General features: G+C 44.8%; 1 protein-coding gene across 1 annotated transcript; it reads right to left on the bottom strand.

The window, feature by feature from the left end:
* Positions 1 to 31,543: 31,543 nt before the first annotated feature.
* LOC134577988 (sulfotransferase 2B1-like) lies at positions 31,544 to 99,707 on the bottom strand. Its single transcript, XM_063436948.1, has 7 exons — positions 99,606 to 99,707; positions 69,717 to 69,855; positions 69,398 to 69,606; positions 56,072 to 56,198; positions 54,436 to 54,530; positions 41,672 to 41,852; positions 31,544 to 31,941 (listed from the first exon to the last, which is right to left on the bottom strand). Exons 2-7 carry the CDS (start codon positions 69,853 to 69,855, stop codon positions 31,826 to 31,828), a joined length of 867 nt encoding a protein of 288 aa, XP_063293018.1. The 5' UTR covers positions 99,606 to 99,707; the 3' UTR covers positions 31,544 to 31,825.
* Between the last annotated feature and the right edge of the window lie 44,472 nt (positions 99,708 to 144,179).

Consider the following 144,179-nt stretch of genomic DNA (forward strand, 5'->3'; position numbering starts at 1 on the left):
GCGCAAGCGCCTCTAGCGGCTGTCAGTGAGACAGCCACTAGAGGCTGGATTAACCCTCAGTGAAACATAACAGTTTCTCTGAAACTGCTATGCTTTCAGCTGCAGGGTTAAAACTAGAGGGACCTGACACCCAGACCACTTCATTGAGCTGATGTGATCTGGGTGTCTGTAGTGGTCCTTTAAGTGTGTGTGCATCTGCATGCAGTGGCGTACATACCGCGGTCGCAACCCCTGCGACCAGGTGCCCGCCGCCATGTGTTGCTGCCCCGGCCCGCGCAGAGTGGGGGGGGGGGGGGGCCCACGGATCAATTTTTGCACCGGGGCCCCATGGGTCATGTGTACGCCACTGGCCACATGGTAATGAAATCTAATCACAGGTGTCGCTAGATGGTACAACAGGTATACACTCAAAACAAGTGCAGATCGTTTATCAGTACTGCACACTGTAAGTAGAGGTATGATAGCAAAGAAATACGAAGTTAGTACTAGGTGATCAGAATTAATTATACTTTAAGCAGCAAAAAAGGCATTAATAACTGTCCAAAATTAATACAGATAAGTGTATGTAAGTGTAATACAGATATGTGTGCAGTAAGTTAATGCTACATTGTCATTAAATCGAATCACAAGTATCGCTGGGTGATACAGAAAATGTACACACTGGACAGATGCAGATCGTTTTTGCAGTACTGCACAGAAAGCAAATAGATATATGTATACATGTATCTAGTAGTGGGTAAACCATTAGTGCTAGCAAAAGCACCCTTTAGCAGTACAAGCCCCTGCTCTGTAGTAGTGACCCCCTAGAGCAGTGGTGCTCTGATTGTAAATCACTAGTGCCTTCGAGGGCACCCCTTAAAAAAGCCTACACTGAACTAGCACCCCCGTTCAAAATATAATAGAAGTACTATCAAAGTGGTGTTTAACAAAGAAAGGGGAATATATCCCAACGAAGATTGAGTCTCCTATGTAACTTCATTGTAGCGTTCATTGTAGCGGTTAGTGAAACACTTGTAATAAGTCTGATTGTTGTCCAGAGTCCCTGACCCGCACGTTTCGCCAATGAAGCTCATCAGAGGGGAGCCAGACAGAGGTAAGTATAGGTGTTTTTAAATCCTGAGCTCTCATATGATTGGTTAGGTCTCACTGTTTTGACCAATCATCATTTAAGAAAGAGACAGCCCAGAAATGCTTGTGTTGACCCTATACTGACTGTTTTTGTCTGGTATTCTGCTAGAAGAAAATACAAAAATTGTTGTGAGTATTAAATATATTAAAAACAAAATTAAATAAAGTAAATGAATAAATTAAGTAAACAAATGAATAGAATGAATATATTAAGGTGTTATAATAGAACTGGATAGAAATGCGAATTTATACTTTCTCAAAGGTAGCTAGTATTAGATAAAGATGTAACTTTATACTAGATAGAGATGTAACTTTGTACTGTGATGTCCCAATGAGGATTTAAAAGACACTGATAGGAAAGATTTCTCACAGTGTTACTTGAGATAATAGAGTAATAGATTTCGTGAGTGAATGAGTGAGGATACTCATTTAAATGGACAAATATCTGTACAAGGATTACCATTTATTCAAATAGCTGTAAATTGCCATTCATTATGTCAAAAAGTATTTACAAAATGTTTACTTATTTACAGAGGATTTACAAATGTAAACCTACTTAAAGGAGAAAATAAAGAGATGTGAATCGTTCCATTTTTTTAATTTTTAATTTTGGTCTTGCATGAGTTAACAATCATATCTGCAAAGCCACAACAGCTAATACAGTGCGAATATGGTACATTAATTTCTACAGACATGGCTTCAGGTTACAGCACATTTTTGTTATAATATTTTGAACATATAAGTATATAAACATTTGTGAATTACTATGTAGAACTAAGTCTTTTATCTAACTGCGGTTTAACGTATATTCGTATTGCATGTGGAAGTCGTGTAGTATTGTGTGGCCCAGTTTGCACACCGGAGTATCTGACTGTGTCTCACACTGATTAGTTTGTCAAGGTATTCACCTGATGTTAACGCCAAGTCAGCCTTAGTGCTTGTCAAAGGGGAGCAGTGTAGCTAAACCATTGGTGTGCAGCCAGGTTGTTTAGTGTGACAAATATGGCCACTGTGCTGGGTAAGTGTACGCCTTGCTGTGGCATTTTTAACGGTGCATCGGGCTGAGCTGGTGTCAGGCGGGGGGAGGGTGGGAGACTGCAGTCTGTAGACCGTCTACTCGTGTGTGTAGCGGGTAGCTACCTGTAACGTGTGTTGGCACTCTTATGTTGCGCAAAAGTAAAAACATTATGCATTGAGAGAGGTAAAATCAAAGGAAAGAAAAGTCAAAGAAAAATCAACAGAAGGAACTTTAAGGCAATTTGTCTATCAGACTTTTGGGGAGTCCAACTTGGTGCAGTCTTGCGACTGTTATTAGTCCGCTTCAAGTAGTTTCTGCTGCGGCCGGAGCGTCTTTTGGTTTGCGCGGGACGGAGGGAGTCACACCGTCAGGGTTCCATTGGTGTGTTGGCCCACTTGTACCAGCCGTCTCAGCAGTGTGTAAGGAATCGTGCGGTAGTCCTATGATGGGCATCAGGCTTGCCGCTTCGTGTATGTCGTGGATCTCATGCTTGTCAGTCCCATGAAGTATCTGCAACTTACGGGCCTGTAACCATTTATATCTCAGTCCTTTCTTTTGTAAGAGTGTCGTGAGTGGCTTAAGTGACCTCCGCCAGGCTAGTGTGCCCCCCGTGAGGTCTGTATAGAAGGTTAATTCCATCGATTCGAATTTGTAGGGTGAACAGTCCCTGGTCGCTGCTGCAACAGCTACTTTGTCTGTGTGGTTCTGGAATTTCATGATTAGGTCCCATGGCGCTGTGTTTGGCGCTTGGGCCGGTTTTGGGGCCCGAAAGAAGCCGTCCAGTTGGACATTTCTGGCTTGCTTTGGGTGCAACAGGGCTGCCAGAAGGTGTCTCAAAACGTGTGGCAGCTCATTTGTTGGTATGTCCTCTGGGACGCCTCGTACCTTCAGGTTATTAGCCCGGCGTGCGTCCTCCAAGGCCGTAAAGCGGCGTTCATGTGCCGCGTTCTGGCTGTGTAGCTCTAGCACCTCTTGCCGTAACTTTTTGATTTGGTCCGAGCTAGCGCTGGTAGCGGTTTCTAGTGCGCCCATTCGGCCTGTCAGGCCGTGTATGTCAGCTCGGAGCGAGGTGACGGCGGTCTGGAGCGTCCTCTGCAGGTCCGCGAGGAGCGCTTTCAATACTGCAGTGGTTACTGGTGAGTTGTCGCCTTTCTGGGCTGCTGATGCCTGCTTCGGTGCCAGATAGAGTCCTCTTCTCCCTCAGAGGAGAAATCGTCTGATAACTCAGAGTAATTGTCAGGGTGAGCGGCCATTTTGGGCCCCGCGGCCTCGCATGTCTGTCTCAGAAGCTCCGCAATGTGTGGCCCTTGCCTCAGCTTATCTGGTTTCAGTTTTTTTGTTTTTCGCCCCATCTTGGCCACCTGGCTCTACTCGCTGTGGGTATATCCCCAGATGGTAGTTTTGATGCCTCAAATTGGTATGTTTGTGCCGAATCGTTCCATTTTTAGTCAAAGTGACTATTAGTTATCCATTATTACTGCCTGCTTAACAGAGGAAACTAAGGAATAATAATAACTCCTTTGTAGTCAGAATGACGAATGGTATCCTATATTAAGTGTATGTCCATAATTACTGTTATGAGAGAGTGAAAGTATTGTTTCATTTTTATTATTTATGATTTATGAGAAAATGAACCAGATTTTTTATTTTTTTTATTCTTTATTTTATTTGTGCTCAGAATAACAGCAATCTTGCATGGCCACAACAGCCGTATGAAGCATATTTATAACATTTCAAATTTCAAATTGTGGCAGATCAGAAAGCACATTTTATATATATATATATATATATATATATATATATATATATATATATATATATATATAGTTAATACAATGTTAAACAAAAATCTGCACACACCAGTCAAGCCATAAGACTTGCTTTTCCCACAGAAATCCCAAAACTGCAGCGATGTTGCAACCGCAAAGGATTCTGGGTGGGCATATGCAAATTAGTTTAACAAAGAATCACATTTTTGCCTCATTCCATTTTCAACATGGATTCCTTTTAATCTGTGTTTGCAGTATACAACTGCTTGGAACACAATTTAGGAAAAGATGCAAAACCAGTGAACCACTCATGGACAGCTGTTTCGTTGTTAATGCAACTCATCAGCATGAGGTTGGTTACTGGTTTGCTTATTGAGGCTTGGTAGTGCTTGGGAAGCAAAATCCAAATAGGTTATGGTGGGGAAAAAATTGTGATTGAAAACCCCTTCCACCTGAAGTCTGTGGATAGTTAATACAATGTTAAACAAAAATCTGCACACCAGTCAAGCCATAAGACTTGCTTTTCCCACAGAAATCCCAAAACTGCAGCGATGTTGCAACCGCAAAGGATTCTGGGTGGGCATATGCAAATTAGTTTAACAAAGAATCACATTTTTGCCTCATTCCATTTTCAACATGGATTCCTTTTAATCTGTGTTTGCAGTATACAACTGCTTGGAACACAATTTAGGAAAAGATGCAAAACCAGTGAACCACTCATGGACAGCTGTTTCGTTGTTAATGCAACTCATCAGCATGAGGTTGGTTACTGGTTTGCTTATTGAGGCTTGGTAGTGCTTGGGAAGCAAAATCCAAATATATATATATATATGTAATATGGCATTGGTAAACCCTGTGATATCCATATACAGCAGGAACCATGCTATAACATACGATTAACAGGCTATGGGACTTCAGACGTTTATATCCAGTAGTAAGCGTGCTGTGAGTTTTAGGCAACAAGCTTTAAAGTTTCAATAAATGATTATCGTCGTTAATAATGGGCATGCTAAACTGAGTTTGCATACAAATTAATGTGTCACGCTTAGATAAGTAGGCAACATGCATAAACTTTTAACTGTGTATTAACTACCGCTGGTGAGTTCTAGGTATCACCCCCTCGCCCCCCAATTACTCGTTCAGTCCAGGTTTATAGACTAAATTTGTGTGGCAGAGAGACTTGCTTTCAAGGTGATCTCACACGTATCTAGATATTCTCTGCTTTCTTTGGGCTCAGCATGTTCCCGCTGCAGGTCAGCTGCCCGTGTGTGGTGTGTCTCCGTCAGGGTCGCTTGGTCGGCACCGTGCGGCAGACCATGGGTAGTGTGTGGCTCCCGGCAGGGTACCTCTGGATCTCGGTGTGTCAGGGTAATGACAAGTTGCGGTTCAGGATCCTGTGGTCTGTTCTGTGTGGCTTGTGTTTGCCTGTTAAGCCTCCCTCTCCGCTGCCTGTCGCGGTCTTATCCCTCATCCCTGTCCGTGTCTCAGCTTCAGGGGCTGTGTGGCTCATTTAAACGCGAGGGTGCCTGCGGGTGGATGGCTGCATTAGTGGTCTGTGCTGCCGGTGCCTTCAATCCATCTTGGTTGTTGCCACTCCGGGTAAGTAGGTAGTTTCTGGTTTCAGTGCCCGCACATGTGGCCACCACCATCTTAGTTACGATGCGGGTCGGGGGCGCCCTTGCTGCGGCACCTTGGGTGCTTTGTGGTGGTCGGGGCTTGAGGGTGAGGTTCAAAGGGAGAGGAACGGAGCCGGTTCCTCGCGGGTCTGGCTCTTGGCTGAGCACCGATAGGCGGGATAGCGGGGCAGAGGCATCTGCCTCGCTCACCGCTGGAGTAGGCCTTGTTGTGCCAGTAAGGATTCTTCCTCCAGGGGACTGAAACCCTTTGGGCCAGCCTCACCCTGGTTCTAGTGCTCTCCACCCGGTAAGGGCCGCCATCGCCGGACGTATTTTATGTCTTAAATCTCAATTTTGTATCTTAATTAGTTTGTAGTTGCTGGAGCTGGTCTTGCGTGGGACCATCCAGCTCGGCGGTCCGGCCCCACCCACCCTTTGTACATATTTTGTGTCCTTTTTTTGTAAAAAAAATCTTGATGATATTGTAAAAACCTTGGGCAAAGGTTTAGAGGTCCCAGGAATCGGGCAACATTCGTACTGCTAACCCACACTTCATGTTTGAACAAGGTTACATTATGAGAGGATTTAGAGGGGGCCGGCCGCGTTCCACACTGGAGCCCCCGGTCCGGCGGCACTTCTACTCAAATGAACCGGATTTTAAATTGGAATATTGTGTTATTTATGAATGAAGGCAGTGAAATTAAATTCTTCATTCAGTTCCAGGGAAGACAAAGTTTTGAATTCATGTATCCATCTGGATTCTTTCCTTAGAAGGGTTAAGTTGAAGTTCCCTTTTCTGGTGTTCAGATGGACACATTCTAAAACCTGAAACATAAGGTGAGATGAATTTTAATTATGAAAGTTTCTTATATGATTAGAGACCGGAGTGCAGACATTTGTATTGGTGACCGAATTGACGTACTGTAAGACTCCCCCTGAATTCCTGAAGGTTTTACCAATATACTGTAATTTGCAGCTGCAGGTGAAGAGATATGCCACTTTAGTCGTACTGCAGTTGACAAATTCTTTAATCGGGTAAACCTTTTTTGTATTGCTACATTCTACTACTTTGGATGGTTTAATAAATCTGTATGCTTTGCATTTACCACATCTGTAGATGCCCTTGGTTTCTTGTAACCAAGTTTTTAGTTATGGCTGTGGCTCTAGATGACAATGAACTAGAAGATCACGCAGATTTTTGGCATGTCTTGAGGTTATGCTGGGAAATGGAGGGAGATTTGTGGCCACGTCTTTATCGTGAGTAAGAATTGGCCAATTGTCTGCAGAGATTTTTCAAATAGGATTCCAAAGTAGGTCAAATGTGCCAATGCATCTGATTGTAGGTTTGGTGTCATTGATTTTATAGTTTCTGAGAATGGTTGATCTGTCCATTTTTAAGACTTGTTGGTATGCCTGTTTTAAGATTTTATTAGGATAGCCTTTTTGTTTGAAGCGTAACCTCAGATGTTTTGCTTCTTCAAGGAAGGTTTCTTCTTATGAGCAATTTTTTTTTGCCCTTAAATACTGGCCATATGGGATACCAGCTTTGCGTCTATAAGGGTGGTGACTATTACAATGAAGGAAGTTATTACACGAGGTAGGTTTTCTGTAAAGTCTTGTTTCACTTTTGCCCCCTTGTGACAGATTGATAACTAGATCAAGAAACTCGAGTCTATCTTCACTGATGACGTGTGTTAATTGTAAACCAGTTTCATTGATGTTAAGTTTAGACACAAGTTCTTCAAACAGTGGGATAGAGCCAGTCCAGAATATAAGCACATTGTCTATATAGCGATGCCAGCTAAGGATACATTTATCATATCCTGTTAGTAATGTTTCTTTGAAAATCATCATTTTCCACCAGCCTTAGTAAAGATTTGCATAACTAGGGGCACAAGCTGTTCCCATGGCCGTGCCCCTAGTCTGGTTTAATTACAATGTAGCAGTAACTTACTGCACAAACATTTAGCACTTCTCTGTATTAATTTTGGACAGTTATACTGCACAAACATCTAGCATTCCTCTGCAATAATTCTGCACAGTTACATAGTTACATAGTTAGATAGCTGAAAAGAGACTTGCGTCCATCAAGTTCAGCCTTCCTCACACCTGTTTTTTGCTGTTGATCCAAAAAAAAAAAAAAAAAAAGAAAAAAACCCAGTTTGAAGCACAATTTTGCAACAAGCTAGGACAAAAAATTCCTTCTTGACCCCAGAATGGCAGTCAGATTTATCCTTGAATCAAGCAGTTATTACCCTACATTGAAAGATTATATCCTTGAATATTCTGTCTTTGCAAGTATGCATCTAGTAGCTGTTTGAACATCTGTATGGACTCTGATAAAACCACTTCTTCAGGCAGAGAATTCCACATCCTGATTGTTCTTACAGTAAAAAAACCTTTCCTTTGCCTTAGACGAAATCTTCTTTCTTCCAGTCTAAACGCATGGCCTCGTGTCCTATGTAAAGTCCGGTTTGTGAATAGATTTCCACACAATGGTTTGTATTGGCCCCGAATATATTTGTATAATGTTATCATATCCCCTCTCAGGCGACGTTTTTCTAAACTAAATAGGTTTAAATTTGTTAACCTTTCTTCATAGCTGATATGTTCCATTCCTTTTATTAATTTTGTAGCCCGCCTCTGCACTTTTTCTAGTGCCATGATATCCTTCTTTAGAACAGGTGCCCAAAATTGCACAGCATATTCAATATGTGGTCTTACCAGTGATTTATAGAGAGGCAAAATGATATTCTCGTCCCGAGAATGAATGCCCTTTTTCATGCATGACAATACCTTACTGGCCTTGGCCACTGCTGATTGACATTGCACATTGTTGCATAGTTTGTTGTCTATAACAATTCCCAAGTCCTTTTCGTGTGTTGTTATCCCTAATTCGCTTCCATTAAGGGTATACGTTGCTTGTGTATTCTTTACGCCGAAGTGCATAACTTTGCATTTTTCAACATTAAATTTCATCTGCCATTTGAGTGCCCAGTCCCCCAGTCTATCTAAATCCTTCTGCAGCAAAGTAATATCTTGCTCACATTGTATTATTTTACAAAGTTTTGTGTCACCTGCAAACACTGAAACATGACTTTCAATGCTGTCTTCAAGATCATTTATAAAAATGTTAAATAGAAGGGGTCCCAGAACAGACCCCTGAGGGACACCACTTGCCACCTCTGTCCAGCTTGAAAATTTACCATTAACGACAACTCTTTGTATTCTGTTTTTAAGCCAATGTTCTACCCAAGAACAAGCATTTTCATCGAGACCGATTTCCTTGAGTTTGAACACTAATCTTTTGTGTGGAACTGTATCAAATGCCTTGGCAAAATCCAAATAGATCACATCCACTGCAACACCCTGATCTATACTTCTACTTACTTCTTCGTAGAAAGCAATCAAGTTAGTTTGACATGACCTGTGCTTCATAAAACCGTGCTGATTTTTGCTGATAACCATATTCTTCTCAAGGAATTCTTGAATATTATCCCTTAATAACCTTTCAAATATTTTACCAGCCACAGAAGTTAAGCTCACAGGTCTATAATTTCCAGGCAAGGATTTTGAACCCTTTTTGAATATAGGAACCACATCTGCCTTCCTCCAATCCTCCGGAACACTTCCTGAAAGAAAAGAATCTTGAAAGATTAAAAACAGAGGTTCACTTATTTCTACACTTAGTTCCTTAAGTACACGTGGATGGATACCGTCAGGCCCTGGAGCTTTGTTTATATTAACTTTCTTTAGTTGCTGCAGCACATTGTCTTGAGTTAACCAATTACAATTATTCTGCAAGTTTTTAGTAGCAATCATTTGCACATCTATTGCCATGGGTTCTTCTTTAATATATACGGAGGAGAAATAGTTATTTAGAATTCCTGCCTTCTGGAATTGCTGTCTTTTGTCATACATTTTTTTGTGACTCTAGAATGAGTAGATCAACTAATATCAGCATTAGTAACATCAATCAGTAATATTACACTGCTTCACACCTTATCCCCCTCTGCCTGTATCTGCTGCCGCCCCCCCCCCCCACCCCCACCCCTCCCTTCCCCATTGTAACGTTTACTAAGAGATTTAGTGGCAATATTAGCCACTACTGTAAAAGTTAGTGAATATGTTTCTCCTACATTGCTTTAATAATCTTTTTCTATTTTTAAATTTAGCATTCAAAATTACATTTTATATTCCTGATGTCACACACCATGTAGGTAGACATGCATTTTTTTTTTTGTCAATCATATTTTATTGAAATTTTTCACAGGTATCAACAATATCACATAGCTCATATGTCAAACAGAGTTTTGTGCATAACATTTGCTAACATGGTTACGTCTAGTGTGGTCTTGAAACATTGTTAGGATACATTTCTCAGGGTACCAAAGCTAGCTAGGTTTTCTTTCACTTAGTCACGTATCGGTCTCCGTCTGGGTTTACCTGGTCACAATTGCACGCCTCTTCAATTAGTGGTACGTGTTCTCCTCCCCCTAAGATTGTCAGCTTAGTTCCTGTTTCGTTACAGTGTGGGTATCTCTTTAGTACACTGATGCATTTGTCGCATTGAGTCAGTAAAGCTCTGTGCATGCGTGGTTACCGCGTGAAGTACTAGCCTCAATAGCATGCGGAGCGAGTTTGGTCGAAGGCTTCTTAACAGGGAGGGGGGGATATTCGTCGCCCCTTGTGATTCCCTTCTCAGTGGGCTACCATGTCAGGGCTGCTAGCTGTGTTAAGGGGTCAGGGTTTGTTCATAGACCCATGTCTGGGTGACTTTTGGCACCTGTGTCTACGTGTGTGTTTATATCTAACAGTCGTGTGGGTCTGCCTGTTTGGCAGTTACCGGTCTTGTTCCATGTGGCCGGGTTTTGGCTCTAGTCAATATCTGCACCTAGCGTCGCTTGTCTGTCTGGGTAGCGTCTTGTCAGGGTAGGGCTAGCTTCGCCTTGTGCCCTGTGGTGTAGGGAGGGTTGTCGAGTAAGGGGCTGGTTACGAGGGAGGTGGGGAGGCGGGGGGTAGGGCAGGAGCAGGTAGGGTCGGGGATCCAGAGCCCGGGTGAGGTCCCCCCAATCTTCTCAGTTCCCATATCCCGTCAATGCGGGGCGTGTGTCGGCGTGTCTATGCGTCTCCACGCAGCCTCTCTGGGCCCCATGCCTGTCCCATATATTTAAAGCGATCCCCCTAGAGACGTAAAGCCTCCAGGGGTACCACTGTAGTGCACATTTGTCCGAGCATCCCTGCAGGGAGGCTGTCAGTATCTCCATATCATAAATGTTCTCCACTTTGTCTACCGATTGTCTGAAGGTGGGTGTTGACGTGTATTTCCAATGCAGGGGTATCAACGCCTTTGCGGCGTTCAACAGATGGATGGTGAGGGAGTGTTTATATTTCTGCGTGGGTGTGGGCGTGTGGTGTAAAAGCATCGTCATAGGTTGTAGGGGGAGGGCGTCCCCAGTAATTTCTTTGATTTTTATGTTTATCAGCTGCCAGTATGTCGCTATGCGTGGACAAGACCACCAGATGTGTAGGCTCGTTCCCAGGGCCGTGCGGCACCTCCAGCAGTCACCTGCATTGGTTCCGCCAAAGTGTTTAAGGGTATCCGGTGTTCGATACCAAAGGGAAAGCAATTTATATCCGGTCTCTTGAATCTTCGAGCTGATTGAGCATTTGTGGGTTAGGTGGACTATCTTGTCCCATTCCTGGTCCGAGAGTTGTGTGCCGGTTTCCCTTTCCCATTTGCTCGTGTATCCCAGCGGGTTGGTGTCTAGGACCCTTCTCAGAGATTCATACAGGAGCGACACCCCATGGTCAACGTGACTCCTCTTCGTGCATAGCCTTTCAAGCTCCGTGAGTTGCCTATGAAGGTGGTCTTTGCCGGCTAGTTTGGCGACATAAGTTTGCACCTGGTGGTAACGAAATTTATCTAACTGGGTGGGTTGTGTATCTCCCATAAGGTCGGGTAGAGGCCGGAGCTTTCCCCTTGAGCACCACTGACCCAGATATAGCCAGTCCGTAGACATGCATTTTTATGCTTTTTGGTTCTTTTCTTCAAAAGTGAAATTCACTGTTTAGGGGTTATCCCCCATTTTTTGCTGCATTTCTACTCATAGATGTTTAACCCTTAGGCTCAATTTGGCGCTGCTTAGGCGGTTGCAGCGTGTGGTGCGTCACGTTCCTGGCACCTTGAACGTGATAGCTGACTCTATGTCTTGGTTTCAGTGTGATCGATTTCGAGAGGCGGCGCAAACAGGTATACCTTGCCCAAAGGAAATATGGGACCTGGTCTCCGTCATCGGAGGTGACTGAGGGATTCGTTATTGGAGTCCACGTGGACCGCCTACGTGTCGGTTTGGCCTCGGTGGTGCAGTGTGGGGTGCGTTGAAGATATCTCTTCGGATGCAGGGAGATTGGGAAACATGCTATCTCTCTTAGAGGCTTTGTGTGCTGCAGGTAAGTCTGCGGCGGTCGCGGAGCAATAGTTAGCTCCTTTTTTTTCGTTGATTTGGTTGGCACGATGTTACAAAAGCATTTTGTGTTGCGCGCGTCTTAAAGGGTTGGAATAAAAGTCGTCACCAAGATTTGCGTCGTCCCATCTCCTTCAAGGTTTTATGTCAATTCTTAGACTTTCTGCCACAGGTCTGTTTTTCGGGGTATGAGGTTCTGTTGTTCCGTGTGGTTGTTCCGTGTGTTGTTCCGTGTGGCCTTTTTGTTATGTTTTTTTGGTGCCCTTTGGGTTGGGGAATTGGTGGCTCCCCGGGCCAGTGTCAAGCGGCGCTGCTCCGGTCGGATATCTCTTTCTCTGAGGGTGGATTTTCTGTTAATTTGACAGTCTAAGATGGATACCAGGGGAGCTGGAGAACGGGTTCGTATAGGTGCGACAGGCGGTCCTTTTTTTTTGTCCAGTAGAGATGATTCACGAGTTTCTGGCAGTGAGGAGTGGTGCTTATCCACTGGGAGGGGTCTTCGTTGAGCTGTTTCCAATTTTCACGGGTACTTAGGACCTGTGTGAGCGGCGTGGGGTTGGATCCCTCCTATTATGCTACTCACTCATTTTGCATTGGGGCAGTGACCCAGGCCAACATGTTGGGTTTCCAGTCGGATGCACTTAAGCTCTTGGGTAGGTGGCAGTCAGGTCGCTTCAGCTGTATGTTAGGCCTCACATGTTGTAATCAACTCCCTGTTATTTTCCTGGTTGTTCTTGTCGTCTGTTTCCGCAGGCGTGGCTCTCCGATACGTATGAATCCTGGGCTATTTGTATGTGGATTAGGCAGCTAGGGGGGCCGAAGCCAGATCATATGGGCATAATATAGGATTACCATGTGAGTTAGTGTGGATACGTTGGAGGGGTTTGAGGGGCTTGTCATGGGAACATTTGGATTCAGAGTGCATTCAGCTTAGTCACTGCGTTTCGAGGCCGGTTACATTAGTGCTCCATGCAGGTGGGAATGACATTGGCCGAAGATGGTCAATTGATTTTTTTTTTTATGTATTTTATTTTTTATTATTTTTTTAATCAGTTTTTTATTGGAACAGTTTTTTATTAATTATTTTTTTGCAATCAAAGTTTAATATATTTAATATTCTTATTCAACTTTTATCAAAAAAAAAAGGGAAAAAAAAATATTTTTTTGATATAGTACCTTTGCATTTGACAGACTTCACCACTCCCTCCAAAGCACGTGCTGCACTTTACACCTCTTCTTTCTCTAACTATCTAATGCACTGTACATGTCCTATTAAATATGTTTCTATATGTGTATTATAAAATCATTCTCTTCTCTAAAATCATGTTTTTTTGTATTTTAATGTCTTCTAGGCAGGTTTTAGGAGTTCATCACACACCTCAACATGGGGTATTCCTATATATAAATGTATTCCTGCTATTGTGATTAGTAATTATTGTTATGTTTTTGAGAGTGGTATTTATTGTTAAGTTTTCAGTGATAAAATAACTGTGAAAATCTGTATGCGTGATTACACTTTTATCTGCACACCTCTTCACAAACATATGCATTGTTTAAACATATTCTTGTATAAATAATAGGAAGCCATACCATTCTTTGATACTTGATACTTAAAACTACATATCAAGACAAAGGGATTATTTACAATTCTTACATTTTATGTAGTAAATTCAGTTTATTCCTTAAAACATACACTTGCTAATTGATCATTGGGTATGAAGAGGTTAAAAATAATGGACACTGCCCCTTTAATTTGAAAAAAGACACTATGCAAATCCTTTTATTACATTAAGATAAAATAGTCCTGTTTTTTAATTTTTAATTTCTAATAACAAGGGAATGAGTTATTTATGCATACAGATTAAAATTTAAACCGCACAATGTACTTTTATTCCTTTTTCATAACCCATTCTGTAATATTATGAAATCATTTTCGATCTCTTTCCTGTCAATATACTTGTATTTGTTATATTCACCACATGTATTATTTTCATGTAAGCTCATTAGAAAAGCCAATGATGTTTTAACATTAGATATTTACTTTTGCACGGCGATATTTTGGTAGAACGCTATGCTAATTAGGGCAATTTCGGACAGCCTATCAGAGTAAAGTAGCTGCCCTTCTATATCCACAACCGACATGGCGTCGGCAGCACGTCCTGAGGAAGCCGTCATACGGTGAAATGCGTCAACAGAAGGAGTTTACGGAAGTTGGAACCCACAGTGGCAAACAGCTCCATCGAGTACAAAGCATCTGTGGAGCTTTTATTGATGCTCAGCCGGAACAACAATAAGGTCATCTGGAAATAGGAAAGGGCCATCCTTAGGAAAAGTCCCACAGCGTTATCCATGAGAGCCATATGTTGAGATTTGGCTCTGGGCTTGTGAGTACCTGACTCCAATTCCTGTTTATATAGTATTTGTACAGACAATATTACACTATATTGCTTTATATATTTTACAGATATATCCAGAAGTGTGATCCACCTACTATATTGTATGTATTGTATGTCATCATCTCCACTGCCTGCAGCAGTTTGAGAGGTCCAGCCTGACCGGAGGAGTTCCCAGTAGCCCACCCACTGACTTACCAAAAAGCTGAAGTTGTGAGTAATGGCGTATGCCGGTTTGACTCACCACCCCATCTAGTAAGGGGCAGAGATTTATACTGCTCTCTTTTTCTGTCTCCAATACTGCATACTTTTAATGCACTTTATGTCTCATTTTTAATGCACTTTATATCTCATAATTAATGCACTTTATGTTTCATTTAAATCTTCATGTAGCAGAAAATAAAATTTTAAAATGTCAAAATTGTACATACTCTCTTATTGGATATAAGGGTGCATTGACTGGAGTACTTCTTAAAACACCATAAGATTTTCTGATATTAAGGCTATTCTGTATGGAAATTAATGATATGAATATGGTTATTTGATATATGGTAACAATTAGAGTTGAGCGAACCCGAACTGAAACATTAAGTTTTTTGGACTCCGGACCCGAACACGGACATATCACTGTATGTTCGGGTTGGAGTACGGAGTTTGGCGATTTAATTACACGTTTTGAAAGGCTGCAGGGCTGTGATTGACCAGTGCAGCAAGTGACCCAGCCTCTATAGAAGCAGACCACCTAGTATTAGTAAATTATGCCCCTACTCGCTATACCGCGAGTAGGAATGTGTTCTCACTGATAAAAAAAAAAAATTCCCCCCTCCCGTGACGCGCGAATGGGGGCTTTTAAACTAAAGGGGGGACCTATTGCCCCTGAGCCCTAAATAACAATAAGGGGGGGCCCTAATGTCCTCCCCCAGGCCACCACCCCTGAGCGGTGGGTGGGGGCCATAAATAAAAATTGGGGGGTGGACCTAATATCCTCCCCCTCGGCCCCCACCCCTGAGCGGTAGGTAGGGGCCATAAATAAAAATTGGGGGAGACCTAATGCGCCGTGGGTGGGGGCCCTAAATAACAATAAGGGGGACCTACTGTCCTCCCCTCTGGCCCCCACCCCTGAGCGGTGGCTGGGGGCCATAAATAAAAATTGGAGGGGACCTAATATCCTCCCCCCCCCTGGACTCCACCCCTGAGCGGTGGGTGATGGCCCTAAATAACAATAAGGAGGGACCTAATGTTCTTCCCCCTGGCCCCCTCCAAAAATCCAGAATAACCATCACACAAAAACCGTAGGTCCCCCCCCTTATTGTTATTTAGGGCCCCCACCTGCCGCGCAGGGGTGGGGTGTGGGGGGAGTACCTTAGGTCCACCCCCAATTTTTATTTATGGCCCCCACCCACCACTCAGGGGTGGGGGCCGGGTGGGAGGACATTAGGCTCCCCCCCATTTTTTATTTATGGCCCCACCCACCGCTCAGGGAATATGTTTTTTTTTTTTTTTTTTTGATTTTTACTGTGAGCAGCCACTGGCTGCTCACTGTTTACTAGACACGCACCTACTCGCGGTATAGTGAGTAGGGGCTGAATTTACTAATACTAAGTAATCTTTACTTGGTATTAGTAAATGTGGCTGAAAGACCAATTTAGGTGACCAAGTTAGGTCTTTCAGCCTTTTGGTAGATAGCTCTCTAATATCGTGTGAATTAGGGAGTTATCTACTAAGTGGCTGCTTATTTTATGTTATTTTTAAGTGACTTCCTATCCACATTTGTTTGCAGGGCACTTGTCCTACTCTTACCCCCATTTTACTTCCTTTTGTAGCCCTCTAGCCCTTTCCAGGAGTTTTTTAGAGCCATTTTTGTGGCCAAAAGTTCGGGTCCCCATTGACTTCAATGTGGTTCGGGTTCGGGGTCAAGTTCGAGCCCAAATCCGGACTTTTTTTTCAGACCGCACAAGGGCTGATAGCAAGTGTCAGCTGTTGAGGCTCTGGGGAAAAAAAGGTGGAGAACTGTCTGTTGGGTCAATCGCCAAACAGCTGACAGGTTCTGGTTATTTGAATTGAGTTGAACTTAATAAAGAAGTGGCTGTTGCCCTTATCCACAGAAAATGTGTGTGGTGTCTTATTGGGAAAGCAACGGGGAAAAAGGAGTAATGGGTCAGCAGTCATGTTTTCGTAGATGGAATTCTATTTTATCTGTTTTTCCCTTAATATTTCATTAAAAAAACTAAATGATGATCTCTTATATCTTGTTATAATGGAGAGATCCTGAAAGAACTTTGGGTTTTGAAATCTATCATCACTTGCTACAAAACCTCTTACCGCCGCCACAATTTTTTGTTTCACAAAATATGAAGAAAACCGAACAATAATATCTCTGGGGAGATCTTCCGCTTTGTTACTCTGTTTGAAAGTTCTGTGAGCCCGCTCTTATTGCCTCTTCCTGGATTCCCATAGCTTTAAACAAGAAAACTTCTCAACTCTATTTATTTGATCTTTTCAGAGACCCCTCTTATACAGATATTTTTTCTGTGTGCCCTATCTTCCACATCCATCATTTTTAGTTCTAATTAATACACGTCCCAAACTCTAGTTATTCTGTTTTCTCCTCATTTGCCTTTATTCTCGCCCCCAAAGACAATAGATTTTCATTTATTGCCTCAAAAATAGTGATCAAGTAATTTTTGTAAAATGATTTCACTCAGTCTCTAAGCATTGCTGTAGGTATTCCTGATTAAATTGTGGACCAATCCCAGTCGTGACCCTCCAGCAGCGTAGAGTAGGCTCCATTTCTGAATTACTTGTGGGAGTTAACTTAGGGGCAGGGGATTAAGTCAGGGATCTACTAAGAACTTGAGTAGAGAAAAGTAGCACCATTTTGTATTTCTTTTTCCTTTTTGGCCTCTTTTGCCTCTCTAATTTCCTTTGCATCTTGACTCCTTTTTGTGCAATAAGGCTTTTGATTCTGGTCAAACAAAAGGAAAGAGCAGTGGTTTCCAAAGTGTAATCATTAATACACTAAGGCAGTAGAGTGCTTCCCATGAGCCCAGGATTTAGTTAAATTCAATTACCCAGAACTGAGTAGTATAAAGGATTACCCCAGTAACAGCCTAAATTTATGTTCTCCTATGAGTCTACTTTCTCAGTTACACAACTGCACAACATTCATGACTTTGGACTGCCAGCGTCTAGAGAGAGGAAGGATGTGCTGCGAATAGTGATGTACCGAACTGTCCGCCGGCGAACAGTTCCCGGCGAACTTAGCGTGTTCGCGTTCGCCGCGGCGGGCGGACACATGCGCAGTTCGATCCGCCCCCTATTCGTCATCATTGGGCAAACTTTGACCCTGTGCCTCTCGGTCAGCAGACACATTCCAGCCAATCAGCAGCACTCCCTCCCTTCCACACCCTCCAACCTCCCTCCCAGCATCCATTTTCGATTCATTCTGAAGCTGCATGCTTAGTGAGAGGAGGGAAAGTTTAGCTGCTGCTGATTAGATAGGGAAATTGATAGCTAGGCTAGGGTATTCAGTGTCCACTACAATCCTGAAGGACTCATCTGATCTCTGCTGTAAGGACAGCACCCCAAAAAGCCCTTTTTAGGGCTATAACATCAGGCTGCTTTTTTTTTTTTTTTCCTGTGTAATGTAATTGCAGGTGCCTGCCTGCCAGCTTCTGTGTGAGGTTCACATTGGATACTGTGCCTACTTGCCCAGTGCCACCACTCATATCTGTTTTAACAATTGGTTAAGCTTTAGATTTAAAAGAAATAATTTTTTTTCACTGTAATAGAAGAGCAGTTGCCTGCCTGCCAGCTTCTGTGTCAGGTTGGATGCCTTGCCCATTTGCACAGTCAGTGCCACCACTCATATCTGTTTTAACAATAGGTTAAGCTTTAGATTTTAAAGAAATCATTTTTTTTCACTGTAATAGAAGAGCAGTTGCCTGCCTGCCAGCTTCTGTGTCAGGTTGGATGCCTTGCCCATTTGCACAGTCAGTGCCACCACTCATATCTGTTTTAACAATAGGTTAAGCTTTAGATTTTAAAGAAATCATTTTTTTTCACTGTAATAGAAGAGCAGTTGCCTGCCTGCCAGCTTCTGTGTCAGGTTGGATGCCTTGCCCATTTGCACAGTCAGTGCCACCACTCATATCTGTTTTAACAATAGGTTAAGCTTTAGATTTTAAAGAAATATTTTTTTTTCACTGTAATAGAAGAGCAGTTAGTTGTCTGCAAGCGTCTGGGTGTCAGGCCTACTTCAGCGTGTGCTCTGCAGACCTGTGCCAGCGTGCTTTGACAGTTGCCAATCATATCTGGTGTCTCTTTAGCGTGCTTTTACAAAGAAAAAAGGTTTCCAGTGTAAGCTAATAGCAGCCAGTCAGTGTCCTTCAAGCGGCTCTGTCAGGCCTTCCTTCAGCGTGTGCCCTGCACAACCCTGCCAGCGTACTTTGACAGTTGCCACTCATATCTGGTGTCTCTATAGCGTGCTTTTACAACCAAAATTTTGTTTCCACTGTAATAGAAGAGCAGTTGCCTGCCTGCCAGCTTCTGTGTGAGGTTCACAGTGGATACTGTGCCCTCTTGCCCAGTGCCACCACTCATATCTGTTTTTACAATAGCTTAAGCTTTAGATTTAAAAGAAATAATTTTTTTTCACTGTAATAGAAGAGCAGTTAGTTGTCTGCAAGCGTCTGGGTGTCAGGCCTACTTCAGCGTGTGCTCTGCAGACCTGTGCCAGCGTGCTTTGACAGTTGCCAATCATATTTGGTGTCTCTTTAGCGTGCTTTTACAAAGAAAAAAGGTTTCTAGTGTAAGCTAATAGCAGCCAGTCAGTGTCCTTCAAGCGGCTCTGTCAGTCCTCCCTTCAGCGTGTGCTCTCCAGAACTGTTCCAGTGCACATTGCCAATCATATCTGGTGTCTCTATAGCGTGCTTTTAAAACCAAATTTTTTTTTTCACTGTTATAGATTGAATAGCAGTTACTTGTCTTCAAGCGGGTGTGTCAGGCCTACAGTGTGTGCTCTGCAGAACTGTTCAAGTGCACATTGCCAATCATATCTGGTGTCTCTATAGCGTGCTTTTACAAAGAAAAGAGGTTTCTAGTGTAAGCTAATAGCAGCCAGTCAGTGTCCTTCAAGCGGCTCTGTCAGTCCTTCCTTCAGCGTGTGCTCTCCAGAACTGTTCCAGTGCACATTGCCAATCATATCTGGTGTCTCTATAGCGTGCTTTAACAAAGGAAAGAGGTTTCTAGTGTAAGCTAATAGCAGCCAGTCAGTGTCCTTCAAGCGGCTCTGTCAGTCCTTCCTTCAGCGTGAGCTCTCCAGAACTGTTCCAGTGCACATTGCCAATCATATCTGGTATCTCTATAGCGTGCTTTTAAAACCAAAATTTGTTTTTCACTGTTATAAATTGAATAGCAGTTACTTGTCTTCAAGCGGGTGTGTCAGGCCTACAGTGTGTGCTCTGCAGAACTGTTCAAGTGCACATTGCCAATCATATCTGGTGTCTCTATAGCGTGCTTTTACAAAGAAAATAGGTTTCTAGTGTAAGCTAATAGCAGCCAGTCAGTGTCCTTCAAGCGACTCTGTCAGTCCTTCCTTCAGCGTGTGCTCTCCAGAACTGTTCCAGTGCACATTGCCAATCATATCTGGTGTCTCTATAGCGTGCTTTTACAAAGAAAAGAGGTTTCTAGTGTAAGCTAATAGCAGCCAGTCAGTGTCCTTCAAGCGGCTCTGTCAGTCCTTCCTTCAGCGTGTGCTCTCCAGAACTGTTCCAGTGCACATTGCCAATCATATCTGGTATCTCTATAGCGTGCTTTTAAAACCAAAATTTGTTTTTCACTGTTATAGATTGAATAGCAGTTACTTGTCTTCAAGCGGGTGTGTCAGGCCTACAGTGTGTGCTCTGCAGAACTGTTCAAGTGCACATTGCCAATCATATCTGGTGTCTCTATAGCGTGCTTTTACAAAGAAAAGAGGTTTCTAGTGTAAGCTAATAGCAGCCAGTCAGTGTCCTTCAAGCGGCTCTGTCAGTCCTTCCTTCAGCGTGTGCTCTCCAGAACTGTTCCAGTGCACATTGCCAATCATATCTGGTGTCTCTATAGCGTGCTTTTAAAACCAAAATTTGTTTTTCACTGTTATAGATTGAATAGCAGTTACTTGTCTTCAAGCGGGTGTGTCAGGCCTACAGTGTGTGCTCTGCAGAACTGTTACAGTTCACATTGCCAATCATATCTGGTCTCACAGTAGCTTGCACGCATTGTACCACTAATCCCAAAAAAAATGACAGGCAGAGGCAGGCCACCCCGCAGGGGCCGTCGTGGTCGTGGTGCTGTGATTACCTTTTGCCCTAGAATAATGCCCAGTTTTCAGAAGCCACGTATCCATAACTTGAAAAGTTCTGAGGACATAGTTGACTGGCTAACACAGGACACCCAATCTTGTACAGCATCCGCTCGGAGCCTTGACGCACCATCCTCCTCCAGCTTAGCTTCAGGCACCTCTCAAGATACCACTCACCCGCCTGCCGCCACCACCAAAACTAGCACCACAGCCATTTGAAGAAATGAGTGATGCGCAACCATTATTGCTAGAGGATGTAGATAACAGGGATATGTCTCAGGCAGGCAGCATTAAACACATGGAGGTACGGTGTGATGATGATGATGTTGTACCCGCTGCTGCTTCCTTTTCTGAGTTGTCAGATACAAGCGAAGCGGTTGATGATGACGATGCGTCCATGGATGTCACGTGGGTGCCCGCTCGGCAAGAAGAAGAACAGGGCGAAAGTTCAAATGGGGAGACAGAAAGGAGGAGGAGACGAGTTGGAAGCAGGGGGGGGTCGTTGCAAGGAGCTAGTGGCACAGTCAGGCAGCATGCATTGGCACCCGGGGTCAGCCCGACAGCACGCCAATCAACGCATGCTGTGTCCACCACCAGAATGCCGTCATTGCAGAGCTCAGCAGTGTGGCATTTTTTTTGTGTGTCTGCCTCGGACAACAGCGATGCCATTTGCAACCTGTGCCAAAGGAAACTGAGTCGTGGGAGGTCCAACACCCACCTAGGTACAACTGCTTTGCGTAGGCACATGATCTCACATCACAAACGCCTATGGGATCAACACATGAGTACAAGCAGCACGCCTACTCTAAGCCGCCATCCTCCTCCTGGTCTAGCATCTTCAGCCACGTCAACCACTGCTGTCCTTCTTGCCCCCTCTCAACCATCCGCCACTCCATCTCCCGCCTTGAGCAGTTCCCGCTCATCTGCCCACAGTCATGTGTCTGTCAAGGACATGTTTGAGCGTAAGAAGCCAATGTCACCAAGTCACCCCCTTGCCCAGCGTCTGACAGCTGGCTTGTCTGAACTATTAGCCCGCCAGCTTTTACCATACAATCTGGTTGAGTCTGAGGCGTTCAAAAAATTTGTAGCTATTGGGACACCGCAGTGGAAGGTACACGGCCGGAATTTCTTTTCACAAAAGGCAATCCCCAACTTGTACTCGATTGTGCAAAAGGAAGTCATGGCATGTCTGGCACACAGTGTTGGGGCAAGGGTCCATCTGACCACTGATACCTGGTCTGCAAAGCATGGTCAGGGCAGGTATATCACCTACACTGTGCATTGGGTAAACCTGCTGACGGCTGACAAGCAAGGAATGCGTTGCATTGCAGAGGAGTTGGTGACACCGCCACGAATTGCAGGCAGTCCTGCTGCCACCTCCTCTACTCCTCCTACTCCATCCTCTTCCATAACCTCCTTGGCTGAGTCCTCTTGTGCTGCTGCGTCTTGCTCCACATCAACGGCACCCCCCCAGCTCCCCAGGTACTATTCCACATCCCGGATACGGCAGTGTCACGCCGTCTTGGGTTTGACTTGCTTGAAAGCAGAGAGTCACACCGGACAAGCACTCCTGTCCGCCCTGAATGCACAGGTGGAAAAGTGGCTGACTCCGCAGCAACTGGATATCGGCAAAGTGGTGTGTGACAACGGAAAGAATTTGATAGCGGCATTGAAGATGGGCAAGTTGACACATGTGCCGTGCATGGCACATGTGTGTAATCTGATCGTACAATGCTTTGTGCATAAGTACACAGGCTTACAGGACGTCCTGAAGCAGGCCAGGAAGGTGTGTGGCCATTTCAGGCGTTCCTACACGGCCATGGCTCACTTTGCCGATATCCAGCGGCGAAACAACATGCCAGTGAGGCGCTTGATTTGCGACAGCCCTACACGTTGGAATTCCACACTCCTAATGTTCGACCGTCTCCTCCAACAAGAAAAAGCTGTTAATGAATATTTGTATGACCGGGGTGCTAGGACAGCCTCTGGGGAGCTGGGAATTTTTTTGCCACGTTATTGGACATTCATGCGCAATGCCTGTAGGCTCATGCGTCCTTTTGAGGAGGTGACAAACCTAGTCAGTCGCAACGAAGGCACCATCAGCGACATCATACCATTTGTTTTCTTCCTGGAGCGTGCCCTGCGAAGAGTGCTGGATCAGGCTGTAGATGAGCGTGAAGAGGAAGAGTTGTGGTCACCATCACCACCAGAAACAGCCTTATCAGCATCGCTTGCTGGACCTGCGGCAACGCTGGAAGAGGATTGTGAGGAAGAGGAGTCAGAGGAGGATTGTAGCTTTGAAGAGGAGGATGAGGAGCAAGACCAAACACAACAGGCATCCCAGGGTGCTCGTTGTCACCTATCTGGTACCCGTGGTGTTGTACGTGGCTGGGGGGAAGAACATACCTTCAATGACATCAGTGAGGAGGAGGAACGGGAAATGAGTAGCTCGGCATCCAACCTTGTGCAAATGGGGTCTTTCATGCTGTCCTGCCTGTTGAGGGACCCTCGTATAAAAAGGCTGAAGGAGAACGACCTGTACTGGGTGTCCACGCTACTAGACCCCCGGTATAAGCAGAAAGTGGCGGAAATGTTACCGAATTACAACAAGTCGGAAAGGATGCAGCATTTGCAAAATAAATTAAAAAGTATGCTTTACACAGCGTATAAGGGTGATGTCACAGCACAACGGGAATCTAACAGGGGGAGAGGTGGAAGTCATCCTCCTCCTCCTCCCACGACCACGCCGGCAAGGACAGGACGCTTTAAAGACGTGTTGTTGATGGAGGACATGCGGACCTTTTTAAGTCCTATGCATCGCCACAGCCCTTCGGGATCCACCCTCAGAGAGCGACTCGACCGACAGGTAGCAGACTACCTCGCCTTAACTGCAGATATCGACACTCTGAGGAGCGATGAACCCCTTGACTACAGGGTGTGCAGGCTTGACCTGTGGCCTGAGCTATCCCAATTTGCGATAGAACTTCTGGCCTGCCCCGCTTCAAGTGTCCTGTCAGAAAGGACCTTCAGTGCAGCAGGAGGTATTGTCACTGAGAAGAGAAGTCGCCTAGGTCTAAAAAGTCTAGATTACCTCACCTTTATTAAGATGAATGAGGGATGTATCCCGAAGGGACTGACACTGGGCGATACATTCGATTAAAAAAGGCCTGATGAGATGAGCTGCCTTGGGCTAAAAATGGTCCACACGCTGTTGTATTTTAGCTCTGAATGACGTTTGACTTGCGTGACTTATCCGCCACCAACTAGGGTTCAAGCCGCCATGTTTTAGGGCACTTTCTGCCTGTGAAACAAACATCAATTTTTCTGGCCGCTGCTACAGCAGCGGCTGCAACAATACCAAATTTTTCAGGCATGTGTACATGCCTAATTTTTAGGCCCACTGGTGCAGCACTGTGGCTTCAAAAACCAAACCAAAAAAAAATCCTCCAAGATGGCACCAATATACCAGTGGTCTAAGCATCTGCCCACCTTGGCCTAAAAAGGGGAGGTGATTCCACAATTAAAAATCGCTGCCATTTACACGTCCACTGATAGGAGACGCGGAAGGTATTAAACTGATCAGAACAATACTAAACTCACCAATCCTATCTGGTGGCACATTAGCTTGCCCGCGCAGTGCCCCAAATTTCAAGTAAGAGGACCGACCAAGCATCTTCTTCCATCTCCCTGTTACATAAATCAATGCCATATCCATAGAAATTGTACATAATATCCAGGAGAGTTTTACAGGGCCAAATCTTGTCGCCTGTTGAAGAGGTGACCTTGCTCGGGTCCCAGGTGTGCGGTTCCTAAAATGGCTGCCATATACATGTCCACTGATAGGAGACGCGGAAGGTATTAAACTGATATGAACATTTACTAAACTCACCTCTCCGAGTGCTGTTATTTATTTAATTTTTTTGTGGTGAGACTTTACAGGACAGAGTGCTTAACTCACGGGCAGCTGGCTCATCAAGGAACCAGAGCAGCTTGAATGAGGTGACCTTGCTCGGGTATCAGGTGTGCGGTCCCTAAAATGGCTGCCATATACACGTCCACTGATAGGAGACGCGGAAGGTATTAAACTTATATGAACAATACTCCACTCCTATCAGTAGGTCCGTCCCATTGTGATTTATGCCCCCCACCCACCGCGCAGGGATGGGGGCCGGGGGGGAGGAAAGTAGGCCCCCCATTGTGATTTATGGCCCCCACCCACCGCGCAGGGTTTGGGGAGGACAGTAGCTCCCCCCAGTGTGTATCATGGGCTTTGAGGACAGGTGTCAATCCATACCTGCGAAGTGACCCTATGTAGGGGGAACAGTCCCTATTCTGCTCTGTGTCAGTGTGTATCATGGTCTCTGTGGACAGGGTACAGTCTCTATTCTGCTCTGTGTCAGTGTGTATCATGGTCTCTGTGGACAGGGAACAGTCTCTATTCTGCTCTGTGTCGGTGTGTATCAGGGGCTTTGAGGACAGGTGTCAATCCATACCTGCCAAGTGACCCTATGTAGGGGGAACAGTCTCTATTCTTCTCTGTGTCAGTGTGTATCATGGTCTCTGTGGACGGGGAACAGTCTCTATTCTGCTCTGTGTCAGTGTGTATCATGGTCTCTGTGGACAGGGAACAGTCTCTATTCTGCTCTGTGTCAGTGTGTATCAGGGGCTTTGAGGACAGGTGTCAATCCATACCTGCCAAGTGACCCTATGTAGGGGGAACAGTCTCTATTCTGCTCTGTGTCAGTGTGTATCATGGTCTCTGTGGACGGGGAACAGTCTCTATTCTGCTCTGTGTCAGTGTGTATCATGGTCTCTGTGGACAGGGAACAGTCTCTATTCTGCTCTGTGTCAGTGTGTATCAGGGGCTTTGAGGACAGGTGTCAATCCATATCTGCCAAGTGACCCTATGTAGGGGGAACAGTCCCTATTCTGCTCTGTGTCAGTGTGTATCAGGGGTTTTGAGGACAGGTGTCAATCCATATCTGCCAAGTGACCCTATGTAGGGGGAACAGTCTCTATTCTGCTCTGTGTCAGTGTGTATCAGGGGTTTTGAGGACAGGTGTCAATCCATATCTGCCAAGTGACCCTATGTAGGGGGAACAGTGTCTATTCTGCTCTGTGTCAGTGTGTATCAGGGGTTTTGAGGACAGGTGTCAATCCATATCTGCCAAGTGACCCTATGTAGGGGGAACAGTCCCTATTCTGCTCTGTGTCAGTGTGTATCAGGGGCTTTGAGGACAGGTGTCAATCCATACCTGCCAAGTGACCCTATGTAGGGGGAACAGTCTCTATTCTGCTCTGTGTCAGTGTGTATCATGGTCTCTGTGGACGGGGAACAGTCTCTGTTCTGCTCTGTGTCAGTGTGTATCATGGTCTCTGTGGACAGGGAACAGTCTCTATTCTGCTCTGTGTCAGTGTGCATCAGGGGTTTTGAGGACAGGTGTCAATCCATATCTGCCAAGTGACCCTATGTAGGAGGAACAGTCCCTATTCTGCTCTGTGTCAGTGTGTATCAGGGGCTTTGAGGACAGGTGTCAATCCATGCCTGCCAAGTGACCCTATTTAGGGGGAACAGTCTCTATTCTGCTCTGTGTCAGTGTGTATCATGGTCTCTGTGGACAGGGAACAGTCTCTATTCTGCTCTGTGTCAGTGTGTATCATGGTCTCTGTGGACAGGGAACAGTCTCTATTCTGCTCTGTGTCAGTGTGTATCAGGGGTTTTGAGGACAGGTGTCAATCCATACCTGCCAAGTGACCCTATGTAGGGGGAACAGTCTCTATTCTGCTCTGTGTCAGTGTGTATCAGGGGTTTTGAGGACAGGTGTCAATCCATACCTGCCAAGTGACCCTATGTAGGGGGAACAGTCCCTATTCTGCTCTGTGTCAGTGTGTATCAGGGATTTTACTATCTTTATTCAGATTCAAAAATTACAATTCCAGGAAAAATTGAACAAACATTTACAAGAACATGTTCTGCACATCATAGAAACAACGTGTACCTCTTTAAAGCCACAAACTTAAGACAAAAAGTACGTACACACAATGTGTAAGGGTTTGAAAGAATATTCTGAATCCTTACATGTTTACTTTATCGTTTGTTTGATTTTTGTGAACCATATATAAACTACAAGCAGCGTGAAAACTCAAGTGGCCATGCTGATCAAATTAAATAGTATGCTTTACACAGCGTATAAGGGTGATGTCACAGCACAACGGGAATCTAACAGGGGAAGAGGTGAAAGTCATCCTCCCCCTCCCACGACCCCGCCATATCTGCCAAGTGACCCTATGTAGGGGTAACAGTCTCTATTCTGCTCTGTGTCAGTGTGTATCATGGTCTCTGAGGACGGGGAACAGTTTCTATTCTGCTCTGTGTCAGTGTGTATCAGGGGCTTTGAGGACAGGTGTCAATGTTAGGTGATTTCTGCCCTTTATGGATTAAAAGCAGACTCTGCATCAACTGTGTAATTTTCCATGGGAGTTTTGCCATGAATCCCCCTCCGGCATGCCACAGTCCAGGTGTTAGTCCCCTTGAAACAACTTTTCCATCACTTTTGTGGCCAGAAAGAGTCCCTGTTGGTTTTAAAATTCGCCTGCCCATTGAAGTCAATGGCGGTTCGCGCGAACATTTGAGGAAGTTCGCATTCGCCGTTCGCGAACCGAAAATTTCGGGTTCGCGACAACACTAGCGGTCATTTGTGCTATGTCTACATGATCCTTGCCAGACCAGCACCATAGGATTACACCAGGAATGCAAGCCCTCGCTATTTATATTTGTGTGTGTGTGTATATATATATATATATATATATATATATATATATATATATATATATACACCCTGTTCCAAATTATTATGCAAATGATATTTTTCTCACTTAAATAAATAATTGATGTAAATAACAGTCAGCATAATTCTCATGTTATCAACTATTAAGAGTACAATTCAAGTTTTATTGAACAAACCTCCTAATGATAACAGTATTTTTTTTAAACATAAAAAACTTACTGTGGCGGAACCAGCCTCGCCACTGGGCATTGGAGAAGACTGATTGCCAGCCTCCTGCCATGTGACTATGGCCTCTGGGATGTATTGCCTGCTCTCCTGTACTGCTGAGGTTTGCTACCAACTAGGTGGATTTGGCTATGGAGCGTGTGTAGTGCCCTCTGTTGGTAGCAACAGTAATATGCACTACCTGAATAGCAAGACTGGTAATTTGCATATTCGGGTAGATTTGCATATCGCTAATTCTGCATGCAGAGATATTTTGTGTTACTTATGGTCTTCTCCACCCATTTATAAACATGTAATTATGTTATAATAAGTCACTGTATGTTGCCCGCCATGATTTGACTGTTTGTAATTTTCTTGAGTTTTCACAGCAATGTTAATGTAATGACCATATGGGCTAGTCCCAAGTAAAATAAAGTTTTAGACAGTTCTACTTCATCCTCAATTTGGAGTCCTGTCTCTTATTGTGGGAATCTGCTACAAGGGATTGTTATGCTCTGCATATTCCCTTGCTATAATCACTCCTAAGCTCTTTTAAGAGCTTGTTTCTGCTTTGCTCTGAAGGAAGAGAGGTTCGGTCTGTGGTGGTTGTGATGTCGGCTAGAGTGCTTGGAATCCTCAAGAAGCGCTAGGAGCATCCATCGACGGAGGTACCCAGTTAGGGTGCCAGGTGATCCGTTACATTTACAATGCACTATTCCAAATTATTACGCACAGTAAGTTTCAAAACACTTTATAGGATGTAAAGAACTGAAAATTGTCATTTGTTGTGTTTGCAGCATATTTGCTGAAATCAAAAGCTATTTCAATCAAACTTATAATAACATTTCAACTTTTTAAACATTTTTACAGGTCATGTTACATTTTAACATAGGACACCTTATTTGATAGCAGCTTCACAAGTCTTGCATCCATTGAACTTGTGAGTTTTTGGACAGTTTCTGCTTGAATTTGTTTGCAAGATTTCAGAATACCCTCCCAGAGCTGCTGTTTGGATGTAAACTGCCTCCCACCCTCATAGATCTTTTGCTTGAGAGTTCTCCAAAGGTTCTCAATAGGATTGAGAAAAGGATAGGATGGAGGCCACACCATGACTTTATCTCCTTTTTTCCCCATAGCAGCCATTGATGCAGATGTATTCTTTGTAGCATGAGATGGTGCATTGTCATGCATGAAGATGATTTTTTTTATCTTGCAATACTGTTTTTATTGGACTAACATATTTTTTTTTCAATTTGTATTTTATTGAATTTTCATTCATAGAACATAACTTTATCATATTATGATAAGTGCCATGAGGTACCAACAGTGGTCCAACTGTAACACATTAACAATAACTGTATGTTTAGGGCAAAGTATTTTGTATATCTCGGTAATGTACAGTTTAGGAGTAGGTTTAACTTGGAGACCTCTGTCACGTTGGTCTGTCTATGTGTGTGGGCTATGGAGGGGCGTTATCCCTCTATACTTTGTCTGTTTGTGGTTCTCAGGTAGGGTATTGGCCGCTGTGATGCATGCGTTAAACTATTTGCTTTGTTCAGCCTCGGTGGTTTGGCCGTGTGGTTCTGTGCTAGTGTGGGCCTTCACTCATTTGTTCAGGGGCCTCACGTCTGTCAGCTGTCTTGGTGGTCTGTGACTCGACTATGTGTGTGTGTGGTGAGCCAGGGTGTTGCCGTTGGGCGTTAGGCTTGGTCTTGAGGGCCCTTTTCAGGGTTGTGTCTGTTGCTCGTATGTGCCGGAGGAATGTCTCCTGGTCGCCGTCAGGGGGCAAGGTTAGTGTTTCCTCTCCTCTCTGTGTAACCAGTGAGCCGTCTGCCCCACACCTATACTGTACCCCTGCCTCCCGCAGTCTTTCAGCGACTGGGCCTAGCTGTCTTTTCGCCGTTAGTACAGCGAACGGGAGATCCCATATATAGCTACTGTGCAGCCCTCGAAGTTCACACTTTTTAGCTCTCTCGAGCGGGACATGATGGCAGATCTGGCCGTGATGTTCTTGGTTACTGCAATAATGTCTCTGGGTGTCTCCGCCGGGGCCGATACGGCTTTTCGGATACGAAATGCGGTCGTTACCATCTCCTCAGCAACTACACTTTTAGCTCCTATGTGGGTCAGCATACGGTGCAGGAAGGGCAGGAGGTCATCCCCCGCGATCCCCTCTGGTACTCCTCTGATGCGGATATTTTTCCTCCTGTGCCTTGACTTCAGCACTGTCATGGTCTTGGTCAGGTTTTGGACCTGTTTTGCCAGACTTCGGATCTCCTCCTGGGCGGTCTGCAGTTGTGTCTCCTTCTCTCTGTCTTTGGATTCAACCGCTGTGAGTCTTTTCCCCAGGGTGCCTAATTCCACTTGTGTGACCCACAGGTCTGCCCTCCATGTTTGCCTCATCTCAGTTAGGAGGCATTTAATATCTCGTCTTGTTGCTGATGCTGAGTCTGCATCTGAGTCAGACTCACTATTAGTGCACCTCACCTGGTTATTTTCCATGGGTTGTTCCGCGTCCTGTGAAGTCTCTGAGGCTTCATCCTCACTCTGTGCTTCCGGCGCCATCTTGGTTGTCTCCCGCTGGACTGGCCTGTCAAATGAGAGCCTGATGTCGGGCATTTTGCGGGTCTCCGGTGTGTGGGTTTTTTTATTTTTCCACCCCATTATGTCAGCTATTGAGGGGTGGGTGTCTCTGGGTGTGTGGGAGACGGTTAAGTGAGTCAATCTCCCGTTTTTTGTGTCTCTGTGTCGGAGCTCCTCACAAGCACGTCTTGCCTGTTGCTCCATTGGCCACGCCCCCTGCATGAAGATGATTTTATTACGGAAAGCATAGTTCTGTCTTCTGTACCAGGGAAGAAAGTGGTCAGTCAGAACTCCACATACTTTGCAGAGGTCATCTTTCCACCTTCGGGGACCCTAAAGGGGCCGACCAGCTCTCTTCCCATGATTCCAGCCCAAAACATGACTCCACCACCGCCTTGCTGATGTCGCAGCCTTGTTGGAACAGGGTGGCCGTCCACCAACCATTCACTACTCCATCCATCTGGACCATCCAGGGTTGCACGGCACTCATGAGTAAACAGGACTGTTTGAAAATTAGTCTTCATGTATTTGTCTGCCCAATGTAGCCATTTCTGCTTGTGAGCATTGGTTAGTGGTGGCCAAATAGAAGGTTTATGCACAGTTGCAAGATTCTGGAGGACTCTACACCTTGCTAAGTTGCCCCCAGCATTTAGAGCCGGGTCCCCAAGGACAGCATAGCATTCCCGCCATCGTTAAGTGGTTAAAGGAAAACTATGTAGATTTGTTAATTCATTTTTTTTTGTTTGGTTTTCAATTCTGTGCTCTACATTTTTTAGTTTAGGTGCAAAAACCAAAGGGGAGCGCTGTGATCATCTAGCAACATCACGGAGGAACCCCAGTTTTTTTCTGGTTCCAGGAAACACTAATTGGAAATCTCTGGTTTAGGAAATAAACTACAGAAGTGTATTCTTTAAACTGTGAAATGTAATTGAATTGAAATGTAAGTGAATTGACATAGTAATTGTAAAATATAGACCAATAAAGTTCTCCAATTCAGCACAGGCACAGCTTGGCTATTTGAACCTACATTTTGCAAATTAGATTGGAAATCCTTACAATTTGGTGTTTAGTGAATAAGCTATGTGTATTCGTATATAAGGTGTATATATATGATGCACATGGGAATATGACGCAGACATCTTGCAGCTGGGTCCATTGAGTGACCACGCAGAAGAGCAGTCCAATCTCCCTAAACTGCAGAGAAATCCCTCTATACAGCAGAATCACATTTATTTGTATATGTACTGTGGAGTGTCCCTTTAAGTACAAAAGAAGCATACTAAAATGGTGTTGCTAAGGGTTTAATTGCGTACTCCTCAATTAAATAACAGGAAACACATTCAGCTGTGACACAAATTTATCATAATATTACCTAAATATAATCTTTTAAAATACACTTGGTAAAGTAGCCTGTAACTCAGAATGTCACTTTCTTTCATTTCTTTCATAATGATTATCTGTACTTTCTTTAAATGAAAACCACAAAAAATTTAACTGCCTTTCCCTTTAGTGAAACATGTTAGTTCTCATCCCAAAATAGTCTAGTATTTAAATCTTTCATTTGCTCTTGATAAACATCATCAAATATTTCATTCTGGGCAACAGTAAAATAGTTCTTCCAGTCTCCACAGACTCCTGCAAGATCAAATAGAATAAAAAAATTATAATAAGCACAAATGCGTGATATTTACAAATCATCAAATGTATTCTTGTTTCATATAGGGACTGTCTGCAATGTTTAAAATGTATGTAATAACTATTCCTAAAGCTTAAAACCCAAATACATATGTTTATATTATAACATGCAAATTTGTTTTAATAGGGATCTGCGTTTAGTAAGTGTATAGTATCCCACGCATCCCTTAATTTTATTTTCTGTCTCTCTCAACTTTACAGTTCCTCACTCTGCATGTTCATCTTCTATCCCTCTCAACATCTATTTTCCTTGTGCATTTAGATTTGATTTACCGTATATACTAGAGTATAAGCCGACCCAAATATAAGCCGAGGCCCCTGATTTTACCCCACAAAACTGGGAAACCGTATTGACTCGAGTATAAGACTAGGGTGGGAAATGCAGCAGCTACTGGTAAATTTCTAAATAAAATTAGATCCTAAAAAAATTATATCAATTGAAAATTGAATATTTATTTACGGTGTGTGTATATAATGAATGAGGGGGGGCTCTCCTTGCCTGGTGGTCCAGTGGCATTGGCAGTTCAGTGGGGGGGAGAGGGGGCTGGCCGAGCTGTTGCCGCTCCTGCAGCTCCTGTCAGCTCCCTTCTCCTCTGCGCCGGTCCGTGCAGCTCCCCTGTCAGCTCACACTAAGTCTCGCGAGGGCCGCACTATGACCCTGCGGCTCTCGCGAGACTTACACTGGGAGCTGACCGAGGTGCTGAACGGACCGGCGCGGAGGAGAAGGGAGCTGACAGAAGCTGCAGGAGAGGTAAGTAAAGTCTCTGCAGCCCCCACAACCCCCAGTCTGTATTATGGCAATGTAAATTCAGTCGAGTTGGGGTTTTTCAGCACAAAAAATGTGCTGAAAAACTCGGCTTATACTCGAGTATATACGGTACCTTGCACATATCTGTGCTCTCCAATTTTCTCTTTTTTTCCTGCATTTTTTCTGCCAAGCCCACTTTCCTCTGTCATTTTTATTCATAGCTTTTCTATACCAGTTTTTGTTTGTTGAAGGTTGCATGTCTGTGTGGGAGGAGTGTAGTGCATGGGTGTATGACGATTGTGGTGTGTAGATTGCTGCTTATATTCTTATGAGGGAATGCATGTGTTGTGTGAGTAGGCTCTGTGTGTTGTGTGTAGAGATGCTACATATTTTTTTTTGGTATGGGGGGCATTGTGTGTTTGTGTAAGGAAGTTGTGAGTGTTGTGTGTGTATATGTATGTATGTGTGTGTGTGTGTGTGTGTGTATATATATATATATATATTTATATATATATATATATATATATATATATATATCTGGTGTGCCCGTGTGGCCTCCACTATATGGGGAAGACAGAGACGCCCTTATGCGAGAAAATCAGGGGCCACCGCTCGAGTATCAGATTAGCATATAGGGACGGGCAATCTGACAAGCCAGTTGCCCAACATTTTTTAGACAAAAGGCATCCTTTGGCATCTCTTAAGTTTGTGGGTATAGATCACATCCCTCCCCCCCCCCCCCCCCCCCATAGAGGGGGTAATAGAGGGAAGATGTTGCTCCAAAAAGAGGCTTTTTGGATACACCAAATAAATACGGTGTTTCCTATGGGGCTTAACGAGAATATCCCATACCATTCTTTTATATAGGAATTACCAGCTAGCTACTATGGTTTTAATTTAGTAAATTAGAAGTAGGTTTCATCTTTAATCTTCGATGTATATAAATGGTTAATCCTTTTTGTACATATATAGTATAGTTTGTTTTTTCCATGCATTCATGTTGCACTTTATAGAAAGAACAAAGAGTTAACTGTAGTGCTATATTACACAGAATATCCTAGGGTCTTTAAAGTGTTCCCTTATAGACACTCACAATATAATAATGAAAAAAAGAAAAAAAAAACAAAAGGAAAAAAAACGTGTGATTCACCATAAAGTGATAATAAAAATGATACAAACTGGATATCTTAGATGTATTCAAATATAGATATCTATAGAGAGGATATAAAATATATATAGTGTAATATGATTAACACATATGGAAGGTGGGGGTGGTAGAGAACTCACAAAATCAAGATGAATTCAGGCGTATCTCCCCTAATAGGGAATAATAGCAATGGAATGGACTTCCAGCGATGTAACTCCTGGTGTAGAATGATCAATATTCTTTGCTCACTCAAAGTAAAAGAGGAAAAATGATGGTGCAGATTGTATAAAAAGTATTACAATTTATTACAAATATTGCACTTACAATGTTGCAGATAAAAAACAGCTTGTCTCCACACCAAGGTGGTCTCCATGCAAATCAGCTAATCGGATCACAGCAGGAAATAACAGACAAAATTGCAGCAGTCAAAAATTAAAATAGAGTAGATAAATAAAATCAATCAATCATTCGGTACTTCCGGGTGACGTCATTTCCGCTATTGCGGACCAAGTGAAAAACTTTCTATCGAATGTTTCGTCAGAATAGTGTTGCGAAAGTGCATGCAGGAAATACACACATAATCTAATAATACAGCGTGTCTGATAAGTATTAGGCATTTTAACATCTTTAGTTAATTGGAATAAAGACAGATCGAAATTGATATATTTATTCAGTGAGTTTTAAAATACATGGATATAAGAAAGATTATACAAGAACAAATTTCAAGCTCTTATATATATAAAGAGCTGTATGCAAAAAGGGAAATGTTTATATGTATATAAAAGATATAAATATACATACATCTACAGATCACATGTACATACTTGTACATAAATTCTCCAAAAAAAGGCATATATTCCTGCATATAGAAGAAAAAAATATATATTTTAACTTATAAAGGCAAAAAAGAAGATATTATCATGCCCAACACTTGTACAAAGAGACATGAGGAAAAATATTTTATGATACATCAATGTTTCAAAGTAGATAAAAATCTATCTGTAAATAGAGAACAGGTATTAGTTTCGTCCTTCAAATTTATCGATAAATAAGAAAAATAAAATAATATGAAATAAAATAATAAATAAAATAAAATAAAATTAATTAAAAAATAAATTAAAAAATAAAAAATAAATTAAAAAATAATAAAATAAAATAAAAATAAAAATAAAAATAAATAAAGCACAATATATTGGCCGAACTATCCGCAAACTTCATGTTAGATTATTAGAACATTTTCAAAACATAAGAAATAAAAAACTAGATCATAGTGTATCAAAACACGGCACCTATTGTCCACATTTTCAATGGAATACTTTTGTAGCAATTGGGATAGACAAAATAGAAAGACACTGGAGAGGAGGAAATATTACAACTACGATTAATACAAAAGAGGCTCAGTGGATTTTTAATTTGAAGACTTTAAAATATGGCCTTAATCAAGAAATAGATTTAGCTGGACTTATTTAATATTCATATTTTCATATTTTTACTTTATTTTCATCTCACTGCATTTTTCATATTTATTTTTATTTTTATATTTATATGTTTATTTATTTTTATTTTTATTTTATTTTTATTTTATTTTATTATTTTTTAATTTATTTTTTAATTTATTTTTAATTTTTTAATTTATTTTTTTAATTCATTTTATTTTATTTTATTTTATTTATTATTTTATTTCATATTATTTTATTTTTCTTATTTATCGATAAATTTGAAAGACAAAACTAATACCTGTTCTCTATTTACAGATAGATTTTTATCTAATTTGAAACATTGATGTATCATAAAATATATTTCCTCATGTCTCTTTGTACAAGTGTTGGGCATGATAATATCTTCTTTTTTGCCTTTATAAGTTAAAATATATATTTTTTTCTTCTATATGCAGGAATATATGCCTTTTTTTGGAGAATTTATGTACAAGTATGTACATGTGATCTGTAGATGTATGTATATTTATATCTTTTATATACATATAAACATTTCCCTTTTTGCATACAGCTCTTTATATATATAAGAGCTTGAAATTTGTTCTTGTATAATCTTTCTTATATCCATGTATTTTAAAACTCACTGAATAAATATATAAATTTCGATCTGTCTTTATTCCAATTAACTAAAGATGTTAAAATGCCTAATACTTATCAGACACGCTGTATTATTAGATTATGTGTGTATTTCCTGCATGCACTTTCGCAACACTATTCTGACGAAACATTCGATAGAAAGTTTTTCACTTGGTCCGCAATAGCGGAAATGACGTCACCCGGAAGTACCGAATGCGTTCCAGAGTGGAACGCACGCCATCACCTGCAAGCGGTTTCTTCACTTTCCGGCGGTCATATAAGAAGAACTCCCTTTGAAGCATCATCTCATATCCCTGAGGAAGTCCAAGAAGGACGAAACGCGTTGGACCTGTTCATTTAGTTCACATGAACTTTTGATTTTATTTATCTACTCTATTTTAATTTTTGACTGCTGCAATTTTGTCTGTTATTTCCTGCTGTGATCCGATTGGCTGATTTGCATGGAGACCACCTTGGTGTGGAGACAAGCTGTTTTTTATCTGCAACATTGTAAGTGCAATATTTGTAATAAATTGTAATACTTTTTATACAATCTGCACCATCATTTTTCCTCTTTTACTTTGAGTGAGCAAAGAATATTGATCATTCTACACCAGGAGTTACATCGCTGGAAGTCCATTCCATTGCTATTATTCCCTATTAGGGGAGATACGCCTGAATTCATCTTGATTTTGTAAGTTCTCTACCACCCCCACCTTCCATATGTGTTAATCATATTACACTATATATATTTTATATCCTCTCTATAGATATCTATATTTGAATACATCTAAGATATCCAGTTTGTATCATTTTTATTATCACTTTATGGTGAATCACACGTTTTTTTTCCTTTTGGGTTTTTTCTTTTTTTCATGTTGCACTTTATAACTTTATAACTATATGCATGCTATCACTTTAATAATTCCCTCTCACTTTATTACATATAAGCATGAGCTTTTGGTTCACCACATTTATGTGCAATATGATAATGGTTTTTTTTTTTGGTTTTTTTTTTATTCTTTATTTTTTGTGTGCAATATTTCACAAAACTGGTCGTGGTGCCACAATAGCAGTCACAAGCACAGTGTCAACAAACATTTCACATATGGCATATAAAAGATCTGCACAATTTTTATATTATGATAACATTAGAGTATTACGCATTTGGTGCTCCAGCTGTTTTCACCGCTAGTATCGTCAGTTTATGCAATAGGAGCATAAATACAGGCATGACTAGGTGTGGGGAAACCATGACTATGGCCCCATATTAAAAGCTTCCTGTACCCGCGGACCATACAGAGCTCGGCCACGCTACAACAGAGGTAGAGGAGGGGGAGGAAGAAATTGACAGGGGGGGAGGAAGAAATTGACAGGGGGAGGGAGGGGGAGGAAGAAATTGACAGGGGGAGGGAGGGGGAGGAAGAAATTGATGGGGAGGGAGGGGGAGGAAGAAATTGACAGGGGGGAGGGAGGGGGAGGAAAAAATTGACGGGGGAGGGAGGGGGAGGAAGAAATTGACAGGGGGAGGGACGGGGAGGAAGAAATTGACAGGGGGAGGGGAGGGGAGGAATAATTTGAAGGGGGGGAGGAAGAAATTGACAGGGGGTGGGTGTGGGAGAAATAAATTGACAGCAATGGGGGGAGGAATAAATTGACAGGGAGGGGAATTGATGGGGGAGGGAGGGGGAATGAGAGTGGGGAGGGGAGAAGAGAGTGACAAGGGCTGGGGGAGAAGAGAGTGACAAGGGAGTGAGAGGGGGAGAAGAGAGTGACAAGGGAGGGGGGAAAGATTAACATCCATCACACAATGCACCCCTTACACACAAAGACAATGCACCCCTTGCACACAAAAAAGCACACAATGCATTACACACACAATGAATTAGACACACACACACACACAAGCAATGCAACTCTTCCAGCGAGCCCACCAGGAAACATCCCGATGTGTGCACCCTAGGAGAATGCCTAGTTTGCCCAATGGTGGCGCCGGCCCTGCCTGTAATAAAGAGGGCAAAAAAAAATGCAGAAAACACACTTTATTGCAAATATGCTTATAACACAAGACATTTAAGTGCTTTTCTTAACTCTTTCTCTGGTTGTGGTGTGTATATATATTGCATACCGCGGCTTTCCAACGTCCCAACTTGTTAATGATGTGAACAGGTGTATCGGTACTGGAGGCAGCTGATTCAGCCACTATTCTGAATGAGTGCCCAGAGTAAGAGTTAGGGTCCCATCCTAATCTAATGCACAGAGTTCTTATATAGAACATGAATTTGGAAGTAGTGAGGAGACTGCCTAGCAGAGTAAACCGTGGTGAATGTATGGATGTGTCACTAACCTGGTGTAAATAAGTGTCTAAAACTTTGACCTGGCACCAGTGTGTCTCGATAGGGTAGAATGGCACTTCTAGTGGATGGCCTGATTGCTTAGTTTTGGAATGCTTGAGCAATAAAATATAGTGATCGTTCACCTTTATAGTGAGGCACCTTTCATAGTGAGGCACAAATGTCTGTCTGATTGGGTTGCTATCGTGAACTCCCTAGGCCTCAAGAACCCATAGCATGCCAAGTACATAGTTGGTTTTAAGACCAAATTTGTATGAGGGTCAAATGGTTGTGTGTCCAGCATGTCCGATAAAGCCTGGAATTTTCCCCCATCTATAGGTAGACGTTTCTGTTTAGTGTGGTGATCTAATTTATTGATGCCTTTCAGTATGTTCTTTATAGGGTAAGAAAAGGAGCGTGGTTTGATATAGTGGTCATGATGTGGTGTTGTACTCCTGATATAGTTTGATTGTGTTGTATGAAAATTTGAGATGAAGGGGGCAAAATGTAGCAAACGTTACCATGGTTTGGATTAAATAATTGTGAATGTTAAATTCTGCTGTCAACCGCTTAAAAATGACCATTGCTCTATTATAGGTTTTCCTAGGGTTTACTGATAATGCTGCCTGTGCCTGTTTGCTGCCATGGGCCAATAGCTGGGTCAGTCCAGGATTAAGTTGATGAATTCCAGGGTATGGGTTGGGTACTTGTTGGCCGATGGGAGGAGAATGAAGAATTCCTGAAATTTACAACGAGATAAGGCATCAGCGGCTGAGTTAATGTAACCTGGTATATGTTCGCAGAAGAGGAAAAACTGGTATGTGTCTGCCAACCAGGTTAGCCTACGAACTAACCTCATAATGGTTGTAACAGCCACCCTGTTGCTGGAGGGGTTTCCACCGCCAGAGATGTATTTTCCCCCTAGAGTTAAGAGCGCTGAAGTATCCCAAAGCATCAATCCAAACGGTGTAGAAGCAGGTATAGCTTGTATAGCATTGGGGTGTAATAGGGGAGGGGAGGGGGGGGGGGGGTGATGCAGGTCCCTTGGGGCCAAACAAAATGCTTTGCCAAGAGTCCTATTCATAACAGCTAGCAGTATTATTACTTTCACAGTTAAAATTCCATGCAGAAGAAATAATAAAGTTTTGTTCTTAATTTCTTCTTTTTTTTATATTTTATTCATATTACATTGTTTCATAGCTAAATATTTGATGTTAAATGAAAGCCCTGTTTTTCCTGAATAAAATGATATATAAGAAGTGTGGGTGCACTTAATATGAAAGAGGTGAATTACAGTTGAACAGACGTAGCACAGATTCCAGGTTTTGTTTACGTTCTGATTACAACTTGTACAATTGGCTCCATCCTTAAAGGGTTGAGGTAATGTGGGGGTTCTGTGTTTTTTGTTAGGGGTGTCATGTGGGTAAGAGTTTGTGGACTGACGGGTGAAATTTGAGTGTTATGGGGCATGAAATGACTTCCTACTAAAGTTGTGTTCTAGATTACAATGTGACAAGCCCTTATTTAGAACTTCAGTTTAAAACAGTGTCTGTGGTTTCATAATGCGATGTGAGTTTATTGTTGGGCATATGGCATGACAAAAGATGCACTTTTTCTTACACAGATCTATAGGGGCTTAAGTATATGTGGATGGCCATAAAATAGATAAACAACATACCTTTGGCTGAAATCTATCAACACAACTATAGGAGGAATAACCAAAACAACTTTATAACTCTACCTGTCACAATGACTCATGGAGTAGTTTATTCTCATAATCTAAAACATGGAGCTCACTTGCAATGTATAATTATATTCTGCTACTAAATCCACTTTTTTAACCTTATATACTTCCTTATGCTTTTATAACTAGATAGGTTATTGTGCTAGAGGGAGTGAGGTATAGTGGCACAAAGAATATAAGTAGGGGTAACCAAGTAGGTTGCAAGAACAGTAATCACTGAGGGTTTAGTAGATTATTTTTGACAGTTGCAGGAGAGGAGTCATGGGGGGGGGGGGGATACAAACCTGCTAACAGTTTAAAGGAGCACTATAGTCAAACTATAAAAGCAAGAAAGACAGGTCCCCTAGCCTTCTTGCTTTTATATTAGTTTGCCATAAAAAAAAAATTAAATCATCAATCAATGTGAGTGCTTTTTATCTTCAAAACATACCTCCGTTCCAGCGTCGAGATCCTCGGCAAGCCACGCCCCCTTTTTCATCACAATGATGAAATAGCAGGGCTCAAACGCTTCTCTTAGAGAAGCGTCATAGCTGTCTGGTGCTCATGCATGGCTTCACGCTGTACCAATCCATTCTTCATACAGCAGCATTGAATGCCACTCTATGAATTAACTGAGTGGTCTACCGCGCATGTGCGTTCATGAGCTGAGCTGACTGACAGCTCGCTGTCTATGTCCACCCCCTCCTACCGCAACCTTCCAGCCCAAAGTTTGCATACAAACACTATATAGACATATCTCTATATATAGTGTTTGTATAAAAACACACAAATTGTAAATAAATATTGTAAACATACACACTCCATCCATCCATCCACACTCTCCCTCAGTTACTCACTCTTTCACACTTACTCACTTTTAAAATAAGTGTACTTATGGTTTGCAGTGTCTCCGGTCTCCTGCCTTCAGCCTGTCAGCCCAAGCTGACACTGTGTGCTGGGAGACCCTTATCTCCCACACTGTCGGCTCTGACTGCGTTCACAGTGCCTCCTGTGTCCTGATAGCATGTTTGATGTTCCTAGTTTCTAATGTAAACACTGTATTTTTTTCTGACAATACAGTGTTTACATGAAAAAGCCTGCAGCGAGCTATTGTACTCACCTGAACAACCCCATTAAGCTGACGTTGTTCAGGTGACTATAGTGTCCCTTTAAAAGTAAGTTTTCAAAGATTTTTTTGAAGGAGTGGAAACTGGGTGAATGTCCAACAGAGAAGGGAAGGGATTTCCACAGGAAAGGTGCAGCCTGGAGAAGTTTTGAAGGCAAGCATCAGATGTGGGAGTACGGACAGAGGATACACGTAGGTCTTCGGCAGAGCGCAGAGGGACATACTTGTGTATTAGGGAGAATAGGTAGGTTGGAGCAGCATTATGTAGGGACTTGTAAGCAAGCACAAGAATCTTAAATTGAACCTATGTCTAACTGGAAACCAATGTAGGGATAGGCAGAGGGGGGATGCGTCGGAGGTGCGGGCAGACAGGAAAATGAGCCTCGTCGCCTCATTCATAATAGATTGCTGCGGTGCAAGCTGAAAACACGTAAGACCACTGAGAAGGGGACTGCAGTAGTCAAGGCGAGAAAGAACCAGCACATTAGCCACTTCCGGTGTAAGTATACATAAACATGTACCTTTACGCATGAAGGAACCTTTAGAGTGGTCGAATACATCTGAAGGTATTGTGGTCCAGTTTGCCATCTTGTTATCCTTCATGACTTTAAAAGAGGAATTTTTTACAACCGAGTCAATTGCTTCATCTTCTAATTCCTGTCCTAGGAACTTACATATCCTTAGCACACAGCCTCTGAGGTCCTGTAGATGAAGAAAGTAACAGGTTTGAACTCACAGCAACTATATGTCAGTGGTTAGCTATTACTTTCATGCTACATTTAAATGCTAGAGAATATTTATTTCATGTCATAGTTGCATACCTTCCAAGTGTGCTTATTTAGGAGGGACAACTATTTGGGGCCCAAATCCCTCTGTGCCTCTTTTTCTAGGAGCTCCACATTGTTGGTGTGTCTGAGTGAGTAACAGATCTAAAGCATTAATATTCACAGTGATGTGTCTGTGTAGTACTATCAGCGTTTAGTCTGTGTAAATAGGTGTGTGAAACCAGTACATGTAAATAAGATGCATGGTTCTAAATTGCACTTTAGTTGCATACATTAGTAAGTCCCTTAAAATGTCTCAAAACAGCCCCATCACTGGCCACACCCCTAACGTTAAAGTGTTCCTCTTTGTCCAGTTCAAATGTTGGGAGGTATGTAATTACACAGTAACATATTGGACTGAAGTCCATCCAGTCTATACTTTCAAGGGTCTCTGTTTCTGCTGTTGATCCTAAAAGGTGAAAACAGGCATTAGAGAGACAATTTCTCAGAAAAAGAAAAAAAAAAGAGTTACAAATCCATATTGATTTCCAAATGTTAGTCACAATTCTCCTTGGATCAACAATCTGTTAAATATGCATATATTTTCTTCTACTGTCCTTATTTTGTGTTCCTCATCTATGAGTTTTCCAGTTACCTGTTTTCCTTCCTTAAAACTTATGCAAACATCCTTACCGTTGATGAATATAGAGACAAAATTATATTTTCATCACATAAATTAAAGGGACACTCTAAGCAACATAAACACTAGAGCTTGATATAGTGGTTAAGTTGCCTAGATTATCCCAGCTCCATCACCTGGTATTACAGTGCCTTGCAAAAGTATTCACCCCCCTTGGCATTTTTCATGTTTTGTTGCCTCACAACCTGGAATTAACATGGATTGTTTGAGGATTTCCGTCAGTTAATTTACAGAACATGCCCACAACTTTGAAGATTTTTTTTTTTATTGTGAAGCAAACAACAAATAGGAAAAAAAATAACAGAAAAAGTCAATGTGCATAACTATTCATGTAAATACTTTGAAGAGCCACCTTTTGCGGTAACCCCCGCTCCGAGTCTCTTTGGATAAGTCTCTATGAGCTTGCCACATCTTACCACTGGGATTTTTGCCCATTCCTCCTTGCAAAACTGCTCCAGCTCCTTCAAATTGGATGGTGTGCTCTTGTGAAAAGCAATCTTTAAGTCTGACCACAGATTTTCTATTGGATTGAGGTCTGGGCTTTGACTAAGCCATTCCAACACATTTACATGTTTCCCCTTAAACCACTCAAGTGTTGCTTTAGCAGTGTGTTTGGGGTCATTGTCCTGCTGGAAGGTGAACCTCCATTCTAGCCTCAAATCACGCACAGAGTGGTAAAGGTTTTGCTCAAGAATATCCCTGTATTGAGCACCATCCAACTTTCCCTCAACTCTTACCAGTTTCCCAGTCCCGGCGGCTGAAAAACATCCCCACAACATGATGCTGCCACCACCATGTTTCACTGTGGGGATGGTGTTCTTTGGGTGATGTGATGTGTTGGGTTTGCGCCAGACATAGCTGTGACGAAATCCACTTTGCCACTGGTTTTTGGAGGGGCCTGTTTGCCAGCCTCCTACCCTGGGACTATTTGCCCTGTGATAACCCATGTGAACAAGTACTGTTTCTGCCCCTTGGACTTTTAACTGGAACAGATTACAACATGTGGTGGCGGCCATCATAAATTGTACAGCAGTGTTTTGTTGTTGAGTGTATGGAACTGTTTTGGGCATGGGACCATGTGCACAGTGGGGCAAAAATAAGACTTCCAGGAAATTCCTGAACCGATCTGGGTGATTCTTGGATATGTTGTTCACCCAGATCGGGGCTTTCAGGGGATGTGACTGTTGTTGGGATATGTTTTTTTGGGGGGTACTTTTTGGGGTTTGTAAAAGTGTATGTTTTTTTCTGTTTAGAGCTAATTGAGTTAGCCCATTGTCTTTGTTGAATGTATCACAGGCAGAGGGGAGGGATTGTGTACACTGTCGGGGAGTGTCTCCATGTAAGACTCTGTTTATTGGTTTGTTAATTCTGTGTCCTGTGCCCAACAAGGTTCACCTGGGCGTCAACCTTGTGGGGAAAAACTGTATAAAAACTCAAGCTGTTCAATAAATCTTCAGACCTTCTTACCCTAAACTTGCAGCCTTGTCTTGTGTTGTAGGGTACTGCTATATCACACTGGGCGGCCATGTTGGACTACCGAGAGGGGGTTAGAAAGGAGCTGTGGAACAAAGCCCTGGAGAGTGTACAACGTTGGCGAGATGAACGTCTTCCCAGCAGGTAGCAGCAAGCACAGGCCCGAGTGGCAATGAGGATGCCTCTTCTTGGTGAGCAGCCACAGGGGGAGTGGGTGAAGAAACTAGAGACACTAGTGTGGAGGGAACTGTACCTCAATGACACGTACCAGGCGCTACGCTGGTACGCGGTCCAGCTTGTTCCCGAGATGGCTAATTACGAAGTCCCTGAGGGCAAGGGATGGCCCTGGCCTGTTCTGGGAAATATTTTATGACCCAGACTTTGGGAGCTCTACAGAGTCCTGCTTTTGGGACATCCATGACTACCATGAAGCCATGCTGGGTCTCCCTAACTTGACCAACCTTGAACCAGACCTGGTCAGGCAGGAATGGTCAGCCAGGAATGGAATCTGGAGCAATATTACAAATACCAGCTCAGCTCCAGTCAGTCCCAACATACCTTGGAGGTACCTGTCAGGGTATTTATATCGGCAGACATTTTGTGCTTTGATAGAAATTAAAATGTATATTGTCAGAGTCACTCTGAACAGAGCAGACTCCATTTTGTTATTTTCAAGCTAACAAAAGACACAAGATTTCTATCCTTTCTGTAATGCTAACTACTGAGCAGGGAGCTTAGGAATGTTTGTATATATAAATCAAGTGATAAGAAATGAGAACGGGGGATGGACAGACTGTCTAAATGCTAATGGAATAGAATAAATTCTAAACCCAGACATTTGTGACAGAGAAGATTAAATAATTCATTTTACTTTTGATATTGTATAAGGTCCCATTGTAATTTAGGGGTCATATTAGTTATAACTGTCATATTAGAAATTACAGCAGGAATTGGAGACACACTGTCTGAAGAAAATTCAAAGAAACTCTTCGAACTGACAGAAAACTTAAATTATAGATAACCATAAAGATAAGCTAAATGACGTCAAAATAGCCACCAGGAAAAGTTAACTCTTTCCTGGATAGGTATGTTTAGTGGGACGAGACTGCCCTCTATAGACCAAATACTTAAATTGCTATCTGGAAGGTAACCACACCTCCAGTTTTCTATTGGTCTATCACCTAGTGACGAACAGAGAATTTTCCCTTTAAAAGTTAAGACGAAGAGAGAGAGAGAAGCAAAGGAGTGAGCAGTCGGGGGGAAAGTCAAAGAGGCGGAAGCAGGCTAAGAAAGAAAAGCAGAGTCAGAGCGAGAAAGAAACATTCCTTGACACTTAGCTACCTGAGAACATCTGATGAGAATGTCTACTCAATTGGTAATTATAATGGTTTCATTTAATTAATCTAATTTAATTAAAAATTTCTAATAGCATGATATATGACTGGATGAATCACGATCAGATTTCGATATTTAGAAATCTTAGTTACTAAAGAATATATAGTTATAACATCCCATTCTGCAGATGGGAAAAGAATAATTATGTATTAATGTGACATATCACATGTTAGCATATCGTGATATTCATCCAGGTGTATTGATTTGCTCTAAAATAAGATAAAATATCTGTTTAGGCAAGTTAAAATTCTGCTTATAGAACATGGTAGATTACTCTTATTGGATGGTTCTAGGAAATGACTAATGAGCTGGTTTAAATGTTATTTTATTTAAAATTACATGAGAATAGATCTTAATTACCTAGGAGGTCTAGCCAGCATTGAAAGGGTTATTCTAACTGTTAGCTAAGTTTTATGGCTTAACGCTGCAAGCTCTGTGAAACACCGTCATACATCTTGTTTGACAATTGGCTGTGTTAACCATTGGAATGTATTGCCATTTGTATTGCATACTCATGTTATACTGAATATTCATTGATTATTATCACGCATGTTACATATTATTATTATTTAATTTGTCACAATAAATTGTATCTATTTTTATAACAAATTGTGATTTTATTTATATGGAATACATTTTACTTACACGATAACGGTCTTTGGGATCTGAGAATTGAAATAGTGGGCAATTCTCAACTGTTTACTACTATTATCCCATAAATATCCCCACATACCGCAGGAGAGCAAGGTGGTAGATCCAGGCCTAGAGCCCTTCAGCTGGGAGGACACCATAGACTGGTCCTGGGAAGACCCCCAGATGGTAGGTCGAGATGGGACTGTGGTCTCTCCACTGACCCTACAGGGATGCTGGCCCAGATCCCCAACTACAACCAGAGTTACTGGGAGCAGGGACAGTCTCTCACTTTCCAGTGGCAGCCTATATTACCGGGAGAGGAGACAGTTGGTCTCCCTCCCCAGTGGCCAAATATGTTATTGAGAGAAGAGACAACTGGTCTCCCTCCCCAACAGCAACCAGAGGTACCCGAGGTAGGGGACCTCATAGACTGGTCCTGGGAGGACCCCCAAATGGCAGGTGGAGATGGGACCGAAGTCTCTCTATCGGACCTACAGGGATGCTGGGCCGCCAACCCAGATCCCCTGCTACAGCTGGAGTTACAGGGAGAGGAGACAACCGGTCATGGAGGGGCCTGTTTGCCAGCCTCCTACCCTGGGAATATTTGCCTTGTGATAACCCATGTTCAAAAGTACTGTTTCTGCCCCTTGGGCTTTTAAATGTAACAGATTCAAATATGTGGTGACGGTCATCTTAAATTGTCCAGTGGTGTTTTGTCATTGAGTGTATGGAACTGTTTTGGGCATGGGACCATGTGCACGGTGGGCCAAAAGTAAGACTTCCAGGAAATTCCTGAACCCCTAAACCGACCTGATTCTTGGATATGTTGTTCACCCAGATCGGGGCTATCTGGGGATGTGACTGTTGTGGGGATATGTTGTATTTAGGGGTACTTTTTGGGGTTTGTAAAAATGTATGTTTTTTTCTGTTTAGAGCTAATTGAGTTAGCCCATTGTCTTTGTTAATTGTATCATAGGCAGAGGGGAGGGATTGTGTACACTGTAGGGGAGTGTCTGCATGTAAGACTCTGTTTTTATTGGTTTGTTAATTCTTGATCCTGTGCCCCACAAGGTTCACCTGGGCGTCAACCTTGTGGGGAAAAACTGTATAAAAACTCAAGCTGTTCAATAAACCTTCAGACCTTCTAACCCTCAAATCGCAGCCTCGTCTTGCGTTGTAGGGTACTGCTATATCATACTGGGGATTGCTATACTCTGTATACTCCCCTGGATGCTAATCACTAGCTTTTCTAAGAGCTGTTCCCACTTCGCTCTCTGAAGGAAGAGAGGTTCACCCACTGGAGCCTTGTCGTAGGTCCAGGGTGGGTAGGAGACGGCGAGACCCCAACCAAGCTGCAGCGGTTCATGAGGTCTGCATTGCTTATGGTGTCTGTTGCAGTGCTGATGGTCCTTGGTAAGCACTAAGAGCATCGATTGACGGAGGGTCCGTCACAATAACGTTTTCTTTGATGGCCGAAAAGTTCAATTTCAGTCTCATCACCTTCCTCCATACAGTTTGGGAGTCTCCCACATGCCTTTTCACAAACTCAAAACGTGCCATTTTGTTTTTTGCTGCAAGTAATGGCTGTCTTCTGGCCACTCTGTCATAAAGCCCAACTCTATGGAGCGTACGGCTTATTGTCGTCCTATGTACAGATACTCCAGTCTCTGCTGTGGATCCTCCAGGGTTACCTTAGGTCTCTGTGCTGCCTCTCTGCTTAATGCCCTCCTTGCCCGGTCCGTGAGTTTTGGTGGGCGGCCGTCTCTTGGCAGGTTTGCTGTTGTGCCATGTTCTTTCCATTTGGTTATGATAGATTTGATGGTGCTCCTGGGGATCATTAAAGATTTAGATATTTTTTTTATAACCTAACCCTGACTTGTACTTCTCAACAACATCGTCCCTTACTTGTTTGGAGAGTTCCTTGGTCTTCATGGTAGTGCTTGGTTGGTGGTGCCTCTTGCTTAGTTGTTGCAGCCTCTGAGGCCTTTGAAAAATGGTGTGTATATATAATGACAGATCGTGTGACACTTAGATTGCACACAGGTGGACATCATTTCACTAATTATGTGACGTCTGAAGGTAATTGGTGGCACCAGAGCTTTTTATGGGCTTCATAAAAAAAGGGGGTGAATACATACGCACATGCAAATTTTCTGTTTTCTATTTCTAAAAAATAGTTTTATGTATATATTTTTCTCATTTCACTTCACCAACTTAGACTATTGTGTTCTGATCCATCACATAAAATTCAGATTAATAAAACATTGAACTTAAGTCTGTAATGTAACAAAATAGGTAAAAAGTCAAGGCACTGTGTGTCAAACAGTTTATAATTGTGACAGACCGCCTGGCACCCCAACTGGGTGCCTCCGACAATCGCTGCTTCCTAGTAGCCACCATAAGCACCTTAGCCGCTGCAGCTTGGCTGGGGTCTCACTGTCCTCCACCCACCCAGGATCCAGCTTCCAGTGGGTGGACCTCTCCTACTCCAGAGAGTCTAGCAGGTATAGCTCTTACCAGGGGTCAAGTCCTGGGGAAAAAGTGTGTGAACTCACCCCACTCCCCCCCCCCCCCCCCCACACACACACACACCCTAAGAAATGTATTTTACAAAAAATGTACACTCTCCTATGCATATAGTGCAGTGCAGGGTGTGTATAATTAATGTAGTGTGTTTGTAGTGAATGCAGATTATGTATAATGAATGCAGTGTGTGTTGTAGTGAGTGCAGTATGTATAATAAATGTACTGTTTGTAGTGAGTGCAGAGTGTGTATAGTGAATGTAGCGTGTGTGTGTGTGTGTAGTGAGTGCAGAGTTTGTATAATGAATGTAGTGTGTTTGTAATGAGTGCAGAGTGTGTATAATGAATGTAGTGTGTTTGTAGTGAGTGCAGATTGTGTATAATGAATGTAGTGAGCAGGTATAGCTGTTCCCTACAATCATGAGACAAGACTCTGTGTTGAGGGCGTGCACTTCATATCTGAGAGTCAAATAGAACCGTCAAATACTGTGGTTTCATCGCAGTTTGACCAATTCAAATATTTTGGGTGCTATAAAGTAAATTTGGGAAGTGCACTTCACTTCATATCTGAGAGTCAAATAGAACACTATACTGTGGTTACATCGCACTTTGAAAAATTCACATTTCTTTGGTGCTAAAAAGTAAATTTGGGGTATGCACTTCATTTCTGAGAGTCAAATAGAACTGTCAAATACTGTGATTACATCGCACTTTGAAAAATTCTAATTTTTTTGGGTGCTAAATAGTACATTTGTGGCATGCGGTGCATTTCTTGCAGTCCAATAAAACCCTTAAATACTACTGTTACATTGTGTAATTCACATTTATTGAGACTGTGAAGTAACTGTATTAATTACGCCTGTCACACTTCTGTGTGACCTCTAGAAATTTTTTCTCTTTAGGACACCGGCACTGCCTTACTCTCAGAGAAATTAATTGTTGACTATTTGCAGTTACATTGTCGCCTGACATAAACCATCTGGTTAGTTTGATGGATGAACGCAAAGAATGAGGAGAGCATTAAATAAGGGTCGTGGCACTGGTCGTGGTGCTGCTCGTGTTGGTGGAGCTCTTGTTGCAGGGAGAGGACATGGTCGATCTGTGCCAGCTACACGCACAAGGTGTGAGTAGGCGACAGAACCTTCAGCGTTATTTGGTAGGCCTGAATGCTGCTCTACAAATGGTGAGGCCAGAACAAGTACAGGCGATAGTAGATTGGGTGGATGACAGTGCCTCCAGTTCCTTCACATTGTCTCCCACCCGGTCCCCTGCTGAAAGCTCAGAGTTGGCACCTGCAGCCCATGGCCATCTGTCTTTCACCTCACTCCCTTGCAAATCAGCCAAGCAGTCTGAGCCACAAGTCATGCAGCACTCGCTTTTTGATGATTCTGCTGGCGGGGTTTCCGTGGGCCATCCACCTAGCCCTGCCCCAGAAGTGGAAGAGATTGCATGCACTGATGCACAACCACTTATTTGTCAGGATGTGGACATGCGAGGACCACAGCAGCACGTCTCTAATGATGACGAAACACATGCCAGCTGCTGTGACTTTCTGCAATGTGCAGATCGGCAAGGAGGGCAGGGTTGAGGAGTGGGTGGAAGATGATGTGGAGGATGATGAGGTCCTAGACCCCACATGGAATCAAGGTCATGCGAGTGACGTGTGCAGTTTGGAGGAAGAGGTGGTGGTCGCATAGAGGCACCAGCACAGCATAAGAGGGAGCAGGGTGCAAAAGCGGTGTGGCTGTCTCCTAGACAGTACGCCTGCTACTGCCCATCGCACACTGCGTACCGCACCCAGGGACCGAGCACACCAAAGCCAGCTCCAATGAGTTCCCTGGCGTGGCAGTTCTTCAGACAATGTGCTGACAACAAGACACGAGTGGTTTGAACGCTGTGCAATTAGAACCTGAAGCGAGGCATAAATGTTCTAAACCTGAGCACAATCTGCATGACCAGGCATCTACATGCAAAGCACGAGCTGCAGTGGAGTAAGCACCTCAAAAACCAAGAAAGGTCTCAGGCTCCTCCTGCTTTCTCTTCTGCTGCTGTCTCAGCCTCTACCTCCACCTCTGGAGTGACAGTTGCACCTGCCACCCAGCAAACAGAGGATGTGGCAGCAACGCCACCATGTCCGCCACCGTCCCCAAGCTTCTCCACACTGTCCCATGGAAGTGTTCAGCTGTCCATCTCCCAAACACTGGAGAGAAAGAGGAAGTACCCCATCTACCCTACCGTGATCCCTGGCCCTGAATGCCAGCATTTCAAAATTCCTGGACTTTGAAATGCTGTCATTCCGTCTGGTGGAGACAGACCGTTTTAAAAACCTGATGGCGGTGGCTATCCCACAGTACGTGGTTCCCAGCCACCACTACTTTTCCAGGCGAGCCATCCCTTCCCTGCACAACCAATTGGCGGACAAATTCAGGTGTGCACTGAGCAACGCCATCTGTGGCAAGGTCCACATAACCACTGATATGTGGACCAGTAAGCACAGGCAGGGACGCTATATCTCCCTAACTGCACACTGGGCAAAGGTAGTGGCGGCTGGGCCTGAGGCGGATAGCAGTTTGGCGCATGTCCTTCCACCACCGAGGATTGCAGGGCATTTCTCTTTGCCTCCTGGTTCCTTCTCCTCCTACTCCGCTTCCTCCTCCTCTACCACCTCCTCATCCAGTCAGCGTAACACCTTCACCCCCAACTACAGCACATCCAGGGGGAAACGACAGCAGGCTGTTTTAAAACTCATGTGTTTGGGGGGAAAATCCCATACCGCGCAGGAGCTGTGGACGGGCATGGAACAACAGACCGATGAGTGGTTGTTGCCACTGAGCCTCAAGCCCGGCCTGGTGGTGTGCGATAATGAGCAAAATCTCGTAGCAGCTCTGGGCCTAGCCTGTTTGCCGCACATCCCATGCCTGGCGCAATATGCTGAATTTGGTGGTTCAGAAATTTCTGAAAAACTACCCAGATATATCAGAGCTGCTGCAGAAAGTGCGGGCTGTCTGTGCACGCTTTCAAAGTTCTCACCCTGCTGCTGCTCGCCTGTCTGCACTGCAGCGTAACTTCGGCCTTCCCCTCACCGCCACAAGGTGCACATGCTGGAGAGACTGTGCGAACAGCAGCAGGCGATAGTGGAGTTTCAGCTGCAGCATGCACAGGTCAGTCGCTCTGTGGAACAGCACCACTTCACCACCAATGCGCTGTTTCGAGTACTCCACCAACATGGCCAATGCTGATGACGCCATTCTCAGCCTTACTATCCCGCTTCTATGTCTCCTTGAAAAACGCTTCGAGCGAAGATGGAAGAGGATGTGGCACAGGAGGAAGAGGAGGAGGAAGAGGGGTCATTTCCATGGTTATCAGGCCAGTCATTCACAAGTGGCTTGGAGGGTGGGGTCCTGCACCAGCATAGGCCAGGTACACAATTGTCCAGCCAGGGCACAGTTCTGGAGGATGAGTAGGAAGATGATGAGAAGGAGGAGGAGGAACCGTGTTCACAGCAGGGTGGCACACAACGCAGCTCGTGGGCATCACTGGAGCGTGGCTGGGGTGATACGGAGGACACAGACGATACACCTCTCACAGAGGACAGCTTGTCCTTGCCTCTGGGCAGCCTGGCACACATGAGCGACTACATGCTGCAGTGCCTGCGCAACGACTGCTGAAATGCCCACATTCTAACTTGTGCTGATTACTCGGTGGCCACCCTGCTGGATCCCCATTTCAAGGACAACGTGCCGTCCTTAATTCGCTCACCGAAGCGTGATTAGAAGATGCGCAACTACAAGCGCACGCTGGTAGACGTGCTGCTGAGGGCATTCCCAACTGACACTGGGGGCTGAGTGGTAGCACATGGCGAATGCAGAGGAGGAGGAAGAGGTCACCAACACAGCTGGGGCACCGCTAGCACCTCAGAAGGCAGGGTTAGCATGGCCGAAATGTGGAAAAGCTTTGTCAGCACGCCACAACAACCAGCACCACTAGCTGATATGGAACATCTTAGCAGGAGGCAGCATTTCAGCAACATGGTAGAACAGTACGTGTGCACACGCCTACACGTAGAGACTGATGGGTCTGCCCCATTCAACTTCTGGGTCTCCAAATTGGGCACATGGCCTGAGCTTGCCCTTTATGCTTCAGAGGTGCTGGCCTGCCCTGCAGCCAGTGTATTGTTTGAACATGTGTTTAGCAGGTGGCGTTATCACAGACAGCGCAGCCGCCTGTCCACAACCAACGTGGACAAGCTCACATTTATTAAAATGAACCAGGCATGGATCTCACCAGACTTGCCTGTACCTTGTGCAGAATAGATATTTATACCGGCCTCACCCAGCCATTGTTATACTCAAGTGCACTTATTCTTTCTTTTTTATATGTCCCAATATTTTGGGGCTACCCCAATTAAAAAAAAAAACATAAAAAAAAAAACAAATACAAAACAGTGTTGGCTACCTTCTCCTCCTCCGCTTCCACCTACACTGCCACGGTCACCGCCTCCTTAACCTCCTACTCCTTCACCTCCCCCTCCTAGTTCAAGATTATTATGTTTAATCTTTATGTATTTCATGTTATTTTAAGTTATTTCCCTATCCACATTTGTTTGCAGGGCACTTGTCCTACTCTTACCCCCATTTTACTGACTATTGCAGCCCTCTAGCCCTTTCCAGGACTTTTTTAGAGCCATTTTAGCGCCCAAAAGTTCGGGTCCCCATTGACTTCAATGGGGTTCGGTTTCGATGTCAAGTTCGGATCAAGTTTGAGTCCCAAACTCAAACTTTTTGCCGAAGTTCGGGCCGAACCTGGCGAACCCAAACATCCAGGTGTCCGCTCAACTCTAATTTTAATGGAACCACAACTGGGCTTTTATGACAGTCCCCATGCAAGTGGCACTCCCAGCTGAACCTGAGAGTAAACCACAGTAGAAACAAATATACAATCACATTGGTTCTCAGATCCAGGACACTCCCATACAAACTAGGTCAATCCCTCCTCTCCCTACCTGGGAGATAATTAAATCAAGTGCTGTATTTACTCAATTATCTCCAGACACAAAAAACACATTTTTACAAAACCTCAAAAATACCCTCAAAACACACGAAACCCCCACACGTTACATCCCCTAATAGCCCCAATCTGGGTCAATATCATATCCAAAAATCACCCAGATCAGTTCAGGGGTTAAGGAATTTCCTGGAAGTCAAAGTTTGACCGACCGCACGCATGGTCCCATGCCCAAAACAGTTCTATAGAATCGCAGCTAAGTGCTGCTGGGGGACCGACCGGCAACCGTGAAGTCTTCATTCCGAAAATAGTTGAAGGGCATTCGCAGCTAAGTCCTCCTGAAGTCTAGGGAGCCAGCGTTCGGTTGTATGCGCATGAATGGCAAGTGCCGAACCAGGGGGAATAAAATATGGGTCTTTACATATTTGTACAACCTGGTACATAGTCTTTTGGCAGGAGGCTGGCAAGCAGGCCCCTCCAAAAGCCTGTGACACGGTTCTGTTCGCCACAATAAGCATTTTGATAAAAATAGGGTTTCCCATGGCACCCAGTAGTGGAAGTGATTACAGTGTATTAAGGCAGCAATAGAGACCTAGCTTTGAATCGCACTTGAATAATTTTCGATGAAAAATCAGTGGAACCTTAACCAAAGTTGTATTGCCCATTAATACTATAGTAAGCCAAAGTTATACTCATAGGGTCGCTTTAAGAAAGCTGTATTCACTATAACTATTTGGTATGACTTTTTTTGTTCAGCTGTCATTTAACAAGAATGTACATTATTTATTTTTACCTGCTGAAGCTCTTCATACGTAATGTAGAAAAAGCGTCTATCCTCTTTCATTTGCATCCATCCTTTAACATGATCAAACCAAGAGCCATATAAAGCTGTAAGGTTATAAAAGTGATTCTTAATGCAGTGTACATAAATGTATATCATCATAAGTGTAACTTCTGTGACTTTAAAGGACATTATTAAACCGGGTGATGCTCTTCCAAAGGCATGTCACATCTACACCAGTGTTTCCCTGCCTACGTACAGGGCAATCTTGTGCAAATTAATACCAATTATAAAACGTATTGTTTTTTTTGTTTGTTTGGTTTTTTTTGGGGGGGGGAGAGGGTGATTTTAACCAAACACCTAATTGCGTCTGGATGGACAAAATGATATGACCGTATTCCAACCAGATTGCCAATTCTGTCACTTACTATAGAAAAGCCTAAATTTCCAAGTCATTGCGGGGTTTTTTTTGTTTTTTTTTTAAATGTCATGTGCAAAACGGCACCAGTTAAAGAGATGTTCATTACTTTGAGACAACTGTCTCATTCAAATGCTTCAGCTTTTATGTATACAGTCAACATTTGCTCTCTTTTCTATATGCAGAGAATCAGTCTGTCATTATTGTTTAGAGACAGAAAGGGCTGCGCCACATAAAATTAAACAGATAGTACTGAAAATCTTGTTCCAACAGTGCAAATTGTCACATATAAAAGTGTTTATCAAGAAGTAGATGCAGCTGTGGTTTCTGTGATATACACTAGAGCTGGTTATAGTTCTTACATGTGAGTGCAATATCACTTATCTACGTATTGTCTATCGAGTCTTGGCATATTGCACTATTAGGTTGCCTTTTCTTTCTTCTACCCACATATGGAGACTAAAGACACTCGGGTCTTACACATCCCCCAAGCATAAAGAACTTAGAAACCACAGCTACATTTACTTCTTGATAAGACATGTTTATATTTGACAATTTGCACTGCTGGAACAAGATTTTCAGTACTGTTTAATTTTATGTGTCGCAGTCTCCATCTCTATCCTTTTTCTAGTGTTACTTTGAAGGGTTGAGAGGGATCCCCCTTCTCAGGGTTGCTGCCTTGTTGTTTATTATTCTCTGTTACTAAGCGCTGACCCAATTGTGTGTTCTTATCTGTCATTGTTTCCCTGGCCATCATCATTATTTGCATGACTAGTTCTAGTGCACATTAACCTGAGAGCTGCAGTATAGTGGGTGGGAAGGAAGGGGGAGGCTGAAGAAACTGTCCTAGCTGAGAGTTTCCAATAATGCAATCTGTCCAAGTTTGTAAAGTTTTTTTTCTTGCATGTTTGTTTAATTGACTTTGCTTGCTGGTTTAAGAAAACTGCCAAGTGATGCATGTCTCTTTAAGTAAACCTTCAATCAGCAATTCCTACTTTATCACAGGGAAATGATCCACGATACTGTCCTAATAGCTGGTTTTAATGGGCCTGAGTGACACCACAATTTGTCAAAATATGTTTAACATTTGTCATATTAGTAAAAAGAAAAAATTGCACCCTGCGTATTTTTAAATCTTAGCCTAACTGGATACTATATAACATGGTTTTTGGAATGTTTTCTGTTATCCCCCTATAATAAACCAATCAGATTCTAAAAAAAACAACCTACAATTTCCTTGTAAAAAATTGTCCATATGTTCCTGGAGGCTTTTAGGCTCTTTAAAAATCTGGAGGGCGTGGGCAAAATGGTAATTCGACACAAAGACATCTTTAGGGTTTCTCATTGTGTAGATTATCTGTATAGAAATAATAATCATATAAACACATTATCACATTTGTGGTGACATCAAATAGTAACAAACTCCTGTTAATTTAAGTCAATTATCTAATATACTTATGCAAAACTATATCATAATGTATATAAGAACAAAAATTATCCTAGACATAACTCATTAAGTTTGTTCCCCCATATTTCAGAGTATACACAACATATCCAATATAAGTACAGATGGCATTGTCACTTTGTAATCTAAGCCAAAACCCTGCTAACAAGACCTAACTGACATCTTAACCAATGTATTGGCATAAGAACTTGAGTTACAACAAAAGGTGGTTGCAATGGAAGTCTCCTAAAATCTTAATCATCAAAATAAAAGTAATTTGCACACATTCCTGGTCGTCCCTTAATTTTCTAAAATTATTAGGAATGGAAATATTTTTGGTAAAATAAAGTTATGAATTGGAAAAAAACTAATGATATATATATATATATATATATATATATATATATATGTATATAAAATAAAATAATATATATATATATATATATATATATATATATATATATATATATATATAAATTATTTAAACACATAGAAAAAAGAGAACAACACTTTAACCCAGGGGTGTCCAACCCCCGGACCGCATGCGGCCAGGACCGCTAGTTGTGCGGCCCAGTTGCAATATGTTCTGCTGGCAGGGCAGATAAGAGCCTATTGGGCCTGCTGCTGACAATTATGATGGGCCCCAATTCCAGAATCTTATCAACAGAAAACACTAAAACAGTTTACTTCCCAAGTGTCATGTATCTGGTGGAGGTGGTGCTGAAGGGAAACTCAAGGGATACAGCTATCAGAAGAAAAAAAAATACCCTATACTAATCTCTCGCTTTCGTCTTTTAAGTAAATCCACCGGAAACAGGATTCCGATGGGTGGGTTAAAATGGTGGGCCACTGATGTAAATCATGTAACCAGAATCACCCAAAGGGCATATTTGCACAAAGAATTAGATAGTCAGCATGGCATTAATGCAAATCAGACTGCCTGCCAATCTTGCAGGATAACCAACCAAGGGCATACTGTGCAGAGAGCACTATTAGTTTGGCATAAATGCATCTAATGATGCGCTAGCTCTAAGCTTTCTAATGACTGTCCTCTAGCACTCATTGGTCCACTCCTCTCCTAACCTTACTAAACTCTGGTTATACAGTCTGGGACAGAGAAAAAAAAAAGTGTATGTAGTAAGTGTAGAAGAAAGGGAACATGCCACAGTGTTAGAGAGACTGAAGCAGCAACATCATTTGCATAGTGTGCAGTCAGCTTTACCTTAACTAATTTCATTGTCAGCAAGCCCACACCAGTTTTGTTCCCCTACATCCCTCTTAAGTTTCCATACTTCAGCAAGAGCATGTAAGGAGTAGTTAAAAAAAAAAAAAAAAAATTAAATCAATGGGACTATTCCACAGGCATGGGCCTGGAGCTGCAACTACATCAGCCCCTATGTTAATCCGGCTCTGGCTGCTGGTACACCGGGCGGCAGGGAGTCAACAATGTTCTGTGCTCCTTGTGGACAGTTCTCTTGTCCGTCATCGGCATCACTGCTGAGCGCGCGAAGGACCTGTGCAGGAAGAGCACTGAGGTCCCAGCCCAGGAGCAGCCACCAGAGACAGAGGATCCATTCCAGCACACCCAGAGCAAGGTAGGGTGGACCTCTTTAGTACTATATGTATGTATGTGATTTTTGTGTGTATTTTGTCAGTGACTGTGTGTGTGGGGGGGTCTGTTGATGTGACTGTGTGTGTAAGTTTGTGATTGTGTGTATCTGTGATCGTGTGTATGGATGTGATTGTTTGAATTTGTGTGGGTCTGTGATTGTGTTTATAGGTGTGATTGTCTGGGTATATGAATGAGATTGTGTGTGGATCTGATTTTGTGTATGTATGTGATTGTATGTATAGGTCTGTGATTGCGTGGGTATATCTGTGATTGTGTTATAGGTCTGTAAATGTATGTGTTCTGATCAAAACAAAATGTAAACAAAACCTGGATTTTGACTACATGTCTGTTCAAACATAATTCACCTCTTTCGTATTGAGTGCACCCTTATATGTAATTTTGTTCAGGGGAAACAGGGCTTTCATTTCTCATGAAATATTTAGATATGAAATAATTGAAATAAATTAAATAAAATATATAAATGTTCATTTTGTAGTTCTACATGGCATTTAAACTGTGAATGTCATAACACTGTTAGCTGTTACTGCAATTTGTACTCAGCAATGTCTCACCAGTAAAACTGTACCCTCCCTGTACAGTTTTTTTTCTCGTAATTTTTATCTGTGTTTGTGACCAAGGGGTTACTGAAAAAGTCTGGACATAACCCATACCTTGTGTTGGCTTCTTTTGCAAATGGTATGCCATCAAGGGGCAACATTACCAGTCTGGCAAATTTCAATGTGAAAAAAACAACGGATATGCAAACCTTATATTTGACTCTAACTTTTGAAAACACCATAAAACCTGTATATGGGGGTACAGTCAGGCCCGGACTGGCCATCGGGCACACCGGGCAAATGCCCGGTGGGCCGCGATGGCCGTGGGGCCGAGGCCGGCAGGGGAGATCACAGGATCTCCCCAGCCAGCCCCAGCAGGGCCAGCGCTATCCGAGCTGCGTGTCTGCTGTGTGTCTCCATGGGCCGGTGGGGAGATCAAAGATCTCCCTCACCGGCCCACAGGCACTGTAACATGCGGCCGCCGGCTGTGGTGTGTGAGGGAGGCAGCAGAGAGGACCGGGGAGCTCTATCCAGTAGCTCGGCCGGGTCCTCTCGCGAGGTCTGAGCGTTGCCGCGGTTACCGCGGCAACGCTCAGATCTCGCGAGAGTGAACTCTAGCCGGCAGGTTAGAGTTCACTCTCACCATTGGACCACCAGGGAAGGCAGCAGGATCCCCCCCCCCCCACCAGGCGGAATGGCTCCTCGCAGGCAGAATGGCTCCCCCCCTCCCAGGCTAAAGGTAAGAAGGGAGGGGGGGATATAACTTTTTCTTTTTTAAATTATTAATAAAAAAAATATTTAAATTTAAATAAAAAATCACACTAACAGCCCCCTCACACACACACATCACCCCCAGACACACACATCACCCAGACACACACAGCACCCCCAGAAACACACAGCACCCAGACACACACAGCACCCCCAGACACACACAGCACCCTGACACACACAGCACCCCCAGACACACACAGCACCCCCAGACACACACAGCACCCCCAGACACATACAACACCCCCAGACACATACAGCACCCCCAGACACACACAGCACCCCCAGACACACACAGCACCCAGCCACACACAGCACCCAGCCACACACAGCACCCAGACACACACAGCACCCAAACACACACAGCACCCCCAAACACACACAGCACCCTCAGACACACAAAGCACCCTCAGACACACATAGCACCCCCAGACACACACAGCACCCCAGACACACACAGCACCCAGACACACAGTGCACCCAGACACACAGCACCCTCGGACACACAGCACACATCACCTTCAAACACACACATCACCTTCAGACACACACAGCACCCTCACTCACACACAGCACCCTCAGACAGACAGCACCCTCAGACAGACAGCACCCTCAGACAGACAGCACCCTTGCTCACACACACACACACGCATGCACACACACACACACACACACATATATATATAACAGACAAAGAAAATTAGAAACCTAGAATGTGACGGCAGATAAAAACACCCTCACACACAGCACCCCTCTTATATACACACACACACACACTGCGCCCCTCACACATACAACACATATATATATATATACACACACACACACACAAACACACACACTACAGCACCCCTCACACTTCACAAACACTCAATGTTAAGTATCTACATACGTTATATATCACACCATTCTAAGAGACAAGCCCCGTCAGGCTATAGAACTGGTAATGAGAGTTAGGCGCTGGCCTTAGCTATCCTAAGTAATACTTCGGTCCGCGAGGTCTACACCCCACCTCATACACGGTGTTTTCAGCCCCACGACCAAATCATATTAGCCACCTCGCTCGCCCCGGCCACACGTTTTGAATCTCTTACAGTCACCGAGAGGCTGACATCCTCCCACCAAGTTCTAGTGGCCACAAAATTCCCTCGGGACAAATCATAGGTAGAGCCTCTCTTCGCCACTTGGCACTAGCAGGGCCTCACCTGTCACTTGGTTCTAAGTAAATTCTTCACCTTGGCACTAGCTAGCAGGCCAGTTCTCCGAAGGTCTCATCCACACCTCTAAGTCACTTTACTTATCCAAATCATTGTTTCTTTTTCAGAATGTCACAAGTATCCATCCCAATAATCGGTCTGCTGTTGGACAAAATACCCAGCACACCAGTCTGGCCTGGGTCTCCAAAGGAATCCTTCACCCCTTCTACCCTCAGTTACCAGGGATTCTGATACATTCCAAAAATATCAGCAGAGTTTAGACATAGGGGTATCCCCTCCTCAGCCACTGTCTACACAGGCTCACGACGGCTCAGACCAACGTTCCCAGGCTCTAGTTCACAAGGGCCGTCGGCTTTCTCCTCAGATTCCAATCAGACCCTGGTTGCTATCCCGGCCAGCCTCCAAATGATTAACAGGCTGAAAAATGGAATCGGCTATTACCACACCAGGTGTCTCGTTAAGCCCGGCAGGCCCTCACCTGGCGATCTCGGTCATACAGTCTGGCTTATCCCTCATTTCCCTCCCCGTCCCTCACCACCACGATCACTACTCCATACGTCTTACCAGCCCACTCTGTTCCAATTTCCATGGAGAAGGTAATTCTCGTTGGAAAGGACGTTAAACTAACATCACTACTTAACTTCACAAGACACCCTACAGTGCAAAGGTTTTATTCATGATGACATTTTAGTAGTCCTAAATAGAGAGACCCACAATTTAACAAAGCTTTCCATTCCTCTGTTTATCATTGCCTCTCGCATAGAGACAGCCACTTCCACTTCTCACCACTCATTCACCCCATGCACTAGTCAGGGAGGTGGCCAGAGGGTCAAGCTGGGCTGACCATTTCATTTCTCACAGGAGTTCACACGGGCTTTATTGCCATTCCCACAGGTACACTCGTATGCCATATCCTATTATCTGCACCCATTGACCCTCTTACGGTGGACCACCTTCTGCCCACAGCAGTCATACGCTGGTTTCACAATCGCCTCCTTCCGGTCTTCACACTTCTCATCTTGGCATACCATTCCCATCGAGGTAGCCATTCACTATACTCTATAATACGTCTGATCATAGACCTCTTCCGCACCGCACTCTACATCAATTCCCAGCATCAAACTCCCTCATTCCCGCTATGGAGTTCTCACTGCACTACACAAATCGACCATGCCATACAAACTATCACTTCAGCAAATAGTTTGGCTTGGTTGAGCAAGACGGACTTATCCAATGCCTTTAATCTACTACCTATTCACCCTTCACTATGGCACCTGGCCTACGTTCAGGCGGCCATCCTTGCTAACCATTTTGTGGCTGATTCACAGGCTGGCTTGGCTGGCAGCAACCTCTCAGCTCTTTTTAGTCTGCTTTTACATTCCTGGTGTCCACAACACAGCCGCTGATGCTCTTTCATGCTCCGTTTAAGGTCTTCTTTCAGGCACTCCCTACGACCCACTACATACCATCCAGGATACCACGTTTCCATTAGATAAATCTTGGACTAAGCACACAATTACACCTCGCACATGTACGCACGCTTCACACAGTTTCACGACTTCTCTATCACCCACGCCAGGGCTTTGTATATTGTTCCATGTCACAAGTAGAGTTTGCTTGATTCAAGACTTTTGCAGTTAACCTACTGTACTTTTTGCCTCTTGCTCTAAACCTACAAATCAGGCATCTCATCTTATACCTCCTATGCTGTCACTCCGTTTTACGTAGCCAAGGTCAGCCACACACTATCAGTACTAATCCATTACTTCACGTCTAAACCTTCCATTAACGTAAGCTACATCATGGCTTCCTTCGCTGGTTTCTCTTTTTCGCAAAAGCCCTGCATCAGCAGCTCCGAGCTCTTACACCCCAGTCTACATCACTAAGTGATGGGGCCACAGGTAATACTCAGCTCAGTTACATATATACCTCAATCAGAGTAAAAGCTCCTTACAAGCTTTCAGTACACAAGCTGTATAAACTTGCAATAAAGTGTGCTTCTTTGAATCCTCTTTTGCCCTCTTTTTACAGGCCTACTCGTACGTTGGTTTCGGCACACCTCAACCAACCTTGCTTCCCCTTCTGCATTCCATTACGTATTAGATAAATTCCGAGCACAAGTTGGAAGACCATTTGGCCCGAATTTATTGGAGGAGTTATGATCCTATTTAAACCCTACCCCCTTACTTACCTTTGTCGTGCAAGCTGTTTGTCCCCACCCACCTACACCCATCTATATTAACAATTCACCTTTGTGGGCCCTCTTTTTACAGGCCTACTCGTACGTTGGTTTTTGCACACCTCAACCAACCTTGCTTCCCCTTCTACATTCCATTATGTATTAGATAAATTCCGAGCACAAATATATATATATATATATGTATTAAGGCAGTTTGCCTTTATTTGTGGGAGGGGCTTAAATTAATTCAATCCCCTATATCGCTTGAGGTCAGCATCAAAATGATTTCCACTTCCAGGTCATCCAGACGCAATTTTACCTTATTACTCCATTAGGTTTTCTAAGCTGAGCTGTGTCAGGAATCCAGCCACAGGCTTTTACGGCCTACCACCTTCTTTCTTCAATCCATCGCCGTGGATGGCGTCCAAGTGACTCACAAATCGTAAGTTGACCTACCCGTTACACCAGGCATCAGTCCCACGGCACCATGCACAGGTCAGGTCCTCACTTAACGGCTGCATTTTGTCTAAGTCTGTTCTAAAACCATGTTCATGCATATCATTCGTTTAAACTCACTTGTTTATTTCTGTCTCTGGCTCATTTCGAGCATTAGCATACTCCCGAACGGGAACACATTCTGTTTCAATTGCCTAAACATACTAGGCAATTCTGTGCGTGTATTTCGAATCTCACTGCTCGTTTCATTTTGTTTCCCTGACATACCAGACGCACGGTTCTACCAAACGGGAACTAGGTCATGCATTTACTATTGTACTACACACACGTTTTGTGCATTTACAACCCACAAACAGAACACTGGTTTGTTACAATGACTGTTATTAAACTATTATGTTCACATATTGTATATTGTCGAACGGGCACTGTTCGTTTCCCTGTCATACAACTATAATGCTGGGGCATAGCTCACGAACAATGTTTCACATAAACCAACCTGACCCCTACAGGTCACTCTCAAAATCTCACGTTAGCCTTGCATTTGGATTAAAGGGTATTTTTACCATACAATCAGCATTTCTGACCCCTACTGGTCAACCGCAAAACTGTCTTCACATGTCATATACAATTTACCAGCCAATATAAATTACACATAAGATTGTTTTAAACATAATCATAAATTAAACTCCAGCACGGGCTCAACTTCACATCAAGACCAACAGTGGTTCTACCAACACTGCCACCTACAGGTCTGTCAAGTACATTGACAATTTTCATGGGGTTTCATAAACACCAAAACACTGACCCCTATAGGTCAACAGACAAATAACATTTCACATACCAATCAGTATCCAACTACACTGCCACCTATAGGGCACTCGGCAGATCTCCAGTGCACTTGCATTTTGCAACACCATGTTTAATGACCCCTACCATTCAATAAGACATTCAGCAATTCACATAGCAAGTAGTATAGCAACATCTGGTATAAATAGACATATTATTACACAGTAGCAGAGGAATCTGTATATACGTAACTGGTAATATAGTTCACATTCATTTTTCACAGCACGCTGCTCACACAACAGACTTTCCCCTAGCAAGGGGACATACAAGGTGGGGACAGACCACTTTTTCACTTGTACATACGGCACTTAATGGGTTAAGATTGATACATATTTAACCAGTATGGCTACGATGTTTAATATTTACACATCACGGCACTTTACTTTTCACATATACTGTACGTATTAAAATAAGCTTGGTCTATGCCATATTTCCTTATGCCATATGGTTTTATCCATTCAGGTTACAGTTACTACTAAAAAACCTATACGGATTGTCAGGATCAATACCATACTACCAGGTACATACACCTGCTTACGTAGTTATCCATCTCTTACCTTCCCTGGAATAGTAATAGCGTACTGGCAATTAGGGCTTTAGGGCCAAATAGGTATTACCCCCTTTTTTTCTCTGCATTACGCTTCGGTGAGTGGACCCACGAGGCCAACACCCCGCCTCACTCTCGGAGGCATACACCCCTCGGGCCACTCGTGAGCTAGCCGCCTCGCGATGTAGTATAGAGAGGCCTCACCTGTCACTCCCCTTCCTATTTTCTGGTTACTGTCACCGAGAGGCCAACATCCTGTCACAACGTTCGGTGGCCACAAAAAATCTCCTTGTGCCAACGCATAGATAGAGCCTCTCAAGCCACTTGGCAACTAGCAGGGCCTCACCAGTCACCAAAAAACAACAATCCTAATCGTTTTGCCTTACAGCTTAGCAAGCAAGCCAGTACAAGACCCCTGGGTACAAATAATAATTGCAATCTTTGTTATTTAAGTATTTCTCAAAAAGATGGTGAAGAATCACCTCTTCCTAACACCCCGGCTAGAATTGATACACCTTCAAGCAGAGGAGATGTTGCTAGTCCAGCAGCAATCAGATCCTGGACGATCCCACACATTACCACCGACCTAAGGAGGCGGCAAATCCCCTACCCTACCATAGCAAGGAAAGCAGAGTTATTCAAACTCCTCCACATATCAACGGACAACACGGAGGCCAGGGGAAGGCCCAGCAATACCAACTCAGGTGACACCCAGGCCATGCTAGCCTCACTCATAAACTCATGAGCCAAAAAATTTACGACAGACGGGCAATCTCGAGTCGGTCACCCCAGCCCTCACAAGGCTGGGCCTCACGCTACTGTACAACTAGCACCAACCGAAACTCCGTTACCTGGTACAATCAATTCTTATGACACACAAGATGTTAAACCTGCACATATGATCCCAGCATATTGGGGAAACAAGGCATATATATGTATGACAATGTATCTGTGATGGTCAGATCCAGGGATTGCAGGTAAATCGGGAACTGACCATCCCTTGGTTGTGTTGGCATTTGGAATATGTAGAGATGTTTATTTGTGCAGGTACCCATACAGAAGGGATTTTGTCCCAAACAAACTGACTAGCACTCTCAGGCTCCAGGTACCATCACCTCTGAACTACCAGAGACAATTGGTATGAGTAGTTGCATTGCATATAGACTGTTGCATATATATTCAAATGGTTCAGGGCACATGACAAACCATGTGTCCCAATACAACTTACAAAAAACTTACTCATCATCTATACACACCAATGAATTTTCAACACCACTGACTCATCACCCTTCCAGACTTGTAGTAGATTTACTAAAGCTCTGGAGCTTCAAAGGGCTTCCATACAGGTATCATAAATACACCTTCAAGGAATATAGCATGCCCTCACTGACAGTCAGCACAACAGAACCATCGGCTGTAAACACACTCATAGCCAAGATTTGCAGAGGGGGTTTTACTTGGGTTTTCCAATCTCCACCATTTACAGCATGGCGCCAAACACAAACACATTGGTATTGTCACAAGGAAATCTTCCCTTAAACAAAGACTAACCATAGACTTATTGGCACCACACATCTCCGCTACCCCAAGTCTCAACTCCTTCATACCCTCCGAGGAGTTTCCTTACTATACAACACTATTGATCTACCTTTACAGCTATCCTTCAAGCATGGGTTGAAGCTTGGTTAAGTAAGACCAATATCATCAACGCAGTAAACTGATACCATCTACCCTACACACTGGCACTTACATGGCATAAAATGGGCAATCCTTTCCCCACTCAACTTTCGGGCTACAGATTGGCCTACTATCGATATTCGCAGATACTCTGTGCTGGTTATAACATATCCAGAGGCCTTACAGTCATACACTATCTAGAAGACTTCTTATTGATCAAAGATAACATATTTTTCACTAGAAGCCTCACGGCAGCTTAGTCTGGTTGACCACTTGAGCGTCCCAGTACCCCATAAGAAACAGAAGGCCCAGACACTATCATCACATTACTGGGCATACGACTTGAGTCGGCATCCATACACGCAAGTTACCACAAGACAAATAGGGAACATTTTCAACTACATCAATCACTACCTCCTGCTTAGTACTTACAACCGCAAGGAACTACAATCCCTACCAGGTTCCTTAATTTTGCCATGCAAATCATACCACAAGACTACGCTTTCACATGACGATCAGAGGATGTCCCTAGACACTCCAGCCACAGCAGACCTGCACATGGGGGGGGATTCTTAACCAATTGGCATGGTAAAAGCATGTTCCTTCCAGGATTGTCTGACACTTCGCCAACCAGATGGTCAGACGCGGCGTCTACCACGGGTTTGGCAGTGATCTACCGGGAACGATGGCTTTGGAGCTGCTGGCCATGGCAACCAGGTTTGGAATTTTTTCCACCACCTCAGTCCCTTTGGGGGATCTACCCCATTGTAGCAGCTGCTGTGGCATGGGGTAAATCATGGTCAGGGTCATCAATCCGTTGTTACTCAGACAACTACGCACATGTCATATCATCAACAAACGCCACTCATCATCCATACGATCATGATATTTCTGGGTAACTCACTTGGTTGGCCACTTATCACATTTCTTTTACTTTCATGTACCAGACGGGGGCATACATCCCTGCCGACAATTGTCTCATTTATATTCCAGGCATGTTCATCATATGCTTCCTACAGCTGCCCATACAGTCACGGCCACTCTTTCGTTCCGGAAACAAAATCATGGATTAGACATACTCATGCAGCATAGCATAGTTTTCAGGAATCCATTCCTCCACGTTCCTCTCAGAGATTACCAATAGCCATCCAACTTTTCCATCCTTATCGGACCTATTAGATCTACAACCATTCAATTATACTACCAAGTCGGCCATTACCAGCCATGCACACTGCCTTCTATGCCTTTCTCAGGCCAGAGAATCCACTACCATCACCACCACTCACAGATCATTGTCTTCGACGATCCCACATATGTAAACACTTATATCATTACCTATTAGCTCTACCACATTCTTAAACGAGTCAACACGCACCAACAGTAGAGATAACATACTATCCTACCCACAACAAATGGTGTCCAGTTGCGGTCCTAGATTCCTACCTTCAAAATCCTTCCAGGAATTAAATACCGTGATGCATTTAAGGAAAATGTCTGGTTAATTTGTATATATTTGTTGACTGTATTAAATCTTTGATTATTCATTTTTGCCCTCTTTATTTACAGGCCTACCATATCGCCGGTCTCGGTACACCACAACCGACTTGCTCCCTTGGGGCCGGAGGGCCTAAAGTAAAATAATGGGGGGGACCTATTTTTTTTTTTTTTTTAGCAGTGAGCAGCCACATGCCCCTACTCACGGTATAGCGAGTAGGGGCAAAATGTACTAATACTAAGTAATTTTTACTTAGTATTAGTAAATTTGGCTGAAAGACTAAGGTCTTTCAGCCTTTTGGTAGATAACTCCCTAATACTGTGGGAATTAGAGAGTTATCTTCTAAGCGACTGCAAGAGAAGTGCCAAAGTCCAGAAATTCCGAAGTGGCAAAGTTGCCGAAGTTCTGAAGTGCCGAAGTTCCGAATTGTCGAAGTGCCGAACCGAACTGAATAGCGGAAGTCCCAAATAGCGGAAGTCCCGAATAGCGGAATGCCGAACCGAACCAAAAATTTTCCCCATGCACATGCCTAACAGAATGAGACACAATGATGATGGAAAGCCAAAAGTCAAGGATACCAGAAATCAGGGAAGTCAAACGAAGCCAAACACACTCTCGGACAACCACTAAGGGAAACCACGACAGGGCAATGAGGGAAGGAAAGAAAGGAGTTTAAATAAATTTCTCCTTAGATCCGACTGGCCATACCCAGCCTTTGACCCCAGAAAGTGCGTGTGCATCCTTTGCGTGACGTCAAACGCACGTTGATGTCGTCAATACCGACGTGGGTGGACGTGGGGCTACAAATTGGTATGGATCTGCAGCGGCCGGCGTCCTTCAACATGCCGCAGGAGCCAGATACACCGGCACAGAACCGCCGAACAGCATCTTCGCCAATGCCAGGTTCGTAGTTATCCTCACAGATTTACAAGGTGAGGACGAACATGTGACAGGGGAATAGGCGGTGACAATCTATGCCACCCTGCAGTGTTTAGGACCGCCCCCTTAGGGACAGCATTGAAGTCCGCCACCCTTAAGGCAATAATGGCCATTGGAGTGATACAAGAAAACCTTAATTTAGTTAAAATGTGCATAGGGATTTTGGAAAGTGTGCAAATAACTTTTTTTTATTTTTTTCTGTTTTATTTTTATATTAAGTTTAGGTTTCTATGGGTACTTTTGGGAGTTTTTTTTTTATTAATTTGCTCTGTTTTTGAAGAGCACATCATGACTATATTTTACACCATGTTATCACTAAAGCAGAAAAAAAAAATTGTGCCTAGAACCAACAGATGGGATAGGCATGTAAATATAGATGCCCTACCAAGGGAATAAGGTAATAGTATGAATGGAGAGGATTATGGGGTTTTGCCAATATGCCTGCAATCTTAAAGTATGGTCTGTTGATATTCTAAATGTCAGATAACCCTTCCTGCAACTTCAAGCTGTAGAGCCTAAACATCTATCTCAAGTTTTAGGTTCACGTCATTATCACTCATTACTGTTTCTCCATTTTTCTAGAGTGACAAGACATTTATTAAATGTTACAAAATATCTGGATGAATTTTGAACGCATGTATTTTAAATGTTATTTCAGTGAACACATATGATTGGAACATATCAATTACATGGTGTAAATCTGGCACTGCATCACCTGTGCTAATTAAGCATATTGTAGTTAAGATTTATATTTTGATTAACTTCCCTGCTATATTAAAACTGAACATCTCTCCCAACATGCTTTTTTTTACTCACTTTTGCTTTCGATTTGGAGAAAGACTTGGCAAACATATGGTATGGTAGATGAGAAGAGATTATCCTTGGAGGATTAAGGGCTTTAACTTGCTCTTTTCCGATTATTGTTTCATACCATGGTGACCGCTCATATATTGGCACCCTGTTACTCATAGTGGTGTCTCCTTTGTACTTGATCAAGTTCAGAATCTCTATCATCCAGTTAGTACCTGGGAGAAAAGCATGCCTTTTCAAAATCAAATCGCACACATAAAATTCCAATAGAAAGTTTTTGACCTCATTAGCGCTGAAGTTATATTGCAATTATTTAATGTGTTACCTGATTTAGGGTAGGTTACATTGAAAATATCATCATCTAGTACAGGGAATTCATTTTCTGCATAATTGAGAGATTCCTCAGAGTGCACATTAACTGCAAAAGGTGTTCCTTTATGTACGAAATTCTCTTTCCCCATCATCTAGAAAGTAAAATAAAAGATCCATATTAATTTCAAACCAGCACTCCTTATATATGTCTACTTTGGATCACCACTTATCCTTGATCCCCGGGATAAGGGATGACTGAGGGAATAATTGCTGACTTATACCTAGTGACATTAGACAGTTATCTAAAAAGGAAGAAGTGTATGCAAATCCAGTACTCTAATACACCGTTTCAAAATATTTATGCTATCAACAAACCTTTGAACCTGGGGACAACATGAATTTATTAACCAGTTTATTAAAATACCACCATCTCACTGGAAAATTAAATAGATAAGATAATCATTTCCCAATTGGTGTTCCATGGAATCTAGAGTTCCGTGAGAACAAAATTGGTATTCCGCAGAGATTTGCCAATCGCTTGGCCCAAGGTGGATTTTAAGGCCACCTGATGGGTATCGCTAAACAGGGGTTTGGTCAGGTGCCACGTCATTTAAAACCGCGACTGGACCCCTGTAGTATTGGATGCTGGGAGGAAGTGACCGCACTTACTCCCAGACACAGCACGCCGCCTGGAGGGAGAAAGGGAGCAGCGGAGACTGTGTGTCAAGTTGTGTCGGTCAGTGTGTGTGTGTACATGACTATATGTGTCGGTGTGTTTGTTAATGTGCAAGTATGTATGTGACAATACATGTACAGACATCCCAACAATCACACACTACTGCAAACAAACATGTCATAAGACACCCCCGAACTCCAACTCCAAAATTATATAGAAACACTCAAACACCAATACTACACACAAATGTACATCCACATTTAAAGTCTAACACTACATCCAAATACACCTCTGCATGCAAATGCTAACATTACAATTTTTTTTTTTTGGGGGGGGGGGGGGTTGGAGGAGTCCACAATGTTGATGCACTATGTCAAAAGGATCCACAGGAAAAATTAATCGGAACCCCTGGATTAGATAACTGAAAATAAAATTGTACATATACATATATATCTCAGGGAACCAACTCACACAAGCCCGGACATGCTCATTTCTGTTTATTTTGAGTGCCGTTCCTGGAGCGGCACAAGAAAGGGGGATTGAAAGAAGAAGATACTTTTCTGAGAGGTGGGGGAAATTCAGCAGCATGGTTTGCCATGATGGACAATTATGTGGGGTGGACCTGCTGTCCAATGAAGAGGTAGCAAAATAAAAGAAAAAAATTATTGCGGCTTAGGCAACTAAATATATATATTTTACTCACAGAACAAGTGAAGTAACCAACAGAGGAGAAACTAAACAACTATACTTTCAAGCAGGATATAGTCACCAGAACAACTACAGTTTAATGTATTTGTTCTGGTGATGTTACAGCTTACCTTGGTTGGAGTCTGTAGCTCAGATATGTTCTCTCACCTATTGCAGATAAACACAGTCCAAGGTGACCAGGTTAGAAGCCACCTGAGCTGGGAGTCTGTGCATGGGAACTGTACAGGAATAGTGCTCCAAATCGCAGTAAGGACAAGCAGAAGAGTAGGAAAGCCAAAGTCAGGGGAAGCCAGAGCTCAGAGTAATCAAAGAAATAAGCCAAGGGAGCTGCATTGGAAAGCCTGGGATAAGAAAGCCTGGGATTTAGTAGGGGGTGCCTTGCAAAGCTGCAGCATTGAGATTTGCTGCTTTTAGACATTACTCCAATGGAAAGAGGAAAACAAAATGCTATCATTGGGGTACATTTTCTAAACGGTGATGCAGTAGTGATATCCTATATTCATACAATGTGTCAACCTGATCAAATTAGGCCACATTGAGGTCTGGAGAATAATCGAGGGAGTTTATCCCAGAACAGATATTATTATTAGTATTTATATAGCACCAGCTTATTCAACAGTGCTGATTCGTTTGTATTAATTTTGCTAATTAAAAAGGGCGCTCTAGGGGCAGAGCCTAACCTTCCATGGAGTAAGACGTGTGCTCTCCTAGCTCTCTAACCCCGGGCATACAATCCGCATCCATCAGCCTCCACAAAGGTGCATCTCACCCTCAAAACCTAACGCAGACCTACAGCAACCCCATCACCACACATTCAAATGGGGGGAACGAAAAAAAGAAAAGAATCCACACCGTCAGTGGCCACGATGTTCCGCGCCAAAGAAGACAAGCAGACATCTTGGGCCCAGAGCCAGGCAGACACAGGCTCGGACTCTGAAGAGAGTGACAGGGAATCCACAGACACATCCCCTCTTACTAAAGATGATCTCCGAAGAATGCTCAGAGAAACATCGGCCGACATCAAGGCCTACACAACGGCAGCACTCGAAAAACAAATATCAGGCCTCAAAGAAGACATAGAGGCGCTGACCTCTCGCACAGGCACCACTGAACGCCTCATAAAAGAAACCCAAATACAAACAGCCACCCACGGCAGAGAACTGGAGAATCTGTCAGACAGGGTACGTTTTCTGGAGGATGGCCTAGAGGACTTAAATAATAGATCCCGCAGGCAAAACATACGCATACGGGGCCTACCGGAAACCGTCTTACCGGACGCCATACTGCCAACCATTACAGCAGTATTCCACTCCCTCCTGCCTGACACCCCAGAACACGACATATACATAGAAAGAGCACACCGAGCGTTGAGGCCGCCGACATTCAATCCCAATATCCCCAGAGATATCATCGTGAAACTCCTTCACTTCCCAATTAAAGAAAAGCTAATGAACGCAGCCAGAAACCGCCCGCCTCTATATCAAGGGCAACAGCTTCATTTCTATCAGGATCTGGCGCCTACGACATTGAGGAAACGCCGAGAGCAAAAACCCCTCACCACCGCACTAATTGAAACCGGGTGGCGCTACTTGTGGGGGCACCCCTTCAAGCTGACAGCTAAAAAGGGAGACCAAACCTTCACCCTCCATCATGCAGGATTTTGCAGCGCATCTGGGAATCCCCTTGCGGTATCCACCGGCCGACTCCAACCGTGCCACTCCAGGAGACAACAGCCGTAAAGAAGGACCCCGCTCCAACACAAGCCGCATGCAGACCCAGGGCCGGCCTTAGGGGTGTGCGAGCTGTGCGGCCGCACAGGGCGCCATGGAGCAGGGGGCGCCGTGCGGCCGCACAGCCGATTTTAAAAAAAAAAAAATTTTTTTTTTTTTTTAATTTGCAGCGGGGGCGGAGCTTACCGTGCGGCGGGGGCGGAGCTAAAAGCGCCGGAAAACTGCTGATGGGGAAGCAGGAAGGAGTCCCTGCTTTCCCACCAAACAGTCACCAGGAGCTGCACTGCCTCCACAATTAACTCCACATGTAACTGTGTGATTGTCAGGTGAGTGTGACTCTCTGCCTATGTGTATGACTGTCTGCCTGTGTGTGTGTGTTACTGTCTGTGTGTGTGTGTGTATGACTGTCTGCCTCTGTGTGTCTGTGTGTATGACTGTCTGCCTCTGTGTGTATGACTATCTGCCTGTGTGTGTGTGTGTGTGTATGACTGTCTGTGTGTGTGTGTGTGTGTATGACTGTCTGCGTGTGTGTGTGTATGACTGTCTGCGTGTGTGTGTGTGTATATGACTGTCTGCGTGTGTGTGTGTGTATATGACTGTCTGCCACTGTGTGTGTGTGTATTACTGTCTGCCTCTGTGTGTTTGTCTGTGTGTATTACTGTCTGCCTCTGTGTGTGTGACTGTGTATGACTGCCTCTGTGTGTATGACTGTCTGCCTCTGTGTGTCTGTGTGTATGACTGTCTGCCTGTGTGTGTCTGTGTGTATGACTGTCTGCGTGTGTGTGTGTGTGGGGGTGTATGACTGTCTGCCTCTGTGTGTATGACTGTGTGTGTGTCTGTGTGTATTACTGTCTGCCTCTGTGTGTGTCTGTGTGTATTACTGTCTGTGTGTGTCTGTGTGTATGACTGACTGTCTGCCTGTGTGTGTCTGTGTGTGTCTGTGTGTATGACTGTCTGCCTTTGTGTGTCTGTGTGTGTGTGTGTATGACTGTCTGCCTGTGTGTGTGTGTATGACTGTCTGCTTGTGTGTGTGTGGATGTCTGCCTGTGTGTGTATGGCCGTCTGACTCTGTGTGTGTGTGTGTGTCACATACAACCAATACACGCATATCACACACTGTTAATATACCCATTACAAATATCACACATAGCATACATATCACACACAGTCATCACACGTACTATTACATACACAGACAACACAAACATAACAGCATACATGGATGATGGGGGGGGGGGCGCTGTGAAGATTTTTCGCACAGGGCGTCTAAATGCCTAAGGCCGGCCCTGTGCAGACCAAGAGGAAAACACCATCGGTCCCCCAGGAGCAAACCCAGACAGACACTTGAACGGTACCATGAACAGCTGCCAGAACCACATCGGCGGACCCACAAAGAGCGGAAAGTTCCACTCCGCGAACGTGGTCCAAGGACACTGTTCCTCCGGTAGTATGCACTACGAACTGTTACACCCTAGTTAAGGTTAACGTTTCTGTTTGATATGCAGGTTTATTACAATGTTATATTTATTTGCCATGCCATAACACCTCAGAGCACTATAACTGCCCCTCATTAGGCCTAGACCTGGTAGGCCTCAGTCCCAAGCCTATAATAATGTCGCACGAGTGCGAGGGACAACATGCATACCCCACACACCCCGGACCCCAACCGGGTCGGGGAGCTACATAATCGCCTCCCAACCACACAAAACGACCACACCGGGGCACGACAGGCCACAAGGCAAAGTAGAAGGCCTCCCTGGCCTCCCCAAGTTCCATCACCTTAGCTCAATATCTGCCCAATCCACCTCAGTATATCTAGAGACGCGACACACCAGCGCGCAGTCTCTCTCCCCTCACCATATCACCAGCGAGATGCTGCCCTTTTTATGCCCCACTTGTGGATGTCCCCACTCCTCATCCTCCGACCCTACACGGCAGGGGGGGGGTGGGGGGAGAGATAGGGAGAGGGAAGGGATGGGACACGCCACAAAGACCCAGAGGTCTCACAGTGCTTCATTCTCAGACCAGGCCGGACCGAATTAGCTAAAGAGCACCCAGGGAGGATGGCAAGTTTCGATACCCGGAACCCTCACTGAAAGGCAGACACGCAGGGGGCATATTTAATATGTACAACTTCGAAACTGGGCCAAAAGTAAGGCAGAACAACAACTATGACCTTACCGGTGACACCCTTACAGAAGGAAAGGGCGAAGCGCCCACAGATTTAACCGGGGGGGGAAGCAAGAAAAACTAGCGGTAACATTTTAGTAACAAACCGCAGGGGAGGAACACTATTTCACAAAAAGAGGTTTGATTAATGCAGAATGTGTCCCACCCCAAGGTACTACTTATATGCTTATTTCTATTTTTTACCAGAACCGCACACCTTACCCCTCTTCTTTGTATTGTATCGTTAGGGGTGTTTTGAACCGTCATTTACTTTGAAGTGCAGTTGTGTGACAAACTATAGCGCCTCACTGATATCCAAGCTATACTTGGTCACCAATGTTACATAGCACCTCTCTGCATGTGTATATGTATTTATTAGAATGTATCCCATTGCCTGACAGAAGAGGCTCCCTAACCTCACTAGAAACACCCCCGCACGACAACATCACGACAACGACCCCCCCTATGCCCCACAACCATACGACCTACCTTAGAGCAATATAAGGCGAAGAGGGAAGGGCGACAACCACCACCCCCTAGGGCTATGTGAGCCAATCACAACCTGACACTCTAAAATTGACTCCCTCGAGGGACCCTGAGCACACAAGACCACCCCACCAAGCTTACAAGCCTCACAGAGAGCAGTAACCCCCCCTGAGGTATACATGCAGCTCCTGCAGCCCAAAAGGTACCACAACCTATTAAAAGGCCCACCAGACCCCAGACACAACTCCCCTGACGCTACACCCTACCCAATCAAGTACACGACCAGAGACAAACAACTAACACCGACTGCAGTGCCCTCGCACGCGCCTTTGTCTTTCAGCAAAAACTATCCTCGATACCTGGAACATGAAGGACAGACAGAACGCCTAACCTGGACAGACACGAGCGACTGCCCACCAACGAGAAACCAGACACCAACCCTGAACCCACCGATTTCAAAACGCGAACAGGTTAGCAGAAAAACACACTTACCACAGGCACAACAATGCCACATAACCAACACAGACACCTGCATCACCCACCAAAGAAATCACGACAAGCACATACGACCTAGGAACCACTCACACACATAACCAAGACAAGAACCACGCAGACCATGGCGATTAACAACGCCCTCATGACCTCACATCACGAAACTGGCTCTCATAAATCACCACTCTCCAACACAATAACCTGAAAACAGACCCTCTAACACACTCACACTCGCACGACGCGAGTCAAACCAACCAGCACAATTGAAACTCTTACTCAAACCACCCTACCCGAGATGCACCCTCGGAACTAGAACAGAAAACCCGGGGACAGAGAGGGAGAGGCGAAGCACCGACCAACCTCCACCCTCAAAACCCCAACCAAACGTATAACTCCTAGCCCACCTGACCACAAAGCATAAATAAGAACACCAAAACCTCACATTGCTTACAAACTATAAACACCCAAATAAGCAAACCCAGCCGCCCAAAAGACGCCTGGCAACCAACCAGTAAGACCAGGACCCAACCCACTCCCCTATACCCAGATCCACCTGGGACACCCCACAAACCCCCCCTGCACCGCCACCCGTCACCCGACCCATTACCCCGAATCCCCACCTCTCCCCGCTAACCAACAACCCCGCTCTCCCCCCCTAACACGCACTACATAAACGAGACACCACACATAAGACACAACACAGCCACACCCAGCATGCCGGCCACCCTGACCTGCCTATCGATAAATTGTAAAGGACTAAACAATCCGACCAAACGACACCAACTAATGAGATGGGCAAACAGATCTAAGGCGGACGTACTCCTCCTCCAAGAGACACACTACACCGAAGCTAAGCAATTCCCTCTCCTGAGCCGACACTACCGAATCAACCATTTCGCCAGCTCCCCTCACGGCAAGCACAACGGAGTAGCTATCATTATCCGAAAATCGTGCCCACTCGCCATCCAGCGCACAATAGCAGACCCACAAGGCCGATACCTCACAGTCACGGGCAAAATAGGCACACACTCATACGCCTTCACTTCCTTGTATGCCCCAAACACACCCTCCAGCACTTTCTGGCACACGTTACAAGCACACCTAGCTCTGTTTCCCTCCCACCACTCCATACTTGGCGGAGATTTCAATGCATCCCCTTCACCCTCAGTCGACAGACTCCGCACTCGCACGCACACTCAACATGGACCGCCGACGGCCAAAACAGACAAACTGCTCTCCTCATTCATCTCGCGTACCCACCTCCTAGACGCATGGAGATCTCAACACCCAACATCTTTAGATTACACCTTCTTCTCGCACCCACATCACTCATACTCCCGCATCGACCTTTTTCTCATCTCCCCAGCACTGGCACCGATGGTTAACTCCACATCCATAGGCCCCATTACGTGGTCCGACCACGCAGAAATAACACTCACAATTAACCTACCTTGCACAGTCCGACCATGGTCTTGGAGACTGAACCCCCACTTGCTTCATAACCCACAAATCAGACAAGAAGTAGACAGGGCCCTCACAGAATACTTCCAACTGAACAAATCCGCGGACACCTCAGAAGGGACCCTATGGGCTGCCCACAAGGCAGTGATCAGGGGAGTCCTAATAAACCAAGCAACAATACATAAAAAACAAAAAGTAGCACACCTAGAACAAACACTCAAAACCCTCCGAACCCTTGAAGCAAAGCACAAAGCGGACCCAACACAAGAGCTAACCGAACAGATTAAAAAATGCCAAACTAACATAAAAACATATATGGCAAAAGATTCAACAAAAGCCTTACTATGGACAAAGCAACTCTTCTATGACAAAGCCAACAAAGCCGACACATTACTCGCACGAAAACTCAAACAAAGAACCGAAAACAAACAGATACACAAAATACGCACCCCTGATGGAGCAATCACAGAAGCCCCAGAAGAAATTGCTAGCGTCTTCCTAAATACTATGAGGCTTTGTACGATCACACACCAGGAGCACGCCATAACCCAACACCTATTAAAACACTAACAGAAACATATCTCAACCAAGTAACGTTACCCTCCCTCAATGGAGAAGCAGCACAAACACTGGCCAACCCCATAACAACAACAGAACTCGCAGGGGCGATAAAAGCCCTGAAACCCAACAAAAGCCCAGGCCCGGACAGGTTCACAGGGCTCTATTACAAAACATATGCCCCCACCCTGATCCCACACCTTTGCAACCTATACAACACCATCTTACAAGGCGACCCACTACCAAAAGACATGCTACAAGCCAACGTATGCCTCCTGCCAAAACCCAACAAATCACACTTAGAACCAGGACACTACCGACCGATCTCCCTCCTCAACGTAGACTTAAAACTGTTCACCAAAATCCTTGCCGACCGCCTAAACCCCCTCATACCCAAATTGATTCACCCAGACCAAGTAGGCTTTATACCGACGCGACAGGCCAGCGACAACACAAGACGGACATACGACCTCATATGGACGGCACAAACTAGACACATACCGACCCTTTTCCTATCTCTAGACGCAGAAAAGGCCTTTGACAGACTATTATGGCCCTTCTTATTCGCCACTCTAACCAAATTTGGATTCCCCCCAACATTCATTACCGCCCTACAGGTACTATACGCCACCCCACAAGCCCACCTCCTATTACCCCTAACAAATCCCCCCTCCTTCACGATACACAATGGCACACGCCAGGGATGTCCGCTGTCCCCTCTCCTCTTTGCGCTCTCCTTGGAGCCGCTCCTGCAAACACTCAGAACAAACGAAAACATACAAGGCCTAAAAATCCGCGGAGAAGAATACAAAACTGCAGCATATGCGGATGATCTACTCATCACAATAACAGAACCAGCAACTTCCCTCCCACCACTCCTTCAAGCCCTGGAAACCTACGCCAACATATCCGGATATAAACTAAACATCGACAAGACTGAAGTCCTCGCCATACACATAGACGCCCCCACAAAAACAGCTATACACCAAATCTACCCCTTTGACTTCGCACCCACACATATCAAGTACTTAGGTATAGCCATCCCAGCAGACCTCTCTCGCAGCTATGACCTAAACTACACACCCACGATCCAAAAGATCAAACAAGATGTAGACAAATGGCAAAACATGCCAATATCATGACATCGGTTAAGATGAATGTCTTACCCAGACTCTTATACTTATTCCAAACTCTACCAATCCCAATTAAAAACACTGACATCAAGCAACTACAATCTACAATCGACAAATTCATATGGGCCAACAGACGCACCAGGATCAAAAGACAAACCCTATACGTTCCCAACAAAGCAGGGGGCTTAGGCCTCCCACACCTCACCCACTACTACCAGGCAGCTCAGCTAACACAAGCACAAAACTGGCACGCCTCTTGCGGAACCAAAAGATGGGTAGACCTAGAGCACGATATCTTTGGCAGGGACTTCCCATCATTATACATATGGCTCCCCAGAACAGCAAGACCTCCCCTACCCCGAACATCCCCCGCAATCATCAACACTATCAACATCTGGGACAAAGTAACCCAAAAAAGTGGCTTGACAACACAACCCTCACCCCTGACACCAATTCTTCGCAACACACACTTCCCACCCGGCATGACACCAAAAGACTTCGCCCGATTCGAAGAAAACGACCTCACACGACTACACCACTTCTATAGAAACCAACAACCAATACCATTCGCGGACCTCCCACAAACTACACCATACCGCACCTTCGACATGTTCCGCCACCTACAGCTTAGAAGCTTCCTCGAAACTCCGACAATAAAACAGGCCGGCACAAAAACACTTACGCCCTTCGAAAAACAATGCATACAAACCCCTACACACAAAGGACAGATCTCAAAGCTATACACCCATTTAATTCAAAACGTTAAACACGGAGCACTTACATACGTGTCGGCTTGGGAGAGGGACATAGGTCCAGCCGAGGATCCAACAGACTGGACCGACATATGGGAAGCCACGGCTTCCATATCCATATGTGTGAATCACAAGGAACAAGCATACAAGACACTACTGAGATGGTACGTCACCCCGCTAAAACTCAAACAGATGGGCAGGTCGGACAATGACCTATGCTGGAAAGGCTGTGGACACAGAGGCACTTACATACACATGTGGTGGGAATGCACACACACAACACAACTATGGAACCAAATAGAAACCATGGTATCACAGATCCTCCACACTAACATACCACACGACCCATGGATATGGCTACTATCCAAACCCATGGCCAATACACCAAGATCCCAAAACAAATTGATTGCCAAAATTGCACTAGCAACCAGGAGAGCCATCGCTGAGAAATGGGGAAGCCCAGACACACCCACGCTAGACACAGTAAAAAGGAAAATTAAGGACACAATCAAAATGGACGAATTGTCCGCACTGGTTCACGACACGACCACACATTTCAATAAAATTTGGGACCCATGGTTCTGTGAATTCCCACCAACAGCCTAGACCACCAGCGAGCACCCACACGGGATCACATCCCACGTACGCGACAACCACACATAACCCACACCCATAACCCCCTCAGCCCCCCTCCCCCCGAGTCAGTAGACCGCCAGAACACCCCTACACAAACCACACTCTCCTACCAACCAAGCTGCGATACACGCCGGCACCAATTGCTAACAAAAACAAAGGACACACATGACCAAACAATAGCAATACGCAGAAAACACACACTCACACTAACGATCAATAAAGCAATACAGCACCCACAACGCACACACCACACCGCATCACAAATGACGCCGAAACAACCCACAAACCACACCCATACCGATGACATATAACGGACAATAACTCACTTAGAACGGAAGAGCGCAAGACACAGAGACAGACACTACAAGCCGACAATTCAGGATATCTCCCACTCCGACCCCTCTCATCCCAGAGGAGCCCGAAACCCAGCGGGACGACTTGACTACTGAAGTACGCAAACACAAAGGGTACAACAGAAAGATCACGAAAGCACAGTGTGCAAACAAAGGTACCCCACAACTGCACACCTATGATAGGACAGGGCATCCTACCCCCAACCCTTTAATCTTCTGTACCCTACCCAAACCACTAGACCAGGATGTATCACGCAAGAATAGAATAATGATATGTATCACAACGCTGAGATCCATAATTACAAGAATATTGCAACTGTCGAAATATACGAAATACTGAAGTAACTTTATGTGCAAGCAATATATGTTCCTTTTTCATGTTTACCAAATGTTTACCCCCCGCTTATTTTCTGTACCCCTTACCCCTAAACAAAACAAACAAAATCTTTCAAAATAAAGAATTTAAAAAAAAAAAAAAGAAATAAGCCAAGGTCGGAAGCTGGAATCAGTCTGGAGAACACTGGATCAAGATACACAATAACAGGAACCTAACAGCAGAACAAGGGTCAATAAACTGACACTGCTCTCAGGGAGAGGCAGTGTCTTACACCTGGCTAATTAGGCATTATTATTATTATTATAATATTATTATTTATATAGCTGCTTCAGGTGGATTTAGATTGACAGGGGCAGCCACCTAGTGCTGGAGATATGGCAAGATCAGACTTCAGGCTGATGCATTACCTGAATTGTGGCTGAGAGGTACAACAGCAGGCTTAGGACAGCAAAGTACCCAAGTTCAAATCTCCTGTTGGGAACTTATGGAGTGGTCATGTCTAGCCATCTGTTTGGCATGGTGAGATCTGTGACAGGTGTATAGTCAGTCCTTGCATATATTTTGTTGTAAATACTGCCTTTTCAGAGAAAAGACAGTGCTCACGTTAAAGCCTAGGGACACCTCCAGTGGCCACTGGAGAGAGAGAAAGAGTGACAGTCCTGGAGCTTGTTTATTTTTGGTTTTTTTAATGTGGCCACATGACTAACCCTTGCAGTACCAAGGAAAGTTGTACCTAGACATGCCCCCACCAAGCCCAGGATACAGCTTCCAGTGAGTGGACCTCTTCTTCTTCAGAGAGTCCTTCACAACCCATGGGGCCCCGGTGCGAAAACTGATCCATGCCCCCCCCCCCGTGCGGGCCGGGGCCGCAACACCTGGCGGCGGGCACCTGGTGTGTACGCCATGCAGATACACATACACTTAAAGGACCACTACAGACACCCAGATCACATCAGCTCAATGAAGTGGTCTGGGTGCCAGGTCCCTCTAGTTTTAACCCTGCAGCTGAAAACATAGCAGTTTCTAGTGGCTGTCTCATTGACAGCCGCTAGAGGAGCTTCCGCGATTCTCACTGTGAAAATCACAGTGAGAAGACGCTGAATGTCCATAGGAAAGCATTGTGTAATGCTTTCCTATGGGCGGTTTGGATGCACACGCGGCTCTTGCCACGCATGCGCATTCGGAGCTGAGAGGCGAATCGGGGCGGAGGGATCCCCAGCGCCAAGGGAGTCCGGCGCTGGAAAAAGGTAAGTGCTGAAGACACACACACTCTCGCAAACAGATGCATACACACTAGCTAACAGACACGCACACACACTCTCACGAACAGACGCATACACACTAGCTAACAGACACACACATTTATTGACAGACACACACTCAGTGACAGACATACATACACACACACTCACTGACAGACACATACACACTCACTAACAGACGCACACAAACTAACACGCTCAGTAACACACACACAGTAACACACTCACACTAACACACAAACTCTAACACTAACACACACACACTCTAACACTAACACACACTCTAACACTAAAACACAAACACTCTAACACTAAAACACAAACACTCTAACACTAACACACACATACACTCTAACACTAACATACACTCTAACACTAATACACACACACACGTTTAAAAAAAAAAAAAAAATCCCCCAGCCTCCCTACCTTTGGGCGAGCTGAGGGGATTCCCCGGGGTCCAGTGGTGCTGCTGGGCGGCCGGTCAGCGGGCTGGCTGGCTGTCGGGCGCGCGATGGAGCACTCTCCCCTGAGTGCTCCTTGTTCAGCTCCCTCGCGCGCCGCGTACTGATGCCGGAGTCGGTGACACCAGGGCCAGAAGTGAATTGATTTTAATGGGACCACAACTGGCCTTTTATGACAGTCCCCATGCAAGGGGCACTCCCCTCAGGACCTGAGAGTAAACCACAGTAGAAACAAATACACAATCACCTTGGTTCTCAGATCCAGGACACTCTTTATCATTTTTTTATAATAGGTACAAAAATATTTGGACCTTAGATATGTTTTTAGAAACGTAAGAATCACTTTATCTAACCTTTGTAATAAATTATTATGTTCTCTGTAAGTAGTCTCCTATATAGCATGACATTCACATAGTGCTTACTTAATAGTAGCTAGATTTGGGTATTTGGTTTCAGTCGAATTGCAGTTCATCCGAATATAAGGCAATCAGTAGGTTGAATTCCAAATCCCTGAACAGCCATACACATGTATAACTGAGAAAACGACTAGCATGATGAATGAGCATATAAGTTTACTTCAGGATTTGGAATTTCACCTGTGACACCAAAAACAGTATTTCTGGGGACACATGATGATTGATTTCTAAGGGACAGTCAATCAATGTTTGTTTTACTCACAAATCAAATGAGAAGTGACCAATGGAGGAAAAAAATAAATAAAAGAGAAAATATATCGTATATATTTATATATATATATTATAAAAATGTGGCTGCACTCACGGTCTTCAGATAAAATTCAGTACTGTATTGTAGTCTGGTTAAAAAATTTTAATGAGACTACAATAAAGTACTGAATTTTATTTTAAGACCGTGAGTGCAACCATCTTTGTATAACCTTTGGATATTTAACCCCTTAGTGACCAGACCGTTTTTCATTTTTCTTACCGTTAAGGACCAGGGATCTTTTTAAATTTCTGCTGTGTTTGTGTTTAGCTGTAATTTTCCTCTTACTCATTTACTGTACCCACACATATTACATACAGTTTCTCGCCATTACATGATCTTTCTAAATATACCATTATTTTTATCATTATAATTTACTATAAAAAAATAATAAAATCTGATGACGAAATGTAAAAAAATAAACCACTTTCTAACTTTGACCCCCAAAATCTGTTACGCATCTACAACCACCAAAAAAGACCTGTGCTAAATAGTTTAAAAATGTTGTCCTGAGTTTAGAAATGCCAAAAGTTAACATGTTCTTAGCTTTTTTGGGAAAGTTATAGGGCTATAAGTACAAGTAGCACTTTGATATTCCCAAACCATTTTTTTCCCCAAAATTAACTCAAGTTACATTGTAACACTGATATTTGTCAGGAATCCCTGAATAACCCTTCACATGTATATATTTTTTAAAAGAAGACAACCTAAGCTTAGGGTATTTTGACTCGTTTCATGCAACCATTTTACCACCAATCTAAGCCAAAAAAAAAAAAATGGTGATTTTTTTTTGACACACGTAGCAATTTAAGAATACATGCACGGAGAACTTTAAGGGTTACTGCCAAAGAACACCCCAATATGTGTTCAACAACATCTGAGTACAGTGATACCACCCATGTATCGGTGTGTTGGGTTCTCTGGGGGCTAAAAGACCTTATTTGGAGGGTGCGCATTCCAGTTTTCCAACTTGGAATTTTCTTAGCTGGTCATCATGCACCCATGTCCTATTTGGAATATGTTTGAAGCCGGCCAATGTAATTTACCCCCATAAAACCATATATTTTTGAAAAGTAGACACCGTAGGGTATTTCAAATGGTGGTATTTCAACACTTTCCATGCACTAAATCCACAACCAGTCTTTGTCAACCATTTGGGTAGTAATTTTTTTGTGTTATTTTCCTTTGTACTTTAGTCATGGATTCTCAGTTCCTGTAATGTGTTACTGACAAAGAACACCCCAATATGTGTTCAGCAAAATCCAACAGTGCCCCCAATGTACAGGTTTTATGGGTTTTTGCAAACTTACAGGGGTCAAATATAGGGCTTTTCCATGTTTGCACATTGAAATTTGCCAGATTGGTTTGCTGGGCCTATGTTGCCTTTAAGACCGGATAGCAGCCCAGGAATGAAAATTAACCCCATCATGGCATACCATTTGTAAAAGTAGACAACCCACAGTATTAAAAAGGGGGTATGTCCAGTCTTTTGTAGTAGCCACTTAGCCACAAACGCTTGCCAAATTTAGAGTTCATATTTGTTTATTGCATTTTTTTTACAAAAAAACTGCACTTTTACTGGTGGTTTCATTGTCGAGATACGTTACACTGTTGTAAATACTTATATTTATGTTCAGCAAAGTCTTCCGAGTATAACAATACCCCCTATGTACAGGTTTTATGGTGTTTTGAAAAGGTACAGGGTCAATATAGGGAATGTGAAATAACCCCATCATGGCATATTTTCAAATGTAGACAACCCATGGTATTCCAAATGGGGTATTTCCAGTCTTTTTGTAGAAGCCACTTAGTCACAAATGCTGGACAAAGTTAGCGTTTGTTTTAAAAAAAAAAAAATGTTTTCTTACATTTAGAATAAAATATTATATACACGCGTGCACACACACACATACACACACAATACGTGTGTATGTACATGTATATATAAATATATATATATATATATATATATATATACATATACATATACATACATACATACATATTTTCTTCTCACTACTCTCTTCTAATCATATCGGGTCCATTCTGGTTTTAGCAATGAAAAGGGCTCCCTTTTCAACATGCATCTTACAGTACCACACCCATTAAAATGAGGAGTATTTCCTAAACAGTGTTTTCTGTTTGGGCTCATTTAAATCTATGAAAGGAATAATTATGTGACATGTTGAAACTAATTCAAAATGTTTACATATTTACAATAATCACTTTCCTTCAAAGTAACAACGAGAACATTGAAATGAGGAGCATCTCCTAAACAGTGTTTTAAATCTATGAAAGGAATATTAATTATGTGACATGTTAAAACTAATTTTAAGTATTTACATGTTTACAATAATCATTTTCCTCCAAAGAAACAATGACCATTTTAATGCTCATGCTATGTCCTTGAGAGAGGTTTCGTGTAGTGGGTATCAAATACTTAGTAAGCTCTACTGTTTTAGATTATGTCATAATGCAAATAAGAATCTATCCTCTTTTTAAATTATGCTGCAGTGATGTTCCCAATAAGGATACATAGGGATTTACTTTACCACACACAATGTACTTTGGATATTACTGCAATTTGTTTCCATATCGAAAAAGTACTTTAAGTGCAGGGTTAGAGGTTTCTCTTTAAGGAGCTAATTGGTAGATAGCGGCTGTTTTATACGGCACTGATAACTCTGTAACGTCCCAACAACGGATTGGATGCATGACCTCACTTATGGGTGGGCTTATACCCTATTTAAATGAAGAGACTTGAGAGTGCCTTGGTCATATCTCTTGAGAAAGGTGCAATTTGCGCGCCGAAACGCACATCTAGTTGACGGCACTCCAGAGCACTATTCACTGATGTGCACTTAGTTTGTTTCATGGTGTGGCTAGGTTGTTTGACTATCTCGGCTCTAGGAAAGGGCTCCTTAGTGGATACTGGGAACTGCCTCGAAGCAGGTCAAGGGAGTTATAAGCAGAGTACATACTGACGTTTTGTTCATCTAACTTAGCGCTGCCATATTGTAACTCCTTTTCTAAGTATCCGTCTAATTATGCCATTATGGCTCAAGCAGTTTATCTAACGTGTATATCTTTTATATAACTGCAGCTATACTTACTCCCTGCCTATTACCACATGAGTAAATTGATCACTTAATTTCAACCTCTCCTAAGCAAGCTCTTAAATAATACTTTGTAACAAACTGATATATTGCGGCAATGTTGCCTAGACACAGAGTGTCCATTTTTTTTGTCACTCCTCTTCTATGTGATCTAAATGTATTAACTAGTTCTTTAGTGACCTTATATTTAACAGCGGTTAACACCTCCCCCCACCCCTTCTTTTTTGTTGAATATCTGTTACAATATTTTCAGTCCTTTAGCCACATTTTTTCTTTTTTTCATTGTAATTAATAAAGTTCTATGTTTTTATCCTAATGAAGTGGCTTTTACTCATTTATAGTAATCTTGTATTGAAACTTCCACTCTGCTGGGTTTCTCTAATTATTTTTTGCTTCTAATTTCATCAGTGGATTGCTTTTAGGAGTAGAATCTTGTTCTAGTAGCACAGTACACCTCACCAGATTTCCTAACCCTATCAATTCTTTATATCTTAAGCCTACTCCACATCTTCTGTATACTAACATTAACACCTATCCCCATTTCTAAACTCACTTTTTATTTTCTAACAATTAACGTTTATCCCTATTTCCTATGCCTAACCTCTCTCCTCCTTGTATATATATATATATATATATATATATATATATATATATATATATATATATATATATATATATATATTTTTTTTTTACAATCTTTATTTTGGGAAATGCAGTGAGTCATACTGAAATTGACATTGATATATAGTGTGATTACAGAAGTATAAACATAAAATGTCAGTAGAAACTGCAATTATTTTGTATAAAGGGTAATCATGCAAGGCAAACATGTCTAGGTATTATTGAGAAACATAGACAGGATTCCTGACATGTATAGGAGTGAGTAAGTAAGTACATGCTTCAACAGACAAGTTAGGTTACTCTTAGTGGCGGAACTACCGTGGTCGCAGGGGTCGCAGCTTCGACTGGGCCCATCACTTTAGGGGGCCCGGCTGCCCTGCGGACCCTTGCGACCATGGGTCTCGCCAGCTGAGTAATGCGGCCCTGGCCCACGCGGCGTAACCGCCGTGGCCGCATTGCAGGGGCCCATTGGGTGGCCCATGCTGTTTGGGCCACCCGATGCTATGTAATTCGAGGGGGCCCGGTCAGCGCTTTAAGTCAGAGGCTGGGAGGAAGTGACTGCCCTAGTCACTTCCTTCCAGCAACCACCGGGAGCCCCGTGGGAGGAAGTAGAGAGAGTCAGAGTGGAAACTCTGACTTCCATCAGCCTGAGCCACCACTGGACCCCAGGGAGAGGTCGGTCAGTCTGTCGGGAGGGGGTAACGTATGGGAGGGGGGTGATAGATGTATGGAAGGAGTTGACGTATGGGGGAGGGGGGGGGCAGGGCAATTTTCACACCGGGGCCCCGTGGTTTCTAGTTACGCCCCTGGTTACTTGTATAAACTGTGTACTATTAATTGTTAAAGAAAACAAAATAAAAACGAAGTAAACGTAAGGTAAGGTGCACGCTGAATAAGATACACTGCTACCAACAGGCAAACTTATATGCAAGAATGACTAGAAATGACCAGGTATATCTAGGTGTGTGAAAGAACCACCATCACCACAGCACTCAGGGTTTTAGTTGACACCCAAGTCAAAACAGGCATCAGTGTACTAGATAATAAAAATGTAAATGCTGCAGTTATGCATAAAAATCCACCTGAAATAGGCAGCTAGTTTATGCTGCAGCCGGTAAAGTCCTCTCAGCCTAGGACATGGGGTATCCAGTCATAGGAAGAAGAGTCAGCCGATGCCTGTAGTGTTGAAGGCTATTCGGTGCGGTGATTCGGGTGATAGTATCAAATTGATTCCTGTGTTGTGTACAGGTGTCATCCTCCCAGTTCCAAACCTCTTTGGGAATTTGTAGCACAATGTCAACTAGCCTCTATATTCCGGGAAATATGCCAGGTGGAATCCTGTAGTGAAGTCTCCTGGGTGTTTGGATGGTGCTCAGGGTCAAACCCCATCTGGGTTCCCAGCCCAGAAAAAGAGGAAAAGGCCCTGGTGAAATCAGGGAGCCAATTCCCAGCTACTGAATTAACTTGCATTGCTCTTGCCTGGACCCGTTGCCATAATTTTGCACAGTTGCAGTCAAATTAGAGCTGAAGGCCTCTTCAACTCTGCTACTGACTCTTGGGCATATACAAGGTCCACCGCCATCTTGATTTCAGACATGCGGCCTAGTAGGGCTTGTGTCAGTTGTACAGGTGAGTGTCGCGTACCACATAGGTGTGGATAATAACAGACCCGCCAGCCACCTAAGCAATAGTAAAAATGTAGCGCTTATGTAACAAACAAATAATCACCTTTTGATTTAATTAGGATGAAATTCCCACAGTTTCATCGATATCTATAAGAGATTGTGAAATATAGTGTAGATGGTACAAGACTAAGAAATCTACAAAGAAATGGTGTGTAATGGTTTTCCTCTCGTCCCACCACTTGCCCACTCGATCCTGTCCCATCTCACCTTATTAGACCTCTCTCCACTTGTCTCGTGCCTTTCTTAACGCACATCTTCAACTGCTCTCTCTTCTGGCATTGTCCCTGCTGACCTTAAACATGCCCCTGTAGTACCTATACTAAAAAAAAAATCCCTCGACCCGTCCACCCCCACTAACTATCGTCCTATATCCCTGCTCCCTTTTATCTCAAAGCTTCTGGAAAGACTTTACCAGTGTGTCTTATTTCCTCAATTCCAACTCTCTCCTTGACCCTCTTCAATCTGGCTTCAGCCCTCTCCACTCTACTGAGACTGCGCTTATCAAAGTTACTAACGACCTAATCGCAGCTAAATCCAAAGGCCACTACTCCATACTAATTTTTCTTGACCTCTCTGCGGCCTTTGACACCATTGATCATGTTCTCCTTCTTCAAACTCTTCAATCACTTGGTCTCTGTGACTCTGTCCTCTCGTGGGTTTCCTCTTATCTCTCCCAACGCTCATTCAGTGATTCCTTTTCTAATGATACCTCCTCCCCTCGTCCTGTCTCGGTTGGAGTCCCCATAGGCTCTGTCCTTGATCCCTGTGGCGAAACCAGCTTCGCCACTGTGAACTGGAGAGGCCTGGCTGCTAGCCTCCTGCCCGCTGACTATGGCCCCTGAAAATATTGCACTTTAAAGACTATATTTGGGCATGTACTAATTTGTATTGCTGCTACTGGCCCTTTAAAATCAGCAATGGACATTTTGGGACTACTGTCCCTTTAAGACTGTGGAGCGTAGTACAGTAATCCTGCCTTTAATACTTTCATGTCATGTATGTATTTTTGTATGCAGTTAACCTGGGTTATATATGTGTACAGCATTCATCTGATTGTTCGGTAGAATCACTCCATTCATTGTATTGAGGAAACTACCGAACAACCAGACCACCCAGGACTAAGTGTGCCTCCAATTACCGTTTGCAACAATGTTGCAAACGGGTAATTGGCAATCATGTAATGTGTTCTGTGTCCTCTGGGTGGCCGCCATTCAGGAAACAACCACGTGGCGGCGGCCATCTTAAACTACCGAACAGCGGTGTTTTGCCGTCGAGTGTCTGGAACTAAAATCGGACACTTGACTAGGCAAACACCGCTGAGACCTCCATACTTCCAGAAATTCGTATGGAAACTACCGAATGACCCGCCGTTCGGTAGAAAGAACCCCACAAACAAGGGAATTCATTCTAACCCTCTCCAGGCTCTATAACACAGGCAATTCGTCTGTTTTCATTCCCTTGTTTGTGACCGACCGCAGGGCCAAAATGCATGGAACTGTTTTCGGATACTTTACCCATGCGGTCGGTCAATACTTTAAAGTTCCATAACTCCTGAACCATTTATCCGAATGGGCTGATTCTTGCATATGTTGTCCCCCTGAATAAGGGCTATCAGGGGATACCTGTTTTGGAGGTGTAGCATATGTATTTGGGGTACATCCAGGAATTGGGGAAAAAGGTGTACAGTATAATTGTGTTAAGTGTTAATCTAAGGGGAGGAAATGTGTGGGAGGTACATCCATGTGATTGGTTAATTTCATCCTCCCCCTGGGAGTGTCCTGTATGTACTTGTTGGTAATAAAAGCCAGACTGGGTGTCCCAGTCTTGAGTTCCTGCTTAACCCTCAAAATGAAGTGTCGTCTCGTTCTTGGGGGGGATTGGATTGTAAGCTGACTGCCAAGAGTGTAAGCCGATTGTATGCTTTTCTTGTTCAGCTGTTCCAGTTCGGAGTGTTATTTCGTATCCAGCTCGTGAGTTCTGATGTTCTGCAGTAGCTGTGCCTGTCTATGGAAAAGGGGATTATCGCCTAAACGCATTTTTCCCCTTGTATGCTGAAACGGTCCGTTACAATTGGTGGCAAGCGGCGGGATCGTTCCTACAACCAGAGGGACAGCTACAGACAACACCATTTTTTGGATTACAAATTGAGGGCAACGCTAGTATCCGTACAGCGACCCTATCTACAAAGGAACTCAGAAAATGGAGGAGAAGTTTCAAGTTAGATTGGACGATTACGTCCTGGAGTCTGGAGCAGTCTCAGAGGAGAACATGTTGATGTACAGAGAGACTGTCAGAGCCAAATTGTGGGACGAAGCCCTAGAGGAAGTACAGTATTCACGAGGGGATCAGCGCCGCAGCAGAAGGCAGCGAATTCTGGCTAGAATGGCAGAGCGGATGCCCCTCCTGAGAAAACAGACCACAGAAAAGTGGGTGACTAGACTCGAGATTCTAGTATACGCAGAACTGGTGCTCGACGACGCATACCAGGCGCTACAGTGGTACGCGGCTCAGTGTGTCCCCAGGATGGCAGAGTATGAGTTCCCAGAAGGCGGAGATTACACTGGCCCCGGTCGATTTTGGAATAATAGTGGTGACGAGGACTTTGGGGAAGATACCGACTATCGTTTTTGGGACCTGTACGGCATCCGAGAGAACATGCTGGGTCTCTTTGGCGCTATTGACCTCGAGGCAGACCTACGATATTTGGTTAACCAGGAATGGAACCTGGAGGGGGATTACCTGCGACTCATCAATGAGGCCTGGGAAGAGACAACCGGTCCTCCCGCCCAACAGCAACCAGCAGTACCCGAGGTAGCAGAGGTATCCAGCGACTTGGAGCAGACAAGTATGGAAGGCTCTGACGCTGAAGATGATTTTATGGCCAAGGTGAGGCAGCAAGTGGCCCAGTATGGGGGTTATATATCCATGGACACATTCCAGGGGATCTGGAACCAGGTCATGGCTGAGCAAAACTCAAAGATGGGCGAAGAGTATGATGAGCAGGAAGAGTGGTACAGCAGCAGAGTAGAGGCTGCATCCGAGGAGGTTAGCCGCCCCCCCCTGAGGCGGCAGGAAGAACCCGAAGTAGGGGTCCTCATAGACTGGTCCTGTGAGCAACCCCAGGGAGATGAAGGTGTCGTCCTTCCTCCCCAGCGGCAGTGTGTACCCCAGGGAGGTGAAGGTGTCGTCCTTCCTCCCCAGCGGCAGTGTGTGTCCCAGGGAGATGAAGGTGTCGTCCTTCCTCCCCAGCAGCAGGCTGAGTTACAGGGGGCAGAGGTTGTTGTTCCTGCCCCCCAGCAGAAGAGTGACATGCCAGGAAGGCAGTGTGAAGTAAAGGGAGAGGAGAGCAGCGTCCTCCCTCCCCAGCGGCAGTGTGTGTCTCCGGGAGCTGATGGTGTCGTCCATCCTCCCCAGCGGCAGGCTGAGTTACAGGGGGCAGAGGTTGTTGTTCCTGCCCCCCAGCAACAAAGTGATGTGCCAGGAAGGCAGTGTGAGGTGAAGGGAGAGGAGAGCAGCGTCCTTCCTCCCCAGCGGCAGTGTGTACCTCAGGGAGCAGAAGGTGCCATCCTTTCTCCCCAGCGGCAGTTTGCCATCCAGAGAGAGGAACTTGTTACACCCTCTCTCCCACGGCAACCTAATCCACCAAGGGGAGATGTTAAGCCCCACAACTGTGCAGATGGGACCGTAGTCTCTGCACTTACAGCACAAGGGATAGGGACGGTCGGTCCTGTTCCCCAGCCTCAGTGTGATGGATCCAAAGGGGAGACAGTCGGTCTCCCCCTCCGGCAGTCGAGCTGTGCACCTAAAGGGGAGACAGCCAGTCTCCAGCAACCAGGCGCCCACCAGACTACTCCCGTGGTAGGGCTGGCAACAGGACAGAGTACCGCTGGTCTCTGCCCCCTCAGCAACCCACCAAGGCAGCCTACCCGTCTCCCACCCAGCAGTGGTGAAACACCAGAACTTGGACAAAATCCTTCCTCACCCAGATGTAGTAACCGGTTAGTGTGGGTGGGCTGCTCTGTTATTTCTGTTTCGTGGGTGGGTTGCTGGACTAACCAGGGCACTGACCGGCAGAAAGTCAGGTACCCTGTTAGTCTAATTGACAAAGGGGAGAAATGTGGCGAAACCAGCTTCGCCACTGTGAACTGGAGAGGCCTGGCTGCTAGCCTCCTGCCCGCTGACTATGGCCCCTGGACATATTGCACTTTAAAGACTATATTTGGGCATGTACTAATTTGTATTGCTGCTACTGGCCCTTTAAAATCAGCAATGGACATTTTGGGACTACTGTCCCTTTAAGACTGTGGAGCGTAGTACAGTAATCCTGCCTTTAATACTTTCATGTCATGTATGTATTTTTGTATGCAGTTAACCTGGGTTATATATGTGTACAGCATTCATCTGATTGTTCGGTAGAATCACTCCATTCATTGTATTGAGGAAACTACCGAACAACCAGACCACCCAGGACTAAGTGTGCCTCCAATTACCGTTTGCAACAATGTTGCAAACGGGTAATTGGCAATCATGTAATGTGTTCTGTGTCCTCTGGGTGGCCGCCATTCAGGAAACAACCACGTGGCGGCGGCCATCTTAAACTACCGAACAGCGGTGTTTTGCCGTCGAGTGTCTGGAACTAAAATCGGACACTTGACTAGGCAAACACCGCTGAGACCTCCATACTTCCAGAAATTCGTATGGAAACTACCGAATGACCCGCCGTTCGGTAGAAAGAACCCCACAAACAAGGGAATTCATTCTAACCCTCTCCAGGCTCTATAACACAGGCAATTCGTCTGTTTTCATTCCCTTGTTTGTGACCGACCGCAGGGCCAAAATGCATGGAACTGTTTTCGGATACTTTACCCATGCGGTCGGTCAATACTTTAAAGTTCCATAACTCCTGAACCATTTATCCGAATGGGCTGATTCTTGCATATGTTGTCCCCCTGAATAAGGGCTATCAGGGGATACCTGTTTTGGAGGTGTAGCATATGTATTTGGGGTACATCCAGGAATTGGGGAAAAAGGTGTACAGTATAATTGTGTTAAGTGTTAATCTAAGGGGAGGAAATGTGTGGGAGGTACATCCATGTGATTGGTTAATTTCATCCTCCCCCTGGGAGTGTCCTGTATGTACTTGTTGGTAATAAAAGCCAGACTGGGTGTCCCAGTCTTGAGTTCCTGCTTAACCCTCAAAATGAAGTGTCGTCTCGTTCTTGGGGGGGATTGGATTGTAAGCTGACTGCCAAGAGTGTAAGCCGATTGTATGCTTTTCTTGTTCAGCTGTTCCAGTTCGGAGTGTTATTTCGTATCCAGCTCGTGAGTTCTGATGTTCTGCAGTAGCTGTGCCTGTCTATGGAAAAGGGGATTATCGCCTAAACGCATTTTTCCCCTTGTATGCTGAAACGGTCCGTTACAATCCCCTTCTATTTTCTCTTTATACTGCCTCTCTTGGCAAACTTATTACCTCTTTTGGATTCCACTACCACCTGTACGCTGATGACACCCAGTTATATCTCTCCTCCCCGGACCTCTGCCATCCTGCAACATGTCACTGCTTGCCTTTCTCCCATCTCTGACTGGATGTCCTCCCGCTTTCTGAAATTCAATCTCTCTAAAACTGAGCTCCTTGTCTTTCCACCTCCTAATACTGATCCTCCTCTTTCGCTCTCCCTTCAAGTTTGTGGTACCCACATTAGTCCATCCTTGCAAGCGCGCCTTCTTGGCGTCATACTTGATTCTGGCCTCACCTTTGAGCCTCACATCCAGCATTTTGCCAAATCCTGTAGATTCCATCTTAAAAACATTGCCCACATCTGCCCTTTTCTTACACAAGATGCTACCAAGGAGCTTGTCCATGCTCTAGTAATTTCCCGCATAGATTATTGTAACCCTCTCCTGATTGGTCTTCCCAAAAGCCGTACTGCACCGCTACAGTCCGTAATGAACGCTGCTGCCAGACTGATTTTCCTCTCTAGTCGTTTCTCTCACACCTCACTCTCTGCCAGTCCTTACATTGGCTTCCTGTATGCTATAGGAGTCAATTCAAGGTACTAATTCACACTTATAAAGCAACAACTCTAGCCCCTCTTATATATCCTCACAGAGCCATAGGTATGTCCCTTCTTGGTCTCTCTGCTCTGCCCGTGACCACCTCCTGTCCGTTGGCCACACCCGTACGGCCAACTCACGCTTGCAGGACTTCTCGCGGGCGGCTCCCTTCCTATGGAATAGCCTGCCTACCGCCATCAGACTCTCCCCTAGTCTTGCATCTTTTAAGAAGTGCCTTAAAACACATCTCATTAGGAAAGCTTATGGCCTCCAAGACTAACCTCTACCTCACATAACTCTCTCTTGCTCTCTCCTAAAAGGCAGCCCACCTTATTTGACTGCAAATCCTATCCTAATATGTTTTACACCCCACCTCCTATAGAATGTAAGCTCGATTGAGCAGGGTCCTCTTCAACCTATTGTTCCTGTAAGTTTTTTGTAATTGTCCTATTTATAGTTAAATCCCCCTCTCATAATATTGTAAAGCACTACAGAATCTGTTGGCGCTATATAAATGGCAAAAATAATAATAATAATAATATACACTCATAAACAGAGAGCTGTGGAACCAGCTCTGGTGTAAATGACTCCTGGATCCATATAGGCGACCCACCCCTACTCGAGACGTATGTCTTGTCCTGGAGGGGAATATATAAACAGAGGATTGCATAGCACAGTCTGTAATCTTGGAATAAGAATAAATTCCCCAAATGGGTACTTACAAAAAGGGAGCCTCAAATGTGTAGGCGCTGTGCAGTTAGGGACTGCACTCCCGTATGCTGGATTATGAAATCGGGAACCAGGATGTAGAGTATTAAAAATAAAATGTATTAACAAAAAAATATAAAGTAAAATATGGCTCAATGTCCAAATATAGCTGGGACGCGTTTCGCCACTGCAATGTGGCTTCTTCAACCGGAAATGTCATGAGTTCCTGGTTCACCGTGAGTAGTTTATATAGATTTTTTTTTTGCGCTAAAAAATATTTTTGGGGTGTTCACTTCATATCTGAGAGTCAAATCGAAGCGTAACTTTTATTCAAATTTACTACATCGGTCACTTGTAATATTGTTTCACACCTACAACACTTGTTACACAGATCTAAGTGATAGGAAACAGATTGATATTTTCTACACTAGAAACTACCAGAAGTATTTAAACGAGTGATCAATAGCTAAGAGGTACTTCAACAATATTGTAATTCTGGGGCAATACCCTCATAAGTCAAACTGAGAGGTCAGTTTATAGGGAAAACTGTTGCCTGGAGGAATTACAACAATATTGTAATTCTGGGGCAATACCCTCCAAATGGCTGTAAAAGAAGGCCGCACTCATGAATTCCATAAAATGTAACTTTTAATCAGTCTTGTTAAAAGAATCAACGTTTCAGTCCTACTTGAGAACTTTCATCAGGATCATACAGACAATGTACAAAAGACAGTATATATACATATATATATATATAGGTTACAATAAAATGTAAATAGACTCACCCCAGGTGCTCTGTGTTGTAACCGGCGTCTAACCCGGAAATGTGCGCATGTGCGAGGCTAACTCTGCCCCCAAATGTGGCATAATGCGTGTGCGGCCGTCGTTGTGATAGAAACGCAGCCAGACATGAAGTGTTGTGATCAGGATTCTATCCTAAGCGCATGTGAGGCGGCTAACCCGCCCCCTAGCATAACACCATTGTGTATTGTTACCATAGTAATGCTCTATGGAAATCTAATGTGGCTTAAGTTTATAATCGCACATGCTAGTGGTACTATAAAATATTATGTGAACGGACATTTTATGAGTGGTGAAACACCTAAGGGCATCATAGGACGATCGGGTTCGGGGTCAAGTTAGGGGTCAAGTTCGAGCCCGAACCCAGACTTTTTTTTCAAAGTTTTGCCGAACCCGCCGGACCCGAACATCCAGGTATCCGCTCAACTCGATTTATGAAACAAGCAAAATTACTTATATGTTGAGTAACCGATTGCATGCTTACTTAGTAAGTTCTTACTCAAGTGACAATAAAATCCCTGATAATAAATAGGATTTTTATTCATGACTCTAACAATAATACTTAGTGCCTTGCTCTGAAAGTTCCACGTGTAAAATATATTACTGTAATAATTGTATAGTTATACAATACAGTGCAATTGAAAGGGCTGTTTTTCAAAACCACTTGTTGTCCAACCCACATATATCTGTACTTTCTGACCCTTCTGTTTCATTTTGAAAATTATAGTTACAATTATTTCCAACAAATGTCCAAAGTGTAACATAATGTACAATTTTACATATAATGTAAAATTCAGAGATGACACTTCTAATGAAGCCCTTTCCTTAGACACTGTCACTGTTGGCCATCAAAGCTGCCTATAGTTACTAGCTCACAACTATTAGATACTCTGTTTTTCTGATACAGTGTTTACATTTTACATCTGTAGTTGTGCAGTCATTACTAATTACCAGACAGGAGAGTTATTTTCAGGAACATCTCGTTATTTTATCACGTGCAATAAGGTTATATGCCCAGGATAGTGCTGGTACTATCCGAATTGACTAGCCACTTCAGTCCCAGTTTTGAACAGAATTGTGATGAAAAGGATATGTTTTTTATTTTGGACCTATAAAGTACCAGTAATGCATCTTTGAGTCAACATTTATTATTCTCACCCCTAGAGTACTCATGCACATGAAGTAAAAGGAAATGACACACCAGATCCCTAACTTTAGCTTGCTGGAAAGCTTTACGTGTGAAGAAGTGAAGAGGTGTCCTCTTTTTCCATTTTGGAAATGGTCCAGATTTCAATAGAATTTGACTATTTTATAAATTATACTGGTTACACTAGTATAATTTAGCAGACAACAGGCAGGGCCGGATTAACATAGGGGCTGATGGAGCTGCAGCTCCAGGCCCAGGCCCATGGAATAGGCCCATTTAAAAAAAAAAAAAGTCTTTGCAAGGCAGGTGCTCTGGGCAATTGCTGCCTCTTGAGTACAGTTCAGATAATCTAACCACACCAGGACGTAACATAACCTCTTGTCTGCTTGAACGTGTCCTGTCCTAGCAGCTAGTTCATGATGATAATTGTATTCTTAAAGTTCTTGTCCACTCATCACAAACAGATTTTTTTCCACAGTAAACAACTATTGTTGCTGGAACTACAAAGATAAGATTGTGTCTTAAAATATATTCCTGCCACAGAAATTGGTTTAGTACAATCAGCTTAACTGGGTTAACTAACAAACAGTTCATCAAAAACAAAATTAACCCAGTACTTGATCTGCCCAGCAAGACTGGGATTTAGTCATCTTCAATAAGTTATTACAGAACTATGTGTACAGACAAAAATGTAAACTTGTATCTTGGTGTCCAATACCGTGATCATAGCTTTACACAGGCTTGCTCTATAAGGTAATATTGTCACACAGAGACAGTTTGCATACATTTTGGGAATCTGCATTCTGAAACAGCAGCAGATAACTGAAATAACTAAAATTTTAGAGAATATTTGACTGTCATATATACATTACTTTCTAGTAGTGATATGTTTCCTTCTAAATTAGTTATTTTAAACCTGTCAAGATAATTCATAACAAGTGCAGTTTTGGGTGAAAAGAGGTAATTACAGAGACATTCTATTGGTTTTCATAGTGATTACTCGTTTTTTAGTACTTTGCCCCAGAATATCATCTGTTTTTCTCCTTATTTCCCCCTCCTCCCTGTAACCTGTAATCATTACTAGTCTTACGTACTGTATGGACTTAACAATTAGATCTTTTTCTCTGTATGTATCTGATTTAAAGTGTTGATGTTACTCGTGGAATAATGTGCAAGGAAAATGCTGTTTTGTCTTTACTTCATATGCTAGCTATGTATGTCTTTTCATCTATGTGTTAAGTGTTTGTGCATTAATTTAATTATATATTGGGAAAGTGTTTGGCTGTGCTGATTTCCATAGTAATATAGTTACACAGTGATGTAGGTTAGAAAGAACTAAAACCTGAAGAAATTTGATCAAATAACATTTGTCTTCGACATATAGAAGGTTCTTCACAGTAAGAAATGTGAAATGATCTGCCTAAAGAGGTTTCTTTTAAGATCCCGTACATATTTTTAAACATCTGGCTGTTTTTTGTTTGTTTTTTAAACTGAATATTTAGGAATATAATGAATTTGGGAGTAACTGTTTACTGATCCAAAAAGAAATGTGACTTCCATTTTGGAGTCAAGAATGTTTTTTCCTATTATGTGGCAAGATCAGAAAGTAATTGAAATAACATTTTCCATCTTCTTTGGTTCTGTTAAAGGCAGAACTTGATGGACATTAAGTTTTTCTGTCTATACTACCACGAACATATGAGCTACACCTTAACACATTAGTTTCAGTTGGTAACTGATTGGTTACAGTTTGTTTACGCACAGCAGTGATGAGTATTTTCAAAGCGATGTGTTTTTAATCTAGTTAGACCAATATGATTAAAGACTTACCTTCGTGCAATACTTTCTTCTCCACTGACCAATACGTTTTGGGAGTTGCTGTTTCAGGTGCTTTATCTACTAATGTATTGACATGCACTTTAGTTTATTTCAGTGAAGAGTATTGTTTAATGAATAAGGGATTTTTTTTTTCTTTTGTTATCATACACTCTTGAACATAAGGAACAAAGTTCATAAAACAGTCCAATGTGCAAATACAATTCTCTCTCTGTCTGTCAGAAAAGCTTAGAATAATCCTCGAGTTTTTGGCTTTACGTCAAGAATGCAATGAGTATTCAAGCTGCAGTAATTAATCCTTTGTGATTCAATTACTTCAGGGAACACAATATTTTCTTATTCAATTGGACAAAATGAATAAAATTGTCAGGTGATTATAATTCAAAGACTTCCCTCTGCTCCCACAGCTTCAGGTGCCCCTTTGCATAATATATTTATTTATAATGCTCTTACAACAGATTAGTTAAATACAGTTTAGTTCATTTAGCACTCACTATTTAGTTTGTCTCCTACATTGGAATTAGTGTAGAACCCACCAATATTGGGATACTGTGAAGTAGTGGTGGGCTTAACACAATGTGGCCATATGGTGGAACTGAATCCCCATACTTGTTTGCTGAGATGTAAAATTTAAAACTAATTTTTTGTGTGTGCTGTTCCTTAACGCCGTTACGGAATTTACGTATAAATATGGAATGTTGTAATGGATTCGAGACCCAGGAGGTCTGTGGTTCTCACCTCCACTGTGATCCTCTTCGGGGGGACTGCCTGACAGCCCAGACACCCCCCCCCCCCCCGCTGAATCAGATCCCTGCAGACCACGTGATCACTCTCACAGATGCCTGCAGGTGGAGTGCCTTGGCTGTCTGTAAAAAAAAAAAAAATATATATATATATATATATATATATATTAATAATTTACTAAATGATTAGTAAAATCCACAATCAAAGTCAACAATCAAAGTCCAGACCTTAATCCCATGGAAAATCTGTTGAGAGAGCTGATGGTTTGAGTTGCCAAATGTCAGCCTCAAAACCTTAATGAACAAAAACAAGTACCAGGGCGCCACAATCACTCGTCTTTACCAGCTTGTCTCCAATAACTTTTAGAGGGAGACAAATTATAACTAAAATAAGAGATCAGTATAGTAGAAAATATAAAAATGTATTCAAATTCATATACCAAAATACCATCCAATAAAAAACAGCCTCAACGGGCTTAGAACCCTTCTGGTCAGCAGCTGAAAATACATTATAGCGAGACATGATGTCCCAGATGTGCTCAAAGGGATTCAGGTCTGGGGAACGGACGGGCCAGTCCATAGCATCAATGCCTTCGTCTTGCAGGAACTGCTGACACACTCCAGCCACATGAGGTCTAGCATTGTCTTGCATTAGGAGGAACCCAGGGCCAACCGCACCAGCATATGGCATATGGTCTCACAAGGGGTCTAAGGATCTCATCTCGGTACCTAATGGCAGTCAGGCTACCTCTGGCGAGCACATGGAGAGCTGTGCGGCCCCCCAAAGAAATGCCACCCCACACCATTACTGACCCACTGCGAACCGGTCATGCTGGAGGATGTTTCAGGCAGCAGAACGTTCTCCACGGTGTCTCCAGACTCTGTCACGTCTGTCACATGTGCTCAGTGTGAACCTGCTTTCATCTGTGAAGAGCACAGTGCGCCAGTGGCGAATTTGCCAATCTTGGTGTTCTCTGGCAAATAGCTGCACAACCTGAGTCACTTGTGTGGGTTGTAGACTCCGTCTCATGCTACCACTAGAGTGAAAGCACCGCCAGTATTCAAAAGTGACCAAAACATCATCCAGGAAGCATAGGAACTGAGAAGTGGTCTGTGGTCACCACCTGCAGAACCGCTCCTTTATTGGGGGTGTCTTGCTAATTGCCTATAATTTCCACCTGTTGTCTATCCCATTTGCACAACAGCATGTGAAATTGATTGTCACTCAGTGTTGCTTCCTAAGTGGACAGTTTGATTTCACAGAAGTGTGATTGACTTGGAGTTACATTGTGTTTTTTAAGTTTTTAAGTGTTCCCTTTATTTTGAGCAGTGTGTATGTGTATATATATATATATATATATACACACACACACACCAGTGAAGCCAAAAGTCTTGCTTTTCAGACAGAAATCTTACTTTAACAGTGCTCTCACTACTGCAAGTGATTCTGGGTAGGCGCATGCAAAATATATATATCTCTATCTCTATCTAACATGGCAGTGAGGTAGCTCAGTTGGTAAATTCCATGACTACAAACACTGGCGTACATACCGCGGTCGCAGCTGCGACCGGAACCGTCACTCCAGGGGGCCCTGCAGACCCCTGCGACTGGGTTCCCACCATCATCTTTTGCGGCCCGCACGGCAAACCTCCGGGGCCGCCGTCCAAGGGGTCCATTCGGTGGCCTGTGCTATCAGGGGGCCCGGTCAGTGCTGGGCGCTTTAACAGCGCGACTGGGCTCCCTGTGATGAGATCTGTGTGTGTGTGCCTGTCTGTTTGTATGTATGTGTGTGTGTCTGTGTGTATGTGTCTGTGTATATATCTGTCTGTATGTGTCTTTGTGTGTGTGTCTGTTGTGGGGGGAATGGGGGGGGGGGCGGATCAGTTTCGCACCGGGGCCCCATGGATTGTGACTACAAAGCTTGTTCAAAAATGCAAGGTCACAGGTTCAAATACTGACAGCGTCAACTCAGCCCTTCATCTTTCCGAGATTGATAAAACTAGTACCATCAAATGGGTAATAGCATCTATTACTATTCAGCTGCCGATTTGGTTAATTCCAAGAGCATGTGCTGAAAAGCGCTTTGAATCCCACTGGAAGAAAGGTGCATTATAAATGCTAGTTGTTATTATTATATATACATCTTGTATGTGTATACATATTGATTTATATTTAAATATTTATGTATATACATATAAGATTTTATATATATATATATATATATATATATATATATATATATATGTTCAAGTAGAGATTATAGCCGTATCCAGTGATGTAGATGTAAAAAAAAGATAACATTTGTATCTTGTAATACTTTTTTTGGACTAACAGAATTTTTTTAATGACAAGCTTTTGGGAGAACCTTCCTTTTTCAAGTCTAAAACATTTCTGAGCAAGACGACACATGGAATTCAAAGTTGAGTTGTGAGACAGGATTTAAAGCGACATGAGTGCAGATAAGACAACAACAGCTAGTATTTATAACAACAACTAGTATTTATATAGCGCCTTTCTCCCAGTGGGACTCAAATCGCTTTTCAGCACACGCACTCGGAATTAACCAAATCGGCAGCTGAATAGTAATAGATGTTATTTAGACAGACATGTTTTTTAAGACACAGGTTTGTTGGAATATAGATACTATTCTTGCAGAGGGTCGTAAATATCTTGTGTGAAGATCAGAGTGAGGGGGGAGAGAAAAAACAAGCAAACATTGTAGAATGGTGATAGAAAGGGAGAGTAAAAAAGAATGCATGAATTCCCATCCAAGAGTTACAGGTTATGCATGAAGGCCTATGTCCAGCATACAAAGACACAGGCACACACTCACACTTATGCACATGTTCATATACACATACACAAGTAGTGTACATGTACAAGTATACACAAGTACATACAACAATATATATATGTTGGAAGGCCATTTGGCCTGAATTTGTGGGAGGAGTTATGACCCTATATAAACCCTACCCCCTACTTATCTTTGCTGTTCAAGCTGTTTTGACTGTCACCATAGTTACCTGCATTTCCGGTCAGCTGTTCCCGCCAAAACCTGCATCAAGCAAGCAGTCTCCCTCCAGCAGCACCTACCGCAGACTTCCGGGCTCATCCACCGGCTGCCCCGCGGCTTTCCCGACTCGCTACCCGGCTGTCGAGCTTCCGGTCACGAGACCGGCACGCAAACGTAAGCTTCAACGTGGGAAATAGCGTTCGGCTATTTCCCAGGTTCGGGCCTAAAAGCGCGGGGTGTCACGATTTGGGGAACCCAACACACTAACACACACACACAGAAAAGGTGCAGTACCGGACCTTAGAGTGGCCGGGCTAAGCACACAAAGAATAGTCAGGAGACAAGCCGAGTAAGGGGAACCAGAAGACAGAATAACGAGAAACAAGCCGAGGTCAAAGGGTAGGAGAAAGTCACAAAGTCAGATTAACAAGCCAGAGAGTACGTAACCAGAAACACAAGTTCAGTAGCAATACTAGCAAGCAAAGACCACAACAGGGCAGGGAGGAACAGGAAAGGTAAGTATTTAAACCATAAGGTTAATTCTGATTGGATAATTTCCAATCAGAATTAACAATCACACGTAGGAGATATCTAAACCTCCCACTGTGATTGAGGCACTGTACCTTTAACGCCGGGTCAGGTTACTGACCCCGGCGTGTCATATATTGGGCGGTCTCCCAGCGTGCAGCATCATGCATGCTGCCGCTGGGGGACATGGAGGAAGATGCGGGCGGCATCCGAGGCTGGAGGGATGCCGCTCGCCAAGCCCACGTGGAGGAGGGGACCGCAGACGGCTGGAGGGTGAGTACGGTGAGCGGAATGCAGCCTCCCCTCGCAGCCGCCCGCGGGATCCCGACACGGGGATAGGCTCCCTAGATATATTACTTACCGGTTTGTTTAATCCGCCGTTCATGAACTTCTGCGTTCGGGCACTTTTTAGCCGACCGCAGAGTTCACACGATTTTCGTTCTTTCTTACGTTATACAATTTTACCGAACGCTTATACTCACCTTACGTTCGCCTGTTTCTCACTTTCGTTAGACGAAACACATACGAACAGTTGGGTCACTAGCATTTTATTTAATTAAATCTTAACACACGCAGTCATATTATATTTCTCTTGCACGTTCGGTAGCCGAATGCATTTTACATTTTTTATATTTAAGTATGTTCCTCTATGTATTATCTTATATCATATGTTCATGGCACTACCTACATTTTCCCTTACTCTAAATGGCATTTATTCACCACACTTTGTCACATTTAAATTATGTATATATCCCAGGCGTATTCTCTTAAAGTAACAGTTTCCCCTTTACGGTTAAAGGGCCGAGCCCCACAAAACCTCTTAAAGTTATCAAACTCCACGCTCACTTTTTCCAATAGCTCTTATTTTCAAATCTCTGTTTATATTGTAATACTATACTCAGGTTCCTTAATTTTAAAAATGTTTTAGGTTGTACTACTTATTTTTCAAGAAGACTCCAGGAGGTGGTTCCAGTGTCACGGTATAAGGTAAATAAGGTTAAACATTTTTACGTTTCTCCTGAGGCCTCATTTCAGCCTCCACGGCCTTTTTTACAATTCCCTCCCACCTCCCAAAGTGGGCTCAAAACTTTTAACACACCAGATTAAAGATGCCTCACTCTCCAGGTTACTATTATATTAAATGTTAATTCTGTTTTAATTTCTACATATCATTACTTAGACCTGCACCATTGTGCAGATTCACTACGCCTTCAACGGCCATCAGTCTACATGGTTCCCGACGTTCAAGTAGTAGGTATCCCTAATCTTACTCACTACTATTACGTCCTTCTAAGGCCTCACTTCACCTTCATATCTGTCAAAAAATATTGCTCAGTTGTGGGATCCCAGGGGCTTGTCTCAAAAAATTTGGACCAACGTCAGGTCCCTCTGAGTGTTTATGATACAGTTTTTCTGTTACACACCATTCCATACGTTCTACATTTATACACTTGGATTACCAAGGGCACGCCTCTGGCCTACTAGCATCTTTCTTACCCCTAGGTTCCTGGACTGGACCTGTTCTACAAAGTATATATTGAAGTCGCCTGAGCAATTTCCAAATATACAGAACAAACACTCAAGGTCAGTATCTACAGGGCCGGCCTTAGGCAAATAGGCGCCCTGTGCGGAAAGTCTTCATGGCGCCCCCCCACCACCCACCAAGTTGCCTGAATACAGTAACACACACAGGCACCAGGGACGTGTATATCGTGAGGCAAACAAGGCATCTGCCTTAGGTGGCACTTTGCAGGGGGTGGCAAAAAAAGCCGCCCCCAAACCCCCAGGCAGATCCCTTGCTTGCCTCACGTCCTGGGGGCTCAAGAGCTGGCCGGCTGGCCATGTTTGAGCCCCCCCCCCCCCCGAGGCTGGCAGCGGGCAGCGAAGGAGCATACTCACCTGAGCTCTTCCTGCTCAGCTCCCTCTGCGCCGCTTAATGAAGCCGGGAGCCGGAATATGACGTCAGTCCGGCTCCTGGCATCACTAAGAGCCGCCTACTCAGTCTGTGCGCCCCCTGCCTGCCCGCCCAGCAGCCACACTGGACTGCAGGCAAGAAATCCACTCCAGCTCTCCCATGGAGGCTGGGTGGATTTAAAATAAAATTAAAAAATATTAGTTTGTGAGTGTTAGTGGAAATGTCTGTGTGTGTGTGTGTCTGTGAGTGTGTATGTCTAAGTGAATGTGTGTGTGTGTGTGTCTGTAGGTGTCTTTAAGTGTGTGTGTGTCTGTGAGTGAATGTGTGTGTCAGTCAGTGAGTGTGTATGTGTCAGTGAGTGAGTGTGTATGTGTCGGTCAGTGGGGGCGTGCGTCTTTCAGTGAGTGCATGCGTCTGTCAGTGAGAGTGTGCATCTGTCAGTGTGTGTCCAAGTAATAGTGTGTGTGTATGTCATTGTTTGTCAGTGTATATGAGAGTGTGTGTCTGTCAGTGAGTGTGCGTCTGTCAGTGAGTGAGCGTCTGTCAGTCAAAGTGCGGCCTTGACAGGAAGGGGTGGGGGAAATTTAAACTTGGTTACAGGCATGTACACACACACACTCAGTTAAAGGCAGTCACACATACAGGCACAGGCACACACAATGGCACAGCTACAGCGACACACACAATTAGAGTCACACACAGACAGTCACACACACACACAGACAGTCACACACACAGACAGACAGTTATACACACACACAGGCAGTCACACACACACACAGGCAGTCACACACACACAGGCAGGCAATCACACACAGACAGTTACAGACAGACAGACAGTTACAAACAGACAGACACACACAGGCAGGCAGACAGTCACACACACAGGCAGGCAGTCACACACAGGCAGTCACACACACACAGGCAGTCACACACACAGGCAGTCACACAGACAGACAGTCACACACACACACACACACACACACACAGGCAGTCACACACACAGACAGGCAGTCACACACACACACACAGACAGGTAGTCACACACAGACAGGCAGTCACACACACACACACAATCAGGTAGTCACACACAGACAGACAGTCACACAGGCAGTCACACAGACAGACAGTCACACACACACACACACACACACACAGGCAGTCACACACACAGACAGGCAGTAACACACACAGACAGGCAGTCACACACACACACACACACAGTCACACAGCCACATGGGACATGTGGGGGGGCTATAGGGACACATGGGGGCTATAATGAGACACATGGGGCTGGGGAGGGGGCTACACATGGGGCTATAAGGACATATGAAGGGCTGGGAGGGGGTACAGGGACACATGGAGGGCTGGGGGGGCTATAGGGACACATGAAGGGCTGTAGGGGGGGTATAGGAGCATACGAAGGGCTGGGAGGGGGGGATAGTGGGACACATAGAGGGCTGGAAAAGAGGGCTAACAGGCAAACAGTCACACTTACCTCTATCCAGTGGATGCAGCTGGCTGATGGGGAAGCAGGGACTCCTTCCCTCTTCCTGTGCAGCAGGGGCTTCGGGAGGTATTAGCCCCGCCTCTGCCTCACGATAAGCCCCACCCCCGCAGCTCGGTAAGCCCCGCCCCCTCTGCCGCGATTTTTTTTTTTTTAAATAGACCCTGACACCGGCCATGTGCGGGCTGTGTCGGCTGTCAGGGCGCCCCCTGCTCCATGGCGCCCTGTGCGGCCGCACAGCTTGCACACCCCTAAGGCCGGCCCTGAGTATCTACATACGTAACATACTTCCTTCAAGAGACAAGCCCATGTCAGGGTAGAGAACTGGCTTTCAGGGTCAGGTGCTGGCCCTAGCCCCCAATAATACTGCGGTCCGCGAGGTCTACACCCCTACCTCATACACGGAGGTTCAGCCCCATGACCAAATCATAGCTAGCCACCTCGCTCACACTTCCTTAGGGCTACAGTCAGGGCTTCCCATGTCACGGCCACACGTTTTTTTCTCTTACAGTCACTGAGAGGCCGACATCATGCCACCTCGTTCTGGTGGCCGAAAACCCCCCTCGGCCCAAATCATAGCTAGCCGCTTGGCAATCTCACCACCGCTTGGCAATAGCAGGGCCCCATCTGTCACTTGGTTCTAATTTTAATTCTTTGCTTCGGCATTAGCTAGCAGGCCAGTTCTCCGTAGGTTTCATCCCACCTCCACTATACCCTACTTATCCATATCACTGTTCCTTTCAGGATGTCTCAAGAACCAATCATCGATCCCCCATCAGACGATATACTCAGCACGCCAGCCAGGCCTGGGTCTCCGGTGGAATCCCTCACTCCTTCTACTCCCAGATCCCTAAGATATTGGACCATTCCAAAAATATCGGCTGAACTTAGGCTCAGGGGAATCCCCTTTCCAGCCACCGCCAGAAAAGCAGAACTTTATAAACTGCTGACGACTCAGGCCAACGAACCAAGGCCCGGCACGAGTTCACAAGGGCCTTCAGTTGGCTTCTCTGATTCCACCCAGGAAACTCTGGGAGCTATACTGGCCAATCTGCAATCCATTAACAGCAGGTTGCTGAAGGTGGAATCAGCCATAGCCACTCCAGGTGACTTAACAGCCCCAGCAGTCCCTACACCGGTAACCTCGACTGCTCTGACTGCCATACCCCTCATTTTCCCTCCCCCTCCAGCCACTACCACTCCCACTGCCCACACCTCACCAGCCCACTCTGTTCCGGCTTCCATCAAGAAAGATATTCTTAATGGAAAAGACGTAAATTTAATGTCCCTCCTCATAGCCTCCCAAGACGTCTTAGAAAATAGAGCTTATAACTACAGGGACATTTCGGTTGTCTTAAGAGCCAGAGACCCACGTTTGAATAAAAAAACTCACCATCCCACAGTTTATCGCGTTTGGCACTTATCGCGACATTATCTGCACGGTGTACCCACATAGGAGAGAAGAGCTTGATTTATATATGCACAAGGTGGTTTATTTGGGCATCAAGTATGGAGGGTCCTCATTTTATGATTACCACAAATCCGTTTCGGCCAAGGCAGCTACTCATCTGACACAATTCAATATTAGAATCGATTGGTGTCAGATAGATACTGAGTTATTCTGCCGTCACTTTGCTGGTCTGAGGCCTCCATCTTGTGCCTCTTGTGGTTCCACTTCACACTCCACCGATCTATGCCCTGGGGACGCAGACTCTTCCACTTCCTCTTTTTCACCCCACCACTCCCTCACCCCACTCCCTAGACAGGAAAGTGTCCAGAGAGACAAGCTGGACAGACCCATCACCTTCTTGGGCAAGGCACAGGTGTGCAATAACTTTAACACAGGCATATGCAGCTACAGCGCATGCAGGTTGTTGCGCATCTGCTCCATATGCGTCAGAGCCCACACCAAGTCCATGTGCCCGACCCGTCTGACACCTAACAAATAAGCTGGTTCAGCACACATGAAAAATTATACGACGACACCACATCCAGACAATGGCGCATTCCTTTCGCAACCTTAGCCATCTCGGGGGGCTGCTTACTTGCACTCCAAGTAATAAAGTGTGATTTGACATTTTTGTATCCTTTTTCTTTTCCTCCAGATCATGGAGTAGTTTCAGTCATACCAATGTATAATTTTGTTGTAATTTGCCTACATTCAACTATTCCAGCATGTAGGGATACATGCTTAAGCAAGATAGATATATCTTACACCTCATTCTCTACACCTCCTCTACTCAGCTGCTAACACTCGTTTATGCACATCAGAATTCTATTGTCAAGGTTAGGCTACAACCCAGCTTCCTTCTCTGGTCACTCATTTCTCATCAGTGCAGCATCATCAGCCTCTAGCACTAACACTCCGGTACACATCATTAAGAGGCTGGGACGCTGGAAATCCTCAATATACAACTCCTACATCCCTCGACCAGAAAGGGAGCTCAGGCAGGCTTTCAGAAATCTTGCAGTTTAAACTTGCAATTAAGTGTGTTTACTTTGAATTCCTTTTTGCCCTCTTTTTTACAGGCCTACTCGTACGTTGGTTTTGGCACACCTCAACCAACTTTGCTCCTCCTCTACATTCCATTAACATAATAGAGATTCTGAGCACAAGTTGGAAGGCCATTTGGCCTGAATTTGTGGGAGGAGTTATGACCCTATATAAACCCTTCCCCCTACTTACCTTTGCCATTCAAGCTATTTTGACCCCACCCACCTACACCCTCCTTTACACATTTCTCTTTGTGGGCCCTCTTTTTTACAGGCTTACTCGTACGTTGGTTTCGGCACACCTCAACCAACTTTGCTCCTCCTCTACATTCCATTAACATAATAGAGATTCCGAGCACAAATATACACAACCAAATACCCAAAGATATGTACATGCACACCTAAACATACATCCACACACAAGCTATGGGGACTAAGATGGCACCACAATATGCTAATCTGTTTATGGTAGATCTTGAACTGAGATTCCTAGAAATACAGCACACCAAACTATGCAAATATTATCGCTATATCGATGATATCTTCATAATTTGGACTGAAAGCGAAGAAAAACTGATACAGTGCCATGACTCTTTTAACTCATTCCATCCATCAATCAAACTAAAAATGGAATATTCTAGACATGTGCACCAGTAAAATATTCGTTTCGTACGAATGATTTCGTACTGAATAAAAAGTGGACTAAAACAGCACTGCGCATGCGCAATAAAAAAAGCAAGGAGGGAGCCGGCAGCGCTACCAGCTCCCTCCTTGTAACATTTACCATTCAACCCCCCACCCCTGTGCATTAACCTCTGGGGGTCACTATGACCCCCATCTTAATAAAAGGGAGGTTAAATCCTCCCGCATGCCCCTACTCGCGCATGCCCCTACTCGCATGTCATTTAAAACTACTAGTGACTGGGCAGCTGCCCAGTCGCTAGTGCAATAAGGGGTTACCTGGCATAGCTTATATCCCGTGGCATGCCATGAGTAGGGGCATGTTGATTGTGGCGGAACCAACCTCGCCACTGTCCACTGGAGAGGCCTGGTTGCTTGCCTGCTCCCTTTAGACTATGGTCCTGCATTTTAAACTTTTATTTTACCTGCAGAAAGGTTTATTTGTGCCTTTCTGCAGACTGTTAAAGCCATGCTACCCCAGATAGCTATGCCTGAAAGACTGTATGAAAGACTTTGGCTCCATGGCGATTGAACTGGATGTATGTGATCTGAGCACCATTCGGTAATAATGTGTGCTCAGATCTAAGCTATCTGGGGATATGTGGAATGTATATGTTTTATGTACTAAATGTACAAGTATGTATTTTTATGTCTTTTATTGTCCTTTGTCTGCCATGTGTGTAATGGAGTTTGCCTCTGTCCTTGGAGATAATTGGATTCCTTCCCAATTATCTCCAGGCCAGAGGGGAGGGATTGTCTGTTTGTGCTGGGTGTGTTTTACGGTTTTACTGTAAATGATTGGCTGTACTGTGCCCCACCCAGTGGTGTATCCTGGTTTTGTGCTGCCCTAGGCAGGACAAAACTCAGGCGCCCCCCCTCCCCCCGCGCCACCCCCACCCAACCTTTCCCCCCGCCCCGCATTCTAAATACACACACATTCACTGACAGATACGCATACACTAGCTAACAGAAACACACACACACTAACAGACTCACTCACACTCAGTAACAGACAAACACACTCACTAGCAGACACACACTCACTAACATACACACACACTCACAGGCATACACACACTAACAGACACACACACACTAACAGACACAAACACTAACAGACACACACACTGGCACACACACTAACAGACACAAACACTAGCAGACACACACACTGACACACAAACACTAACAGACACACACACACTGACACACACACACACTAACAGACACACACACACTAACAGACACACACACTAACAGACACAGACACACACTCACCCACATTAACACATTTTTTTAAATTTATTTTTAACACATTTGTTTTTTTATTTTTTTAACACTTTTTTTTTTATTTATAACACATTTTTTTTTATTTATTTTTAACACATTTTTAACACATTTTTTAACACATATTTTATTTTTAACACATTTTTACCTCCTTACCTTTGGGAATGCTGGGGAGGGGGGGTCTCTTCCTCCCTGGTGGTCCAGTGGCTGCTGGGTGATCGGGCGGCCGGCTGGCGAGGGAGCACTTCCCCTGAGCTGTCTGCTCAGCTCCCTCGCGCGCCTCAGAGTGAGGCTGGGAGCCGGAATATGACGTCATATTCCGGCTCCGCCTCCCAGCCTCACTCTGCGGCTGGCGAGGGAGCTGAGCAGACAGCTCAGGGGAAGTGCTCCCTCGCCAGCCGGCCGGCCGGCCGCCCGCCCGCCCGGCAGTGCCGCCCAGCAGCCCATCAGTCCATCCGGCATGTCTGTTAGCCGCAAGGCTAACAAGACATTTGCCTTGGGCATTTGGGGGGCGGCTTTTTTTGCCGCCCCCTGGAAAATGCCGCCCAAGGCAAATGCCTTGTTTGCCTCGCGGCTAATACGCCCCTGGCCCCACCCTGTGGGATGTCCCCTTGCATGTGGACTTGCATAAAAGCCAGTGTGTGGCCATTACAGGAGAGTTCCTGCTTAACCCTCAAAGTGAAGTGTTGTCTCATTCTTGGAGGGAATTTGACTGTATGCCGATTGCCAGGAGTGTAAGCTGTTCGTATTGCTTTTCCTGTTCGGCTGCTTCCAGGGTTTGTGTGTCTCTTGTTCGGGAGTTGTTGAATACGTGCAGTTTGCAGTTCGGGAGATTGGTGATTGCAGTAGTTGCTGGTCTATCTGGAAAGGGGATTATCTCCTAAACGGTTTGTATCCCCTTCTGAGCGAAACGGTCTGTTACATCGATTAAACAAGGGGCATGTCACCTAAACAAATTTAAAATTACTAGTGAGTGGGCAGTGCCCGGTCGCTTGCACAATAAGGGAATACCTAATACCTAAAGGGGGGACCAAAAGAACTAAAAGGGGGGGACATAGTGCCCTCCGCACCTCTACCCGTGACCCACGGGTGGGGGCCATGAATATAAACGGGGGACCTAGTGTCCCTCCCTGGTCCCTACCCATCAGCGGCGGATGGTGACCCTAATTAAATAAATAATGGGGGGGACCTAATATCCCCCCAGGTCCCCACCCACGAGCGGCAGATGGGGACCCTAATTAAATAAATAATGGGGTGGACCTAATGTACCCCCCAGGTCCTTACCCATGAGCGGTGGGTGGGGACCACAAATAATAAAGTTACTATGGGTCCCCAAGCCCCTAGTAACCCCCCCCTCCCCAAAAAAATGCTACCTAACAATAGTGAAGGGGGTGCCAATAAACTAACCCCCTGTAAAATACAATTTCATACTTACCATTAGATTTCTTCTTTCTTCTTTCCTTTTCTTTTTCAGCCCCAAAAAGGCCAAATAAAAATCCATAATACCCGTCGCAATTGTTAAAATAAAATTAAAACCAGAGGGTTAAAAAAAAATCCCGACGGTAAAATAAATAATTATTCTTCACCCAGCAAGAGCACAGCGCAGACTGAGTTCTGCAGGGCGGGGAAAGGCTTATGGGTGGGAACCTGTGGGGGACATTTAATCCCACCCATTAATAATTTATTTAGGGTTCCCACCTGCCACTCTTGGGTGGGGATTTGGGGGGGGGACATTAGGTCCCCCCCTTAATTAATTAGGGTCCCCACCCGCTGCTCATGGGTGGTGACCTGGGGGGGACATTAGGTTCCCCTTTATTCAATTAGGGTCCCCACCCACCGCTCATGGATGGGAACCTGAGGGGACACTAGGTCCCCCCATTATTTCATTATTTAAGGTCCCCATCCGCCAGTCATGGGTGACTATGCCCCCCCATTTATATTAATAGCCCCCACCCGCGGGGGAATAGAGGGACCAGTGCCATGTCCCTCTGTGTAGTAGGGGCATGTCTCCTAGTGAGCAGCCAGTGGATATGGTAAGAGTACATGTAAAAGTAGCTATTTAGATCAGTAACACAGCCTTATTGTGTTACTGATCTAAATAGCTACTTTTTCATATTGCAACATTGTTATAGTTTTTGCGATAACTATTGGTAACATGTACTTTAGGCGATATGCCCCTACTCGCAGTATGCCGCGAGTAGGGGCATGCAAGGGGATTAAACCTCCCTTTTATTAATATGGAAGTCATAGTGACCCCCATAGGTTAATGCATGGGTGGGGGTTAAATGGTAGGCATGTGCATGGGAACATTTTTCGGTTTGGTTCGGCACTTCGGCAACTTCAACACTTCGGTAATTTCGGAACTTCTCTTGCAGCCGCTTGGTAGATTCACACGGTATTAGGGAGTTATCTACCAAAAGACTGAGAGGCCTAAATTGGTCTTTCAGCCAAATTTACTAATGCTAAGTAAAAATTACTTAGTATTAGTAAATTGTGCCCTTACTCGCTATACTGCGAGTAGGAACATGTCTATTAAACAGTGAGCAGCCCAAAAAAAAAAAAAAAGGTCCTCCCTCCCGAGCCCCAATTTTAAACTAAAGGGACGCCTATTTCCCCCCCCCCCCCCGGCCCCCAACCCTGAGCGGCAGGTTGGGGCCCTAAAGTAAAATAATGGGGGGGACCTATTGTGCCCCCCCCAGCCCCCACCCTTGAGCGATGGGTCGGGCCCTAAAGTAAAATAATGGGGGGGACCTAATGTCCTCCCCCCTGGCCTTCACCCCTGAGCCGTGGGTGGGGGCCCTAAATTAGAATTAGTGGGGGGACCTAATGTCCTCCCCCCTGGCCACCAACCCTGAGCAGTGGGTGGGGGCACTAAAAACTAATTAGGGGGGGACCTAATGTACTCCCCCCTGGCCCCCACCCCTGAGCCGTGGGTGGGGGCCCTAAATACTAATTGGAAGGGGAACCTAATGTCCTCCCCCTGGCCCCCACCCCTGAGCGGCTGGTGGGGGCCCTAAATAAAAAAAATAACCCCCCTTCCTCCGGATGACTAGGGGTCCCCCCATCCCCCAAAAAATTAACCCCTACCTACCCCCCTTGCCCTAACAATAATGAGGGAGGGGGGCATTTAACTAAGTACCTGGAAAAAATATATAAAACTTACCATTTGATGTTTTCTTTCTTCTAAAATCTTCTTTTTTCAGCCCCCAAAAAGGCCAAATAAAAAGCCATAATAACTGATGCACTAATTAGTATTTAGGGCCCCCCACCCACCACTCAGGGGTGGGGGCCAGCCTAATTAGTATTTAGGACCCCCACCCACCGCTCAGGGGTGGGGGCCAGGGGGGAGGACATTAGGTCCCCCCCCTCATTCTAATTAAGGGCCCCCACCCACCGCTCAGGGGTGGGGGCCAGGGGGGAGGACATTAGGTCCCCCCCTTATTCTAATTTAGGGCCCAAATCCGCCGCTCAGGGGTGGGGGCCAGGGGGTAGGACATTAGGTTCCCTCCCAATTGGTATTTAGGGCCCCCACCCACTGCTCAGGGGTGGGGGCCAGGGGGGAGGACATTAGGTCCCCCCCTTATTCTGATTTAGGGCCCCCAACCGCCGCTCAGGGGTGGGGGCCAGGTGGGAGGATAATAGGTCGCTCCCATTACTTTACTTTAGGGCCCCCACCCACCGCTCATGGGTGGGGACTGAGGGGAGAACAATAGGTCCTCTCCTTATTTTACTTTAGGGCCCCCACCCGCCGTTCAGGGGTTGGTTCCAGGGGGAGGGCCAATAGATTCCCCCTTCAGGTTAGGAAGGGGAGGGGGGACGTGTTGGCTGCTCACTGTTTAATAGACATGCCCCTACTCGCGGTATAGCAAGTAGGGGCATAATTTACTAATACTAAGTAATCTTTACTTAGTTTTAGTAAATTTGGCTGAAAGACAATTCCCAGATTTTACTAGTAACATGACGTAAAGTCATGATTTTATTAAAGACACGGAGGCGAGTATTATGCATAACTCTTTCTTTATTTCCTCAGCAGCAAAGATAGAGGAATATAAATATTGTCAAAAATGAAAGAAAAACTGTATAGGCATAACGGGTAGCCAATCACATGGTAGAGGAAGTGGCTATATAAGTCCTGTGTCTCCCACAATCCCCCTCTTTCTTGCGAAAACCGAAGACCAGGTAAGAAGAAACGATGTCCTACTTGATCAGCACAGGAAACAGGAACAATGCGACAACATCAAGCTAAAAAAGACAGAGAAATATGGTAATTTCCAGACTCAAAACTGTAGACTTACCAAACAGCATCATAAGGAGTCACAAAAAAGGAAACCGGATTCTGAAATACAAAGGATAAATAATTTAGTGAACATAAAAGATGTATCAAACCATCCAATCATATAAATAAACATACATAATCAATACCTAATCAATACATAATCAATACATACCTATTGAACAGGAAAAAATCCGTAGAGTCTCAAGCATCTCGTATCCCCATTCCACACCGGGAGGGCGGGAGGGAATAATACTCGCCTCCGTGTCTTTAATAAAATCATGACTTTACGTCATGTTACTAGTAAAATCTGGGAATTTTATTAAAGACACGGAGGCTCATATTATGCAAGTTCAAAGCTGTGCAACTATTCGAGATGCGATGTGTTCAATAGGTCTGAAATAGAAATCTCTAAAAGTCGATTCACTGGACCAGTCTGCCGCCCGCATGATATCCTCCAGACGACATCCGACCGAGGAGGCTTTAGAAGCCATCGCTCCCCGTACAGAATGGGGCGTAAACACAGAGGTGTCTATACCCGCAGAGGATAATAATTCCCGAATCCAACGTGCCAGGGTAGGTGTAGAAACCGGTCGATAAGGCGACTTGAAAGATACGAACAAATCGTGTAGATCAGCAGAGCGAAGGGAACTCGTGACATCCAGATAAACTCTGAGGCAATCCACCGGGCAGAGCGCCGGACAGCCAGGAAACCTGGGATACGAAAAGGACTTGGATGCAGATTTAGTCCTCCTGGATATATCAAAAGTAACACCTTCAGGGGTGAATGCAATGGCGTCCCAATCCATGGCCCTGACGTCGGAGACCCTCTTGCAAGAGATCAAACAGAGTAACATCACCAACTTGGATGACAGGCGTTTCAAAGACAGCTCCTGATTAGGGTACCATGAGGAGAGGAACTGCAACATTATGTTAACGTCCCAAAAGGCAGAGAAGCGAGGCCGAGGAGGGCGCGCAAGGCGGATACCCTTGAGAAGACGACACACAAAAGGATGCCTGCCGACAGGGGAACCATCCAAACCCCTGTGTCCGGCCGAGATAGCCAAGCGGGAGAGGTTAATCGTGCGGTACGCCTTGCCCGAGTCAAACAGGGACGTGAGAAACTCGAGGATCAAAGGCAAAGGGGCAGATACGGGATCCACTGCCCGTTCCAAGCACCAACCAGACCACGATCTCCATGAAGCCCGATAGGCAGTTCGAGTGCCTGGGGCCCAAGCGTTATCGAGGAGTAGGAGAGTTGCCTGCGGAACGCCTGGGACAATCCAAGGTCCCCTGAAAGGAACCATGCTATCAGTGGTAGCTGGCGTTGCAATACTAGTTCGTGCGGATTCCCATCTGGGTCCAGAAGGAGGTCCTGGAAGATTGGAATCAACCGAGGATAATCGATCGACAACTCCATCAAGCGGGGGAACCATGGTCGAGATCTCCAAAGCGGGGTTATTAACGCTACACAACAGTCGTGGCGAACCAGTTTCGAGATCGTGCGAGCTATCATGTTGAATGGAGGGAATGCGTATAGCAGGCCCCTTGGCCAGTCTTGAAGGAAGGCATCGGTCGCCACCGCTGCCGGGTCCGGCCTCCAGCTGAAGAACTTCGGCAGCTGAGTGTTCAGACGAGATGCGAACAGATCCATCTGGAACTTTCCCCACAACATGTCCAGGCTTCGGAACACCGAAGTGTGTAGACGCCAATCTCCAGAGTCTCTTAAGTGTCTGGAATTCCAATCCGCTCCCGAATTGTCTAGTCCCGGGATGTGTTCCGCTGTCACCGAGACGTTGTTGGAGAGGCAGTATTGCCAGAAGTCTTTCGCCAGAATTGCCAACATCTTGGACTTCGTACCCCCAAGGTGGTTTATGTAGCGGACCGCTGATACATTGTCCATCTTGAGGAGAACGCAGCAATTCGCCCGTCCTGGGGTAAGACTGCGGATCGCGAAAGCTCCAGCCAGGAGCTCTAGGCAGTTGATGTGCAATGATTTCTCCACGTCGGACCATCTGCCTCCTGTGGAAACGTCGCCACAACGAGCACCCCAGCCGTGTAAGCTGGCATCTGATTCGATCACCACGTCCGGGATGGAGCCGAAGATGGCTCTCCCATTCCACGCCTCCATGTGTGCTAACCACCACACCAACTCGTCTCTGGACTCTGCGTCCAAGCGTATCCGAGACTCGTAGGAGTGACCTGACCGAAGGTGTGACCCTTTGAGTCGCTGGAGGGCCCGGTAGTGTAGTGGGCCCGGGAAGATTGCCTGAATAGAGGCTGCGAGAAGGCCAATTACTCTCGCCAGCTGTCTGATGGACAAGTCTGCGACGCGCAGAGCTCTTCGAATCTCCTTCTGAATGGTTTTCACTTTGGAACCTGGTAGGAACAGGAACTGTTGGACGGAGTCCACTCTGAACCCCAGGAACTCTATGGACTGGGCGGGATCTAGGACCGATTTGTCCCAGTTGATCAGGAAACCCAACTTCTGTAGCAGGGTGGTAGTCCATTCTAGGTGTAGAAGGAGATCCTCCTTCGATTGGGACAAAATCAGAATGTCGTCCAGGTAAACAATGAGGCGAACCCCTCGGGTACGGAGGAACGCCACCACAGGCTTCAGAAGCTTGGTGAAGCACCAAGGGGCTGAAGAGAGACCGAAAGGCAGGCAGGTAAAACGCCAACGCCGCCCGTGCCATGTGAAATGGAGATAATCTCTGAATTCTATAGCAATGGGGACCGTGAAGTAGGCGTCCTTCAGGTCTAGTTTGGCAAGCCAGTCCGACTGGCGCAGAAGGTCCCTGAGGCAGTGAATACCTTCCATCTGGAAGTGCTGGTAACGTAGGAAGGCGTTGAGGGGACGAAGATTTATTACAGGGCGAACTCCGCCTCCTTTCTTGGGCACCAGGAACAGATTGCTCGTAAAGCCCTTGGCGGCGAACGGCAGTTCCTCTATAGCGCCCTTGGAGAGCATCTCTCCGACCTCCGCGGAGATCATCTCGTCTTGTTCCCGTGGAAGGGACAGTTCCCTGGGGGAGTAGAACTGGACAGGCATTGAAACGAAATCTAGGCGATACCCCTTTACACACTGCAGAACCCAAGTATCCGAGGTGAGCTGTGCCCACTCTCGGTAAAATAAGGCCAGTCTCCCTGCTACCTGAACGGGAGGGGAAGAAAGGGTACTCACCGTAAGGACGTCTGCTGGTGGCACCGCTGCGGGGGTATCTGGAGCCCCAAGCCCGACCTCTGGCTGGGAAGAAAGGAGGGGTTCTTTGGTCCTGAAATCCCCGGGAGGGAAAGAAGGAACCTCTGGTAGCGCGAAATGCGCCTCGGAAACCCCGGCCGGGTGGACGGTTCCTGTTACGCCCGGCCCCTCCAAAAACCTTAGGCGCGAACACACGCTTCATGCTCGCCTGCGCCTTGTCAATCGCCGTGAAGGTCTTGACATATGACCCCATGTCTTTAACGAAGGAGGTGCCAAACAGTAAACCCTCTTCAGTCGGGTCAGGCTCCGCCACAGTCATAGTGGCCAGTTTAGGGTCGATTTTTAGTAATATCGCCTTACGTCTCTCCGCAGATATCGCCGTATTGGCGTTTCCCAGCAAGCATATGGCCCGTTGGACCCAACCAATGGCCACGTCCACGTCCAAAACTGAATCCCCAGTTTTAGCAGTATCTAGAAGCTCATAGAGCTTCGAGAGGGGCCCTAGTGTGTCCAGGATCTTGTCCTGGCATCCCTTCAGGGAATTGTCAAGGCCCTTTTTGGGCTTCCAGCCCGACTTACCCAGGAACTGGGCAATCTGTGGGTCAATATCTGGTGTTTTACCCGCAGCGCCCGGGAGAGAGGGGCGAGGGCATTCGGCCCGCAGCTTATTGCGGCCTTCTTTGGAAAGGGGTGTGCGGATACGTTTGGCCACATACTGGGCAATATGATCCGGGGGAACCCATTCAGCGGACCGGGGGTGACGTAGGTCGTCTGGGTCGAACAGGGGGTTACCCTGAGGATCAAGAATAGTGTCGTCAACCCCGGAGGGGCCTAAGACTGGACCCCGGGTCTTGGCGGAGGGCTCTGATGGGTTAGCGCCCGTAAGGGGCAAATCCTCGCCAGACACATCATCATCACCAAAGGAGTCATACTCCATATAGTCGGATTCCTCCTCCACACTCCGGTCGGTATCCGACCCATCATCAAGGGCTCTAGCCCGTTTCCATAATCTAGCCTTTTTAGCCCGGCCAGGGGCTCTTTTGCGCGTGTGGTGCGCGCCATCTGTGACCGCCTCAAGCGTGTCAGTCATGGCAGGTAAAACCTGCATCGAGGAGTGGGAGCCGACGTGTTTTGACTTGGCCTTCGCCTTACGGGCTCCAGGCACAGTCTGAGCAGGGGAGGGGGACCCCACGCCCGTAGGGGCGGGGGAGGCCAGAGTAGGCAAAACCAGGGAGTGCATCGATTGTGAAAATGAAGTAGTAACAGCTCCCATGGCCGAGGCAATAGCCTTCTGAATGGAGGAGGCCATAGTGGCTTCCAGCATGGCCTGAAATTCTTGGGAGGCCATAGCGCCCTCAGCGCTGTCTGAGCGGAAGTCCCCAGGGGGACCCGCAGGCCCATCCTCCCTATCCTGCATGCTGCAAAGTGGCAGTGGGCAATTAAATACTGCTAAATGACACTAAGGTGGTTGAGAAGAGCAAAAGGGTTGAGTAACCCACAGAAAACGAAACACACAGACCGTCTAGCGTTCCCAGGGGACCCGGCAAAGCAAAGGTGACCGCACGGCAGCACAGGGGAAGGATCGAGGTCCGCCCAAGATGGCCGCCGCACGTGAGGGAAGGCGCACGCGACTGGGCACCCGGCGGGGGAAGGGGCTCGTGCACCCGATCCGCCGAGCCCGCCCGCGAGCGGGGAGGGATGCGTGCGCAGCCGCGGTCGACAACAGAGCGGTTGCGGCAAAAGCACAGAGCCGGGAGTCGTGCGGGAGCACGAAGGGGATAGAAAAGGCAGGTTGCAGAAATCCCCGGGTAGGGGGGGAAAAGCACCAAGGGGGTCCCAGGGGGAACGCTAGTGGTAACAGGTAATTAAACAATCATAAATAGTAAACAATGAAATATCATACAAATAAACGATCATCAAATTTGAGTCAGAGAGAAACAAAAGTACTTATCTGTCTGAGGAAGCAGCAAAGAAAGAGGGGGATTGTGGGAGACACAGGACTTATATAGCCACTTCCTCTACCATGTGATTGGCTACCCGTTATGCCTATACAGTTTTTCTTTCATTTTTGACAATATTTATATTCCTCTATCTTTGCTGCTGAGGAAATAAAGAAAGAGTTATGCATAATATGAGCCTCCGTGTCTTTAATAAAATTTAGGTCTTTCAGCCTTTTAGTAGATAGCTCCCTAATACCGTGGGAATTAGGTAGTTATCTACTTATTCATTCCTGTCATTACATTGACTGGCTAAGTAACTTACATTTTATATGAATGTGTGTTACTTGATTGTTGTAAGTGTTGCAAATGCTTACAGCTGAATCCTGGCTATGTTTGTATACTTTTTATTTAAAATTGTATACAGTGTAACATTCTTCTTCTTCCACTGGGTAAGTATATTAGTACTGAGGCAATACTGTGCTTCAGCACTTCGGAACTTCTGCAACTTCGGCACTTCGACACTTTGGAAATTCTGTAATTATCTTATTGTATATCCCTCTTTTGACTCTGTATGTTTATATGTATATGTTAATGTTTCTGGTTTCCTTGGTAACCATAAACAGGTGTTTATGGTTGGCAGGATCTCAGTCATTATGGGTGGCCACCCATTTATTTCAGGTGTCTTCAATGTTTGTGTTTCCCCTTTTGGGGTATATAAGGACAGGATTTAGTTTCCTTCAACAGGCTCCCTTGATAAAGGCATTTTTGGCGAAACGTTGGGGGGTACTTTGGTGATTGACGCTGTCCCTGCTTCTCACTAGGTCTGGTATGCTTGTTATTTTTTCTTTATATGTATTGATATTTATGGGGTTGGAGTATATTGGTATCTCATTTTACCATTTCATATACTGACATTTTGCTATTCGTAGTTTACGCATTTGACGTTTATACATACATATCCAGAATTGTTCTGGTTGTTCCTTTATAGTATGATATGACCCTATATTTTGGATTTTTATGTAATGAGATATAATTGTGTGTGCCCATTTAATAAAGATATCTTTTTGTATATTTAAATTTTTGGTCGTGGTCCTTACTTATGTTTTATTTACATGCATTTGGGATTTTTGGGGGATAGAGCCTCATGTAAGTGAGCACCCTATATCTTATTTCCTAAGAGCCCCATTTGGGGGCTAGTCTATTTCTAATATTGGGTGTGCCTACCTTGCTTTATTTTTTACTTGTAGTGCTAGTTAGTCATGATCTTTGACAGCGGCTTTGTAATTGGCGTCACAAATGTTTAAAATAACTATTATATTACTACTAACCACATAATCAAACATGCTTGGTATTTATCCTTGCACCATATGTCATAAGGTCTGTTGGCCTTATTGAATTACATAACCTATTTTTCAAGTTTATAAAACTGGTATCTAGTGATGTACCGAACTGTTCGCTGGCGAATAGTTCCTGGCGAACATAGCGTGTTCGCGTTCTCCGCCGTGGGCGAACACATGCGCGGTTCGATCCGCCCCCTATTCGTCATCATTGAGCAAACTTTGACCCTGTGCCTCACGGTCAGCAGACACATTCCAGCAAATTAGCAGCAGACCCTCCCTTCCAGACCTTCCCACCTCATCCATTTAAGATTCATTCTGAAGCTGCATGCTTAGTGAGATGAAGGAAAGTGTAGCTGCTGTTCATTAGATAGGGACATTGATAGCTAGGCTAGGGTATTCAGTGTCCACTACAGTCCTGAAGGACTCATCTGATCTCTGCTGTAAGAACTGCACCCCAAAAAGCCCTTTTTAGGGCTAGAACATCAGTCTGCTTTTTTTTTTCTGTGTAATGTAATTGCAGTTGCCTGCCTGCCCGTTTCTGTGTCAGGCTCACAGTGGATACTGTGCCCATTTGCCAAGTGCCACCACTCATATCTGGTGTCACAATAGCTTAAGCTTGACATTTAAAAAGATAATTGTTTTCACTCTAATAGATTGAATAGCAGTTGTCTGCCAGCTTATGTGTCAGGCTCAGTGGATATTGTGCCCATTTGCCCAGTGCCACCACTCATATCTGGTGTGACTATAGCGTGCCTTTAAAAACAAAAAAAGTGTTTCACTGTAAGCTAATAGCAGTTAGTTGTCTGCAAGCGTCTGGGTGTCAGGCCTTCAGCGTGTGCTCTGCCAACCTCAGCAAGTGTAATTTGCCACTCATATCTTGTGTCTGTATAGCGTGCTTTTACGAAGAAAAAAAGTTTTTCAGTGTAAGCTAATAGCAGTCAGTGTCCGTAAAGCGGGTGTGTCAGGCCTTCAGCGTGTGCTCTGCAGACCTCTGCCAGTGTACTTTGCCACTCATATCTGGTGTCACAATAGCGTGCATTTAAAACCAAAAAACTTTTCACTGTTATAGATTGAATAGCAGTTAGTTGTCGCCAAGCGTCTGTGTGTCAGGCCTGCTCATCTGCCCACAGTCAGGTGTCTGTCAAGGACATGTTTGAGCGTAAGAAGCCAATGTCAGAAAGTCACCCCCTTGCCCGGCGTCTGACAGCTGGCTTGTCTGTACTATTAGCCCGCCAGCTTTTACCATGCCATCTGGTTGAGTCTGAGGCGTTCAAAAAATTTGTAGCTATTGGGACACCGCAGTGGAAGGTACCTGGCCGAAATTTATTTTCACAAAAGGCAATCCCCAACCTGTACTCGATTGTGCAAAAGGAAGTAATGGCATGTCTGGCACACAGTGTTGGGGCAAGGGTCCATCTGACCACTGATGCATGGTCAGGGCAGGTATATCACCTACACTGCGCATTGGGTAAACCTGCTGACGGCTGCCAAGCATGGAATGCGTGGCTCTGCAGAGGAGTTGGTGACACCGCCATGACTTGTAGGCAGGTCTGCTGCCACCTCCTCTACTCCTCCTACTCCATCCTCTTCCATAACCTCATCGGCTGAGTCCTCTTCTGCTGCTGCGTCTTGCTCCACATCAACGGCACCCCCCCAGCTCCCCAGGTACTATTCCACATCCCGGATACGGCAGTGTCACGCCGTCTTGTGTTTGACTTGCTTGAAAGCAGAGAGTCACACCGGACAAGCACTCCTGTCCGCCCTGAATGCACAGGTGGAAAAGCGGCTGACTCCGCAGCAACTGGAGATCGGCAAAGTGGTTTGTGACAACGGAACAAATTTGTTGGCGGCATTGAAGTTGGGCAAGTTGACACGTGCAGTGCATGGCACATGTGTGTGTAATCTGATCGTACAACGCTTTGTGCATAAGTACACAGGTTTACAGGACGTCCTTCTTGTCTCTGTACTTAACTGGCAACAGCTCCTCTTGGCGGGGGACCCTTCGTAGCCGGGTGCGTGCAAGTTGTCCTGGGAAACCTGTGCTGTTCTTTTTAACTGTGCCGCAAGCTACTGTATCAAAACAGTACAGTAGCTTGAACAAAGGGACACTTGTATAAAAATTGTCAGTATACAAGTGGTACCCTTTATTCATCAGGGGGAATATCAGGTCCCAGACAATCTTGCCACTGGTTCTCATATGTTCTGGGCAACCTGGAGGGTCAAGTGGCTATCCTTTCCCTCGTACACCCGGAAGGCCTGAGTATACCCAGTCTCGCTATCACAGAGCTTGTACATCTTTACACCATACCTAGAGCGCTTGGAAGGAACATACTGCTTGAATCCCAGCCTTCCCTTATACTTCATCAGGGATTCATCCACGCATATATTCCTTCCAGGTGTATAAGCCTCTGCAAACCTGGCAGCAAAGTGGGTAATCAGGGGGCGGATTTTATACAGCCTGTCAAACTGGGATGCTCCCTAGGGGGACACAGGCTGTTGTCGCTGAAGTGCATGAAATGCAGAATCATTTCATACCTCTTCCTCGACATACATTGGGAGTAAATGGGGGTAGAGCAGATGGGGCTACTGCTCCAGTAGGAGCGGATGGGGGGGCTTCTTTATGATGCCCATCAGCATAGTCAATGCCCAGAATCTTTTAAATTCTGGCACAGTGTGTATCTTTGCCAAAAAAGAGTCCGGATTTGTAGCTCGGAATTGATGAGCATATAAATTAGTTTGGGCGACAATGTTCCCCAATACAGGGATCCTTAGGACAGGTGTCAATCCATATCTGCCAAGTGACCCTATGTAGGGGTAACAGTCTCTATTCTGCTCTGTGTCAGTGTGTATCAGGGGCTTTGAGGACAGGTGTCAATACATATCTGCCAAGTGACCCTATGTAGGGGGAACAGTCCCTATTCTGCTCTGTGCCAGTGTGTATCATGGTCTCTGAGGACAGGTGTCAATCCATACCTGCCAAGTGACCCTATGTAGGGGGAACAGTCCCTATTCTGCTCTGTGTGAGGAGGAGGAACGGGAAATGAGTAGCTCGGCATCCAACCTTGTGCAAATGGGGTCTTTCATGCTGTCGTGCCTGTTGAGGGACCCTCGTATAAAAAGGCTGAAGGAGAACGACCTGTGCTGGGTGTCCACGCTACTAGACCCCCGGTATAAGCAGACAGTGGCGGAAATGTTTCCCGAATTACAAGTCGGAAAGGATGCAGCATTTGCTAAATAAATTAAAAAGTATGCTTTACACAGCGTATAAGGGTGATGTCACAGCACAACGGGAATCTAACAGGGGAAGAGGTGAAAGTCATCCTCCTCCTCCCACGACCACGCCATACCTGCCAAGTGACCCTATGTAACAGTCTCTATTCTGCTCTGTGTCAGTGTGTATCAGGGGCTTTGAGGACAGGTGTCAATCCATATGTCAAGTGACCCTATGTAGGGTGAACAGTCCCTATTCTGCTCTTTGTCAGTGTGTATCAGGGTCTCTGAGGACAGGTGTCAATCCATATGTCAAGGTGTCAATATGTCATATGTCAGGTGTCAATCCATATCCAGTGCGATTTAGGAATTTTAGGTGATTTCTGCCCCAAGTGACCCTATGTAGGGGGAACAGTCTCTATTCTGCTCTGTGTCAGTGTGTATCATGGTCTCTGAGGACGGGGAACAGTCTCTATTCTGCTCTGTACATGGGTCTACTCAGAGGCCCAATATGGCTTTACATTATAAGAGCAGTCATTTGCACTTCATACGCATTCTGATTCAGACCTCTATCTATGATGCATATTGCTTAAAGAGAGGGTTTTTAGTCACATAAAATTGTTTTTCCTTACCGAACAAATATAAACATTCAGTAAATTACCCCGTAGGGTGTATAATTGCCTGCGCAGAAACACATGCTTTAAATTTTTTAAGTAAAACGGGATCCAATACAGTTAACATACATACGCTTAAGTACATAGTTGAGCTATGGTTTAATAAATAAGCACATCTTAGTGCATAATATAATGACAAAGCCTGACCGATATGTTTTATACAAGGCTGTAAATGGAGCGGTACACTAAGACCATAACTAACGTCGTAGGGATACTTTCAATGCGGGTAATAAAACATAGCACTTTTACAGTTATGTAGCTCAGGTAATAGTCACAGCAGGTCTACATGTTAAACCTTATACAGTTTATAAGTATTACAATATTATTAAAGGCAATATGTGGCATGTATGTAAATGATTGCTTGGTTCCAGTTACAAGCGCATATCTTTAAATCATGAACAGGTATAACATATTAACGTCCGACTACAGCGGTGTAATGTATTAAAAGCATAAAGGGCGAGTCATCCTAACTGGGGCTGCTCCTTATGTTTTATCCTAATGCAGATTAATTTATACTAGCAATGTGGTTTCATAAGAATAATATGCTATTAAATGCGTGTGTCCCATGACGAAAAAGGTGCTAATCATATATGCAGGACAAAAAATAGCGTAAACAGCATATTAGTTTGTACACTAAATTATAAAGGTATAAATACTCCTTTTATATATTGGGGTCTCCAACTCTCTAACGGGAGGTGATGAATGCTTAGCCACTTTAATAGCCCATGAAGTAAACAGAACAATTAAAAATGCAGAGCATAAAGTTATGAAAGCAAAAAAAATAATAATAATTTTACCAAAAGTAAATAGCTGTAAAAACAAATATTTAAATGCTTTCCCTTCTGCTTTCGTCTCAGTCCACAAGCAGCGCAGGGGCTGCGGGTACAACACCCCCGAGCGGGGGGAACCGACTGCAGACACATCTGCGGCTGATCTCAGGGACGCCAGCCAGCTGCAGCATCCCTCCAGGTCGTGCCTCCAACCGGGAGATCCACAGCGCAGCAGGCATTCGGGGACTCGCCAGTCCTCAGGACCCCCCACCTAGAGTCCATGCGCCAGTCATCTCCTGCACCCCCACTGCACCTCCGGAGGCCCAGCCGGACAGGGCGAAGGCCGTCATGTGTCTCACCTTTCAACGGCCTCTCAGGGCAGGCGCCGACCTTCCCTCAGCTACCGGTCTGCCGGGGGCAGCCGTGTTCCATTCCACGAGTGCTCACAGCGTTGGGGACAGCTACCTCCAGTCCCTCCTCAAAACCTAGAGGCGACGGCACTTCGATCACAGTATGGCATATCCCAGATCCACAGCATCTGGCCAGCGGGCCCCAAGGACACCGCAGCAGCATCCCACCTGGTCCCACCGCCCTTGTGCATCGCCTCCAGAGCCTCCCTCCACCTGCGGGTGTCATATCAAGGGGGTGACTTCTTAAAGTAAAGCAGGCAGTCCGACCAGGAATAAGCAATTAGGCCCAAGGTAGGTACCGGCCCTGTAGCGTAAGTAATAGGTGTCCCTTAATTTCAGGTGCAGTTATCAGGCGGGCCACGTTTAGGCAGCCTGTGCCTGTGCAGGAGATGAGCGTGTTCCCCAGGCGGCGGTTTCCGACCCGGGGTGTGCAGCCTCCATGTAGTCGGGATTACCCCCACCGGCCCGGGGGAGGGGGCGGAGCGGGGCCGCGTCTCTCGCCCGTGTGGGCCCCCATCAAAGTTCATGGAATCGGCATGCTTGCTCATCCGGTCAGGTGTCAGTTCTCAGTCTCAGTCAGATTCTAAAAGAGTTTTATGCATTGCAGCTTGGCGGCCCGGCCCCACCCCCTATTTCAAGTTTTTTCACACTTCAAAAGAGGGGAAAGAAGCGAGAGTGCTGTGAGCTGGATTGAAGTGTGAACTGAAACTTGTTGAAGAAAAAAAATAATCTAGAGTGTCACAAAGTCTGTTCAAGATTTTATGTTCCTGAAAGAAAAATCTCAAGCAACGGGAGTTTTGCAAACAAGCACGAGGAAGATCTGTCAGAATTCCAAAATCATAATCAGAGTCTGCACAGCCATGTGAGAGAAGCAAGAACAGATACAGACAGAATCTAAGACTTGGTTACTAATGAATATGTTGAAGAGAAGTTAAGCCATACGCAAAGAAAGAAACAACTGTCGGTCGGAGATAAACATTTTTAACTTTGACCTGCTAACCTTCAGGGTGACAACTGTGAAACTTTTAGTGATGATGTCATATAGAAGAGAAACCTATCAGGGGACTTTTAAGAGAGATGATAATAGACATATGAATAATCTGACAAAGACAATTTCCCAGATGATATTAGAAAATTTGAGAAAAAGAAACAGTGATTCGTTGTTTAATAGTCATATGTGTTTTAGTACAATCAAATATGGAATGTATGGGGGGCGGGGCCTGACTGCCGATCGGATCAGACACACCTCGTCTGAGCTCCTGCACCAGAACCAGAATATCGGTGCTAACAGCGATCCGAACACAGCTACAGCCCTAATTCTAGACTTACAACACTCATTAGCTGACGGTGAACACGGGGATACCCCTCAAGTCCCTATCTGGAATCAAAGTAACCCGATTGAGGTCTGTGGCCTAGGAAGGCTTGAGCTGGGGTGAGACGGCCGCTCCCCCAGTTCTCCGATCAACGCTCTGCTGTCCTGTCCCCCCCCCTGGACCGGTGGGGGTCATCCCGGTCCCCATGGCAAACCGCCGCTACACACGATCATACTCCGACACCCACCCTGCGGAGAATCGCAGCCTGGACACAGTGCCCTAAGATGGCTGCCGACCGACTTCCTCGTGCACAGAGTGGTGCGGATCAGGGGCAACACAGCAGGGCTGGGGCAGACAGCAGCTGCTAGAACAGGCTCCTGACACACCCGGCGACATTACCAACACCACTTGCCAAACAACAGTGGTCGAACAGGGGGTGGAGAATGAACGGGACCCCCCCCGGGCACTCTTTTCACAACACCTCCACAATCCTACACACCAGGCCCACCCGGGCTGAAGGCCACCGGGGACGCAATCCCGGAGCTCCGGCCACTACCGCTGCAGACCCGACACCGCTGGCGGCGACTAAACACCGGGAACCAGAGCGAGAGGAAACCACGACCTCCTGCGCGAGGACCCAGGCACAAGGCCAAGAGGTGCAAGCCTTCCAGACAGCCCGGGGCTATGGGGGGGGGAAACTGCTTGGACACTGCCCACCCTCACATCACCCCCTGAGCTGGATACCGACACAGGGCATAGGATGAACCAGGACTTTGCAGCACACTGGCGCAGACAACCTCGGAGACAGGCAGTAGCGGGACTAAATACCCACAAGTGCAGGCCTGCCTTTGCTCCAGCTATGCGCATGGCTACGCTCCTAGTGAACTCTGACACCAGTAATCTGAAATTGTGTACTTGCTAGGAACACACGTTAAGGCAATTGATAATATATGTTTGCTGTGAATGAGAATTACCTAGCGACTCACCAATAAGTGACCTGTTTGGTACCAGAGCACACATGACATGCAACAGATACACACATACGAAATGAACAGAGCAAAGCCACCTACCTACCCAGCTGGCCACATACATCTACACACACTCATCGCGCCCACTGCAAGCCTGTATAGGGGACACCAGGCCAGACCTACATCTCACACTAGTGTAAACCGTGGGGCGGAGGCCATGGCTTCCTGGTCCTGCCGCTGTGCAATACGACCTGAGCACATCTACTAAGCACGCAAATATGAGCATAACATAATATATTAGAATGTATATCTAGCCTAGCATATTCATCTCTAAAGAGTAATTACTGAAGTTTCATAGCCTGTTAACTACATGTAATGGCATGCCTACTACTTATTATAATTTACTGAAGTCTCATAGCTCATTCGACTTATTTTCCTGCATGTCTATTACTCACTGCGGATGTCTTATAGCTTGTTATTCCCAAACCTCATATATAAAAATGTGCCGTCTACTATGCCACAATTTGGAATGCTAATACTATGCCTGCAATGGCTGTTGTGGCCTTGCACGTCTGTTGTTGTTCTGAGCACAAATAAAATAAAGAATAAAAAAAAAAAAAATGGAATGTATATATTAATTTTAGAAAGGATGATGGTATAAAGTTAAATATTGCATTATGATATAAAAACTTGTTTTGTTATATAAAATATGCCATGGGTGGATAATCTTGGATCATTGAAATTAAATATAATACAGAAGAGTTTATGGTTATTGGCCTAGAATAGTAAATGAGTTAATGACATTTGTATGAATTTTTAACAAAAGGAGAATATAAAAGGATAATTTTATACTGAAGCATTCTGCTTATGTAGTGATAGATCTAATAAGAAGAAATGTATTAATAGATTATTATATAGTACACAGTTTACCCCTGAGTCTATGATGGCATGGACTAGGGATGATCACATTGATTTATATATATATATATATATATATATATATATATTAGAATGAACGCTTGGCACTCTCCTTGTAAAGAAATAAAGGTTTCCTGCCTTGGATAAAAAATGGTGTTTAATTATTCCATAGGTGTAAACAAAAATCGATCGACGTTTCGACCCTGCCGGGTCTTTTTCATGATCTTTAGTGATGTACCGAACTGTCTGCCGGCGAACTTAGCGCGTTCGCCGCGGCGGGCGGACACATGCGCAGTTCGATCCGCCCCCTATTCGTCATCATTGGGCAAACTTTGACCCTGTGCCTCTCGGTCAGCAGACACATTCCAGCCAATCAGCAGCACTCCCTCCAACCTCCCTCCCAGCATCCATTTTCGATTCATTCTGAAGCTGCATGCTTAGTGAGAGGAGGGAAAGTTTAGCTGCTGCTGATTAGATAGGGAAATTGATAGCTAGGCTAGGGTATTCATTGTCCACTACAATCCTGAAGGACTCATCTGATCTCTGCTGTAAGGACAGCACCCCAAAAAGCCCTTTTTAGGGCTAGAACATCAGGCTGCTTTTTTTTTTTTTTTTCCTGTGTAATGTAATTCAGGTGCCTGCCTGCCAGCTTCTGTGTGAGGTTCACATTGGATACTGTGCCCAGTGCCACCACTCGTATCTGTTTTAACAATAGGTTAAGCTTTAGATTTAAAAGAAATACCGTATTTTTCGCTCCATAAGACGCACTTTTTTTCCCCCCAAAAGTGAGGGGAAATGTCTGTGCGTCTTATGAAGCGAATATGAAGGTTTACTTACCTGTCTTGCAGCGTTGGCCGGCAGCACAGGGCGCACCGCGGTAGTGGAACTTCAATTTCATGTTCCGGTTTCCGGCGGGACTGAAAGGAAGTGTGCACAAGCTGAGTGCGCACTTCCTTTCAGTCCCGCCGGAAACCGGAACATGAAATTTAAGTTCCACTACCGCGGTGCGCCCTGTGCTGCCGGCCAACGCTACAAGACAGGTAAGTAATTATGGGACAAGGGGAGGGGGACAGTATGGGAGAGAAGAATATGGGGAGGGGGATGAAGTCTATGGGGAGGGGGATGAAGTCTATGGGGAGGGGGAGGAGATGAAGTCTATGGGGAGGGGGGTGAGATGAAGTCTATGGGGAGGGGGGTGAGATGAAGTCTATGGGGAGGGGGGTGAGATGAAGTCTGTGGGGAGGGGGGGAGATGAAGTCTGTGGGGAGGGGGGGGATGAAGTCTGTGGGGAGGGGGGGGAGATGAAGTCTGTGGGGAGGGGGGGGAGATGAAGTCTGTGGGGAGGGGGGGGAGATGAAGTCTGTGGGGAGGGGGGGGAGATGAAGTCTGTGGGGAGGGGGGAGATGAAGTCTGTGGGGAGGGGGGAGATGAAGTCTGTGGGGAGGGGGGAGATGAAGTCTGTGGGGAGGGGGGAGATGAAGTCTGTGGGGAGGGGGGAGATGAAGTCTGTGGGGAGGGGGGGAGATGAAGTCTGTGGGGAGGGGGGGAGATGAAGTCTGTGGGGAGGGGGGGAGATGAAGTCTGTGGGGAGGGGGGGGAGATGAAGTCTGTGGGGAGGGGGGGGATGAAGTCTGTGGGGAGGGGGGAGATGAAGACTATGGGGAGGGGGTGGATGAAGACTATGGGGAGGGGGTGAGTGAAGACTATGGGAGAGAGGAGAAGACTATGGGAGGGGGGGACACTATGGGACAGGGGAGAAAAAAAATATTCTGTACAAACTGTCCCATAGTAAGAAACACAAATATTTTTTTTTCTGGGTTTCTTCCTCTAAAAACTAGGTGCGTCTTATGGTGAGGTGCGTCTTATGGAGCGAAAAATACGGTAAATTTTTTTCACTGTAATAGAAGAGCAGTTAGTTGTCTGCAAGCGTCTGGGTGTCAGGCCTACTTCAGCGTGTGCTCTGCAGACCTGTGCCAGCGTGCTTTGACAGTTGCCAATCATATCTGGTGTCTCTTTAGCGTGCTTTTACAAAGAAAAAAGGTTTCCAGTGTAAGCTAATAGCAGCCAGTCAGTGTCCTTCAAGCGGCTCTGTCAGGCCTTCCTTCAGCGTGTGCTCTCCAGAACTGTTCCAGTGCACATTGCCAATCATATCTGGTGTCTCTATAGCGTGCTTTTAAAACCAAAATTTGTTTTTCACTGTTATAGATTGAATAGCAGTTACTTGTCTTCAAGCGGGTGTGTCAGGCCTACAGTGTGTGCTCTGCAGAACTGTTACAGTTCACATTGCCAATCATATCTGGTCTCACAGTAGCTTGCACGCATAGTACCACTAATCCCCCAAAAAATGACAGGCAGAGGCAGGCCACCCCGCAGGGGCCGTCGTGGTCGTGGTGCTGTGATTCCCTTTTGCCCTAGAATAATGCCCAGTTTTCAGAAGCCACGTACCCTGAACTTGAAAAGTTCTGAGGACATAGTTGACTGGCTAACGCAGGACACCCAATCTTGTACAGCCTCCGCTCGGAACCTTGACGCACCTTGACGCACCTTATATTAGTGCGCCGATGGCGTTCCTCCATGGTTGTCTGCTGTGCCATTATGGCTCTTTGTTGCGCCTGAAGGTGGTGCATTGATTCTTGCAGCTCAGCTAGGTGAGTTTGCATGTCTGTAATGTGTTTTTCATTAGTGTGTACCCTGTTTATAGTGGCAGTGATGTCCTTTTTGATGGGGGCCAGTTCTGCCGCAAGGATTTTATGGAAGTCCGAAAATAGGATTTTTAAATCATGCCTGGATGTTGGGGTCATGTCTGCTGGAGGGTCTAGTTGGTGTTGTGGCCCTATGTGGGCTTCTGAGGTTGTTTCTGCCTCCGGTTGATCCGTGTGTTGGTAGTGGGGCGCCGTATGCGGCGTGTCCGCGGGAGTAGTTTTAGCCGGAGCAGGCCTTTGAAGCATGGTCCCTATGTCCCGGTTTTGTTCTATGGCTTGTGGGCGCTGTGAGCGGTGGCCCATGGCTGGTGTGTGTGCCGGATGGTCTGACCTTTGGAGGGAGGCTTCTTCCCGCGCTTGTCGCGCTCCGTAGCCGCCGAGTAGTTTCTCCAGGTCTGGGATTGTGAGCGTGGGGTAGGCCCCAACCTTCCGTCTCCGCTTCTGCTGGGTGGAAGCCGCAAAAAAGGGCATCGATCGGCTCGGAAGTAGGTAGGGAGTCCAGCTGGGGGCTGGAGGAGGTTGGATCGGCTGAGGGTGTTGGGATTTTTAATTGTGCCCGTTTACTGGGGAGCTTGTCGAGATGGCGTCCGTTTAGCTCGCTGGTTAAGCTCCGCCCCCCACGCTGCTGTATTTTAGCTCTGAATGACGTTTGACTTGCGTGACTTATCCGCCACCAACTAGGGTTCAAGCCGCCATGTTTTAGGGCACTTTCTGCCTGTGAAACAAACATAAATTTTTCTGGCCGCTGCTACAGCTGCAACGGCTGCAACAATACCACATTTTTCAGGCATGTGTACATGCCTAATTTTTAGGCCCACTGGTGCAGCACTGTGGCTTCAAAAACCAAGCCAAAAAAAAATCCTCCAAGATGGCACCAATATACCAGTGGTCTAAGCATCTTCCCACCTTGGCCTAAAAAGGGGAGGTGATTAAACAATTAAAAATCTCTGCCATTTACACGTCCACTGATAGGAGACGCGGAAGGTATTAAACTGATCAGAACAATACTAAACTCACCACTCCTATCTGGTGGCACATTAGCTTGCCCGCGCAGTGCCCCAAATTTCAAGTAAGAGGACCGAGCAAACATCTTCTATCATCTCCCTGTTACATAAATCAATGCCATATCCATAGAAATTGTAGAGAATATCCAGGATAGTTTTACAAGGCCAAATCATGTCGCCTGTTGAAGAGGTGACCTTGCTCGGGTCCCAAGTGTGCGGTTCCTAAAATGGCTGCCATATACATGTCCACTGATAGGAGACGCGGAAGGTATTAAACTGATATGAACATTTACTAAACTCACCACTCCGAGTGCTGTTATTTATTTAATTTTTCTGTGGTGAGGCTTTACAGGACAGAGTGCTTCTCCACGGGACATGTTAACTCACGGGCAGCTGGCTCATCAAGGAACCAGAGCAGCTTGAACGAGGTGACCTTGCTCGGGTCCCAGGTGTGCGGTTCCTAAAATGGCTGCCATATACACGTCCACTGATAGGAGACGCGGAAGGTATTAAACTGATATGAACAATACTCCACTCCTATCAGTAGGTCCGTCCCATTGTGATTTATGCCCCCCACCCACCGCGCAGGGATGGGGGCCGGGGGGAGGAAAGTAGGCCCCCCCATTGTGATTTATGGCCCCCACCCACCGCGCAGAGGTGGGGGCCGAGAGGGAGGACAGTAGGTCCCCCCATTGTGATTTATGGCCCCCACCCACCGCGCAGGGGTTGGGGAGGACAGTAGCTCCCCCCAGTGTGTATCATGGGCTTTGAGGACAGGTGTCAATCCATACCTGCCAAGTGACCCTATGTAGGGGGAACAGTCCCTATTCTGCTCTGTGTCAGTGTGTATCAGGGGTTTTGAGGACAGGTGTCAATCCATATCTGCCAAGTGACCCTATGTAGGGGGAACAGTCTCTATTCTGCTCTGTGTCAGTGTGTATCATGGTCTCTGAGGACAGGGAACAGTCTCTATTCTGCTCTGTGTCAGTGTGTATCAGGGGCTTTGAGGACAGGTGTCAATCCATACCTGCCAAGTGACCCTATGTAGGGGGAACAGTCTCTATTCTGCTCTGTGTCAGTGTGTATCATGGTCTCTGTGGATGGGGAACAGTCTCTATTCTGCTCTGTGTCAGTGTGTATCATGGTCTCTGTGGATGGGGAACAGTCTCTATTCTGCTCTGTGTCAGTGTGTATCAGGGGTTTTGAGGACAGGTGTCAATCCATATCTGCCAAGTGACCCTATGTAGGGGGAACAGTCTCTATTCTGCTCTGTGTCAGTGTGTATCATGGTCTCTGAGGACAGGGAACAGTCTCTATTCTGCTCTGTGTCGGTGTGTATCAGGGGCTTTGAGGACAGGTGTCAATCCATATCTGCCAAGTGACCCTATGTAGGAGGAACAGTCCCTATTCTGCTCTGTGTCAGTGTGTATCAGGGGTTTTGAGGACAGGTGTCAATCCATATCTGCCAAGTGACCCTATGTAGGAGGAACAGTCCATATTCTGCTCTGTGTCAGTGTGTATCAGGGGTTTTGAGGACAGGTGTCAATCCATATCTGCCAAGTGACCCTATGTAGGGGGAACAGTCCCTATTATGCTCTGTGTCAGTGTGTATCAGGGGTTTTGAGGACAGGTGTCAATCCATATCTGCCAAGTGACCCTATGTAGGGGGAACAGTCCCTATTCTGCTCTGTGTCAGTGTGTATCAGGGGTTTTGAGGACAGGTGTCAATCCATATCTGCCAAGTGACCCTATGTAGGGGGAACAGTCCCTATTATGCTCTGTGTCAGTGTGTATCAGGGGTTTTGAGGACAGGTGTCAATCCATATCTGCCAAGTGACCCTATGTAGGGGGAACAGTCCCTATTCTGCTCTGTACACACAATGTGTAAGGGTTTGAAAGAATATTTTGAATCCTTACATGTTTACTTTATCGTTTGTTTGATTTTTGTGAACCATATATAAACTGCAAGCAGCGTGAAAACTATAAAAACTCAAGTGGCCATGCTGATCAAATTAAATAGTATGCTTTACACAGCGTATAAGGGTGATGTCACAGCACAACGGGAATCTAACAGGGGAAGAGGTGAAAGTCATCCTCCCCCTCCCACGACCCCGCCATATCTGCCAAGTGACCCTATGTAGGGGGAACAGTCTCTATTCTGCTCTGTGTCAGTGTGTATCATGGTCTCTGAGGACGGGGAACAGTCTCTATTCTGCTCTGTGTCAGTGTGTATCAGGGGCTTTGAGGACAGGTGTCAATGTTAGGTGATTTCTGCCCTTTATGGATTAAAAGCAGACTCTGCATCAACTGTGTAATTTTCCATGGGAGTTTTGCCATGGATCCCCCTCCGGCATGCCACAGTCCAGGTGTTAGTCCCCTTGAAACAACTTTTCCATCACTTTTGTGGCCAGAAAGAGTCCCTGTTGGTTTTAAAATTCGCCTGCCCATTGAAGTCAATGGCGGTTCGCGTGGTTCGCCGGTTCGCGAACATTTGCGGAAGTTCGCGTTCGCCGTTCGTGAACCGAAAATTTCGGGTTCGCGACAACACTAATGATCTTGAAAAAGACCTGGCAGGGTCGAAACGTCGATCGAATTTTGTTTACACCTATGGAATAATTAAACACCATTTTCCACTTATATGAAGACTTGTGAGTGCTCCCTATTTTTCGTATTTTCCTATATATATATATATTATTTTTTTATTTTTTCTGGATAAGATCGATTTTTAGGTAACATCGATTTCTGGATATGGCATTATCCAATGTAACTTTTTTGTTTTTGTTCTGCTGAATCTATAATGCTGAGTCTATATAGAATTTTTTTCCTGACAAGTTTTCGGGAAAACCTCCCTTTCTCAAGTCTGAAGCATTTCTGAGCAAGACAACACATAGAATTCAAAGTTGAGTTGTGATACAGGGCTTAAAGTGACATGGTGCAGATAAGACACCGGTTTCTTAGAAAATAGGCACCATTCTTGCAGAGGGTCGTAAATATCTTGTGTGAAGATCAGAGTGAGGAAGGGGGAGAGAGAGAAAAAAAACATCTTCTGCACTGTTTGCTTGGGTTTCTTTTTTCTATCTCTCCCCCTTAACTCTGTGATCTTCACACAAGATATTTATGACCCTCTGCAAGAATGGTGCCTATTTTCTAAGAAACCGGTGTCTTATCTGCACCATGTACCATGTCGCTTTAACCCCTGTATCACAACTTTGAATTCTATGTGTCTTGCTCAGAAATGCTTTAGACTTGAGAAAGGGAGGTTCTCCCGAAAGCTTGTTATTAAAAAATTCTGTTAGTAAAATAAAAAAAGGTATTACAAGATACAAATGTTATCTGGTTAAGTATTACATATGCATAGTAATCTTTAGCCTTTGATTTGACTGTTATACCAGCTCAGAGCACATGCATGCACTCTGGTGAGGGAGGGTTATTTTAAACCAGAAACTCTGCACAATCAGACTCCTGCCACCACTGAAGTGTTCATGATGATTGTAGAAACCTAGAACCAGATTAAGGTGGCCCTATGCAGAGTGCCAGATTGGGGCCCTGGGCTCTTTTTTTTTCAGAGTGTGTTTGTGTGTGTGTTTGTAGGAATGGGGGGACATGGAGAAGGAAAAAATGGGGGGAATTGAGAGGGAGAGAGTGGGGGGCAAGGGTCAAGAGAAAAGGATAGAAAAATGGAGGGAGATAAAATGATGGGGCAGCATGGAGGGAGGGGGCAGAGGCCTGTCTGTGGCCCGTGCACACGGGCTTAACCACTAGTATATATTATACATATGATCAAAAAAGGTGTTACTTACCTTGGAAGTCTTCATGCATGATTTTGCATGAATCCCCAGATTATGTTGGCAACAGCAGTCAATGACAATGCCAGCGACATTTTGAGGGGAGTATAGCACGGTCACACAAGAGTGATCTAAAGGTACAGTTAATTATGGACCAGGTCCTCTGGTGGGTCTCATTGTAGGCTTGCTCAGCAAGACATAGATGCTGTGTGACATGTGAGCAGCCAGGCCTTGAATCCATATTTTGTTTCACCTGTTGGAGGAGATAGGAATTGTTGTTAATATACATATGGGAGGAGTGCTGAGGATTGTCATGTCAGTTTATAGTGTGAATGTGAAGTTCACTTGACTCCACAACTTTATAATGATGGGAAGCAGTTCAGTGAATGCTTCATTTGTGTTTGAGCAGTGCACAAGTAAAAGCAAGACGCAGTGCAGCATGGATATTGGACATAAAATTACAGAAGTTGTGACTGCTGTGTGCATGTATAACTTATTTAGTGTTAGAATTGTGATATACCTTATCCACAGCAATGGTGAAATGTAACTGCATGCAAGTAGTGATGGGAGTGTTAAGAGTGCAGGTGACGGAATGTCATGGCTTGGCGTGTTGACATACCATAACTTACCAACTAACTATCGATCAGGAAACCTCCTGTCTCTGGTTTAGGTCACAAAGCAGAGTCATATCCAAGTCAGAAAAAGACTTAAAAAGTCCACCGCAACGGCTCAGAAATGGCATCTCTGTGAGTTGTCCATCTTAGGGAGCCAAATCTCATATTTCAAGCGAGTACGGAGCTGTTCCACCCAGAACACATCGACGAGGAGTTGGCAAACTATTACACAACTCAGCACACTATTTGTTTAGATCAATTCAACAAATCAAGAGCAATGAGATATGTAATTTTGTTCAAAACTCAGAAGGAGAAAAATAAATGTTATATTATAAAGTATAGGGTGTGGAATGCATACTGCCTCTCTGAATGCTTTTTTTTTTTTTTTTTTACCAACTAGCTGGTAGGATGCACATGTCAAAAAAAGTATATATCAATAAATGAAGATAAACAAACAACACCGTCACATAGTGAGTTAACCCTTTAAATCCGGAGGACGTACTATTACGCCCTGCAGGAGCCGGCTCTAAACGCCGGCGGGCGTAATAGTACGTCCTCGCCATAATGGCCGCCCACGTGGCCGGCGCTAATCGCCCGCTGCAGATCGCCCGCTGCAGATCGCCCGCTGCAGATCGCGGTCGGGGGGGATGCCTGGCCCCCCAGGCAACCCCCCCCCCTGTGGCCGGTGACCGCGATCTGCAGTCTGATTTCAAATCGTCTGATTTCAAATCGGCTGACACACGTGGCCGGCGGCTTTCCCCTTGTGCAGATCGTGGTCGGGGGACTTACCTGGCCCCCCAGGCAGTCCCCCTGGGGTCAGTGACCACGATCTGCTAAGTCTGAGATCGCAGTGACAAGCTGTCACTGCGATCTCAGAGCGCTCTGATCGTAGTGACAGCCTGTCACTGCGATCAGTGTTCATGTGTCAGCCTATTGGCTGACACATGTAACTGGCACAATGATCCCCCTGCAGATTGGAAGGGGGGAGTGCTTGTACCACCCAGGCACTCCCCCCTGTGGTCAATTACCCAATCTGCAGGAGGTGATCACAGTGACAGGCAGTCACTGTGATCACTGATCCTGTGTGTCAGCCAGTGATGTTAAATCACTGGCTGACACTGTCTCTGCCCCTCTCCTGTGAAAAAAATAAAATATTAGTTAAAAAACTAAATTAAAAAAATTACAGTTACAAATATATATATATATATATATATATATATATATATATATATATACACATACACACAAAAATCTATTACAACGATGATATCGCCAGTAAAAGTGACGTTTTCTGCATTTTTCACGCACAAACAGCACTTACACGGACGATATTATTGCTGCAATACTTTTTACTGTTTTGAAATACAAATATTTGTGTTGAGCGAAGTCTCCCGAGTACAACAGTACCCCACATGTACAGGTTTTATGGTGTTTTCAAAAGTTACAGCGTCAAATATAAGGCTTGTGTTTCATTTTTTTCACATTAAAATTCGCCAGATTGCTTACGTTGCCTTTGTAACCCTATGGTAGCCCAAGAATGAAAATTACCCCTATGATGGCATACCATTTCCAATAGTAGACAACCCAAGGTATTGCAAATGGGGTATGTCCAGACTTTTTTAGTAGCCACTTAGTCACAAACACTGGCCAAAATTGGCGTTTTTTTGCATTTTTCACACACAAACAAATACTAACGCTAACTTTGGCCAGTGTTTGTGACCAAATGGCTACTAAAAAAGACTGGACATACCCCATTTGCAATACCTTGGGTTTTCTACTATTGCAAATGGTATGCCATTATGGGTGTAAATTTAATTCCTGGGCTACTATACAGTCCCAAAGGCAGCGTAACCAATCTGGCGAATTTCAATTCCAAATGTAACGTGCTATATTTGACCCTGTAACTTCCCAAAACACCATAAAACCTGTACATAGGGGGTACTGTTTTACACGTGAGACATCGCTGAATACAAATATGTGTATTGTATTGCAGTGAAAGCAAACAGTATTTTGACATCCACAGTTAAAATGTCACATAGAACTAAAAAAAAAATAAAAAAATCTTTTTTTCTCCCTTTTTTTACATTTTCTTTATATTAAATTATGTTCCATACCTAAATATTTGATGTTAAATGAAAGCCTGAATAATATATATAATAATAGGGGGTGCATTTAATATGAAAGAGGTGAATTACGGTTGGACAGACATATAGCGCAAATGCCAGGTTTTGTTTACGTTTTGTTCTGTTCACAACTTGTACATTTGGCTGCGGTCTTAAGGGGTTAAGTGAGTTAAAAAAAAAACACTTAAAGCCCAAAACTGAAAGCGCATTTCAGCGCTAACATGGAACCTTCCTCAGGGGAAAACAAGTGACTGAATCCTAGAAGGATTTAAATAGGAACCCGTGTGGAGGTAGAACAATAGTTGGACCAATCTTAGTAGTCGTTGGCTGCATAATAGATTAGCCATGTGTAGTGTGGCCAATCAATAAGGAGTACGTCAAAAAGTGGGTCGGAGTTAATGATTAAACAGAAGGAAAAACACTCTTAAGGAAGGTTTATCCCAACACCAAACCTGAGACACAGATATCTACTAAGGAAAGATAGTCATCGTATTATCGATCCTTAGAGTGGTCGGGCTTAACGTGGAAGTAGAGAATAATGAAAACATAGAGAAAAACAGAACAAGCCAAGGTCAGGAGTACAGTAAGGAGAAAATACATCAAACAAAGCCAAATTCAGGGAGTCAGAGATTAAAATAGTATTTTGGACAAGCTGAGTCAGTACCAGAATAGGCAAAATAGGAATAAAGGAATGCGCTCTCGAGTCAAAGACCATGACAGGGCAAAGAGGAGTGGACAAAAGGCCTTTAAATAGACCCAGGAGGGTCTCTATTGGTTAATTTACTACCTGATGCCTATATTATGCGTCTTCTGGATATAGCTGTGGTAGCTGACATTTAATGTCATTTAATGTTAATCTCTGTATCCATCTGCTTACCTGTCCCTGTTGACACCATTTTCATTGATCCCACTTTACTTCCCTCCCGTCTCTATTCATCCCATGAACTGTATTAATATCTTTCCAGCCTATCTCCACCAACCCTTTCTAAAACCTCTAAATACATACCGTCTCACAAAGCCTTTAAATCCTACCCTCACCTTCTCATACTTTCTTTCCTTCTGCTCCTAGCCAGTGGTGTATCCTGGTTTTGTGCTGCCCTAGGCAGGACAAAACTCAGGCACTCCCCCTCCCCCTGCACCACCCCACCCTTCCCCCCTACCCCGCCTTCTATATACACACACATTCACTGACAGACACGCATACACTAGCTAACACTAGTTAACAGACATACACACTAACAGACACATACAGTCACTAGCAGACACACACTTTCACTAACAGACACGCATGCACTCTCACTAACAGATACACACATAGTAACACACTCCCTAACAGACACACTCCCTGACATACACACACTTTGACACTGTTGATCATGTTCTGTTTCTCCAAACTCTTCAATCACTCGGTCTCTGTAACACTGTCCTCTCTTTGTTTTCCTCCTATCTCTCCCAACGCTCATTCAGTGTCTCCTTTTCTAATGATGCCTCCTCCCTTCATTCTGTCTCTCTTGGAGTCTCCCAAGACTCAGTACTTGGTCCCCTTCTATTTTCTCTTTGTACTGCCTCTCTTGTCAAGCTCATTACCTCACTTGGATTCCACTACCACCTGTACGCTGATGACACTCAGATATACCCGGACCTCTCCCCTGCCGTCCTGCAACGTGTCACTGCTTGCCTTTTTTCCATCTCTTACTGGATGTCCTTCCGCTTTTTGAAAATCAATCTCTCTAAAACTGTCTTGTCTTTCCTCCTCCTAATACTGATCCTCCTCGTTCGCTCTACCTTCAAGTTAGTGGTACCCACATCAGTCCATCCTTGCAAGCGCACTGTCTTGGCGTTAAACTTGATTCTGGCCTCACATTTGAGCCTCATATCCAGTCTGTTACCAAGTCCTAGATTCCACCTTAAAAGCATCTGCATCTGCCCCTTTCTCGTGCAAGATGTTACTAAGCAGCTTGTCCATGCTCTAGTGATCTCTTGCATGGATTATTGTAAGTCTCTCCTAATAGGTCTTCCCACAAGTCATATTGCCCCGCTATAGTCTGTAATGAATACTGACTGATTTTCCTCTCCTTTCGCTCCTCTCACACCTCTCCCCTCTGTCAGTCCTTACATTGGCTTCCTGTATGCTATAGGAGTAAATTCAAGGTACTAATCCACACCTATAAAGCACTGAACAACTCTAGCCCCTCTTATATGTCATGATCTGCAGGTATGCCCCTTCTCGGTCTCTCCGTTCTGCCAATGGCCTTCTCCTGTCCGCTGTCTTGCGGGTGGCCACTTTCCTTTGTAATAGCCTGCTTATGACCATCAAGCTCTCCCCTAGTCTTCAATCATTTAAAAAGTGCCTCAAAACCCATCTCTTTAGGAAAATGTATGGCCTCCCAGAGTAACCTCTACCTCACATACCTGTCCCTTGCTCTCTCCTAAATGGCAGCACTCTATTGTCTCCTCCAGCTTTGCTTCACTCCACCTTGTTTGATTGCTACCTGTTGTGTTTTATGCCCCACCTCCTATAGGCTTTAAGCTCTTTTGAGCCGGGCCCTCTTCAACCTATTGTTCCTGTAAGTTTTTGTAATCGTCTCATTTATTGTTAAATATCCCCCTTTGATAATATTGTAAAGCACTACGGTATATGCTGGTGCTATATAAATACCAGTAATAAATACATTATTTAATAAGTGCAAGATAATGCATCTTGGACGAAAAAACCCAAGGGCAAAGTATAGAATATTTTATAGAGTTCTAACCTCAACATCTAAGGAAAGGGATTTAGGGGTAGTTTTATTTCAGATGACTTAACGTTGGCAGGCAACGTAATACAGCAGCAGGAAATGCTAGCAAAATGCTTGGTTGTATAGGGAGATGTATTGGCAGTAGAAAAAGGGAAGTGCTCATGCCATTGTACAGAACACTGGTGAGACCTCACTTGGAGTATTGTATGCAGTACTGGAGATCATATCTCCAGAAGGATATTGATACTTTGGAGACAGTTCAGCGAAGGAATACTAAACTGGTTCATGGATTACAGGAAAGGTTAAAGGATCTTAACATGTATAGCTTGGAGGAAAGGCGAGACAGGGGGGATATGATAGAAACATTAAATACATAAAGGGAATCAACACAGTTGGAGACTATATTTAAAAGAAGA

This window comes from Pelobates fuscus, chromosome 11 (genome assembly GCF_036172605.1).
Source record: "Pelobates fuscus isolate aPelFus1 chromosome 11, aPelFus1.pri, whole genome shotgun sequence".
Lineage (NCBI taxonomy): Eukaryota > Metazoa > Chordata > Amphibia > Anura > Pelobatidae > Pelobates > Pelobates fuscus.

Coding starts and splice junctions, on each gene's coding strand:
- LOC134577988 (XM_063436948.1), bottom strand. CDS start 69,855: ATGATGGGGAAAGAGAATTTCGTACATAAAGGAACACCTTTTGCAGTT. Junction 69,607..69,716: donor TGTAACCTACCCTAAATCAG/GTAACACATTAA, acceptor CTTTTCTCCCAG/GTACTAACTGGATGATAGAG. Junction 54,531..56,071: donor CAATTTTTTACAAGGAAATT/GTAGGTTGTTTT, acceptor ATAACCTTACAG/CTTTATATGGCTCTTGGTTT.